General features: G+C 42.7%; 3 protein-coding genes, 1 long non-coding RNA gene and 4 pseudogenes across 6 annotated transcripts; 2 read left to right on the top strand and 6 right to left on the bottom strand.

Annotated features, from left to right (window-relative positions):
* The first annotated feature begins 11,309 nt into the window (after positions 1–11,309).
* Positions 11,310–23,598, top strand: LOC104004145 (uncharacterized). The gene is made up of 7 exons (XR_008546772.2): positions 11,310–12,548; positions 12,940–13,284; positions 13,733–13,926; positions 15,013–15,210; positions 16,814–17,037; positions 21,839–22,008; positions 23,218–23,598. It is a non-coding gene; the product is annotated as an uncharacterized LOC104004145 (long non-coding RNA).
* A 1,689-nt stretch (positions 23,599–25,287) lies between these two features.
* Positions 25,288–80,831, top strand: LOC736079 (fatty acyl-CoA reductase 2-like). The gene is made up of 5 exons (XM_054678841.2): positions 25,288–25,552; positions 27,222–27,346; positions 28,018–28,085; positions 33,876–34,050; positions 80,600–80,831. The coding sequence occupies exons 2-5, from the start codon at positions 27,261–27,263 to the stop codon at positions 80,829–80,831; spliced, it is 561 nt and encodes a 186-aa protein (XP_054534816.2). The 5' UTR covers positions 25,288–25,552; positions 27,222–27,260.
* LOC112208362 (rho GTPase-activating protein 42-like) lies at positions 53,098–56,092 on the bottom strand (annotated as a pseudogene).
* On the bottom strand, positions 77,076–78,277 carry LOC129143399 (single-stranded DNA-binding protein 3-like; annotated as a pseudogene).
* Positions 80,832–85,639: 4,808 nt separating the features above from the next.
* LOC112208375 (ras-related protein Rab-6C) lies at positions 85,640–89,134 on the bottom strand. The gene is made up of 2 exons (XM_063790424.1): positions 87,067–89,134; positions 85,640–86,671 (listed from the first exon to the last, which is right to left on the bottom strand). The coding sequence occupies exon 1, from the start codon at positions 88,810–88,812 to the stop codon at positions 88,048–88,050; it is 765 nt and encodes a 254-aa protein (XP_063646494.1). The 5' UTR covers positions 88,813–89,134; the 3' UTR covers positions 85,640–86,671; positions 87,067–88,047.
* A 2,061-nt stretch (positions 89,135–91,195) lies between these two features.
* Positions 91,196–119,118, bottom strand: LOC129135366 (collagen alpha-2(XI) chain-like). Of its 3 annotated transcripts, XM_054679772.2 has the most exons (7): positions 117,495–119,118; positions 115,594–115,647; positions 115,429–115,472; positions 113,119–113,172; positions 112,374–112,410; positions 93,078–93,131; positions 91,196–92,554 (listed from the first exon to the last, which is right to left on the bottom strand). In XM_054679772.2, the coding sequence occupies exons 1-7, from the start codon at positions 117,537–117,539 to the stop codon at positions 92,519–92,521; spliced, it is 324 nt and encodes a 107-aa protein (XP_054535747.1). In that variant the 5' UTR covers positions 117,540–119,118; the 3' UTR covers positions 91,196–92,518. The 3 variants fall into 3 exon arrangements, with proteins under 3 accessions (XP_054535747.1, XP_054535748.1, XP_054535746.1); XM_054679773.2 differs by lacking the exons at positions 91,196–92,554; positions 93,078–93,131 and adding an exon at positions 109,331–109,478; XM_054679771.2 differs by lacking the exons at positions 91,196–92,554; positions 93,078–93,131 and having other exon boundaries at positions 112,163–112,410.
* Positions 106,009–106,682, bottom strand: LOC129143402 (ATP synthase subunit a-like; annotated as a pseudogene).
* On the bottom strand, positions 106,928–107,593 carry LOC134807959 (cytochrome c oxidase subunit 2-like; annotated as a pseudogene).
* Positions 119,119–122,647: the final 3,529 nt, after the last annotated feature.

Below are 122,647 nucleotides of genomic sequence, written 5' to 3' on the forward strand. Positions count from 1 at the left end.
TGATGGCTGATGGAGCAGAGGCCTTAGGAAAAGCAGATGGCCTTGTGGCCCTACCTTTAGGGTAGAAGTACTGATGTGCCATGTGTGGCAGCAAGTGAGGTTGGTGGCTGGTGCAGCGGCTCCTGGCACACCCTCGCAGAGGTGACTGGTTGCTCTTTGAGCCAGCTTGGCCTTGCCTGGCATGCACAAGCCTCAGTGCAACAACTGTGCTACAAATGGAGCCACAGAGAGGAAAGGAGCAACAGGCTCAGGAGCAGCATGTGCACTGCCTTTGGGGCTGCACTCCATGCCTCGGGTCATATAGCACTGCGGGCTTCTTGCTTGCCTAGAGTCAGATCACAGGCCATCTTGAGGAGGACTTTATGTTCAAGTGCAGAAAGCAGCCAGGATTACCATCCAGGGGACTCGGCCTTCTGTAGCCCTGGCCAGACCTTGCAGAGGTGGCTGGTTGCTCTTTGAGCCAGCTTGGCGTCCCTGGCATGCACAGGCCCCAGGTAGTAACACGCTGCTCCAAGTGAGCTTGTCCTGCCTTGGCTGCCACCTAATTGCTGATGGAGCAGAGGCCTTAGGAAAAGCAGATGGCACTGTGGCCCACCTTTAGGGTAGAAGAACTGATGTACCATGTCCGGCCGCTAGTGGGTGTGTGGTACACCTGCTCCTGGCACACCCTTGCAGAGATGGCTGGTTGCTCTTTGAGCCAGCTTGGCCTTGCCCAACATGTACAAGCCTCAGTGCAACAACTGTGCTACAAATGGAGCCACAGAGAGGAAACGAGCAGCAGGCTCAGGAGCAGCGTGTGCACTGCCTTTGGGGCTCCAGTCCATGCCTCGGGTCATATGGCACTGTGGGCTTCTTGTTTGCCAAGAGGCAGACCACAGGCCATCTTGCGGAGGACTTTATGTTCAAGTGCAGAAAGTAGCCATGATTACCACGCAGGGGACTCGGCCTTTTGTGGCCCTGGCGAGACTTAGAATTTGTGTCAAGGCAGGAGAAGCTCACTCAGAGCAGTGTGTTAGTACCTGGGGCCTGTGCATGCCAGGGAAGGCCAAGCTGGCTCAAAGAGCAACCAGCCACCTCTACAAGGGTGCGCCTGGACCAGTTGGACAGGCCACCAACCTCACCGACTGAAGGAAGCAGGGATGGCCAGGTTCCCACAGCCTGAGTGGCTGCCACCTGAGGGCTGATGGAGCAGAGGCCTGAGTAAAATCAGATGGCACATTTAACTCTTTAATAGATCTTAGGTTAATTTTTCTATAAAGCAGATGTCACCAGTCCATGTCTCAGAGCTTGTATGGCAGTGCAGACCACAGAAGGCTGAGTCCCCTTGGTGGCAATCCTGGCTGCTTTCTGCACTTGAACGTAAAGTCCTCCTCAAGACGGCCTGTGGTCTGCCTCTTGGCCCTACCTTTAGGGTAGAAGAACCAATGTACCATGTCCCGCAGCGAGTGAGGTTGGTGGCTGGTCTGGCTGCTGCTGGCACACACTTGCAGAGGTGGCTGGTTGCTGTTTGAGCCAGCTTGGCCTTGCCCGGCATGCACAAGTCTCAGTGCAACAACTGTGCTACAAATGGAGCCACAGAGAGGAAATGAGCGGCAGTCTTAGGAGCAGGGTGTGCGCTGCCTTTGGGGCTCCAGTCCATGCCTCGGGTCATATGGCACTGCAGGCTTCTTGGTTGCCAAGAAGCAGACCACAGGCCCTCTTGAGGAGGACTTCATGTTCAAGTGCAGAAGGCAGCCAGGATTACCATCCAAGGGACTCGGCCTTCTGTGGCCCTGGCCACACTCAGAATTTGTGTCAAGGCAGGACAAGCTCACTCGGAGCAGCGTGTCAGTAGCTGGGGCCTGTGCATGCCAGGCAAGGCCAAGCTGGCTCAAAGAGCAACCACCCACCCCTGCAAAGGTGTGCCAGGAGCAGGTGGACCATCCAGCAACCTCAGCTACTCAAGGAAGCTGGGATGGCCAGGTTCCAACAGCCTGAGTGGCTGCCTCCTGATGGCTGATGGAGCAGAGGCCTTAGGAAAAGCAGATGGCCCTGTGGCCCTACCTTAAGGTAGAAGTACTGATGTGCCATGTCCGGTAGCAAGTGAGGTTGGTGGCTGGTGCACTGGCTCCTGGCGCACCCTTGCAGAAGTGACTGGTTGCTCTTTGAGTCAGCTTGGCCTTGCCTGGCATGCACAAGCCTCAGTGCAACAACAGTGCTACAAATGGAGCCATAGAGAGGAAACGAGCAGCAGGCTCAGGAGCAGGGTGTGCGCTGCCTTTGGGGCTCCAGTCCAAGCCTCGAGTTGTATAGCACTGCGGGCTTCTTGTTTGCCTGGAGGGAGACCACAGGCCATCTTGAAGAAGACTTTATGTTCAAGTACAGAAAGCAGCCAGGATTACCATCCAGGGGGGCCTTCTGTAACCCTGGCCAGACCTTGCAGAGGTGGCTGGTTGCTCTTTGAGTCAGCTTGGCCTCCCTGGCATGCACAGGCCCCAGGTAGTAACACGCTGCTCCGAGCGAGCTTGTCCTGCCTTGGCTGCCACCTAATTGCTGATGGAGCAGAAGCCTTAGGAAAAGCAGATGGCACTGTGGCCCACCTTTAGGGTAGAAGAACTGATGTACCATGTCTGGCCGCTAGTGGGTGAGTGGTGCACCTGCTCCTGGCACACCCTTGCAGAGGTGGCTGGTTGCTCTTTGAGCCAGCTTGGCCTTCCCCGGCATGCACAAGCCTCAGTGCAACAACTGTGCTACAAACGGAGCCACAGAGAGGAAACCAGCAGCAGGGTCAGGAGCAGGGTGTGCTCTGCCTTTGGGGCTCCAGTCAATGCCTCAGAACTCGTATGGCACTGCAGGCTTCTTGGTTGCCAAGAGGCAGACCACAGGCCGTCTTGAGGAGGACTTCATGTTCTAGTGCAGAAAGCAGCCAGGATTAGCATCTAGGGGACTCAGCCTTCTGTGGCCCTGGCCGGACGTAGACTTTGTGTCAAGGCAGGACAAGCTCACTCACAGCAGCATGTTGCTACCTGGGGCCTGTGCATGCCAGGCAAGGCCAAGCTCGCTCAAAGAGCAACCAATCACCTCTGCAAGGGTGCGCCTGTGGTCTGAAGGGTGGTGGTTCCCTGTGTTAGTCCTCCAAGCCCATATTTTGCTTCTGCACTGCTGTCGCAGAGGTTTCCGAAGAGGCTCTGCCTCTGCACCATGCTTCTGCCTGGAAACAGTGGTAGGTAATTTTGCAGGGTGGAGCCTTCACCAATGGTTAAGCAACATCTTCATGATGCTGAGCTCGTGATAGTGAGTTCTCATGAGATCTGCTTGTATAACATGATGTGGCACGTCTTTTCTCTCTCTGTCTTGCTCCTTCTCCTGCTGTATGAAACATCTCCTTGCCCCTTGGTCTTCTAGTATGATTGGGAGACACCTGAGTCCTCCCAGAAGCAGAAACCACTATGCTTCCTTTGCAGCCTGCAGAACTGTGAGCCAATGAAACCTCTTTTCTTTTTGATCATACAGAAGGTTAGTACTGTGAAGTGAAGCTATGAAATTCCTTCAAGGCCTTTTCCCTATGAAATGCCTTCAAGGCCTTTTCCCCATTGTCTTGGCAAGCAGCACTCAGCTTCTTTTCATGCAAATATCTGAAGCCTATATGAATTTTTTCCCTGAAAATGGACTTTTCTTCTTTTACCACATTGCCAGGCTGTGAAACAGAGAGCTGATAATGTAGAAGCAGGTTCAGTAGTGGGTAAAAGACACAGGTCGGGAGAGTTGGGAAAGCTTAAAAGACAGCAAGATGAGGAAAAGCTTGGACCACTGTAGAGAATTGTTAAATACTTGTGATCAGAAGGCTGACAGAAGGATGGACAGTGAAGGCCAGACTTAAAAGTTCTCGGATGAAAATCAGGCATTTCCTGTGAATAGGAGCCAAAGCTACATTTGATTTGTACCCAACAGAGGCTGCACAGTGACCTTGCCCTGGAGATCTGTGAAACTATGAACTTGGGGGTGATGATTTAGGATGTATCTTGTGGCATGAACATCTAAGCAGCATAGCTCAAGAGGTGTCCTGTCTGCGTCGAACAGCCTGTGTTGTTATGTATGAGCTAAGAAATGACCTCAAGTTGGAACTTCTACTTAAATGAGAAGCGGAGCTCAAAAGTTTGGAAAAGTTGCAGCCTAGTCAAGTGGTCAAAAAGAAAAGCTGATTTTCAGGGGGAAAATTCAATACAGCTTAGAGTATTTGCATAAAAAGGAGCTTAGTGCAAGTATCCAAGACAAAGGGTAAAAGGCCTTGAAGGCATTTCAGAGACCTTTGCAGTAGCCCTTGCTCTCACAGGCCCTGGGGCCTAGTAGAGAAGAATGGCTTCCTGGGCCAGCTCCATGGCCCTGCTGCTGTGTGCATCCTCAGGACACTGCTGCCTGCATCCCTGCAGCCCCGGGTCCAGCCATGGCTGAATGATGCACAGGTACAGCTTGGGTCACTACTTCAGATGTGGCTCCAAGCCTTGATGGCTTCCACATAGTGTTAAGGCAGCAGGTGAAGAGAGCAAGAGACTAGAGGCTTTGGAGCATCTTGTCTGGACTCCAGAGGATGTAGAGAAAAGCCTGGGTGTCCAGGCAGCAGCCTTTCCAAGAGGCTCATGGAAAACCTCTGCTAGGGCAGCAAAGAAGGGCCATGTAGGGTTGAAGCCCCCTCACAGGGAGGCTCCATTCTCCAAACCCCAGATTCATAGACCCACCAACATCTTGCACCCTCAGTGTGGAAAAGCTACAGGCATTCAAAACAGCCCTGTCCATGAGAGGCAGCTGTGGGTGCTGAACGCTGCGAAGCCACAGGTGCAGATCTGCCCAAGGCCTTGGGAGCCCAGCCCTCACAGCCCTGTGCCATGGATGTGGGACAAGGATTCAAAAAGGATGATTTTGGAGCTGTCGGATTGAATGACTGGCCTGCTGGGTTTTGGATGTTCATGTATCCTGTGAGTCCCATCTGTGTTTTGTTTTTCTTTCTGGCATTTTTTTCCTACTGGCTGGGAATGCTTACCCATTGCCTGTACAATCATTGTGCCTTGGAATTAGTTAACTTGCTTTATAATTCAGAAACTCAGGGGCAGATCGGACTGTAGCCTTGTCTCAGATGAGACTTTGGGCTTTGGACACTTGAGTAAATGCTGGAATTATTTAAGATTTGGGGGACTGTAGGGAAGGTATCATTGTATTCTGCAATGTAAGAAACAGGAGATTTGGGGGACTAGGGACAGAATAATATGATTTGGCTCTGTGTCCCTACCAAAGCTCATGTGGAATTGTAATGGGCAAAGTTAAAGGTGGGGACTGGTGGAAGGTGATTTAGTCATGGTGGAGAGTGGAGTTTGGAAGGTGGGGGTGGTTGGGAGCATTGGGGGGGATTGTGTTGGGGTTGTGGGGAAAGGCAGAGGTGGGGGGCAGATTCTTCACAAATGGTTAAACACCATCGTTGTAATGCTGTCCTTCTGGTAGTGAGTTTGCTTCATGGTTTAGGAGCTTTGAGATTTGAATACTGGCCTGCTGGGTTTTGGATGTGCATTGGGCCTGTGGTCCCATTTGTGTTATTTTTCTGGGAAATTTCTTCCCTTTGGAGTGAGAAAGCTTACCCAATGCCTGTACCACCATCGTACCTTACAAGAACTCCATTTTAAGTTCAGGGACTCATTGGCAGAAGAGACCGTAGCCTTGTATCAGATAAGACTTTGAACTTCTTACATTTGAGTTAATGCTGGAATGAGTTAAGGCTTTTGTAAACATTTGAAAAGGCATGACTGCATTTTACTCTGTGAGAATGACATGAGATTCGGGGGAGGGGGTCAAGGTCAGAATAATATGGTTTGGCTGTGTTTCCCTAGAAAAACTCATGTGGAATTGCAATCCCGAATGTTGGAGGTGGAGCCTGGTGGGAGGTGATTTAATCATGGATGGGAGGTGGGTGGGGTTGGAGGGAAAAAGAGGTGGGTAGCGTGGTGAGGAGTAAGCTGGCTGTAGGGTGGTGGGAGGGTGGGGGTAGTAGGAAGGAGGAGTAGCCTGCTGCAGAGGCAGAGGCTCGTGGAAAACCTCTGCTAGGACTGTGCACCTGTGGCTTTGCAGGGTGTAGCCCCCATGGCTGCTCTCATGGGCTGGGCTGGTGTTGAGTGCCGGTAGCTTTTCCATACTGAAGGTGCGAGCTGTTGATGGGTCTATGAATCTGGGGTCTGGAGGATGGTGGCCTCCTGCATAGGGGCTCCAAGCCCATATTTTTCTTCTGCACTGCCATAGTACAGGTTTTCCAAGAGGCTCAGGCTCTGCCTCAGGCTTCTGTCCGGAAACAGTAGGGGGTGGAGGTGGGTTGGGGACGGATCCTTCACTAATGATTAAGCACCATCTTCTTGATGCTGACCTCATGATAGTGAGTTCTCATGAACTTCCTCATAGTGTTAAGCCACTGGTTGGATGGAGCATGAGCCTAGGGGCTTGGGAGGCTCTGTATAGATTTTGGAGGATGTATGGAAATGTCTGGGTGTCTAGGCAAAAGCCTTCCTAAAAGGCAGTACCTCATAAGAAACCTCTACTAGGGCAGTACAGAAGGAAAATATGGGGTTGGAGCCCCCACACTGGAGGCCACCATCATGAAGACCGCAGATTAATAGACCCCACAACAGCTTGTACCGTCAGTGGGTAAAAGCTACAGGCGCTCAACACCAGCCCAGCCCATGAAGACAGCCGTGGGGCATAAACCCTGCAAAGCCACAGGTGCAGAGCTGCCCAACGCCTTGGGAGCCCAGCCCTTACATCCCTGTGCCCTGGATGTGGGACAAGGTTTCAAAAAGGGTAATTTTGGAGATGTAGGATTGAATGACTGGCCTTCTGGGTTTGGAGTTTCATGGGGCCTGTAAGTCCTTTCTGTGTTTTGTTCTTTCTGGCAAAATTATTCCTTTTGGCTGGGAATGCTTACCCATTGCCTGTATAAGCATTGTACCTTGGAAGTAGTTAACTTTCTTTATATTTCAGAGGCTCATGAGCCTAAGGGTCTGCAGCCTTGTGTTAGATGAGACTTTAAGTTTTGAATATTTGTATAAATGATGAAATGATATAAGACTTTGGGGGACTGTAGGGAAGCTATCATTGTAGTTTGCAATGTGAGAAGGACATGAGATTTGGGGAGCCAGGGAGAGAATAATAAAATTTAGCTCTGTGTCCCTACCAAAATTCGTGTGGAATTGTAATGGGGAATGTTAAAGGTGGGGCCTGGTGGAAGGTGATTTAATCATGGTGGAGTGTGGGGGTTGGGAGGTGGGGGATAGGGAGAATGGGGAGATTATGTTGGGGGCAAGGGGTGAAAAGTGATGGTGGCTCCTTCACAAATGATTAGACATAATCTCCTTATTTCTGTCCTTGTGATAGTGAGTTCTCTTCATGATTTTGGAGCAGTGAGATTGAATGGATACTGGTCTCCTGGGTTTTGGACTTGCATTGGTCCTGTGGTCCCATCTGTGTTATTTTGCTGGGAAATTTCTTCCCGTTGGACTGAGAAAGCTTACCCAATGGTTGTACCATCATTGTGTCTTAAAAGAACACCCTTTTAAATTCAGGGACTTATAGGCAAAAGGGACTGTAGGCTTGTCTCAGATGAGACGTTGAAGCTTTTACATTTGAGTTAATGCTGGAATGAGTTAAGACTTTTGGCAACTTTTGAAAAGGTATGATTGTATTTTGCTCTGTGAGAAGGACATGAGATTTGGAGGGGTCAGGGTCAGAATAACATGGTTTGGCTGTGTTTCCCTACAAAAACTCATGTGAATTGTAATCTTGAATGTTGGAGATGGGGCCTGGTGGAAGGTGATTTAGCCATGGATGGGAGGGGGTTGGAGTTGGAAGGAAATAAAGTGGATAGTGTTGGGAGGAGTGGGTTGTCAGTAGGGTGGTGAGAGGATGGTGGGTATTAGGAAGGGGGAGTAGCCTGCTGCAGAGTCACATCCTCATGGAAAACCTCTGCTAGGGCAGTGCTCCTGTGGCTTTGCAGGCTTTAGCCCCCATGGCTGCTCTCATGGGCTGGGCTGGTGTTGAGTGCTTTTGCATACTGAGGGTGCAGGCTGTTGGTGGGCTTATGAATCTGGGGTCTGGAGGATGGTGGCCTCCTGTGTGGGGGCGCCAAGCCCATATTTCCCTTCTGCACTGCCATAGTAGAAGTTTCCCAAGAGGCTCTGCCTCTGCAGGAGTCTTCTGCCTGGAAACAGTAGGTGGTGGTGTGTGTGGTGGATCCTTCACCAGTGGTTAATCTTCTTGATGCTGATCTGATAGTGAGTTCTCATGTGATCTGGTTATATAATGGGCTGTGGCACCTCTTTTCTCTCTGTGTCTTGCTTCTATTTCTGCCATATGAAACATCTCATTGCCACTTGGCCTTCTGATGTGGTTAGGAGGGGCCTGATCAGTGTGGGCCTGCTCAGTGGACCTAGTCAGTTGGGACTTGGTCAGTGAGGCCTGTTTAGTGGGAGCCTGGCCAGCAGGGGTCTGCTTAGGGAGGGTCTCATTAGGGGGATCCAGTAGTGGGGGTTTTGGCGAGTGGGGACCTATTGGCAGCCAGTTGTTTGGTGTCTGGTCAGTGCAAACCTGGGCTGTGGGGCTTGACCAGTGGCGACCTGGTCAGCTGGGCTTAGTGGTGGCCTGGTCAGCATGGGCTGGGTCACTGGTGACCAGGTCAAGGGCTGCTATTCAGTGGAGGACTGGTCACATGGGACCTAGTCAGCAGGGCCTGGTGGGCGTGTTCTCATCAGGGAGTCCCTTGTCAGTGGGGCCCTGATCAGGGCAGCCTGGTCAATGGAACCTCATCAGTGGGGGCCTGGTCAGAAAGGACTTGGTCAGTGGTGGCTTTTGTACCACTGGTCTACGGGGTAACCTGGTCAGCGGGGACCTGAGCAGTCGGTGCCTGTTCAGTGGGGCCTACTCACTAGGGTCCCAGTCAGGGGCATCTGGTCACCTCAGGCCTGGTTAGTAGGGGCCTGATCAGTGGCAGCCTGTTCCCTGGAGGCCTGGTCAGTGGGGCCTCATCTGTGGGGCCAGGTAGTGGGGTCATGATCGGTGGAATCTGATCAGTGAGGCCTTGTCAGTAATGACCTAGTCAGTGAGGCCTTGTCAGTAAGGACCTGGTCCATGAGGCCTTGCCAGTGAGGCCTTGTCAGTAAGGTCCTGGTCAGTGAGACCTTGTCAATAAGGACCTTGTCAGTGAGGCCTTGTCAGTGGGGCCTTGTCAGTAAGGACCTGGTCAGTGAGGCCTTGTCAATAAGGTCCTGGTCAGTGAGGACTTGTCAGTAAGGAGCTCATCCATGAGGCCTTGTCAGTGAGGCCTTGTCAATAAGGTCCTGGTCAGTGAGGACTTGTTAGTAAGGACTTTGTCAGTGAGGCCTTGTCAGTGAGGCCTGGTCAGTAAGGACCTGGTCCGTGAGGCCTTGTCAATAAGGTCCTGATCTGTGAGGCCTTGTCAGTAAGGACCTGGTCCGTGAGGCCTTGTCAATAAGGTCCTGGTCAGTGAGGACTTGTCAGTAAGGAGCTCATCCATGAGGCCTTGTCAGTGAGGCCTTGTCAATAAGGTCCTGGTCAGTGAGGACTTGTTAGTAAGGACTTTGTCAGTGAGGCCTTGTCAGTGAGGCCTGGTCAGTAAGGACCTGGTCCGTGAGGCCTTGTCAGGGAGGCCTGGTCAGGGAGGCCTGGTCAGTAAGGTCCTGTTCAGTGAGGCCTTGTCCGTGAGGCCTTGTCAGCAAGGTCCTGGTCAGTGGAGTCATGGTCATTGTTGGCCTGGCAGCGGGGGTCTTGTTAGTGGGTCCTGGTGATGGGGGTCTAATCAGTGAGGGTGTGGTCAGGGAAGACCTGATGTGTGGGGTCTGGTCAGCAGGAACCTGATCAGTGGGGACTGCTGAGCGCTGCTTGGAGAAGCCAGGTGCATTGCACATTATCGAGGGCCCTGTGGACACCTGGGATGGCCCAGTGATGCCCAACGGCCCGGTCAAAAGTGGACAAAGCAGTTGTTTGGATGGACCTGGGAGACGTTGCTCAGAGATTCTGACAGGACAAAGGTGAAGAAAGGGTCAGAGTGTCTGGAGAGATGGTCACAGTCTATGGGCTGCACAGGATGGAGAAAGCCAGGGAACAGGCAGGGTGGGCAGTGGGGTGCAGGGAGAGGCAGGTGCATGGTGGGACATCAGACCCTGTGAAGGCTGTGAGGGTGTCAGGTGGGTTGGGCTCCAGGTGCACCCTCAGTGCACTGGGTGGGTCTCACCCTAAGCTCCCTGGACCCCAGCCAGGTGATGTGGTCACTCTCTGGGGGACTGCTCTCAGGCCCCGGCTACCTACCATGGGCAGCGCTGTCCCATCTCAGGACTGGACTTTCTCAGATCCTGTAGAGGGCACAGCCTCCACCCAGGAGGGGCAACCCCATGGTGCAGCCTGAGATCTCCATCGGCCTGGAGCATCCCCTGCCAGCCTTGTGCTCCCCATTCTCCCAGGTCCCACTTTTCCAGTGTCAGCCAGCAGGGATGCCCTGTCCTCCCTTCCCCATGTGTCTCCTGGGCTGAAACCTGTGGCAGATTGAGACAGGGATGGTGCTTCCCTCAGGCCCATTTGGGGAAGGGACTGGCTCCCAGACTGGTGCAGGTCCTCAGCTCTGCCTCGATTGGCTTAGAGTGGATGGATCAGTCAGTTCCCTGAAGGTGAAGATAAGAGACTGTCCCTGCTGTTGGGAGGCTAGTCTAGGGATGGAGGACTTAACAGGTCCTCCCAGGCTGTCAGGCCTGGGCAGCACTGTCTTGTCTTAGGACTCAGAAAGTCCAGTCCTGAGATGAGACAGTGCTGCCCAGGGCCGGTGGCTGGGACATGACCACATTCCCCCAGTGATTGACCACATCACACATCCAGGGTCCAGTGAGCCTGGCCTGAGACGTGCCCAGTACACTGAAGGTGCACCTGGAGCCCACTCCACCTGATGCCTCCACAGCCCTCACAGGGTCTGACCTCCCAGCATGCACCTGCCTCTCCCTGCACCCCAGCTGTCCACCATGCCTGTTCCCTGACTTCCTCCATCCTGTCCAGCAGGATGGGATGGACATGGGGACAGCCTGTGTGCACATTTCATGGCGAGTGGGAGTGACACACCATCTCTGGGAGGCACCATGGTTCCTGCCAAACCTGATCCCAAGACTCTGTCCTTGAGGTGGTTTTAGCAAACCCCAAACCCAGAACTGCGGTTGTGGCTCAGGGGTCAGCTCCTGCTAGTTCCAGGACACTACTGGGAGGCTGGGACCCGACCAAAGCCCATGGTGTCTCTGACCTGAGGACAAGGTGTCTTGGGACCATAAGGCCAGGCCACCAATGGTCATTGGGTCATAGGGGCTCAGCCCCAATATTTGTCCTTCCCTGGCTCCTTCTGGTTCAGTCCCATCAGGGCCCTGGATCCCAAGACTCAGCATCCAAGGTCCCCTCCAGGAATCCTGGCAGCTCAGCATATTTTATCCTGTTTCATCTGAGAGCAAAAATGTAAAATTGGATGCACAGAAAAGTGACTCAAAGTGCTTAATGACTAGAAGAAATCTAGGAGCAGCAAGAAGGTAATGTGGAGGGAGGGACCTCCATGACCGGTGTCTGCAGAGCCAGGGGTACAGGCACCCAGTACTGTGGCCTGGCACCACCTGCATCTCAGAGGGTGGGTGGCACACTCCTTACCCAGAGGACAGCAGGCCTGGTCACCAGCTTTTCTACCTGTCCCTGTAAGCATCACATTGCTGGAGGAAAATCTCATGCCAGAGCTTGGACCATCCCTAGCTCAGGGGTTAGGGGTTGTCCCTTGGTGACGTAAATGAAAAAACAGGTCCAGAACAGAGTTCCTGATGCTGGACACTCATTCAGTCTTTGAATCGTGGGATGGGAGGCCTGGTACTAGGTAGACCTAACCTCTTTGAGGAACCACAGAGCCCAAGGCTGGAAACCTCCAGGATCCTCCACCCCCTGATCCTCCCTGGGGACCCCTGTGGCCTGTCTCACTGAGCACTCTTCCATTTGTGGATGTCTGGGCTGCTGTACAAGGGAGTCCCCTTTCAGGTGTGGTGCTAGACATGGTCACTCCTGCTGGATGTCTAGGTGGTAGAAACCAAGGACCTAGGGAAATACCAGGTACAGCCTTTCCACGCTCATCCAGAGCAGGACAAACAGGCCAGGCGGTGTCAGGAACCCAGGTCTCCAGCTGGAGGGAACGTCAACCCTGCAGTGGGAGCAGGGGCCCTTTGCACATCCTAGGCACAGATGGTAATGTAGACACCACAGGTAAGCTGGGCTTGGTACCTACCCCTCCCCGGATTCAGAAAGAAACCAAACAAGGAGCTTTGTGCGGAATGAAACCTCCTTTCCTCCCAGAAGCACTGCTGACTGTTTGGTGGTTGCCATTTGTGGCAGTGAGCCTTTGTTTGTTCTGAGGGTGGGCTGGTTTCTCCTCTTGGCCCTGCCCTACAGATCATAAAGGAGAACAGCAAGAGGTCCCCAGCAAACATCCACAGATGGCCTTGGAAATAAGTCACCTTGTGAGAAACATGTCATGTTCTGGGAGGGATAAGGCATCAAGTAAGGCCTATGGGGTTGGAGGATCCCTGGGCAGGTGGGGCAATCCTTGGAGTCTTCCCATGGGAATAGGGAGGTCCTGAGGCAGAGGCAGGGGTTCTACAGGAGGAGTCACAGAGCTACCAAGGGCTCTCCTGTGCCAGGAAGCAGTCAACACCATGAACTGAACACCTGCTGGGCTCCAAGCCCTGGTCCAGGCTGGGGCATGTGGGGCCAGGAGGCAGCTCAGAGAAGGAGGCAGAGAGAAGTGTGCTGAGAGGGCACCCATTTCTGGGTGTAATGTGGTCCAGAGATTTTGGCTGGGAAGGGCTTCCAGAGTTTCATATGTGTTACAGAGCTGCTTCCTCTCCCTAGCCTCACCCTGCAGGAATGCCAGTGAACATATTGCTGACATCTTGGAGCTCAGTACCCTCATAGTGTAACGGCATCAGCAGATCTGCCTGTGCTTGGACTTCCTGTACTACCCATTCCTGAGGGGCGATGCTTCTGCAGGGCCTGTGACTTGGTGCACAACTTCAGACACCATCATCTTGCAGCAGCACCGCACCCTCACTAGCCAGGGTGTTGATGACTTCCTCAAGGCCAAGGCCACATTCAAGGCTTCGGACTTCATTGATGCGCTTGTGCTGAGCAAGGTGGCTTCTCCGGGATCTTAATTCAGGAGGTAGAATGGAGCTTGAGATCAAGTGTCTGATCAAGGTACTTGAACTTGATCTGGAGGGCCCTGGGGAGCCATGGAAGGTGCTGGATAAAGGAGTGACAGTCAGCTATGTTTTCGAGATGACTGTAGAAGGCTGCCTGGAAGGAGTGAACAAGAGCCAGGAGACCAGGGAGGGAGCTTGTGGGGCAGGTCTGGAGATGGCAAGGGAGGGATCCTGCTTGGATGAAAGGTCTTCAGGGACTGTCTCAGGTTACACACAGGTGTCCTCAGAGCTAGTGTGTTCAGAGTCTTGCCTCCAGGATGAAAATGGGAAGGAGTTGTCAGACGAGGACATATAAATGGAGGCTGGCATATTCATGAGTGCTGGTGGTGGTCCCGGTGTGGGACTACTGTGGGAACAGGGGTCTCTCCATCCAGGGATATGATGGATGGACCCTACATCACTCCATTCTGCCCTTCCTTTCCCTCCTCCCATTCTCCCGAAAGCCTCAGTGTATGGGCGCTGTTCATCCTCTGGTGCTGAAGCAGCCAAGAGACACAAGTCTGCCTGGCTGCCTCTTAGGATAGGACAGCAGAGCCAGTGGCCTCTGCTAGATCCTGTACAACCTCACAAAACACCCAGACATCGGGAGTGCTGCCAGCCTGTGATGCAACAGTCCTAATCCTGAAGACATTGAATGGTGGGTGCTGGGCCTCATGGCCGGTTCCCCAGCCCCTCTCATTGGCTCTGCTCCAGGTGGTGAAGGGGGAAAATGTTTTTGTCAATTCTGTCATGATTGCCTAGCAAGAAAAGGAGCAGAACCCAGAAGCAGTAAAATCAGTTAGTAAAATCAGTTTTCTTTTCTGAACTACATTTCTGCCATCTCTAATTGAGGGGAATTCCTTCGACTCCACGAGGTTGCTTGGAGAATGACTGACAGTGTATGTAGAGCAGGTGCCAGCCAGCAGGCGTTTGGTGTCCAGACCACTCTTCCCCCTTGATTTTCTGCCTATATTTTCATTTTGTTCCCAAGACCCTCACTCCCCTTAATTTTGCTTTTCCCTCTGATTCCCACCTTATCTTCTATCCCATGGATTCACCAGGATCTAAGTGGGTAACAGTCATCTATGCATGTATGTGTATGTATGTATGTTCTCTGTTGGTGTTGGAGTATGGTGTGTGTGTGTGAGAGAGAAAGAATGTGTGTGTGTGTGTGTGTGAGACAGAGAGTGTGTGTGTGTGTGTGTGTGTGTGTGTGTGTGTGTGTGTTGGGGTCACTGAGGGACTGAAACTCTCCACACCAGGCTGTGGTCCTGCTCACTGCTGGAGGTGCTGTCAGGGCTCTTGCCATTGACCCTCCAGGTCTCATTCTTGCAGTGCAGGCAGGGCATTCTGGAGGAATCATGTCCTTGGACGAAGCCCTGAGGAGTGACTGGTGTGTATTGGTGGATAAATAACCCAACTCCCTTGCTCTGGGTGTGATGACTCTGAGGCACATGTTCTATGCTGTCTCTCAGAGGTACCCGGCAGGGCTGAGTCCTGGCTGCCCACAGTGGAAACCTTCTTGATGAAGGTCCCTTTAACTGCTACATTCCATTCCTGTCTCAGTTCCCCACTCCTCTACTGGTGTTGCCTGCAATTAGTACTCTAAGGAAGAACTGGCAGTAGAATTACTGTCCTGGAGTCATCTCCAGATAAAATTTTTATACTTGAATCTTTGCCTCAGGATCTACTTCCAGGAAACTTAAAGTAAGACACACATTTTTCTTTCCTCCAATCTTCATAGACCTGTCATTGTGCTGTTTTTACCAAAAAGGATCATGAGGATCAGAGAGGAAAAGTCACTTGCCCAAAGTCACACAGCTGAACAGTGGTGGAGTTCAACTTTGACCGTGGGCTGTCTGGCCCCAAGGTGTATGCTTGCTTCTCTCCCAAGAGACTCCTTTCTTATCAGGCTCAAATGAATGAAAGGAGGATGTTAAAGGTAGGATCTCTGAAGCCTGTGCCAGTGGAACCGCAGCTCATGGCTGGCACCTGTGTTCTCATTCTTACCTCATTAAGAGTAAAGTTTATTGAGTTTACTGAATTTAAGTATCTTTAGTGAGATCATTTATTATTAGTAAAAACTGGGACCAAACAGATTTTCTGACTCTAAAAGAGAGATTTTCACAGAAACAGATATATACCTATAAGTATACAGACACGCATACACACATTTCTTTACTGCTCATAAAAATTAGTCCTTATTAGAATGTGGGATGTATAAATGTAAGAGAATTTTCATGTTAAAATTGACAGATACATTTTTAAATTGTCCTAAAAGAAATTTAATTATTTTTCTTTTAGAATTTTCCATTATTAATGTTATTTTTATGGGAAACTATATAACTTTATTGATAATACATACGAGAACCTTTTGTTTTTCACATTGAAAATACAGTGTATTTTGCAAATAACTAAGTCCTAATTTTGTATTAAAATTTTAAATTTTCAATCTTTTTTTATTATATTTTAAGTTCTGGGATACATGTGGAGAACGTGCAGGTTTGTTACATAGGTATACACATGACACAGTAGTTTGCTGCACTCATCAACCTCTCACCTACATTAGGCGCTCATCTACATTCGGTGCTACATTATGATGTGGAGAAATAGGAACGCTTTTACACTGTTGGTGGGAGTGTAAATTAGTTCAACCATTGTGGAAGACAGTGTAGTGATTCCTCAAGGATCCAGAACCAGAAATACATTTGACCCAGCAATCCCATTACTGGGTATATACCCAAAGGATTATAAATCATTCTACTATAAAGACACATGCACACAGATGTTTATTGCGGCACTGTTCCCAATAGCAAAGACTTGAAACCAACCCAAATCCCCATCAGTGATAGACTGGATAAAGAAAATGTGGCACATATACGCCATGGAATACTCTGCAGCCATAAAAAAGGATGAGTTCACGTCCTTTGCAGGAACATAGATGAAGCTGGAAGCCATCATTCTCAGCAAACGAACGCAGAAACAGAAAACCAAACACCGCATGTTCTCACTCATAAGTGGGAGCTGAACAATGAGAACAAATGGACACAGGGAGGGGAACATCACATACCGGAACCTGTCAGTGGGTGGGGGGCTAGAGGAGTGGGGGAGGGATAGCATTAGGGGATTTAACAATTTTAAAATTCTATTCTGTTGAAATGTTTACTCCAAGAAGCAATGTGTTTTTGAGAGCTAATCCTGATATATTCAAATCTTAACCACTTAAGTTGATGGAGTGGACTTCTTTTAAATTAGTGATTCCCTAATTTACCTGACAGTTGGAATTTCCAGGCCATGTTGAAAATACAGATTATCCGGACTGTTACCTCTGCAGATGTATTTAGTGGTTCTAAAATGGCACCTAGGAGTCTGGATTTTTCCCAGGGGCCTTGTGTAATTCACACTGATGACCAGGCAAGTTTGGGAAATTGTGCCTTAAGGAGATTTTTCATTAAGCAGTCTTCATTTGAAAAGAAGATCATTTATCTTCTAATACCCCATGCTTCCTCTTTCTCCTGCTCTCTTTGTCTCCTGTTGTCTTTCAGTTCCTAGAAGCTTTAATTGAATGAAAGTTCCTAGTAGATCTGTACCTACTAAAAACCACACTTCTGAAGCTACGTGGCCACCAGAAGACACAGCTAGTCTGCCATGTAAAAAAGGAAATGTGGCATGTGCCCTGAAGGTGCAGGGGTGAGAGGCAGGGAAATGGAGACCCCCACAGCCAGCAGCAGTGGCCCTCATCACAGCCCTCCAGGAGATATCAAAGGAGGTCAGACCTTGGACAGTAGTCTTGACTTCCTGCTATAGAACACATTGTTAACACTGAAAAAGATGATCTGTTCTAGGGGAATGGTGAAAGCTGACTCTAGCACTTGTGCTTTTTGTTTGTTTGTTTGAGATTGAGTCTTGCTCTTGTTTCCCAGGCTGCAGTGCAATGCGTGATCTCAGCTCACTGCAGGCTCTGCCTCCTGGGTTCCAGCTATTGTCCTGCCTCAGCCTCCCGAGTAGCTGGGATTCCAGGTGCCCACAAGTGTGCCTGGCCAATTTTTATGTTTTTAGTAGAGATGGGATTTCGCCATCTTGGCCAGGCTGTTCTCCACCTCCTGACCTTGGCCAAAGTGTTGGGATTATAGGCATAAGCCATTGTGCCAGGCCTGTGTTTTTAATTTCATCATGGCACAGCTTCAAAATGACATCTAAGTAGCTGACATAAAAATGAAAATTCTGTGTACTTTGATATTAGCAGGCTTCAAATACAAACCAGAATATGAGTAAATTGTTTCTTAACCAAACTGAATAATTTTCACATTGGCAGGCCATTGGTAGGCTATTCAGCATCTGGCTCATGTTTGGGCCAAGCTGGGTGCCTCATGAAAGTCTGGAGGGAAATACAGAGGGCAATTCTCCCTAAGCATTAGGCTCAGAAATATCCTGCTTCCCAGTGAAAAGTTTAAGTTGACTTTCACGCCACCTTCATCAAACCGAGGTTGGTCAACACTTTTCACCACTGCCACTGGACACTTTGACTTCCAATTTTGCTACCTGCTGTACAAAGATACCCCCTTCCTTCCTTTCCTGCATTCTCCCTACAACCTTGTCTTTTTTTGAGTAAATCCACTCTGTCTCATCATTGTCCATCTCTGCTTCCCAAAAGCTTATATAGTACAGAAATTGGCCAATCAAGATTACCATGTGGAAGAGCATCGATTTACTGAATAAGGTAGCTGGCTCCTGGGGGCAGAAAAGTGATTAGACACAGAGATAAAAATCATAATCCCTGCTCTCCTGGACTCACTGTCCAGTGGGCAGACAGACAGATGAACAAATACAACTTGATAACTACAACAATCAAGTGAATTATATAATTTAGACTGGAGAAAGAGAGAGCAAACGTGATCATAAGACAGTGTGTCCACTACTTACTCTCTAACAGATTTCCTCATAAACCACTAGGCTTGCCAACTTGTTGAATGAGAAAATTGGAGGGTCAGGGGAGGGGAAATACATATGCTTCTTAGTATTTCATTCCATAAATACATAAATAATGAAACCATTAATGATATCATCATGTTGATTCAATAAGTTTGAAAGCAAAATTGATAGTAATCTTTGGAAGAAATTGTATATGTGTCTATGTATGTACATACATAGACATACATATTGCTTTCTGAAATTTTCAATGACTTTATGCTTCTTCTGAAGTAATTCGAGTTTAGTATTTGAGACCCCTGGGTCAAAACATCTTCTTGAGTACACTGAAGAACATTTGGATTAATTTCAGACATGTATTTTGGTTTATATAGTGTTTTTTATCCATGGTAACTTATTTACTATTTAAAAACATATTGAGAACAAACAACAGCAGCAACCCTGAATTGAGTGAAAGTCCTGAGAAGGGCTTTGCCCAATCAGTGCATGTGCATGTTTACACTAATCTCCTGTCTGAACCTAGGAACTGGCTGAATGAGCTAGCAGATGGCCTGTCTGGCTGCATTATAAATGATAATTTATTTTTATTTGTTTTACTCATTCATTCATTTTGAGACAGGGTCTCACTCTGTCATCCAGGCTAGAGTATGGTGACACAATTATGGCTCACTGCAGCCTTCAACTCTCAGGCTCAAGCAATCCTCCTGCCTCAGCGTCCTGAGTAGCTGGGACTACAGGTGCACACCACCATGCCCAGCTAATTTTTAAAACTTTTTTTGTAGAGACTGGGTCTTATTATGTTGCCCAGGGTGGTCTCAAACTCGTGGACTCAAGCGATCCTCCTTCCTTGGCCTCTCAAAGTGCTGGGATTACAGACTTGAGCTACTACATATGGCCAGAAATGACATTTTAAAACCAACTATTACATACACAGATATATGATGCTCTCCGATTGTTTTATCTAAAAATAGGAGTGCCTTAGGTTTATCGGCTCATTTTGTTTTATCAAACAGCTTAAATGCAGTTGTGAATATTTTTGTTTACCCTCATAACCTGAGAATTTAGAATGAATATAATTATTGCCATTTTCACAAGTAAAATTGGAACGAGAATATAAAACAGTGGAATACAGGTGCAGCTAAGAGTAGCAGAGGTAAGCCATCTATAGAATATTAAAATTTCTTCCATGTGTGTTGTTAGAAATCTATAAAACCAAAATTTTTTCATGCCTGGAATCCCAGCACTTTGGGAGGCCAAGGCGGGCAGATTACCTGAGGTGAGGAGTTCAAGACTAGCCTGGCCAACATGGTGAAACCCCATCTTTACTAAAAGTACAAAAATTAGCCATGTGTGGTGGGCACCTGAAATCCCAGCTACTCAGGAGGCTGAGGCAGGAGAATTGCTTGAACCCGGGGAGTGGAGATTACAGTGAGCCAAGATTGTGCCACTGCACTCCAGCCTGGGCGACAAGAGTAAGACTTCATTTCAAAACAGCAACAACAACAACAACAAACAACAAGAACAACAACAACAAAACCCAACATTTTCTAATACAAGGAAACTCACTAAGCTTTATAAGGCCCCCATCCCTCCAAGTATTATCCTTTCTGGCTGCCCCAACATTAATGACAGCAACTGGTAGTAGCCATCTGACATACAATCCCAGTACATTTTTGGGCTCTGATGTTTTCTAGGAATTTTTTCTTTACAGACTTATTGAAATTAAGCTCTATTCCCTCAAGACCTGGTTTTCATAAACTGTATAGTTTTGCAGTTGAGGGGAAATGGTCTTAGGTCAGTCAATCCACTGTTGACACAGAAATGAAATGAGGTAATGGTAGGATTATTGTTAAGATTGAGAGGTGTATGAATCATCCTACCCTCTTTCCCAGCCCCTAGGTGACCATATAATTAAAATATCCTTGATATTTCTATGTTGTTTAAGTTTTTAATTCTAGAACCCCTCAATCTTTCTCTATTCAACTTAAGTGAAAAGACATTTGAGTATCCAGAAGACACTCAGCACTCAGAAGCAAAGGAAGAAAAATGGAAACATAATGGTCAATGCCCATGTTCTACCCCAGGATCAAATGAGGCATTAATATTGAGAGTTGTGATTCTGAATGAGTCTTAACCTCATGCACATGTTAGTTGTTCAAAAATGTGTCATGTCAGCATGGTGGTAACAGTGAAGATTTTCTACAATCAAAATAGTATAGTTACGTTCTGTTGTATAAAATAGAAATAAATGGACCACATTGATCAGAAAAATCACCCTAGCATATTCTGACAGCTTAATTTTTAAAAAGCTATGTTATATTAACAATTTAACCACATAGATCTGTCAGCTAGAATACATGTTGCATATTTAATTGACAATAATTTTTTTTGCTCTCTCAGAGAGGTGTAGATAGATTTTGGGGTTATCAAATGGTTCTGACTTTTTCTTTTTTTTTTTTTTTTTTGAGATGGAGTCTTGCTCTGTCACCAGGCTGGAGTGCAGTGGCAAGATCTCAGCTTACTGCAACCTTTGCTCCCTGGTTTAAGTGATTCTCCTGCCTCAGCCTCCTGAATAGCTGGGATCACAGGCGCACGCCACCATGCCCAGCTAATTTTTGTATTTTTAGTAGAGACGGGGTTTCACCATGTTGGCCAGGATGGTCTCAATCTCCTGACCTCGTGATCTGCCCACCATGGCCTCCCAAAATGCTGGGATTACAGGCATGAGCCACTGTGCCCGGCTGGTTCTGACATATTTTTAAGAAAGACTAGGCTGATGCTATGGTAACTCAGTTATTGATGATACATGTCATCTTGTAAGTAGGAGTATTCAATATTCATGGTTTTGAAGCAATTTCAGAGTACTATAATCACCACACTTGACAGACTTCAGAATTCATTGAAAATCTCTGGAAATAATTAGCAATCTGTTATCATAGACTCTAAACAGACCTTCAAAATGCATTACATAGATTTGGTAAAACAGATTGTCAGTCTGCCAAAAGTAATCACTTTGGTTTGATTTGCATTGAATGAAAATTTTAAAATGTAAAGCTAAACTCTTCAGGATCACTGCACTGGGTTTCTATAGGACAACACTGAACAGGGCTGCCACTGAAACACCTTGGATGAGAGCCTCAAACTCCCTGAACACAGCTTCCAGCACACTACTGGGAGAATGATTGGGACTCAAAAATATGTGCAATGAATCTACTTACGAGCTTGTTGGAAAGGAAGTAAAGAGGTTGTATGTAATTACCTCAAATTAATACTACTACAGATAAAGTAGTAATTAGTACTGACAAAGTAATAGTAGCGCTAAAGTAGTGTTAATAGCCCTACACTAGTAGTAGTAATAAAGTGGCATCGCTATTGATTCTATCCGTCTACCTACCTACCTGTCTGGATGGGAGGGCATAGGATTTGACTGTAAGATTGGGCTTAGCAGTGAAGACAAAAGAGCTCATGCATGCTTTGGACAGGTACGCACTCAAACTTGGTATCATGTGACTGTTCTGAATTCCAGAACCAAGGCTAAAAGGTGGAAGTTTTGTTTGACTGTGTCTCACATTTTCCTTTTGGTCTATTGTCTAACACATGTTGCTAGAATTCTTTTTATTCTGACTACCTTTTATGTATAGACAATGCCATTATTGACGAGATCACTCCCAAGCGGATTGGAGATTGTCCCAATACTTAGACCTATAGCAAGGCCTTGGGAGAAATGGTGGTGCAGCAGGAGAGCAGGAACCTAACCATTGCCATCCTAAGGCCTCCATTGTGCGGAGCAACATGGCACCAGCTTTTCCTGGTAAGCCCACTTACCTGGATTCTGTGTTTTGCTTTCAAACTAAGGTTCTTCTAGCCCAATTATTTTCTGATGTCTTTCTTCTTCTTCTCCTCAGGATTTATAGCTAAGTGCAGCCAATCAAATATTAACCCATTATACTAGGGCAAAATTCCACTTTGGGATCATGCGGCTCTTCTGGCAGTTACCCTATCTTAGAGTTGGATGGAGATCTTAAATTAGCTTCTAACTACTCTAGTCTCAAAATTCCCATGGGTGATGTTTTCATATCTTGGCTTTCCCACTGTAGCTTAAACATATCAGAATGTTCTTGATGGCCAAATTGGTAGTATTGCAACTAACTGCCAGGGTTACAAAGCTCACAGAAGGATCTCAGTTTGGGAATACTAATTTTTTTTTAACCTCAGTATACTGCTATGTCCTTTTGAAAGTACTTTGAATTATACCATCTTCTTCAAAGCAAGTCCGTGAAGCTTTGGGGGCAGATACATTCCAGCTCCACCACTTACTGGCAATGCAACATTTTTGAGTTGTTCTTTTGGTAGAACAGGACAGATACTACTTTGAAGAGTTGGTTTAATGAGACAATGTATGAGGAGTGCTCAGTCTCTAGTAAAAGGTAGATCCCTACTAAAAGGCTCAACGAATATTAGTCCCTTCATCTTCTCCTCCCGTATATCTGGTCTCCCATTATACGCATTTCGACTTTTATACTGTAAGGTAAAGAGACGGCTTAGGGCTTAGGAAACAAACTCAAAAAGACATTTCCCTCTAACTACTCTTAAGCATAATCTTTCCTGTAACATCTTTAAGCAAGTCAACACACATTATTACCAATCATGTTTTCAATGTTCTCCTAAGGAGGCTAAAATCAGGAATGAGGTGAAGTATGGTTGGTGAATTGCTTAGCAGATCATGATATAAGGACAAGGTCCATTGTAGCCCTTAAGTTGTCATAAAACGCCACAAAACCATTCATGACTCCTGTTACAAACAACAATCCTGGCCAAATTTTAATTCTTGCACAAACTGCAGAAAATAGCCAACGCTTTGCCATTGATCTTTGGGATCTTAATCATACTGAATTAGATAGTTCTATCGGCTGGAGTCTCAGTGCCCTTGTTTGAAATTTATTAAGATTAGACGGCAGATGTTCCAAAGATACAACAATTTTCTGAAATGTGTAACCAATGGAAATTTTCTTTCTTTTAGGGTTGGGTTGATAATCTCAATGGATGTAGCCGACTCATTATTGCGGTATGTATAGGGATGAAGAAGTAACTGTAATGTAGTGGAGGAATAGTAAGAAAATTCTTAGTGCTGGCTTAGCTTCATTGATCCAAAAACATAAATGCTACTTTACTATCAATTGAAGCATATTATTTCAATTATTCTGGTTATAATATGGAGGCAGGATGAAATTATTTTTATTCTTTTAGAATTTTTTTTATCAGGAAAACAGAGGTAAAGTGCTATCAATTACTATTTAAGAGTTCTATTTTGAAAAGTGAGAATTAAGGATTTTTCTTTTCTTTTTAAAAAAACTTTTTTAAAAATTAAAAATAAAACAAGCAAAAGTCTTATGAAAATGAAGCAAGTAGCCCTGCCACTCTATATACAGTAATAACAATATTTGTTACAGTTATTATGTACAATATTATAAAAAATGTCGCATACAGTACAAATTAAGGCCCTTATTTCTCAAAGGACATCAAGTCTTATGCCCCGTGGGAGGGAAGATGCCACTTAATTATTGCACCATTTTGAAAAACAGAACTCGTCAAGGCGGATAGTGGTCTTTTCCCACCTGGTCTTCAGTCACAGATGGGGGCTGGGGCGGTGGCGCCGTCTTCGTCCTTGAGGTAGACCCTATGTAGCCACACTGCCCTGCCCGGTTCTCTGGGTGCAATAAATACCAGTCACAGTTTGGGAGGCGGCCGTGCGCAGGTGGGGAGGCCTCTGGGCTGCATGTGCTGCTTCCTGTGCAGGGCAAGGTGGGCAGAGCGCAAGAAGGCGTGGTGGCACCAATGGCCCTGAAATGGCCAGTGGCCCCTGTGCTTGTGGTGGTGGAGCGTTAGCTTGTCTGAGTGAGCACACTTCCAGCTGCTTCCATCCCAGTGGCAGTGGTCGGGCTTGTCACTTGTGTGCTGCACAGATGTGCCTGCAGGGGAGAATTCTTGCTGGAGGTCTTGCCGTAGCCGCATAGGTATGCCCGGTGTTGCGGTTCCCAGGCCAGGAGCAGCTGCCACGCTTGGGCTTGGCCTCCAGCAGCTCCAGCGGGGACGCCGGTGCCACCACAAGGAGGCTGCGGGTGACTGGGGGTGCCAGGCCCAGGGCTGTGGCGGCGGCGGCCACCGCCTAAGAGACTAAAGACAGGGGCGTGGAGGGGCGGAGCTGGGCAGGGGGCGCCTCATGAAGGCCCCCCTTCATGAGGGTGGGTGTCCCAAACCAGGGCCACGGAAGGGCTGCGGGAAGGAGGCGTGAGGGCCGTAGGGGCTGAGGGGCAGTTGTTGGGGGCGGAATGGGAGGGACCCGGGATCTCGCATGCATGAAGCCGCAGGCCCGGGGCGCCCTAGTGTTTGAGGACGCGCGATCCATACCTGAACCTGGGTACGCAGCCGCAGCCGCCGCCATCTGCTTCAGGGGGCTGGGCTTTGACCAGGCGGCTGGGCAGCGCCAGTTGAAAGCGGTTGAGCAGGCCGGGCGCAGTGGCTCACGCCTGTAATCCCAGCACTTTGGGAGACCAAGGCGGGCCGATCACGGGGTCAGGAGATGGGAGACCATGCTGGCTAACACGGTGAAACCCGGTCTCTACTAAACATACAAAAAAAAAAAAAAAAAAAAAAAAAAAATAGCCGGGCGTGGTGGCGGGCGCCTGTAGTCCCAGCACTTTGGAAGGCTGAGGCGGGCGGATCACGAGGTCAGGAGCTGGAGAACATCCTGGCTAACAGGTGAAACCCCGTCTCTACTAAAAGTACAAAAAACAATTAGCCGGGTGAGGTGGCGGGCGCCTGTAGTCCCAGCTACTCCGGAGGCTGAGGCAGGAGAATGGCGTGAACCCAGGAGATGGAGCTTGCAGTGAGCCGAGATCGAGCCGAGATCGCGCCACTGCAGTCTAGCCTGGGCAACACAAGGAGACTCCATCTCAAAACAACAACAACAACAACAACAACAATAACAACAACAACAACAACAACAACAACAACAACAACAACAACAAAAACCAGCTGAGCAGCGCGGGCCATCTGGCAGTGGGTCCAGCTCCAGAGCGCCGTAGGGCAGCGGCGTGCAGTGTTCGGGTAATAGGACGCAGACGGCGGGGTCGCCGGGGGCTTCGGGGTGGCCTCGGCCCCAGGCCATCCAGCCCTGTGGACCGAATGGAGTCCCGCACGCTGTTGAGGTAGTTGTGGGTTCCCCTGGCCTCGGGCTGGGCGCGGGGTCAGCGCGCCTGCAGGCGGCGCTTGCGGTACGGGCTGGTGAAAGTGGAGACGGACGGCAGGATGGATTCACTTGGCCACATGGCGCGAAGCTGGGAAGACGGACACCGGTGAGTGGCTGCCCGGGAGGGCTGGTCGGGGCGCGGACAGGCGGGCATGGTTCTGCCAAGGATTTTGCTTTATTTCTCGCAAGATGGGGGTATTTCGTCCTTTCTTCAGTTTATAATTGCATGAATTAGTGCAGTGAATTGAGGATGCAGTAAAAATATCTTCAAAGATTATTAAATTCGTTATTATAAAACACATAGAAGAGTTTATGTGTGTGTATGGCAAGCAGGTATACATCAATAATTCTTAATGAGTACAAGAAAGAACTACCAATATTGGGGCAAATTTTTCAAATACAAACATCAGTGAATATAGGCAAGGCCTTTTCTTTTTTATTATTCTATTTTAAGTTCTAGGGTACATGTGCACAACGTGCAGGTTTGTTACATAGGTCGACATGTGCCGGCAACGCCTTTTCAATAATGTCTTACAAGGAGAAACGTGGCTCCTCTAGGTGAGCAGCCCTCAGTGCGCATCTCCCTGAAGTCCACATTGATCCGGCAGAGCTGTGGGGTTCACAGCTCACACTGAGGCATTCAGGGCCTAAACCCCACTTTACTCTTTTGTATAATGAATGGGAAATCAGTGATCTAAATGAGTTTAAATCTTATTAGGGATTCAGACTGCCCTTCAGACTCTGTCTCTATTCCTCCCAGAGCTGGGTTCAACATGAATTCAAATACAAATATGAGACAATGAATTATGGTAGTGACAAAGACCTTCCTTCGAATTTCGGATTTTTCTAGCAGCCCCTTTCTTTCTGCTTCCCACCTGCCTTCAACTCTTTCTCCTAAAAAAGTTCAGTTGGAGTGAACGTTTGGTGACTTAGAACATCATTATTTTAACGGGATCCCAAAGCGGTTTTCATTATATGCAAAGCTGTATATTTATTTACATTTTTAAAAATGTTCTAAATTGGTTTCTTATGTCCAAAAGAAGGGGAGCTAGTTATAAGAAAAGAGAATTGAGTAACATAAGAAAGTGCTAATCATTTCAAATTAAAGTGGGAAACATGCAAAGCAGAAAGAATCAATTTCATAAACTCAACAAATTATTAACATAAACAATTCCAAACTCTTGTATCTATATAACATCAGTGATCTGTGAGGTGAAATGAGATTCTGAAGAAAAAGTAAATAATAAGGCCATTTTTCTAAGCCAAAAAAGTTTTTGTCATTAATTGTGGAATTTCACCAATCAATTTTTTTCAAATAAAAGTTTCTTAAACTTTTAGTGCCTACTATTGCTTGTAGGTTAATAAACCCTAGCAGAAAACAAAATCATTAATGAAATGGAAAACAAACATTAATGGAAAATTTGTGTAACCTTAATTCTTAACGTGTCTTATGAGTTAATTTTTAAAATGTGAAGGTTTATTCTTGGTGTTTGGTAGTTAACTAAGTTTATTAATCTCTCACAAATATGAGGAATTTTATTCCCTAAAGGAACGTGAGGAACACGAGTAGTTCAAGAAAATGCTGAAGATGCGCTTGGCTGGGAAGCTAGGATAGGCTGACGAAGTCAGACTTAGTGTGGGAACCTGGTAAGCAGTGGATCGATGTTAGCTGTTTTCACTTATTGCACTAGTATAATCAGTTTGATGATACATACTTCAGCCCCAGCTGTTACTTAAGACCTGGTTTCACATTTTATGTTCTTTTTCCTGTGCAGGCTGGGAAAGGGTTTCTTCTGTCCATAAAAGCTACTCCAATGGCTGTGAGAGACTTAATTCCAATTCCAGGTGATACAGCCGTCAATCTCCCACTAGCTGTAGGATGGTGTGCTGCAGTTCACAGGTGTGGATGCTCAAGTGGGCTTTCAAAGATGTCATGAGAGGGAGGGGTAATGTATTAGGCACATTTTCCAAATATAGGCATTTCATTGTACAAGACCCCAAATGTGAGAAGGTGTTTGTTTCAGTGTTTTATAGAGTTCCTAATATGCCATCATATATACATTCAGTTGTTTTCAAAATACAGTTTAGTACTTGGCTACTCACAAAGTAATAAAACATTTAAATCACTTAACCATACAATTCTTGATAACCAAAAGGCTTTTCTTTCTATTCAGTACTTTAACATTCAGCTTTCTTTTTTAGGGCAAAGGTGATAGAAGTGGATGAAATGAGAGAGTATTTTTTTAACTCACCTGGCTGTGTTAGTAAGTGGTAAACAGAATTAAACTTTTCTTATGTGAACTCACACATACGTGCTTCATAATATGTCACTCCTATTTAACATCTCTTTCACACAAATAGGCATCGCCTGCCACACACACCCTTTTGCTAGTCTTCTTCCATTTTGCTTATTAACCCAAAGAAAGAAAAAAGTACAGAAGCCTTCTTGCATAGGTTGCCTTAATCAGATGAATTATTGAAACCACTCTGTCTAAATATTATTTTCCCTTATTTTTCTTTCTTTAGTTTTCCATTCTGTTGTATTTATTTAATTTTTATTTCATTTTCCAGACCTAAGTCAATGTTAGTCTACTACTGTACATCTGGTAACCTCAATCCCTGCAACCGAGGCAAAATGGGTAAGTACTTTAGCCATGTAACTGCATAATTACTAGTGTCTGACACAGAGAAAAAATAGACAAAAAGTGTGTCGTGGAGCTTAGAGCCTACATGGGGAGAAGGACAAAAAGTAAGCAAAGAGACAAAACAATGAGAAATTGTAAATGTGTGGTAGTTAACTAGAATGTACTGTGGTTACCAAGGAAAGGAGTCATTGGGAACACATACATGATGGTAAGCAGTAGGGGGTCCATTGGCTATAGAGATTTTAAAAAACAATGATGAAATAAAGCAAAAGTTGGCAGTTATAAAGAATCTCAGTGATAAAATACTGAAATACCCTCCCTACTGGGGCAGCGGGTCCTATACACACCCCTTCCCTTCTTGATATGTCACTGAGAATGCGACGTGATCAATGACCAGTGAGATTTAGAAAAGTCGGGTGATGTTATTCCTTCCTTTTGAGTGTGTAATAGTGATCACTAATTTATGCAACTTGTTTCTCTTGGATGTGCATTAACTACTCTACTAGTGATTTGTAAAAATGAATAGGAATCACTATGGGAGAATAAAAAAAACACCCAGATTCCTTGGACCCTGGGATCGAGGTCTTGGGTGATGCTGAGGAAACTATTTTTTTAATAAGCATCTAGATGATTCTTGATGCTTGCGGAAATGCTCTTTGAGAAACCCTGTACTATACAAATGATTAATTTGTCTGAATGTAAGGGATTTAATCTGGTCAATGTACAAAAACCATGGAAATCAATTTGAGTACAACTTAAACATCTAATGATGGTAGAAGATAAAAGTAGGGAGTTTTGCTATTCTGTAGGATTTCTTAGTACCTACTAACTAACACACCTCTTCTATCCCTGTTACATAGGTACCACTAGCTCTTCATATTCCAATGGTAAGCCATGGTACCACACTGAAAGTTCTATTGCAGGGCAGCTAGACACTGTGGCTCATTTATATATTGTGGCTTTGAATTGGGAAATGCTTTTCCAGGAATGAGAAATACCTGGCCTGCATGTTTCCTCTACCTCTCTCACACCTATAGCAAATACTGTGGGCTGATATGACATTGGTTATCCCTGTGCCAAGGCTGTGTTGTAGATTCCCTTCTAACACAGCGTTTCTGGAAGCTATTACTATTAATTTGATGTTGCATTCAAATTAAAGTCATTTGTGTTTCCTATCAGGGACTCTTAGGAGGGATAAGAATGCTGCCTACTGGGAGCAGTAGCCATGTTAACAGGAGGTTGAGCATATATAGTCTCAGGTGATATTACAAGGAGTGATAGACAGCTGGGTGGGTGAACATAAGCTGTCTCTCCATAGAACTGTCTCCTTTAGTGTCCCTTAAGAAGAGTTTTTAATATCCTGCATATAGGTCTTAAGCATCTTTTATCAGATTTATACCTAGTGCCCAGGTAATTGATGTTTCTTTTTTTTTTTTTTTTTTACTAATTTAAATGTCTTTTGTAAAAATATATTTTCTAATTGTGGATGATGTCAAATGCAATTGATTTTTGTATATTGACCTTATATTCAGCTATCTTGCTAAACTTATTATTGCTAGAAATTGTATAAAATTTCCTCATGATTTCCTATGTAGACAGTTAATCTGCAAAAATACCAGTATTATCCCCATTTTTTCAAGCTTTAGGTCTTTATTTTTCTTGTTGATGGCACCATCTCAGCTCACTGCAAGCTCTGCCTCCTGGGTTCACACCATTCTCCTGCCTCAGCCTCCTGAGTAGCTGGGACTACAGGCACCTGCCACCACACCTGGCTAATTTTTGTATTTTTAGTAGAGACAGTGTTTCACCGTGTTAACCAGGATGGTCTCGATCTCCTGATCTCATGATCCACTTGCCTTGGCCTCTCAAAGTCCTGGGATTACAGGTGTGAGCCACTGCGCCCAGCCTTCTTGTTGAACTTCTACTATAATGGTGAATAAAAATGGCAATAGTAGGTATTATTGTCTTGCTGCTCATTTTAAGCAGAAGACTTCAAATATTAAATTCACCTGCCATTTTTAGGATAAACCCAACTTGGTCATGCCATGTTATCTTTTTTTATATTTTGTTTAATTCAGTTTGCTAATCATATAGTTCCCTTGTTTTTCTATTCTCTGAAAGTGCTTTTGTAATAGTGGAGTAATCTATTCCTCGAAAACTTGGGAAAAGCACCTTTAAATTATCTGGATTTGTAATTTTTTGTGAGAAGATTTTTTATTGCTTCAGTGTCTTTAATAGTTAAAGAATTTTGCAGCCTTCATTTTCTGCTGGAATCAGTTTTAGTAAATTATATTTGTCTCTTTTTCTAAGATTTTGTCTGTTTTAACATGTGTTTACATTCTTTTTTTATATTAATATTTTTGTCTTAAACTGTATCTGTAATTATGCTTCTTTTTAAATTCATAATATTTGTGTGTCTTCTCTTTTCTTCTCAGCTAGTCTCCAAAGGGTTTATTTTATTTCTTTTTTTCAAAGAACCAACTTCTTCGGGCTTTATTGACTTTTTTCTTTGTTCTTTTTTTTTTTTTTTTTTTGAGATGGAGTCTCGCTCTTGTTGCCTAGGCTGGAGTACAATGGCATTTTCTTGGCTCACCACAACCTCTGCCTCCCGGGTTGAAGCAGTTCTCCTGCCTCAGCCTCCTGAGTAGAGTAGCTGGGATTACAGACATGCGCCACCACACCTGGCTAATTTTGTGTTTTTAGTAGAGACGGGGTTCCTCTGTGTTGATCAGGCTGGTCTTGAACTCCCGATTACAGGCATGAGCCACCGCGCCCAGCCTATTGACTCTTTATTATGCTGCTTTGTTTTCTATTGCATAGATGTATTGCCTTATGTCTTTTTTCCCCTTCCTCCTGTTGTCTTTGATTATGTTTTTCTTCTCTTTAACTTAGAAATATAGCCCATGAATATTTGGCTTGTCTAATACATCATTTATGGCTTTATATTTCCCTCAATGCCACTTTGACTGTATCCCACACATTTTGTTGTATAATGTTTATGTTATCATTACTCTCTAATCCTTAAACATTTTTCATTTGAATTTCTTCTTTGACCTATGAGGATGTAGAGTCCAGTTTTCAACTGCCAAATTAAATTTTCTACATGTGCATGAGTTTCTACTTGTCCCTCACATCAGACAGATAGTAGCTTAATGGTTAAAAGTCTTGAGCTTTGAGATGTAATAGACTTGGATTCAAATCATAGCTCATTCACTCACTCCTGTATTCATTAAATAGGCATTATTCTTGGTGCTGAGGATGTATCACTAAACAGAAATCCATGCTCACATAGATCTTATATTCTGGTATGCATCCCACCACTTAGTAGACTCCACTAATTGTTAGTTGTATCAGTTGGAAAAGGTCTCTCAGTTTCTCCCTGTAGATCAATTTTTTTTATCTGTCAATGAGAATAATAATTATTCTATTCTAGGGAGCTCTTCGGAGAACGTAGTGAGATAAAGTGCTTAGTACAGTGGTTAGAACAGTGAACATTTTAATAAATGCTTGCTATTACCATATGGACAGCTTTCTCAGAAAGCCTTTCCTAACCCAGCCCCACCCCTCCCCTTCCTGGCACCCAGACAGAGCTAGATGCTTCTTTTGTGTTCCTCCAGAGCATATTGTACTGGCCTCTAGCAGAATACTCAGGCAAAAGATTGTAATCATGAATTGTCCACATCTCCCACCAGACTGCCAGTTCTTTAAAGACAAAGAATATATCGTATGTAATTTTTTTTACCTCAGCATCTACCACAGTGCCTGGCAAGTGTTAAATGGTAAATAAATATATTTGAAATGACTAAAGGAAGGATTGATACAGATTTAGGAAAAGGAAAGTAAGTGTATGTTGCTGAGATATTTATTGATTCGTTCAGTCAAAAAATGTTTATTAGGCACTGATTACCTGTCAGCCACTTTTTAAGGTACTGTATAGGTTCAAACAAAACAGACAAAATTTTCTTATGGTACTTAAATCTTAGAAAGGAGAAATATACATCAGATATGGTTGAGTGATTGCAGAAAAATAAAACAGATTAAAGAAGTAAACAGTATTGTGGGAAGGCTGCTATTTGATAAGTGATGGCCAAAGAAAGTCTCTCTGATAAGGTGTCATCTTAGTAGAGACCTGCAAGAAGTGAGAGGACAAATCAGAGGGACACGTGGATGAAATATTCCAAGTTGAAGAAACAGCAAGTGCTGAAGTTCTTTAATCATATTCAAGGACAGCAAGGAGGCCAGTATGGCTGCAGCAGAAGCACTGAGAGGGAGAGCGGTAAGAGGTGAAGTCAGAGTGGTGGGCAGAGAGAGTGAGGATGCAGAGAGTGCAAGCCCTTGCAGACCATGGCTTTGCCTCTAAATGAGAAGAGATTCCGTTGAAGGGCTCTGAATGGGGACGTTCCTGTAATACACTCTGAGTTACATTTTACAAGAATCCCTCTGGCTGCTACATGGAGGTCCGACTAGGGTTACAGGGGTAGTGGCAGAGACCACTTAGGACAGTATTGCAACATTCTAGGCTACAGTAGTGGTTTGGATCAGAGAGACAGCAGGTGGAAATTATGATTCTGGGTATTTTTCAAACAGAGAGCTGATAGATTTTGTTCAATTGTGTGTGGGTTGTTAAAGAAAGAGAAGAATCAAGGATAACCCCAAAGTTTTTGGCTGAACTACTAAACAAATTGAATTAGCATTTGGTTAGAGGTAGAAGACTGGTGAAATAGCAAGTTTGTGTATGTATTGGGAGGGGGGTGATTAGCAGTGGGTGTATCAGGAGGCCCATTTTAGAGCTGTTAAATGTGAATGTCTCTTACACCTCCAGGTGGAAATGTTGAACAAGTATATGGATATATAGATCAGAACATCAGTGTTGAGATCAGAATCTCTTATGCTATCAGCCTGTACATAACTTTCTTATTTACCACCATCTTTTTAAAGTATAAATCCCTATGGAACAGATGATTCTTGTGAATCTTCTCTGAAGAGGAGTTATGTTTTTCAGATAGATTTTTAGCTGGCATTTTTTTAAGTAGGGCAATAATCGTATTACTATAATAACTGACATCATAATTGAATAATGAGCTTAGGCATATGCTTTGCAAAAACCTACATACCTTAATTAAAATTGAATTCAAATGAGTACCTTTTTGAAAGAACTACGGAATTCACAAATGTACATAAAAAGTTCTTAATTAAGCTTAATCTAAGTATTAATATAAAAAGAAAAACACTATTATGAATAAAACCCTGGATACCAGAGTGGACAATTGAGTCTGACATATTCCTGGAGAAATATTTAAAGTAAGCTAAAACAAGAAAATCTTGCCTTTAGAATTTTTTAGTTAAACTTTTAAAAAAGATTCAAATAAAACGTTAAGAAACTTCTAAATGGTTCTGAAAGTAATGGTCCAGCCAGGGAAATAAAGTTTCTAGCCTGTGTCTTGGGGCTTTCAGAATAGACTAGGTAACCTTAGAATTAAATGTGGATTTATGTTTTTCTGAAGAGTACCCCCTTTTATTGACTACATGTGCTTCCCCAAGAATTTGTTGTAGAGTAGGTGTTTCAAATAAAGGGTCCAATTCTTAACCCATTCACATTGTTTCATTTTGCAGATAACCAGTTATCTAGCATAAAAATCTTTACGTTGTTCTCAGAAATTGATTCTTGACTCTACACAGCAAATCCTTCATCTTTATTGTTGTGACCCATTGTAAATACCTTCCACTATGATGGGCTTATATTCTCCTATTCTCCTCTAGCACTTACTCTCTTTTTTCCCCCAGGATTCCAGGTCTTGGCAACCTTTGAAATTCCAATTCCATTTGTGAGAGCGTTGAGGAGGCCATATGCTGATTTCACCACAAGCAACTTCACAACCCAGTACTGGAATGCCATCAGCCAGCAGGCCCCTGCCATCATCTGTGACTTCTATCTGTGGCTCACTGGAAGGAAACCCAGGTGAGAAGCTGAGTCAATGGCTTTGAGAATGTCACTGCATTTGGGAGATTGAGGCCCCAAAGTCTTTAGGGCTTCCTTCAGCCAAAGATTAAAGGAGACAACTGAATCTGACCCATATATACAGATTGAACACACCTACTCTGAAAATGCAAAATCTGAAATTCTCCAAAATCCAAAATGTTTTGAGTGCTGACATGATGCCACAAGTGGAAAATTCCACACATCTTACCTCATGTGATGGGTCACAGTCAAAACACATTCAAAACTTTGTTTCATGCATAAAATTATTTAAAATATTGTATAAGATTACCTTCAGGTTATGTGTATGTGGCTAAGTGTGTATGAAGCATAAGTGAATTTTGTGTTTAGACATGGCTCCCATTCCCAAGATACCTCATTACATAGAAGCAAATATTCCAAAATCTGAAAACAGTTGAAACCCAACACACTTCTGACCCAAGCATTTCAGATAAAGGATACTCAACCTGTATAAGTTTTGAACAAACAAAGCAGTCATAGTGAGAAGCCACAGAAGCCTCCTACATTAAAAATGCTCCAGCATAATAAAGGAAGGTAAATGTTAAAGCACCTGCTTGGTGAATTCAGCAAGTGATCATTCACGCAAAAAGAAAAGCAACTGAGACTCTGTCGCTAGGGTTTTTCAAATAGGTAGAGAATCTTAAATATCCAGTAATGATGACAACCTCACTTACTGGGAGCTTACTCGTGGGGCTAAGGAGGATGCATGATGATCCCATTTTTATTGTCACAGCTACCGAAGGAAGATACCCTCATCAACCCAATTTTACAAATGGAGAAATAGAAGCTAAGGGAAGAATCTGAAGTAGTCTCAAAGGCAGTGACAGGAAGGATGTGGAGAAAGCTGAGTGTCAAAGTCAGTATTCAGGACCGGATTTACTGCTACTTAGAGATGAATGAAGAAATCAGAGGGAACGCAGTGTGCTGATGCTAAAGCAGCTGTCACCACCCAGCTGTGTGACATAGGACATCTTCTTTCTCTGTCTCACTTGAATAATATGATGTGTCAGAGGAGACATGATTGTAATTGCCTAAAGCAATTCTTGTGATCAAGAATCAGAAGCATGAACAGTATTGCCCTCTGTGTTAGCCCCTTTATAAGGGAGGAAGTCATCTTCAGCATGTTGAATTGTCATCTTTCTTAGCAGTGCAAATGACTAAAACTTAGCCAATGTAGAATTTGTCCAAATTTGGAGCAAAGTGAAAAGAAAACATTGTGATTATGGGGAAAATATTTGTATGGGACTATTAAATAAAGACACGAAAAGAAGAAAACCCAAATATTATAGGCAGAAATGCTAAACGTTATAAAATATATCAGGATTGGAAGAAGGCATGGATAAAGAACAAAGTTCAGTTAGGAAAGAGAAACACAGAAGGAAGAGACACAATAGAAGTCATTATGTATTCTGTGAGAAGTCAGACAGTAAGATTTGTGGGAAATGGGTTGGTTTGTTGTATGGTATGTATTTTAGCAATAATCTTTATGGCAGAGAAAGCTAAAATCCCTTAGCTTGCGTGAATGATCACTTGCTGAATTCCTCAAGGTAGGCATGATGAAGGAGGGTTTAGAGGAGACACAGACACAATGAACTGACCTAGATAGAAAGCCTTAGTATACTCAGCTAGGAATAGTGATTCTGAGGACACACTGTGACCTGACTGTGTCATTACATGTATGGTAGTGATGGGGATGATAGAAGGAAGAACTGATGGCATATTTTCACCCCCCCAAAAATCAGTTAAATATTGGGACACTAACCTTCCAGGTCAAGAAAAGTCACATGCCATAGCCATGGTATTGCACATCATTCATCTTGCATTCTTTGAGAATAAGAAGATAAGTAAGTAGTTCAGAAGTGGGAAGCTTTGTCCAGGCCTGTGTGTGAACCCAATGTTTTGTTTAGAAATAGAACAAGTAAGTTCATTGCTATAGCATAACACAAAATTTGCTTAAGTGGTGGTCAGCAAATCCTTGAATGCTGCTTAATGTGACGAGGTTGGTAAAATCCTTTGTGCAACACTCTTACTCCCTGAATGTTTTGCTGTGCTGGGACCTGTGCGTGCCAGACAAGGCCAAGCTGGCTGAAAGAGCAACCAGCCACCTCTGCAACCTGCCACCTCCTGCTGGCAGAATTTGTTTTTGCATCCTGTGAAGAGCCAAGGAGGCACCAGGGCATAAGTCTACTCACTTATATCTGTTTGTCTGGAACATAACCCATGTTTGTTTTTACAACAAATAAAATTGATCTTGAATAAAAACTGAGTGGTCATTGTCATTAATCTTTGAACCCAGATTAACCTTTTGGTCATGCCTAGTCTAAGAGAAAAGAGATATTCTTATCAATAAATACAGAGCCCAGCTATGTCAGTGAAGATCTCAAGTGCATAGACAGTAGTATAGGGAAGAGTCAGAGGCCAAAAAGACAGGGATGGCAGACATTGAACAGAGGAGAGTGTGGTGTTTGCCTTTGCATCAACTGAGATTATGGAATAACACCTGAGGCTTGGGGAGAGCACCTACAAGATACCAATAAAGCATTCTAAGAACATCTATGAAGTGAGAAGATTTGAATTACTGTTGTTCTTGTGATTACGATTGTATTTATGGTTGTTACTTCATTCGTATTAATCACCTATGTGCCCAAGTGTAATCATGAAGTTAGATTTTTCCCAGATTTTTTTATTAGACTCAAGAATTCCCATAGACAAGGGCAATGTCACTATCCTATTTATACATTTCTTCTCTCAGTTCTGCAGAGCCAAAATATAGAGTCCAATCTTTTAGATAGGTTATGCAATAAAGGCTGACTTGGATTTTCTAACTGGTACATGAGGCCCCGTGTGGTAGTTTACTCCAGAGGAAATTGGCACCTGTATATAATTGTAGTTAAGTTGATCCCTTGATATCAGAAAAGTTTCTGCTATGCAGTCCTTTTTGATGATTTAATAATATACATCCTCATTTTAGACAGTACCAGTGGCCATAGATGTACTTGGCAGCAGAATATTACAGATTGTAAACCTTGAATCTGTGTTTTAGTAGCAAGAGCATTTGGAGTCTTGTGCTTCCCTTGTAGACATCTTCTTAACATCTACATCCTATCTTTTGTCTACTGTTGTTACTGCTACTAGTTCCATAGACATTCTAATTTTCATTTGGGATATACATTTTTGTTATTTGTAAGCTCCCTCTTCTTTTTCATTTTTTCACCCCCTTTCAGACTGTTCTAAAATCAGAAAGGAAATTCTCCTCCATGAGCATGTATATGTTTTTGGCTCTTGGAACTTGAGATGGTGCAAGTAAGTACAAGCACATTTTCCAGATAAGTCATGTGAAGTGATTTACATTTCATAATATGATCATTTCTGATTGATCTTATCTATTAAGACCACCCATAGAGATGGCTGTAATGAATTAAGAACATCAAACAATGTCAAGTTGTTCATTGCATGTATTTCAGAACATTGCCGAGATAAAGCCAGGTGGAGTCATTAATTTCACCAGCTGGTTATTTCCTTGTTGCAGTGCCAAAGATTGTCATTTTTGAATTAAAGCCTCTGGTTTTTCTAACTCATCTTTCATTGTTGATCATGGCAAGTGAATAATTAATGAATGTATATGTTTAGGTTGTGAGAAATTTAAAACACACCCTAAGAGTTGTAATGTTGATTGCTTTTAAATGTTGTAATGGTTTTGAGAGTGTCTGCTAATGATTCCTTAATTACATACTTGCCTTTCTTAGAAAATCAACTCATTTCATTGGGATTAATTTTCTCTTAAATATTTAAATTCATATTTTAATAAATCACTATGCGTGGGATTCCATTATATATTTGAAAAGATCAAGTTTAATTTTTTTACCCAGGTAACATACACAATGGCTCAAGATTTGTGTTCTTTGATCTCACAATTTAAAAAAATATGCATTAAGCACCATGGAAATCCCAGCAACTTCAGCAAGAAAGAGTCTTTGTTCCATAGTTTCTTATGCTTGATAAATATGTGGACTAAAATAAATGGAATATCTTAATTCAGTTTTTGCTTCATGAGACTGGTTGAGTGAACATAGGCCTAGTGCTTTGACAATTGGCCTATTGTAGAAGATTGATATTCTAGTAGCCTAAATAGAATCCATTTCTTATAAGAACATATATATTTTGGAAAATGTGGTATTTCTCAGAAAACTGCTGAAATGAATTATGTATCTTTTCTATCTTTACTTCTATTATTTTCAAAGATCTAAAGCTTTCACTTGAAAATTAGTCTTTTGGAAAAAAAGACATTGAAACTAGTGTTAAATTATATTTCATTGAGGTAATGAATATGAAGATTCATTTGCTGTAATCTCCTTGTGATCTTCTAAAGTAGTTTCTTGTGCTTTTAAAAATAACACTATAATGGTCTATATGTGTATCAGTTTTTACAATAATTTGTCTAAACTTTAGCTTATACCAGTGTGCATGAAGAACCAAGTGCAGTCTGAATTAGCACAATGCAAATAGAAAACCGACCTTTTATTTTCCTCACAAAATAATATCTAATATAAACCTTATGTAAAATAAAGAATTTTTAAGTGCTTGTAAATTAATAACAAAATCATACATAATGTCAGTGGAGGAGAAAAGTTAAGGATTTTATATCACAGTAAAATGCATTTCTAAATTGACGTAGTATTGTTATAAAACATATTCTTGAATATTGTATCAGAATTTATCACCACTATTGAAGTCAAAATAAAGATGGATCTCTAAAGTATACAATTTATTTGGGAATCACAGAATTGTAGTTCTGAACAAAACTGAAAACCACGGTGGTCTTCTATATGTGTGAAGGACAAAGAGAAGATTGGGGGTTTACTAGCAAGGGAAATGCTACATATTGTTTTGAAAGAAAGCTCACGGACACTAGAGAAGATTTTGGGAGCTGGTCAAACAAGCCTAATGGGAGACAAATCTTTTGAGACTTCCCAGGAGCCCAACTAGAAAATCCCTTAGTCAATTTTAGGTGAAAAAGGCTTAAATTTGAATTTGATTCTGGGGAAGTTTGTCATTTGTTTGGATTCAAAAAGCCTAAAAATATTTAATTAAAGTAGAATTACATATCCTTGAGAGATAATGGTCACTTATTTAATCAGAGTAATAATGGAAAGACTTCAAAAACAAATTCAAAAGTTACATAGTCAAGAGAAAAAAAATACTTAGACCTGTATTAGAGATGACTTAGTTTTTTCAGGTGGTCAAAACCCGAATGAAGACAGCCCAAACCACAAGAAGCTATCTTAAAACATAAAATATCTGCTTGTTAGGTAGAATACTTAGAGAGAGAGAAAAAAGCCTTTTGTAATATGACCATTTCTCTTGGTATATGCCCTTTTGCATAAACTGGAAATTAAACCCCATGAAAAACTACTTTAATTCAATTAGACTCTGGAAGAGTGTGTGTCTAAGGTTATAAGTAAACCATATTATAGAATAATAATACACACACACACACACACACACACATAAGTAGTACCTCCACCTGGGGAAATGGATGGCTTTTAGAAAAAGTAAGAGCATGTGAAATTTCCTGGTTACATAGAACAATTGGGATACATCAGGAAAAGCCAAGAGTACAGAATTAATCTATACTGGAAAAACATTGTTTTTTCCAGTTTTTTTGAGACAAACATTCTCAGTGTCAGGTTATAATACCTGAGTGCAAAGTGGGGAAAAATGCAATAGAAACTGACAAAAAAAAAAAAAAATTGAGACAGTCACCACTTTAGTTAAGCAAAAAGATGTACTGTTTTAAGGAGAGACGTAAGAAGAGCAGAGGGCATTGATGTATTAACTGCAAATTACACGTAGTGAGATGCATAAAAAGCCAAACCTTTGAGATTAAATCTGAAAAACTTTAAGAGGAAAACTCTACCTCCTGAAATGAAGCGATCACTTATTTTTCTTTATTGCTGCTTCTAAAAAGAGGATACATGTACAGAATGTGCAGGTTTGTTGTACAGGTATACGTGTGCCATGGTGGTTTGCTGCACCTATTGACCCGTCCTCTAAGTTCCCTCCCCTCACCCCCATATCCCCCAACAGACCGTGGTGTATGTTGTTCGCCTCGCTGTGTCCATGTGTTCTCAACGTTCAACTCCCACTGAATGAGAACATGCAGTGTCTGGTTTTCTGTTCTTGTGTTACTTTGCCAAGGATGATGGCTTCCAGTTTCATCCATGTCCCTGCAAAGGACATGCTCTCATGTCCTGCGTAGTATTCCATAGTGTATATGTAACATATTTTCTTTATCCAGTCTATCATTGATGGGCATTTGGGTTGGTTCCAGTCTTTGCTATTGTACTGCAATAAGTAGAATGATTTATATTCCTTTGGGTATATACCCAGTAATGGGATTGCAGGGTCAAATTGTATTTCTGGTTTTAGATACTTGGGGAATCACCATGCTGTCTTCCACAATGATTAAACTAATGTATATCCTCACCAACAGTGTAAAAGCATTCCTATTTCTCTACAGCCTCACCAGCATCTATTGTATCCTGACTCTTTTAAATAATCACCATTCTGACTGGCATGAGATGGTCTCTCATTGTGGTTTTGATTTGCATTTCTCTGATGATCAGTGATGTTGAGCTTTCTTTCATATGTTTGTTGGCCAACTTCTTTTGAGAAGTGTCTGTTCATATCCTTTGCCCACTTTTTAATGATATTATTGCTCATATTAATTTTGAAATGACTGAAAATTCAAAATAAAGACAAGAAAGATAAAATTATATTTTTTAAGTTATAGGTATGAAGTATTTTTGAAAAGAAAGAAATCTCTAGATTATATATATACGTATGTGTATATATTTATATGTGTGTATATATAATATATATATTGCTTTCAAAAAAAAATTATTAGAGTCAAAATAGTACCATCTCCAGATGTTTTTATTTAGCTTGGTATCTAAAATCATTTAGGTGACCCATTCCCATATTTGGAGAATTTTTAAAATTTGTTGTCTACATCTGTGATATTCAGTATAGTAGCCACTAGCTACTTAACTTTTAATCAGTTATAATTAAATGAAATTTAAAATTCAGTTCTTCCAACATACTAGCTACATTTCAAGTGCTCAATAGACGCACTTGGCTAGTGGCTACTTTATTGGACGGGGCAGGTACAGAACATTTCCATTATCACAGAATATTTAACCAGACAGTATTGATCTAAATGGTTTTTTTTTCTTTTTTTAACTGGAGTGCAGTGGTGCAATCTCAGCTCACTGCAACCTCTGCCTCCCAGGTTCAAGCAATTTTCTACCTCAGCCTCCGAAGTAGCTGGGATTATAGGCGCCCACCACCACACCCAGCTAATTTTTAAATTTTTAATAGAGACAGGATTTCACCATCTTGGCCGGGCTGTTCTTGAACTCCTGACTTCATGATCCACCAGCCTTGGCCTCCCAAAGTGCTGGGATTACAGGCACGAGCCATTGCACCAGGCCAAGTATCTTGTAGAGAAAATTTATATTATGATTCAGATTTCCATGTTGCCCATCTTTTTTATTAATCTTATAGACACTTATTGGAGTGCTTATTATGTCTTAAGTGCATGAGAAGTGCAAAGAGTATAAAGACAAAAATGATGTAGCCAAATCAAGGGGTGGAGACAGACATTTAAAACATAATTGCAACCCAACATGAATTCTCCAGGGAGAGGAGAGCAAAGGACAATGAAGGCAGAAAGAATCACGCTTGCAAATCCATGAACGGTGTGGGTGTGTTTGGGAAACTCTGGGTAATTTATTTAGCCCTAGACAAGTAAAAATAAGGACTAGAAAGGTATGCTGAGGCCAGATCTTGAAAGATTTCAAATAACTGCAGTCAGGTTACACTCCATTGAATGAAAACCCAGTTGAAACTGGTTTAAAACACAAAGGTGGTGTATTGATGTACAATGGAAAAAATCCAGCACTAGAGTGGTGAGCAGCTGTGATTCAACTAGAACTCTGGCTGCCTTGGTTTTTGAATCTCTCAACTCTGCCACTTTGTTCTGGTTTTATCCCCATGATGAATAAGATATTTGCTGTAGCTTCAAGCTTTGCACACATAATATGGCAATCTTTGGATGAAGAGAGGCTGGCCCTCTCCAAGATTTTCTCCCAAGATTGATGAAACTTGTTTTCTAAAAACCCTCAGCAAATTTCCCTCCCATCGCATCAGCTTAGTTAAGGTTACCTGTCCACTTCTGGCCAGCCCCTGTGGCCTGAGATTATGCCATGTACTAATTTGTTGAGAAACCTCAGACATAAGCCAATCACTGTCTAGAATGTAAGAGTGCATGGAGATCAATCAGCTTTCCTCTGAAGCTGGGGTGAGATTATGTGTTTCTGAGGCAAGGTCGCTACTGGAGAAGGGTGAATACCTGCGTGATAATTCAGAACTCATCAAGAGATAGAAGACTGGGTGTTAGGGGGTTAGCATTCTGAGTGGAGCATGGTTTCTGGAGTCAGACCTGAGTTGGTGTCCTTTATCCACACTGCGTGGTGTAACTTTATGTAACCGAGCCTCAGTTTCCAAATGGAGATTATAATGGTCATTGTCTTTCGTACCGTTGTGAGATGTAAAGGGGTTAACACAGAAAAGGCACTTAGAATAGTGCCTGAACCACAGTAAGCACTCAGCAAATATTAGCTTTAAATTCATACTCAAATATGGGAGGGAGTTTGAGCTTTATCTTTTAGAGTCTGACACTCCCATTGAAGGTCTTTTGTATCTTGACAGCTAGAAGATTTCCTACTACTTAAATAATAATAAAACATTAGAACTCAAGTGATGCTGATGATGACAGGAAATGTGAATTAGTTGAGTAGTTGGGATGGAAATCACATGGCCCGCAAAGCTGAGAATATTATCTGGCCCTTTACAGAAGTTTGCCAACTCCTGAAATAGAGGACCAGAAAAATGTCTTCTGATATAAAACACCTAAACATGTTAAGCCTGGTGCAGTGGCTCACCCCTGTAATCCCAGCACTTTGGGAGGCCAAAGTAGCTGAATCCTCCGACCTCAGCCTCCCAAGTAGTTCCATATCAGCCTGGACAACATGGTGAAACCCTGTCTATACTAAAAATACACAAATTAGCTGAGCATGGTGGCAGTTGCCTGTAATCCCAGCTACTTGGGAGGATGAGGCAGGAGAATGGTTTGAATCCAGGAGGCAGAGGCTGCAGTGAGCCGAGATCACACCACTGCACTCCAGACTGAGCAACAGAGTGAAACTCTGTCTGAAAAAAAAAAAGATAAAATATGTTTTTATAAAATAGTTTTAATGCATAGCTGAACTTGAGGCAAAATAAGGAAATTCCTAAGTGTCCCGAAATGACAGGAAGGTACACACCTATACACAAACAGAGTGAGAGAAGTTGAACAAGCACACACAAATATGACAAATGTATATTGAGAGCCAAATATATGTCAGGTACATATTGCTCTGTGCCTGGGGAGCAGGGACAATAAGGTAGAAAACAAAACAGACATGGGATTAACCTCATAGATCTTAAAGTCCAGTGAGGTAGGCAACTTCTATAAGAAATAAATGTATATTAAATATTTTGAAAAGTACTGTGAAGAAAAAGAGCAAGATGCTTTGAAAGAGAGTAACAAGTGACACCTGCTTTAGGATTATGTGCCTTGAAAAGGACTCCAGAAATAGTGCCACTGGAACTCAGGAGGAGTTAATGTGTTCACGGAAATGGGAGAGAGCATTTCTTTTAGGTAGATGCCTAGGCTCTGCCAACTTTGCTTGATTCTATCTGACTCTATTAGACAAGTTATAGAAGTATAATAATGCCTTTGCTACAAAACCAGAAATGGATAAATACTTAAGAAGAAATTTTCACATCTCGTCAAATGTGCGTTTTGATGCTATAGTAATTGTTCCAATTTAAAACATTGATTTTTACATATTTTCTTCTTTCCTTTTTTTTTTTTTTTTGAGACCTGTTCTCACTCCATTTCCCAGATTGGAGTGCAGTTCTCAATCAGCTCACTGTAACCTCAAATTCTTGGGTTCAAGGGATTCTCTTGTCTCAGCCTCCTGAGTTGCTGGGAATATAGGCACACACAGCTACAGCTGGCTAGTTTTCATATTTTTTGTAGAGATGGGGTCTCGCAAAGATGGGGTCTCACCAGCATCTTGCTGATGCCGGTCTTGAACTTGTGGTCTCAAGCAATCCTTCTGCCTCAGCCTCTTGAAAGTGCTAGGATTACAAGTGTGAGCCACCACACCTGGTTTATACATATTTCAATAGTTTTAATATAACAGCAAAGTCCATTTGAGGCAGAGGACAGACTTTTTAAAAAAAATTATAGTAACATCTGTCTTGCTCTTACCACCAAGGCTGGAGGGCAGTGCATGACCATGGTTCACTGCAGCCTCAACCTCCTGGGCTCATGTGATCCTCCTACTTCAGTCTCCCAAGTAGCTGGGACCACAGGTGTGTGACACCATGCCCGGCTAATTTTTTTTTTTTTTTTTTTTTGTAGACATGGTGGTCTCACTGCGTTGTACAGGCTAGTCTTGAACTCCTGGTTTTAAGCAATTTTCTGGTCTCAGCCTCACAAAGTGCTGGGATTACAAGTATGAGCCACCACACCTGGCTAGAGAACAGACTTTTAATAACAAAAGAAAAGTCCTTTTTATTCTAAGGTTGACTTTAGGAGCCTGTTTAAAGGCAGGTAGATGAAACTGCTTACAGAAAGCTAGCTTTGTGTGCTGAACTTGATACTATTAGAGGTTTCTTGAAAGATCTGGGAAAAAAGGTTTAAAATTGCAACTGGAAGATGTTAGCTAGACTAGAAATGGAGAGTCCCAAGCACTCAGGAATTCAGCAAATGGCTGCTGGTTAGGTTTTTGTTTTTATTTTTTGGGTTTAAGATACCCTCAAACTCTAGTTATTTCTGAATTGAAGATGACCAATTGATGGATATGTTTGTATTAGTAAAATCAAAAGCTTATTAGTTTATATTTCACGTTAACAAAACCCATAAAGAAATTATTCTTTGCCTTTGTAACCCATATGTCAGCTTGGATATCCCTGCCCTTTAATAAAATGTAATTAATGAATTCCCCAAGAATTGTTGAGGATTCTCAGGTGGCTAATTGTTCATGGTCATCTCTGCTGTTGCTGGGGATGGATCTGTTTTGTTTATGAATCATTTTCATTTCACATAGACTCCATAACAAGTCGATCCAGACCAGGTAAAGGCCTCGTTCTTCATTTGTCATAAATTGAGAATCAAACAACAAAAAGAGAGAACACGTGCCTAGGCCTGCCTAACACTCATAGGACCTGCCTTTACCTACCACACATGGACACCCAATCTTTCAATGCGTCATCCTCTACCCTGTTAACTGAAGTTTTCTGTGTTTATTTTTCTCATCTTTTAAATCTTCCATTTACTGTAATTTAGGAGAAAATGAGGTCACTGAGTTAATTCATTTTGCTGAGTTTAGTACACAAATTCTAGGCAACGTTTCACAGACCTGGGTCTTTCATGGTGTAATAAATGTGGGCTTTTGCAAACTGTTTTCCTCTTTTTGGTCTCACAGCTATGTTTTGGATGATTAAAGTTGCTAAAGGTCTAAACACTTACTAATAGGTTTTGTTCTTACATCTGCACTGGGTGGTAGCATAGGGCAGTAGAAAGAACACTGGAGCTCTAGATACTACCGTCTCCTCAATCAGAGAAGTAGAGCTTGGTTGAGAGACCATAGCCTAGTTAGCTAACCCATAAGAGTCTTGTTTTTAGTATGCGTAAAGTGGATCTGATAATAATAGCTATTTCACGGGGATTTGCAAAAATCAAATGTAATCCTATGTATAAAATAATGTCTCATATTCTGCAATACAAATATTAGTTTTGTTATCAGTAACCTCTCATTTCTTTTACCCAGGTATGTTCTTTTGTTCACTATCCCTAAGAAAGACTCTACATTGCCTGTATCAGTTTCACACTCTTATCAAGGATGTATACATTCCTACATTTTCTTTTCTACAGTTAGTCATTTCATTAGAAAGACTTTTAAGTATTCACATTTATATTATAACACTTAATTTGAAAAAAGCTTTTTGCAAGAAAGGAGAGTATAATCAGAAATTCATCTATAAAGTCCTAGGTTTCAGCAGCCTGTGCCACATGTGTTCACAGTCACTCTCCATTCTGCATGAGTTGTACTAATGTGGGAGCTGAAGGAGATAAACCCCCCAAATCAGTAGCTTAATACAAATGAAATGTGATTGTCAATCACAGTAGTTCTAATTGGTAGAAGGCGTTGCACTCCACAGTCACTCAAGGATCCATGCTGATGGAAGGTTGCCATCTTCTGCACATGGCTTCTAAGTCATCCAACTCTCTGGATGACAATATCCAGCTGCCAATGGGGTAAAAGGGGCACTGACATCATGTGGAAGGATTTTATGGTCCAGGTCCAGCAGTGCCTATCACATCTGCCCATATTCCACCCTGAGAAGTGTCACTGGGCTACATCTAAGTACAAGGATGGCTGGAAAATACATAGCTGTGTGCCCGGGAAGAAAGGAAAATAGGATTGTTGAACAACTAATGAGGTTCTGCCATGGCCTTCTTTTTAGGTCACCAGATGTCTGCCTTCCTGTCTTTCCCACACATACAAGACACTCATTCCTACCCAAGGGTCTCATACCATTATTGCATCCAGTTCAAAGTCCAAGGTCCAAAGTCCAAAGGGGAATAGACTGTACTCTGTATCAGATTCTGATATGTAAGCTTATGGTTTTGCATTCTTGAATAAAAAGGCCAATTTTCTGCCTCCCATGTAGACGTAAAAATATCTCTGTTCTACCTCTTGTCATGGTAGAACAGTGAAAAGACCACCATAATTGAAGAAAAAAATAAAATTAAATAAAGAAACCTGCTATGCAAGAAAGAAGACAGACAGGCAAGCAGCAGTCCCTAGATTATAACCATAAGGAAATCCAGAGTAGCAAGTAGTGAGAAGCTCCCTACACAGGGCATGGGGAAATTCCTTAAATAGCCCCTGAATCTACTCTCTGGGAGGAACCCTCTTTTCCATCATTTTTGGTGGTGGCTCCATCCTCTGGAAGGTTCTTATTTCTTATTCCCTGGCTGTCACCTCTGAACTGGCTGTTAAGGAGTGTGCTTTTTTTGAGGTCTTTGGCTTTATAACTCATTCTGCAAGAGTAAAGGTGAAAACCAATGAGTGTTGTATGCCGATCTGTCCTGCAGACTCTGGCCAAGTGATGAATGAAAGGAGTTTGCTGACACAGGTATTTTTCCTGACAGTGCGACTAGGGGACTGCACCACTCAGTGCTTCTGATGAGAGAGTGCAGCAGCCGAAAGGAGTGCAGCCCCCCTAAGCTGGCCCCGCTTGCATTTATTTAGTACAGATTTAATGACAATGGCTTGGAGCAAACACAATTTGTGGGTAATTAACATTGTCAACTCCCCGAGTATTATTAACTTTAATAACCACATGAATGATCAAAGCGTGGTTTCCAGAGATATAAGTAGAACAATTTATCTAGATAAGTTTCTTTACATTCCGTTGTTATCTAACCCTTGCTCTTAAGAGAATTTAACTGCCTTCAGCTAAATTGTCTTTTGAAGCTTTTGCAAAATCTCCCGTTCTTCCAAGAAGGTTTGTGTCTTTCCCTATAATCTTTTCTTACAACTTTTCCCACCACCCTGACCAAACTCCTACAGTTTTAGGTTTAAGGTCAGTCATTTGCTGGCTCTGGGGCTGTGGAAGAAAAACTAAATCCCTCAGTTCATGCACACAGTGTGACAGCTTGGCATAAGTAAAAGACATGAACAAAAGGATTAATGAAGGAGTGAAAGAAGGAAGGAGTGTGCATTAGGCACAACATCATCTAAAAACTAAAAAAAGCTGGAATGCATTAAACTCATTCATTCAACAAGTATTGGTTGAGTGCCTACTAAGTGTCAAGTGCTGGGCCTGATGTGGGGGATACAGTGGAGGATACAGTGGCAACACATGGAAAGTAAAGGCAGTGAAAAGGCCATGGATTTAAAAATTAGAGGAAAAAAGGGGTAATACATTTGTTATTGGTTTTAGCAAATCCAAAAAATGTGAGAAAATAGTGCAGCGTTTGCCAAATCTACAACTCTTTCACCCTCACTGAGTCTCAAATTAAGAATGCACAAAAGCAGAATTACTAGGAAATCAAAAGTTTTATGGGTGTTTTCCCTTAAGTAATAGCACTATACTGCAAACTTGGTGGAGTTTGCCTGCACATTTGAAATAACCAACCTGCACCTTTACCCCCTCCCCCAGATTCTAACCAAATAAAGTATGAAATAAGGCAGAACTCGCCATGCTACACCAACTTACCAGGAATGAAGTTGATGCTGATTGGAAAAGTGTCAAGCAATAAAGAAGAGTTTGGATTTATCTTAAACATTATCTTCATGTCACTTGAGACTTTAATCTCAGCCAAATCTACTTCCAAAACCAATCTCTTGTGCAATGATCTTGTCTGGGTCCAGGCCAAGGCTTACTTCTATTGCATAGCTACTCTCACCCTTCTTGATTTTCACTCTGAAGAACTTTCCTATCTGGGTTAGAGTTTCTTCTGCTAGGCATCAGATTCTGCAAATATTTATTATCTCATGTTAATCAAGACCCCCTCTAGATTCTGCTATTTAACTTTAACTATTTTGACATAAACAGAGTGATTTAAAGGCAGTTGTAACTTGTTTCTAAGTAGGGCCTGGTATAGCTTTTAAGCAATGTATCTCTCCAGTCACACACAATAATGAATGGATTCTAACTTACCCTAAGTACTGCCATGTTCCTGAAGGTAAATAAACCATGTCAGCTCTGTGAGGCTTAGGAATTTTTCTTTAAAATGTAGCAACCAAAAATGTTACCAGTTTTCCTTTGATTACTACTATATTGCCCAGGAAGTGTGATCAAAAGACATCTGTTTTATGTATCAAAATTCATACATCTGCTTCATTCACTTCCTTTTATGGTATCACCTCTGACTTCCAGTTTCCCTGCTGTCAGAGAGAAACAATTAAATGGGAGATGCTTTGGACAACAGGATTTTTAAAAATCCAGTGGCCACAGAGAGTTGGAACTGAAGAATCAGAAGAGAGGATTAATTTTCCTCTTACCAAGTTTCTTAAGTATTTTCAGAACTCTTAAAGGGACCTATCAGTAGCAGGGAAAGTGTCTGAATTAATGGCAGGATTCTTGAGGACTTTCTCACAAAGATAATTAAGGTGGCACTCTAAGAAAACTACCAAAGACATCACAAATAATGTATAGATATTTTTATTGTAGTATTACTTATGGTAAACTTGGATCCAATTTGAATGTTCCACAATAGAGTAATGATTCATTCAACAACAATACATACAAGTGTTAGAAAAGTGTTCAGGCATTAAAAATCATGTTTTGTCAAATAGTAAATGACACAAAAAGGCTTGTAATATATTCAATGCAAAACCATATTCAGTATAATCTCAACTCTTAGCCCTAAATGTTCATATGATCTTGGATTAATATTTTTTTTTACATTTTCAAATTTTCAAATTAGAAGTATGATTATTCTACTTCTATGGTGTGGAAAAAATTACCCTCTGAAAAAGTGAAAAAGTAAGAACAGTCATCTTCTACTTTCCACATTTTCCAAATACAATGAACACATTACACTTTTACAGTGGAAGAAAAGAAACACCTATCTTTTAAAATAGTAAATAAATCAGAATAAGAAATTCATCATGAATTTACAAAATTATGTCATCAAGTATAAGTTCAGTTCATGTTTAGTTTTGAAACTGTTTATCAAAATTAAATAGTTTGACTTATTTTTATTAGAAATACAATTCTAAGTATTCAACATTGCTTTTTAAAAAATTATCTTCTAGTTTTTCATAAAATCTGAGGAGCTGCTACTGAAATCCCACCAGATCTCATGTGTTTAAATGTGAACATGCTCACCACAGACCAAGGACATTCAACCTTTCAATCCTCAGGATTTCCAAGCCAGGGGTTTCATCTCTTACTTATGGAAAATTTGTCCATTTAATTGTGAACCAATCAGCTTTCCATTGTGTCAAAATCAAATCTAGATAGTGAAATTGGTATTTTATCTTTATTGTTATCTTAAATATATCTTGGCTTAAAGAGACATAAGTGGCTCTTCCCCACTACACCAGATAATGAATTGCAAATAAATCATTCAGTAGTAAAGTTCAAAGAAAGCTTGAAAGCATTTTGAATTTCCTAGTGTCTTACAGATTTGTTTCTTTTTACAACAACCATGTCCCATGTATATCTATTTAGGACCTTAAGTTGTTAATAATCTACTCCGAATAATTCCTTAAGAAAACATTAAAAGGACAATGTCTATACCTGGGAAATAAAACCCAAAGTAGTAGAAATTGTATTAAAAATCATGTAGTTAATTAAGAATGATTGTGAGCTTAAACACTGAAAAATGTGTCACTGAAAGAATACCAAAAATGGTCAGCCTTTTCCTCTTAAGTTATATTAAGGTATATATTATAAGCACTTAGTACGTAACAGAAGAGTTAGAATGAGATTGTACCAGGTTCAGAATTCCTCATCCGAGAAGACCAGACAAAATTCAAGGTTTTTAGAGAGGGACTACCCTGAATGATGTCACCAGCAAGTGAGTTTATAAACAAAGACAGAGCTTGGCAGGTTGCACTGGATACTTCAAACCAGTTTCTCTGGAAAAATTTGAGTTACTCAATAAACCCTCAGTTTTCCTGAGGTAAATCAACTTTGAAATACAATGGAGAACTCTGGGTGATAAATCACGCCGGGTTACACACTGGGACTGCAGTTCACAGAACATGATTAGATTTAAGACAATAGAAGATAGGAACATTTTTTGAACTAGTTTATTGAATCCTTTTGAGAATATCACTGTTTGGCAGTTCCTAGAAAGCTTAGACAAAGTAATCTTCAAGAGGCAAACAAATTAACTTTGAACTAAAAAAAACAAAAACAAACAACCAAAAACTTTGAATTAGAGAACATCTGCAAAGAAAAGCCCAACAATCTGACATGTTGATTATTATTTTTTAACATTGCAGAAATACAAAGATGATTTTACTGTTCAGACCTTTACACATCGCACAACAGAAAAATCCTTCAGTTGACTAGTTTCCGTAAACTTTGTAGCGTTATGGCAAAACAAGAGTCATCTGTGAAATACACAAATGTTTTGTACTGAGGGATATTTTCACATAACACAGGAGATGATAAACTTAAATTTAGACCCCCTCAATCTCATCGTCACACTGATTATACTGTAAGCAGTGATTGGGGTGCACACATTGCATGTTTTGAAGGTATGGATGTGGCAATTCTAACGTATCTTAACATTGTTTCTGAAAAGCTAAGGTTTTGTTATTGAACTACTATTAGAAGTCGAATGTGATCCTCTTCCAATGTCTGGCATTGCCTTCCTGTGGAATTAACATTCTGTGTGATTTAGAGTACGTGTCCTGACTTTCTCAATGCTCATAAATACCTTATCTGTACGAAACTTTCTTTAAGGGAGAAGCAGCTTTAGCCTGTCTCCAGTATATGGCCCTGACTTGCTTATACATGTAATCTATTATGAAGGAAAAAGAGCCATCCTCACAAATCTATAAGATTAAAACTCCTAGCACAAACACAGCTTGAATCAGTGCTTCTGTAGCTTGTTTCAGCAAAGGGACCTTCACCAGCACTGTGGCTACAACATATGCCTTGCCATCAGATACAAGAGTTAGGCTTCATATCCACGTCCTGTGCAATAAAAAAGCTTTAAATCTGAATGGAACATCCATAGAACTAGCTCACAGACAACTCAGAAGCAGGAACACTTTGGTCTGTGTTCAAGTAAAATGAAGGTTGAGATTTCTTTATGCAGCAGCAGAAGTAGGATTCTGTATCTCTCTTTGGAGTCAAGTTGGTCTTTGAAAGAAAACCAATTTGCTTCTAAGAGGTTCTAATCTAGTAGGATACCAGATGATGGCAAGTGTGTTTAAACCAAGTATAGACTAAGGGACTGGTACATTGAAAAACTACCTTCTGTTTCAGCAGAGGGTAATCAGGGTGTCAGCAATGCTGTTGTTACTACTAAGGTCACCAAGGACCTAGACCAAGAAGTTCCATCCAGCAACACCTTATTACAGTGTACAGAGGTCAACAGTAAGAGGTAAAAGAAAAAGATAACCTTTTATCAGACTTTTACATTACATTGCTAATTTTTATTACAGAATATTTTTCATTCTTTTATTTTGATCCACTGATATTTATTTCTGATTCTGACTCTGCCTACTGTTATTCACCCTACTTGTTAATTCTAATCTATTCTTTTTATTTGTAAAAGCATAACTTTTCTGAGGCATAGTTGTGTGTGTATATGTGTATTTAACCTATTCTAGAAACATTAAAGTAGAAGAGATCGAGATTACAGATTATAATAGCATGTAAAGAGTTTTATACAGTTAATACCTGAGAGTCTGCACAGTGGGGAACTCTGAAGTAATATGTAAGGTGTCAAGAACAAGCAGGTCAGGACTGTGGCACTCAAAGGGCAGGTAACTAGCTTTTCAGTAACATTTTTAAGTAACAGTTTCACAGATCCTCAGAGAATGCCAGGCAGTAAAGGACGCATCTCAAAATCCATACAGCAGATTTCTGGTTTCCAAATTTCTGGGAGATATACTTAATACGGTATTTAAAACTCTGCAATTGCTATGGAAGAGACATTCTGGGGAGTTATGTATTATCCAAAAATAAATTTTTCAGAAGCAGGAAATTTTAAAATAAGAAACCAACCAAAAAAGAATGGCCAACCTTTTAAACCTTTTTTTTCCATTAATAAGGAGCTACATAGTCTGCTGGTGAAGAACTTGATAGAAATTGACTGTTTTCACTTAGTGGGCTGATCCCCTTGTATCTGTGTCAGATAAAATCATAGCACTTATTATTTGTTACCATGGATACCATGAAGATACTGCCATCCACTAAATAGTAGTAGAGGAAGACAACATAATTTTCTGGAACTAATCCCGTTTTGCCTTCATAAGTTGCCTTTAACCATCCTGGTTCCACTGATGGGTCCACGCTGGAAAATATCGCTCCTTGTGGGAAGGAAAACTCATGCTGTGCTCTGCTTTACAGGAGTACATGGCTTTGGCTTGGTGCCCAGAAGAAACTGGCTTAGGTGAACCAACATTTTCAAACAGTTGAGCTTTTGCTGCCACTACTGAGCCAGTACGCTGATAGCTATTGCTTGCGGTGGTGTCTAGTCTTAACCTGCTGCACATTTTTGGAGGCAGGTCTGGGTTTGAAGCTTTGGGTGTCTCCTTGGAACCTACAGAAGTTAAGCTTTGAATAGATCCACTGTAGCTCATGTTTCCTTCAGCTGCAGAGATGGATCTGAGAGAAGAAGCAGAAGCTCTTTTCAGTCCTGAAAGTCCATAAGGCCCTTTCTTGACTAGGTCTATGGGTGGGGAAACATCCCCTGGGCTAGTGACCGAAGCAGCACTCTGGCAATCTGATTCTGCATCTGTCTTGGTTGCATCTTCTCTAGAACTTGATTCAGGACTGGTTGTCCAGAGACCAAGGCTTTTCTGTCCATGGGAAGATGAAAGGGTTGCAATCCAAGGAATCCCTCCAGATTTCTCCCTGGGCTGGCAGGAAGCTGACTTTGTAGTGCTATTTTGTTCTGAGGAAAGATAAGAGAGTGACTTGATGCTCCCCATGGGGGTGCTGTCTGGGCTGCTGCTATAGGAGTCACTGTCAGTTTCAGCCAGCCATGGAGTACACGTCCCTCTGGGCTTCCTAGAGCCTGTAGAGAGGCAGATTGCTCATGTCCTTTGGGATCCAGATCGAGACTGAGGCTGAGGAAGAGGAATGCTTGGGTCTGGAGCAGTATGAAAAATCGTTTCATCGTGCTCTGTAAGAATTTCTAACACAATATTCTGAAATTTAATATTCACCATAGCAGGTACAGTTTATTCTTGTGCTCTCATTAGAGTTGGGAGAAATATGACACCAAGATTTGAGATAGTCATGAGATTTTGTTGGCTGTGCAGTGATACTTTGACCAGATGTTTTATTAAGATGTCCAGCATCTCTCTGTTTTTCTCTGGCAATTTGCACACCAATGCATGTACAGCCTCCACCCTGTAGTTTTGGTCATCAGATTTAACAGCAATGATACAAATCTTTGTGTAACTTGTAAGTCATCAGTGGTGCTGCAAAGCACCTGAGGTAGTTTTTCAGCCCACTCATTGTCTTATTGTCCCACAGTTCAATATCAATATCAGGAGGGGATTTAGGAGAAAATATGATATTCACAAGTTTTTGAACTTTGGAATTCACTCCTCCTATTCAGTAGAGGCCTAAAACGGTGATACTGCTTGTTTCCACAGCTTGAATGCAGTTTCTCACAAAATTGAACCCTGCTTCATTCAAATACCTTTCTTCTTTCTTGCTTATAATGTCAGGCAGAGTATAAATCATTTCCTTCCCATCCATGGCTTCAAGCCAGAGTTTCCTATTAGCGTCTGAGAAGGCCTGTAATGTGATGATCCCATGCCTTTCAACTACTTGTATGTCGAAGCAGAAGTGTTTGTCAATTGAATCTGTCTTTCGTCGGATACAAGATTTTGAACATTTCCAGTGAGCTAGTAACAAGGCTGTTTAATCCACGTAAAACCAAGCAGTCGTTTCTCCTGGACATACGGATAGCCTTCCATCGTCCACTGGCTGGGTGGTCTGTAGTCCTGGTTGGCAGATTTCATCCTTTGCATCAACCCCTCTACCTCTTGTCGAGTACTTTCAAAATTATTCCTTGTATTCTGCAAGTCGAACTGCAGCGGTTGCTTATGCGGTGCAAATTCCTGGGCAAGTTCATATCCCTCGTGGTAAAAAAGTAAATAAACCCTGAAGAAATGACAAAAGCGGTTCAGCAAATTCAAACTTTTTTTCTTGAACCGCTTGAATTTTAAAGACATATTTTTTCATTTATTTTTATTTATTTGTTTATTTATTTATTTTGAGATGGAGTTTTGCTCTTGTTTCCCAGGCTGGAGTGCAATGGCGCAGTCTCGGCTCACCGCAACCTCTGCCTCCTGGGTCCAAGCGATTCTCCTGCGTCAGCCTCCCGAGTAGCTGGCTTTACAGGCATGTGCCACCACACCTGGCTAATTTTGTATTTTTAGTGGAGACGGATTTCTCCATGTAGGTCAGTCTGGTCTCGAACTCCCAACCTCACGTGATCCGCCCGCCTCGGCCTCCCAGAGTGCTGGGATTACAGGCGTGAGCCATTTAAAGACATTCTAATGATGCTTCATAGAAGTTCTGATGTGCTTGATCAATTTGTATATCTGCCTCTTGCAAATGAGACTCCTTTTTCTTTGCAGATAAATTTAAATGCTTTTCAAGGATAGAGTAATATTTTTCACTCTTTGTCAAACTTCTTTCCATCTTTTACTGCACCTATCTGTTCTTTTCGAAATTTCTCAAGTGGTGCAATTAATACATCATTAGCCTTTTGGATCAGTCTTCACCTTTCTTCTTCTGCTGCAATGAGTAGTCTTGCAAATTCTTTTAGTGACTGACTAATACTAATTTCATCATCTGTTTCAGCATTATCAATACATTCAAATTGGAAATCTTGTAATGACTGGGAAAATTTCTGCACTGCCATAGACAGATCCCCAACCTGGGCAGAGGTGTGTTCCTTTGGAAAGGGTGAAAGGGTAAGGGAACTGGGTAGGTAATCAACATTACATGTCTTCAACGCCCCAGTGAGCAGAGAGCCGTCCTTAATGAGCTCCTTGATGAACTTGTTGGTTCGCTCCAGCTCAATCTCCTGACACTGCAAGCGCTCCCTGAAATCCGGGCTGTCCAAGTAGGAATCGCTGAACTCCAGAGTAGGCAGCCCCATGGCACAGGCGCTGTCAGCGGCGTCCGCGGGCACGTCTGGGCCGGCGGTCAGGGCAGCAGCTGGCGGCGGCGGCGGAGGCGGGCGCTGGGGACGCGCGATAGCGGGGAAGGCGCTGCTGGGACGCCAGGGGACTGATCGCTGGAAGGAAACGGGCCCGCGCGCTGCAGCCGCCTGAGCCGGGCTCAGTCTTCCTCTCCCGGGGCGAGGCGAGCGCAGGCCTGGCGGAGGGCCTAGGCGCGGGTCCGCTCAGGTTGTTGTCATCGGGAGGCACCTGGGACTGCGAGCAACATTGTTGATTATTAAAGAAGCACACAATAGAAGTGCTAATTTTATTTTATGAGTTCCTTGATAATTTTTAGAATCTTTTGTAGGAAAAAAAAAGTAGTGTGTTTATGCTTGCCCCAGGCTTCCCTGTATGAAAGCTGCTTTTTCTCAACTTTCAAAAATGAGTTTCTGATTGACATTAATGATTCTGTTAAATCTCTATATAAGGCAAAGGCAATTGGGAACATTTGGAAAGGCATTTGGAAACTTCCAAAATTATAAATATTTGCATTTAAATTTCCAAAGCCAGTTGTGTTCATTAGTTTTATTTTTTTAATTTTTCCTAAGAAATTATCTCACAAAAAGCAAGAGGCCTCTAGTGTAACTAGTTTTCATTTTTCCTGTTACTGGAGTCAGATCAGCTGAAGCATGTTCAACCTCTCCCCTGTGGGCCAGTTACAGGGGAGGGAAGGAAGGAAGGGGGGAAGGAGGAAGGGAGAAAGGGAGGGAGGGAGGAAGGGAGGGAAATGCAGTCCTGGGGATACACTAACAGTTCCAGAAACAGAAGCAATTTATTTTCTCAATTTCTTTCTTACCTTCTTTTACACTATCATTCACTAATTAATTCAATCACCAGCATGGTTTTACATGTCCAGCTTCTTTCCTTTTCTTAAAAATCTCTTCCAATCACACCGTCTTTTTCTTAAAAGCTTCAAATTTCCCATAGTTATTTTATTCAAAAGCCATGAAGTTCAACATGATTTTGGCATACACGCTGGATCACAGAATAGAATTAGAAACCTTGGCATGGCCCAACACACACACACACACACACACACACACACACACACACACACACACACGACACAGCTTTCTGATCAGCAGCTTTTGGAAATGGAGTACTGCTGTGGAAGTAGAAAGGGGATTTTCCTATTATTAGGGACCTATAATGTGGTAGGCACTAAGACAAACATCTGACTTCATTACTCTAATCCTCAGAAATCTCTGTAGTGTGCCCATTCCTATATCACAGATGAGATATTAGTTCATGAAAGCTGTCCTCTATCCAAGGTTACGTAATTTGTGCCGAGTTATACAGCAAAATTGGAATGCCGGTCTCTAATCTCTAAAGCCCATACTTTCCCTACTGTAGTTTATTGCCTCTCCTAGGAAATTTCTTCCTCCATGACAATATCATGAAGAAGGGGAAACTATTGCTTGTCACTTCGTAGTATCAACACTTCTTCCATCATCTAGCATGAATAATGTAGAGACACCACCAAATCTGTTGGAGAGCAGAAATAATCTTAAGGTTGTTCAACTTCCTAGCCACCCTGGTTCCTTTCCTGACCAGATGCAAGAAAGAATTATTAAAGAACTCTGTGAAATTGACCTTTGGTGTGGGAAGAAAGCATAACAAGATGGTGAATCAAACATTGTGTTGCATTTAGCATTTATTATAGATTATTATGCAAAGTGAAGTAAAATTTTGTTAAATGCAAAATTGTCTATAAGAACAGCATAATATGTGCTTAATCCTACTTCTCTGCGATCACATGATAAGTTAGTCACATGATTGGGATTTTAGACATGATGGTGCAGAGAGGTAAGTAACTTGCCCCATTCACATAGCAAATAAATGGCAGAATCAGAATTCAAATCCAGTCTTTCATGACTCCAAAGGGCCTGAGTTCTTTCCAATATACCGATGGTTCTCAACTTCAGAGTGTATCAGAATTACTAGAGAGTGTGTTCAAAGTAAAGCTAGATGCCCAAGCTTTGATACTGCTGAATGGGCATTTCCAGGGTCAGGATGTATGTTTGTTTGTTTGTTTGTTTGAGCAACTTTCTAGGCAACCCTGCTACATGATGAAGTTTGACGGCCATACTACTATACCATGCTGCCTTATGGAGTTATAGAAATGATCCTTGCTAAAGCATTAAAAACATGTAGACTAATCTTTACATCTTATGGGAGTTACTAGTGAACTAGCAAAAATTTTAACATTTTGTGAATTTTTGTTAATCTGTACATTGGGTACATATATATATATGTATGTAAGCAGGTCTTTGAAGGTTAATGGGACTAAATAATACAGTTATTTTTGAAGAGCAAGACTTAGTAAAATAATTAAAGACCAAAGATTCTCATGACTTGAAAAGTTTGACTAGAAAAGCTTCAATGAGCCCAACGAAGTAGAGGCCAAATCTCCTGTGGATACTACCAAATGAGGTCATGTGGCTAACGCGTTGATTATAAGAGACCACATTAAAGGCTTCTGAATTCTTTCAAAAGCATTATATAAATTTAATGCCCCCAACCCAATTCCTGCTTCTAATAAAAACACAGTGTTAGTGTCTGACCACAGAAGTCATACATGAGGAGTTTATATTTGTATTTTTTATTTTATTCACTTAATTTTTTTTGAGATGAAGTCTCACTCTGTTGCCCAAGCTAGAGTGCAGTGGCACAATCGTGGCTCACTGCAACCTCCACCTCCCACACTCTCATTTTTACAGAGTTTTCCTGACTGTTCTCATTGCATATACTTCTTGATTAAATTTAAGATAATCTTGCCAGGTTTTTGAAAATCTTGGGAGTTTGATTGGAATTACTTTATAGATATAGAATACTTTAGAAACATTTAGCATATTTAAAATATTGGTTCTTCCTATCCAAGAACAAAGTTTTCCCATTTATTCAATTTTTGTTGTTTTTTATTATATTCATTTATGATTAATTTGTTATATTTTAAATGTCCACATTTGAACATTTCTTCCATTGTATTCTCTAATTTTTGTTTATATACAGGCAAGCTAATGTTTTTTTTGTTTTGTTTTGTTTTTGTTTTTTTGGGACGGAGTCTTGCTCTGTTGCCCAGGCTGGAGTGCAGTGGCATGATCTCGGCTCACTGCAAGCTCTGCCTCCCGGGTTCACGCCATTCTCCTGCCTCAGCCTCCCAAATAGCTGGGACTACAGGTGCCCGCCACCACGCCCGGCTAATTTTTTTGTATTTTTAGTAGAGACGAGGTTTCACCATGTTAGCCAGATGGTCTCGATCTCCTGACCTCGTGATCCGCCTGCCTCAGCCTCCCAAAGTGCTGGGATTAAGGCTTGAGCCACTGCACCCAGCCTTTTTATATAATTTTTAATCAGCGGACACCTTACTGAACTATAGTACACTTTAGCTTTTTAAAAAAGCTGCTTCTGTTTTCCAGGCATGCAATTATATAATCCTATAGTAATTTTTGTGACTGTCTTTTTAATATCTATATTTCTTCATTAATTTTAGTTTTCTTTCTAACTACTTACATGGCTAGGACCTCAGAACAATGTTAAATAGTAGTTGTGACTGTAGGCATTATTTCTAGCCCTGGCTTTACAAGCAGTATTCCTAGCTTTTCACCATTAAGAATGACATTGGCTAGCAAATTTAAATATATATTGTTTAATCATTTTATTCCTATTCTAGTGAATTCATTTAATTAAATTGGAAATGAAAACTAAACATCATCTTAAACTTTTCAAAATACATATAGATTATTAAATAGTTTTTCTCTTTTTGAGTTAAATTAAATTAATAAGTTTCCTGGTATTCAATAAACCATGTATTCCTGGAATGAACTACTTCATTGTTATCACATACTGTTTATATAGCTTTGTATTCCAGTAGTTGCAATTTCAGATTTTGACATCAATTTTCATGTCTGGCCTAGACCTTTATAATAACAACTTATATTGCTCATTTAAAAATCCACTGTTGCTCCTCTCCAGTTTATTTATATTTTCCAATTTCTTCAGTTAGCTGCTTAATTTACATGTTTTTGTTCTTTTAATGGCTGCTTATAGAAGCACCTTTGTAAATTCAGAGGATTGTGATTCTTTTTCCAGTTGATTAGAGCCAAGTGACATCTAAATATGCGTACAGTGCATCAGTGAATAGGGTTTATGTACACAGACACATCATCAATACATAAGACATTCCAAGTATCACATAACTGTGCAGCCGTGCCCCATCCTTTTCTTCCTGGTGTTTTGGTGCAGCCACCAAAATCTGATAGGTATGCCGGTTACGGGAGTAGGTGCAGTTAGAGACAGGCATGATGCTGACTTACCTCACTGTATTTCCTTCTGCTTAATCTTCTGTAGACATGCTGTGCAACTTAACATCACTGCCACCCAGCGGCTCTTATGGCTAGTGAGATGCCAAAGCTGGAAGCCTTTATACATATCTCTACTGCCTTTTCAAATGGTAACCTGAAGCACATCGATGAAGTTGTTTATTCGTGCCCTGTGGAGCCAAAAAAAATCAGTGATTCCCTTGAATAATTCGTCAAATAAAGGGATCCAGGTGTGAGTAGAATGTTGCTCTCTTTGATTCTTTGTAGCTATTAATGAGATGATGAAGTGAAACACTTTTGAAGCAAAATGCTTTGAAACACTACTAGCCTTAGCTACCTTGTCCCTGCTAGCTCCTTCATCCCCTGGTGGGGAATATACTGCTGAAAGAGAAGGGGGATAGAAAATTCTTAAAGAAACATTTTGCTAAACTGTATTAGATTGCATGAGGTACTTGGGAATATTATACATAGAAGTGGTTTCTCACTTCTTAATGAACTTAACATTGTCACTAGATAAAGCAAGTACATTGTATAGTATAAAAGTTCAGAAGAAAAATTTTTGATTCAGACATGAGTTCGGCATAGCTCCACAACTAACTAGCTGTGTGACTTTGAGAAAGCCCCTTGGCTTCTCTGAACCCCAGGTCCTTCATTTGTAAAATGGGCCCATTTGATTGTTGTGAGGTTGAATAAAGTTATATAAAACACTTATTGCAGTGCTAGGGAGTGTTTAATATCAGTTAATCAAATGATTAGTAAAGAAGAACTAATGAAGAATAAGAATTGCTCCAAGATCTGGCAGAAGGTCTCTTGACTTCTTTGGTTAAGACACCCTTTCCTTACTGTCCTATTATGCAAGAGAAATAGTGTCTAGGATTTTTCTCTTCTTGCCAAACAGCAGAAACCACTTTCATCCTAGGACACAGCTCGGGTCTCAGGATAGGTTTGTTTTCTGTTTCTTTATTCTGCTCCATTTCACTAAGTTTACCTTGTTTTTTGTTCTATTTTTTAAAAAACTCTACATAAAAATAATTATACCAGAAAAATGGACTCTTTCACAGTAAATTTATTACATTATAATTTTCTATAATATTATATTTACATTTAATATATACTCTTTAAAAAGCTTTAGCTTAATTAAGAGTTCATTCTCTTCAGGGGAAACATTTTTATCTCCTCCAGCTCTGAGAATAGATATTTTTGTCTGTCATAAAAATGTCCAGGACAGAGAAGAATGAAAGTCATCTAAAGGACCTGGAGGTTACTTAAAGGTGCTAATAAATGGAGGTTTGCTACATTGATACAGAGAAACATTTTAGAGTGCAGAATTTATCAGGATAGTGGGAGAAAAGGCAGGTGTACTCTGAGGCCCAACATCAAGGCAATAAACTATGTTTAAAACCTCAGAGCATTTTCAGGATAGAATTGACTTCTGTCAGTTACCCTCTTATGGTGTTGTCTCTTGGCAAATGTGATGCTTCCATATTTGATATACCAAGGAGAGGGGCAGACTCCTTTTGTTTCCAGGCCATTTCCTGGGACTCTCTCCACTGCTGATCTCTCTAACACCTGACAGGTCGTAGTGCAATTTGAGGCAGCAAGAGTCTGAGGGTTCATCAGAGAAAAGAAGTAGGAGTTCACTGCTAACGAAGGGCTTCTCTAGGTACTCCATACCACCATGTCCAAACACTAAATAATGGGTTTCAAAGAAGAATAAACTCACCTCCCAGAGGAAGAGTTGATTTATCTTCAGGCATTCAGCACTTTCCACACTCCCTCAAGTATGTGATATATGAACAAAGTGCAATTGACATTTTTACAAAATTTTTAATGTTCATCTGTCATTACTGTTCTCCAAGGATAACAATTATTTAAGCAACTAATTAGAACCAGGAATGAAATTATTTTATCTCAACAGATACCTTTTGCATGCAATTAAGGAATGAAGTTTTTTTAAAAAAACAGAAAAAGTCATACTTATTATTTGTTAATTCAAAATTAATTAGGACATCCAGGAACAGCTGTCGAGGCTCATTTCTCTCAGCCCTCCCCTTACCTTCATGCTGCAGTCACAAGGAAGTAAGGCCTCCTCTCCTCACACTCTGCCTGCCTTTGCGCTCAAAGCTCTCTGTTCCTAGAGCCTATTTCCCCTTCTGCTTCACCTGGTTGATTCTCACTCAGACATCAAGGCTCCCTGTGAAGCTCTCTGGCTTAGGCAGCCTTCCCGAGTGCCCCATAGTACCCAGTGCTCAGCTTTATTATTGCTTGTAACACATCTCATTCTGAATGTCTGGTTGCTTATCTACATTTTCCATTAGACAATGACTGTCTCAATGGAAGAGAATATTTCTTGCTCCTCTTTGCATCTTCAGCTAGGGACTCAGTGCTTGCTGAATGAATGAAAAGTTTTTGGTGGAACTAGATGATTGTTGTTCATACTGTTCTGACTGCTTTTGTTTGTTTTGACTGGAACAAGAATAGATGACAGAATTCCATAGCAAGCTAATATTTGGGGATGCAGAAGTCTTATGTACAAAATATCTATTTATATCCCCACATCTTACCCGTTTCTGATTGTTCATTTTTTTCTTCTTAAACTTTGAATGAAACCTATATGTGAAGCTTTGAATAGCACTTTAAATAAAGCCCAGCAACCCCTCTCCACCTATACCATCATCTATGACTATTTCAATAACTCCTATACCAGACGGAATTTTTGGAAGTTTTAGAATGACAAATAACATTAAAAATCATTATGAATAAATATTAATTTACCTAAACACAGGTTTAGTTTTTTGTTTTAAGAAAATACTTTTTCTTTGATGAGTTCTCTATTTAGTAATTGGCCTGTGTTAAAAAAGAATTATTTTCAAAGGTTTTTAGGTTTCTATTTCCCCTGGGAGTTTATCTTTCAGTGAAACAGAGAAATACCTAGGGAACAGTTTTTTTTTGAACAGTAACTTCAAGGGGTCTAGCAGCTGTCATTTGCTCTTAGTATTTCAGCCATTCTTAAGGAACCAGGAGTTAGACATCAAGATAATCTTGAAGCTGTACTCTGGGCATTGTGATCTCAAAAACATAGCCATGACAATGTAAAAGGAAACTTTATTTTTCCAGAAAATCTGTTGAATGGGAATTCTAGTTCTGGAAGATAAAGAAGGATTTGCATTTTTGGCCAGGACCTTTCTGATGGCTTGGGCAGCAGTGATACTGCTCAGTGCTGTTAATAAAGTGAATGGGACTGTGAACTTCAACCTCATGCTAACATCCTGGTCCCTACCTTTGCAGGCCTAACGTCTCTCCTCGTTCAGCTCCCCCGATTTTCTATCCGGCCTATATCCTGAGTCTGTCGGGCCTGAGCTCCCTTTCTTTAGCACCTATCTAAAAACTTTAGAATTACCTTGGCTCTGAAATATTCCAGAAAGATGAAATTTGATTTTGTTAGCACAAAAACTTTAGCATGTTAGCATAAAAATATTTTCAAATAACTTAAATCAGAAGTTAATGCTTTTAATGAGTAGGACAAGCATGGCCATTAATCAGTGTTAAACAACAATTTTCCTGGCTCTTATACCTGTAGTTGTCTTCTGCCCCTCATCCCAGCCACCAGTTCCCATCCTGACTCATCTCTATCTTCATATTACCAGCTTCTGCCTATTTGGTGTATTTACCTTGGAAATTTATGGGCATAAATGGATCAGGGATTGCCAGTGAAATTCTGGTTTTCCAGAATAACAGTTTACGTAGAATGTTTATTTTTAAAAATGCATATAACTGACCAAGAAAGGCAGAGTTTTATGGTTGGTGCTTTTCTTATGTTTTAGGTCAAGGTAACTCCTCTTAAGGGAACCAGTGTAGAAGAAAAGGGCTTCGGCACCTGTATAAAAACCTGAAATAACTAGAATTAGGAACTAGAAAAATGGAATCACAAATACTTATTGGTTTATTGAACATATGTAAATAAATCTGAAATAAGAAGGGAAGGGAGGAGATGAATCATTATTGAGCAATCACTGTGAGCAAGACACTTTCACAGACATTTATTTCCATAACTTAATATTGTAGGGTTGATTTATCATCACTGCTATGCTAATTAAGGAGCAAAAAGCTCAGGAAGGCTTAGTAACTCCTTGAAAGTCTATCAAGACTTTCAAGAAAGGTATCCATGGCCACTTGATTCTGAAGCTCATGGTCTTTCCAGTCTACTCACATACTCGGCAGTGTTAGAGATTAAAAGGTGCTTTCTTAGCATATAGACTGTGTTCCCAAGGACCTCACATCCCAGACAAATAGAACAGGGCAGAATTATACACGTGGGGTGGTGGGAAAACAGTACATATTAAGCCTGGTGGAGTGGAGAGAGGCATATGAGGTGACTTGGAAGAGTGGGAAGAGTGTGGGTAGGTGAGATGTGCGCACGTGCCAGGCAGGGCAACTGGAGCTGGGAAACCCAGGCATGTTTGGGACACAGCCAGAAGTCCCTCTTGGCAGCACATGTGTGTAGGGAAGCAGTTAGAGATCAAGCTGGAGAGGCAGGCTGGGCTGTACTGTGGAGATTTTGCATACCATGCAGAGGAATTGGATTTAATTCTCCAGGCAGTGGAGCTCCATTGAAGGAGGGCCATGTGTGTGCATGTGGTTTTGTGTGTAATTTTTGTTGTTTGCTCATTTGTTTTTATCATGGAAAGACACTGATGAAAGTGGGCTTCAGTAATATTGATATGGCCAGGGGTTGGGGGAGGCAGTGGATTAGCAATGTGTTTTGGGAAAGAAAACAAAAAAACAATAGGACATGGCTACTGCTTTGCTTATGGAATTACACATACCAAATTAACTCCAGATTAGAACATGCATACTTGCCATGTTTTACATTTCTAGTACCAGGGATTTAATTCTTTTTTTTTAATAAATGAAAAAGTAGAGTTTATTCAGTTTAAGTAGTTTTAGTAAGATCGTATTATTAGTGAGAACTGGGACCAAACAGATTTTCTGACTACAAATAGATATTTCCATTGGAACAGATATACATCTATAAGTATAAAGACATGCATACATATATTTCTTTACTGCTCATAATTCAATGTCAATTAGTCCTTATTAGAATGTGGGATGTATAAACGTAAGAGAATTTTCATGTGAAAATTGACAGATACATTTTTTAATTGTCCTAAAATGGATTTAATTATTTTTCTTTAATGTTATTTTTATGAGAAGTGATATAACTTTATTGATAATGCATACAATAACTCTTTGTTTTGAACATTGTTTGGAAATACAATGTATTTTGCAAGTAACTAAAGCCTAATTTAAATTAAAATTTTAAAATTTCAATCTTTTTAATTGTTATTATTATTATACTTTAAGTTCTGGGATACATGTGGAGAACGTGCAGGTTTATTACATAGGTATACACATGACATGGTAGTTTGCCGCACCCATCAACCTCTCATCTGCATTAGGTGCTGGAAATGATGCAGAAAAATAGGAATGCGTTTACACTGTTGGTGGGAGTGTAAATTAGTTCAACCGTTGGGGAAGACAGTGTGGCTATTCCTCCAGGATCTAGAACCAGAAATACCAATTGACCTCACAATCCCATTACTGAGTATATACCCAAAGATTATAAATCATTCTACTATAAAGACACATGCACACACATGTTTATTGCAGCACCATTCCCAATAGCAAAGACTTGGAACCAACCCAAATGCCCATCAGTGATAGACTGGATAAAAAATATGTGGCACATATACTCCATGGAATACTCTGCAGCCATAAAAAAGGATGAGTTCATGTCCTTTGCAGGGACATGGATGAAGCTGGAAGCCATCATCCTCAGCAAACACAGGAACAGAAAACCAAACACCGCATGTTCTCACTCATAAGTGGGAGTTGAACAATGAAAACACATGGATACAGGGAAGGCAACATCACACACTGGGGCCGGTTGAGGGTTGGCGAGCTAGGGAAGGGATAGCATTGGGGGATTTAATTCTTTTTTTTTTTATTGTACTTTAAGTTTTACGGTACATGTGCACAATGTGCAGGTTTGTTACATATGTGTATATGTGCCATGTTGGTGTGCTGCACTCATTAACTCATCATTTAGCATTAGGTATATCTCCTAATGCTGTCCCTCCCCCATCCCCCACCCAACAACAGTCCCCGGAGTGTGATGTTCCCCTTCCTGTGTCCATATGTTCTCATTGTTCAATTCCCACCTATGAGTGAGAACATGTGGTGTCTGGTTTTTCGTCCTTGTGATAGTTTGCCGAGAATGATGGCTTCCAGTTTCATCCATGTCCCTACAAAGGACATGAACTCTTCATTTTTTATGGCTGCATAGTATTCCATGGTGTATATGTGCCACATTTTCTTAATCCAGTCTATCATTGTTGGACATGTGGGTTGGTTCCAAGTCTTTGCTATTGTGAATAGTGCCTCAACAAACATACGTGTGCATTGTCTTTATAGCAGCGTGATTTATAATCCTTTGGGTGTATACCCAGTAATGGGATGGCTGGGTCAAATGATATTTCTAGTTCTAGATCCCTGAGGAATTGCCACACTGACTTCCACAATGGTTGAACTAGTTTACAGTACCACCAACAGTGTAAAAGTGTTCCTGTCTCTCCAAATCCTCTCCAGCACCTGTTGTTTCCTGACTTCTTAATGATCGCTGTTCTAACTGGTGTGAGATGGTATCTCATTGTGGTTTTGATTTGCATTTCTCTGATGGGCAGTGATGATGAACATTTTTTCATGTGTCTTTTGGCTGCATAAATGTCTTCTTTTGAGAACTGTCTGTTCATATCCTTCACCCACTTTTTGATGGGGTTGTTTGTTTTTTTCTTGTAAATTTATTGGAGTTCATTGTAGATTCTGGATATTAGCCCTTTGTCAGATGTTGCAAAAATTTTCTCCCATTCTGTAGGTTGCCTGTTCACTCTGATGGTAGTTTCTTTTGCTGTGCAGAAGCTCTTTAGTTTAATTAGATCCCATTGGTCAATTTTGGCTTCTGTTGCCATTGCTTTTGGTGTTTTAGACATGAAGTCCTTGCCCCTACCTATGTCCTGAATGGTATTGCCTAGGTTTTCTTCTAGGGTTTTTATGGTTTTAGGTCTAACATGTAAGTCTTTAATCCATCTTGAATTAATTTTTGTATAAGGTGTAAGGAAGGGATCCAGTTTCAGCTTTCTACATATGGCTAGCCAGTTTTCCCAGCACCATTTATTAAATAGGGAATCCTTTCCCCATTGCTTGTTTTTGTCAGGTTTGTCAAAGATTAGATGGTTGTAGATATGCAGCATTATTTCTGAGGGCTCTGTTCTGTTCCATTGATCTATATCTCTGTTTTGGCACCAGTACCATGCTGTTTTTGTTACTGTAGCCTTGTAGTATAGTTTGAAGTCAGGTAGCATGATGCCTCCGGCTTTGTTCTTTTGGCTCAGGATTGACTTGGCGATGTGGGCTCCTTTTTGGTTTCATATGAACTTTAAAGTAGTTTTTTCCAATTCTGTGAAGAAAGTCATTGGTAGCTTGATGGGGATGGTAGTGAATCTATAAATGACCTTGGGCAGTATGGCCATTTTCATGATATTGATTCTTCCTACCCATAAGCATGGAATGTTCTTCCATTTCTTTGTATCCTCTTTTATTTCATTGAGCAGTGGTTTGTAGTTCTCCTTAAAGAGGTCCTTCACAGCCCTTGTAAGTTAGATTCCTAGGTATTTTATTCTCTTTGAAGCAATTGTGAATGGGAGTTCACTCATGATTTGGCTCTCTGTTTATCTGTTATTGGTGTATAAGAATGCTTGTGAATTTTGTACATTGATTTTGTATCCTAAGACTTTGCTGAAGTTGTTTATCAGCTTAAGGAGGTTTTGGACTGAGACAATGGGGTTTTCTAGATGTAAAATCTTGTCATCTGCAAACAAGGACAATTTGACTTCCTCTTTTCCTAATTGAATACCCTTTATTTCCTTCTCCTGCCTAATTGCCCTGGCCAAAACTTCCAACACTATGTTGAATAGGAGTGGTGAGAGAGGGCATCCCTGTCTTGTGCCAGTTTTCAAAGGGAATACTTCCAGTTTTTGCCTATTCAGTATGATATTGGCTGTGGGTTTGTCATAGATAGCTCTTAGTATTTTGAGATACGTCCCATCAATACCTAATTTATTGAGAGTTTTTAGCATGAAGCGTTGTTGAATTTTGTCAAAGGCCTTTTCTGCATCTATTGAGATAATCATGTGGTTTTTGTCTTTGGTTCTGTTTATATGCTGGATTACATTTATTGATTTGCATATGTTGAACCAGCCTTGCATCCCAGGGATGAATCCCACTTGATCATGGTGGATAAGCTTTTTGATGTGTTGCTGGATTCAGTTTGCCAGTATTTTATTGAGAATTTTTGCATCGATGTTCATCAAGGATATTGGTCTAAAATTCCCTTTTTTGGTTGTGTCTCTGCCAGGCTTTGGTATCAGGATGATGCTGGCCTCATAAAATGAGTTAGGGAGTATTCCCTCTTTTTCTATTGATTGGAATAGTTTCAGAAGGAATGGTACCAGCTCCTCATTGTACCTCTGGTAGAATTCGGATGTGAATCCATCTGGTCCTGGACTTTTTTTGGTTGGTAAGCTATTGATTATTGCCACAATTTCAGAGCCTGTTATTGGTCTATTCAGAGATTCAACTTCTTCCTGGTTTAGTCTTCGGAGGATGCATGTGTCGAGGAATTTATCCATTTCTTCTAGATTTTCTAGTTTATTTATGTAGAGGTGTTTGTAGTATTCTCTGATGGTAGTTTGTATTTCTGTGGGATCGGTGGTGATATCCCCTCTATCATTTTTTATTGTGTCTATTTGATCTTCTCTCTTTTCTTCTTTATTAGTCTTGCTAGTGGTCTATCAATTTTGTTGATCCTTTCATAAAACCAGATCCTGGATTCATTAATGTTATGAAGGGTTTTTTGTGTCTCTATTTCCTTCAGTTCTGCTCTGATTTTAGTTATTTCTGGCCTTCTGCTAGCTTTTGAATGTGTTTGCTCTTGCTTTTCTAGTTCTTTTAATGGTGATGTTAGGGTGTCAATTTTGGATTTTTCCTGCTTTCTCTTGTGGGCATTTAGTGCTATCAATTTCCCTCTACACACTGCTTTGAATGCGTCCCAGAGATTCTGGTATGTTGTGTCTTTGTTCTCATTGGTTTCAAAGAACATCTTTATTTCTGCCTTCATTTCATTATGTACCCAGTAGTCATTCAGGAGCAGGTTGTTCAGTTTCCATGTAGTTGAGCGGTTTTGAGTGAGTTTCTTAATCCTGAGTTCTAGTTTGATTGCACTGTGGTCTGAGAGACAGTTTGTTATAATTTCTGTTCTTTTACATTTGCTGAGGAGTGCTTTACTTCCAACTATGTGGTCAATTTTGGAATAGGTGTGGTGTGGTGCTGAAAAAAATGTATATTTTGTTGATTTGGGGTGGAGAGTTCTATAGATATCTATTAGGTCCACTTGGTGCAGAGCTGAGTTCAATTCCTGGGCATCCTTGTTAACTTTCTGTCTCGTTGATCGGTCTAATGTTGACAGTGGGGTGTTAAAGCCTCCCATTATTGTTGTGTCAGAGTCTAAGTCTCTTTGTAGGTCACTCAGGACTTGCTTTATGAATCTGGGTGCTCCTGTATTGGGTGCATATATATTTAGGATAGTTAGCTCTTCTTGTTGAATTGATCCCTTTACTATTATGTAATGGCCTTCTTTGTCTCTTTTGATCTTTGCTGGTTTAAAGTCTGTTTTATCAAAGACTAGGATTGCCACCCCTGCCTTTTTTTGTTTTCCATTTGTTTGGTAGGTCTTCCTCCATCCCTTTATTTTGAGCCTTTGTGTGTCTCTGCACGTGAGATGGGTTTCCTGAATACAGCACACTGATGGGTCTTGAGTCTTTATCCAATTTGCCAGTCTGTGTCTTTTAATTGGAGCATTTAGACCATTTACATTTAAAGTTAATATTGTTATATGTGTATTTGTTCCTGTCATTGTGGTGTTAGCTGGTTATTTTGCTCGTTAGTTCATGCAGTTTCTTTCTAGCCTGGATGGTCTTTACAATTTGGCATGTGGCTGGTACCAGTTGTTTCTTTCCATGTTTAGTGCTTCCTTCAGGAGCTCTTTTAGGGCAGGCCTGGTGGTGACAAAATCTCTCAGCATTTGCTTGTCTGTAAAGTATTTTATTTCTCCTTCACTTATGAAGCTTAGTTTGGCTGGATATGAAATTCTGGGTTGAAAATTCTTTAAGAATATTGAATATTGGCCCCCACTCTCTTCTGGCTTGTAGAGTTTCTGCCAAGAGATCCACTGTTAGTCTGATGGGCTTCCCTTTGTGGGTAACCCAACCTTTCTCTCTGGCTGCCCTTAACATTTTTTCCTTCATTTCAACTTTGGTGAATCTGACCAAATCTGTGAATCTGTGACCAAATTGGTGAATCTGTGTCTTGGAGTTGCTCTTCTCGAGGAGTATCTTTGTGGCATTCTCTGTATTTCCTGAATCTGAATGTTGGCCTGCCTTGCTAGATTGGGGAAGTTCTCCTGGATAACATCCTGCAGAGTGTTTTCCAACTTGGTTCCATTCTCCCCGTCACTTTCAGGTACACCAATCAGACATAGATTTAGTCTTTTCACATAGTCCCATATTTCTTGGAGGCTTTGTTCATTTCTTTTTATTCTTTATTCTCTAAACTTCCCTTCTCGCTTCATTTCATTCATTTCATCTTCCATCACTGATACCCTTTCTTCCAGTTGATCGCATCGGCTCCTGAGGCTTCTGCATTCTTCACGTAGTTCTCAAGCCTTGGCTTTCAGCTCCATCAGCTCCTTTAAGGACTTCTGTGCATTGGTTATTCTAGTTATCTATTCGTCTAATTTTTTTTTCACAGTTTTTAACTTCTTTGCCATTGTTTTGTATTTCCTCCAGTAGCTTGGAGTAGTTTGATCGTCTGAAGCCTTCTTCTCTCAGCTTGTCAAAGTCATTCTCCTTCCAGCTTTGTTCCATTGCTGGTGAGGAGCTGCGTTCCTTTGGAGGAGGAGAGGTGCTCTGCTTTTTAGAGTTTCCAGTTTTTCTTCTCTGTTTTTTCCCCATCTTTGTGGTTTTATCTACTTTTGGTCTTTGCTGATGGTGATGTACAGAAGGGTTTTTGGTGTGGATGTCCTTTCTGTTTGTTAGTTTTCCTTCTAACAGACAGGACCCTCAGCTGCAGGTCTGTTGGAGTTTGCTGGAGGTCCACTTCAGACCGTTTGCCTGGATATCAGCAGTGGTGGCTGCAGAACAGTGGTGGCTGTAGAACAGCGGATCTTGGTGAACCGCAAATGCTGCTGCCTGTTTGTTCCTCTGGAAGTTTTGTCTCAGAGGAGTACCCGGCCGTGTGAGGTGTCAGTCTGCCCCTACTAGGGGGTGCCTCCCAGTTAGGCTGCTCAGGGGTCAAGGACCCACTTGAGGAGACAGTCAGCCCGTTCTCAGATCTCCAGCTGTGGGCTGGGAGAACCACTACTCTCTTCAAAGCTGTCAGACAGGGACATTTAAGTCTGCAGAGGTTACTGCTGTCTTTTTGTTTGTCTGTACCCTGCCCCCAGAGGTGGAGCCTACAGAGGCAGGCAGGCAGGCCTCCTTGAGCTGTGGTGGGCTCCACCCAGTTCTAGCTTCCCAGCTGCTTTGTTTACCTAATCAAGCCTGGGCAATGGCAGGCACCCCTCCCCCAGCCTCGCTGCTGCCTTGCAGTTTGATCTCAGACTGCTGTGCTAGCAGTCAGCGAGACTCCGTGGGCATAGGACCCTCCGAGCCAGGTGCCAGATATAATCTCCTGGTGTGCGGTTTTTTAAGCCCGCTGGAAAAGCGCAGTATTAGCGTGGGAGTGACCCGATTTTCCAGGTGCCGTCTGTCACCCCTTTCTTTGACTAGGAAAGGGAACTCCCTGACCCCCGGCGCTTCTCGAGTGAGGCAATGCCTCACCCTGCTTCGGCTTATTCACTGTGCGCTGCACCCACTGTCCTGCACCCACTGTCTGGCACTCCCTAGTGAGATGAACCCGGTACCTCAGATGGAAATGCAGAAATCACCCATCTTCTGCGTCGCTCACGCTGGGAGCTGTAGACTGGAGCTGTTCCTATTCGGCCCTCTTCGCTCCACCCTCAGGGGATTTAATTCTTTTAAAATTCAATTCTGTTGAAATGTTTACTTCAAGAAGCAATGCGTTTTTGAGAGCTAGTCCTGATATATTCAAATCTTAATGACTTAAGTTGATGGAGCGGACTTCTTTAAATTAGTGATTCCCTAATTTGCCTGACTGTTGGAATTTCCAGGGCATATTAAAAATACAGATTATCCAGACTCTTACCTCTGCAGATGTATTTAGTGGTTCTAAAATGGCACCCAGGAGTCTGGATTTTTCCCAGGGGCCTTGTGTAATTCACACTGATGACCAGGCAAGTTTGGGAAATAGTGCCTTAAGGAGATTTTTCATTAAGCAGTCTTCATTTGAAATGAGGATCATTTATCTTCTAATACCCCATGCTTCCTCTTTCTCCTGCCTTCCTCACCTTCTGTTGTCTTTCAGTTCCTAGAAGCTTTAATTGAATGAAAGTTCCTCATGGATCTGTACCTACTAAAAACCACACTTCTGAAGCTACATGGCCACCAGAAGACATAGCTAGTCTGCCATGTAAAAAAGGAAAGGTGGCGTGTGTCCTAAGGGTGCAGGGGTGAGAGGCAGGGAAATGGAGACCCCCACAGCCAGCAGCAGTGGCCCTCATCACTGCCCTCCAGGAGATAGGAAAGGAGGTCAGACGTTGGACAGTAGCCTTTCCTTCCTGCTATAGAACACGTTGTTAACACCAAAAAAGCTGATCTCTTCTAGGAGAATGGTGAAAGCTGACTCTACAACTTGTGCTTTTAATTTCAGGATGGCACAGCTTCTAAATGGCATCTAAGTTGCTGATATAAAAATGAAAATTCTGTGTACTTTGATATTAGCAGGCTTTAAATACAAACCAGAGTAAGATTAAATTGTTTCTTAATCAAATCGAATAATTTTCACATTGGCAGTCCATTCGGCATCTGGCTCATGTTTGGGCTGGGCTGAGTAGTCTGTGAAAGTCTGGAGGGAAATACAGAGACTAATCCTCCATAAGCATTAGGCTCAGAAATACCCTGCTTCCCTGTGACAAGTTTAAATTGATTTGACGCCACCTTCACCAAACCGAGGTTGGTCAACACTTTTCACCACTGCCACTGCACACTTTGACTTCCAGTTTTGCTTCCTGTTCTATGAAGATATCCCCTTCCTTCCTTTCTCACATTCTCCCTATAACCTCATCTTCCTTTCATCCACTCTCTCTCATCATTGTCCATCTCTGCTTCCCAAAACCTTATATAGTGCAGAAATTGGCCAATCAGGATTACCATGTGGAAGAGCATCGATTTACTGAATAAGGTAGCTGGCTCCTGGGGGCAGAAAAGTGATTAGACACAGAGATAAAAATCATAATCCCTGCTCTCCTGGACTCACTGTCCAGTGGGGAGACAGACAGATGAACAAATACAACTTGATAACTACAACAATCAAGTGAATTATATAATTTAGACTGGAGAAAGAGAGACCAAATGTTATCATAAGACAGTGTGTCCACTACTTACTCTCTAACAGATTTCCTCATAAACCACTAGGCTTGCCAACTTGTTGCGTAAGAAAATTGGAGGGTCAGGGAGGGGAAATACATATGCCTCTTGGCATTTCATTCCGTAAATACATAAATAACGTAATTATTAATGATATCATCATGTTGATTCAATAAGTTTGAAACCCCAAAATTGATAGTAATCTTTAGAAGAAATTGTATATGTGTCTATGCATGTACATGCATAGACATATACATATTGCTTTCTGAAATTTTCAATGACTTTATGCTTCTTCTGAAGCAGTTCGAGTTTAGAATTTGAGACCCCTGGGTCAAAACATCTTCTTGAGTATACTGAAGAACATTTGGATTAATTTCAGACATGTATTTTGGTTTACATAGTGTTTTTTATCCATGGTAACTTATTTACTGTTTAAAAACATACTGAGGACAAACAACAGCAGCAACCCTGAATTGAGTGAAAGTCCTGAGAAGGGCTTTTCCCAATCAGTGCATGTGCGTGTTTACACTAATCTCCTGTCTGAACCTAGGAACTGGCTGAATGAGCTAGCAGATGGTCTGTCTGGCTGTATTATTAATGATAATTTATTTTTATTTGTTTCATTAATTCGTTCATTCATTCATTCATTTATTTTGAGACAGGGTCTTGCTCTTTCACCTGGGCTGGAGTAGGGTGGCAGAATCACAGCTCACTACAGCCTTCGACTCCCAGGCTCAAGCAATCCTCCTGCCTCAGCCTCCTGAGTAGGACTACAGGTGCATGCCACCATGCCCAGCTAAGTTTTAAAAACTTTTTTTTTGTAGAGACAGGGCCTTATTATGTTGCCCAGGCTGGTCTCAAACTCCTGGACTCAAGCGATCCTCCTTCCTTGGCCTCTCAAAGTGCTGAGATTATAGGTTCGAGCCACCACACCTGGCCAGAAATGACATTTTAAAACCAACTATTACCTACACAGATGTTTGATGCTCCCTTGTTGTTTTATTTAAAAATAGGAATGCCTTAGGTTTTTGGCTCATTTTGTTTTATCAAAGATATTAAATGCAGTTGTGAATATTTTTGTTTACCCTCATAATAGCCTGAGAATTTAGAATGAATATAATTATTGCTATTTTCACAAGTAAAATTGGAATGAGAAGATAAAACAGTGGAATACAGGTGTAAGTAAGAACAGCAGAGGCAAGCCATCTATAGAATATTAAAATTTCTTGCATGTGTATTACCAACATTTTCTCATGCCTGAAATCCCAGCACTTTGGGAGGCCAAGGAGGGTGAATCACCTGTGGTCAGTAGTTCGAGACTAGCCTGGCCAACATGGTGAAACCCCGTGTCTACTAAAAGTACAAAAATTAGCCAGGCGTGGTGGCAGGCACCTATAATCCCAGCTACTCAGAAGGCTGAGGCAGGAGAATTGCTTGAACCTAGGAGGCAGAAGTTGCAGTGAGCCGAGAGCACACCATTGCACTCCAGCTTGGGGGAAAAGAGCGAGACTCCGTCTCAAAAAAAAAAGCAAAAAAACCCCCAAATAAACCAAACCAAACCAAAACAACAACAACAACCAAAAACAACATTTTCTAAGGCAAGCAAACCTACTAAGCTTTATAAGGCCCCCATCCCCCCAAGTATTATCCTTTCCAGGTACCCCAACATTAATGACCGCAACTGGTACTAGCCTTGTGACATACAATCCCAGCACGTTGTTGGGCTCTGATGTTTTCTAGGAATTTTTTCTTTACAGCCTTATTGATATTAAGCTCTATTTTCTGAAGACCTGGTTTTTATAAACTGTATATTTTTGCAGTTGAGGGAAAATGATCTCAGGTCAGTCAATCCGCTGTTGACCCACAAATGAAATGAGGTAGGATTATTGTTAAGATGGAGAGGTGTCTGCATCGTCCTACACTTTTTCCCAGCCTCCAGGTGACCATATAATTAAAATATCCTTGATATTTCTACGTAGTTTAAGTTGCTTTTAATTCTAGAAGCCCTCAATCTTTCTCCATTCAATTTAAATGAAAAGGAATTTGAGTATCCAGAACACACTCAGCACTCACAAGCAAAGCAAGAAAAATGGAAACATTATATTCAATGCCCATGTTCTACCCCAGGATGAAATGAGGCATTAATACTGAGAGTTGTGATTCTAAATAAGTCTTAACCTCATGCACATCTTAGTTGTTCAAAAATGTGTCATGTCAGCAAGGTGGTAACAGTGAAGATTTTCTACAATCAAAATAGTATTGTTATGTTCTGTTGTATAAAATAGAAATAAATGTACCACATTGATCAGAAGAATCACACTAGCATATTCTGGCAGCTTAATTTTTTTATTATTATACTTTAAGTTCTAGGGCACATGTGCACAACGTGCAGGTTTGTTATATAGGTATACATCTGCCATGTTGGTTTGCTGCACCCATTTACTCGTCATTTACATTAGGTACTTCTAATGCTATCCCTCCCCTAGCTTCCACGCTAGGACAGGCCCCCGTGTGTGATGTTCCCCGCCCTGTGTCCAAGTGTTCTCATTGTTCAATTCCCACCTATGAGTGAGAACATGTGGTGTTTGGTTTTCTGTCCTTATGATAGTTTGCTCAGAATGATGGTTTCCAGCTTCATCCATGTCCCTGCAAAGGACACAAACTCATCCTTTTTTATGGCTGCATAGTATTCCATGGTGTATACGTGCCACATTTTCTTTCTTTCTTTTGTTTTGTTTTATGGAATAAAAAGTTCGGCCTTTTTACTGCATGAAACTAAAATTGGGAAAGTTGTGCGTGGATGGGGTGGGAGGGGGTTGAGGGGAGCAGGAGATGCCCTCCCCACCAGTTCCTGGATAATGACACCTCACTTCTTGCGTGATTTCTGGCATCTTCCCGCCTGCAATGCCAGCTCTCTCAGCGTCTTGTAGAAGGGGGGATCACACACTCATCGTAGTGCTTGGAGAATAATTGTCATTCTGAAAGGAGTGGAGGAAGTTCCCTCCTAGCTCGCCCTCATCTGGAGGGGTGCCTGGAGGATTGCTAATACTATTTACGTTGTTAGGATAAGTTTTTGGAAGCCATCTATGTCGCCTGACCCTAACAATCCGTTCATGTGGTGTGGCTCCATGCCGCCCATGCTGCCCATCCGACCGTCCGAGCCGGGACCCATCGGGAAGTTGGACCGGCTGCCTCCAGGCGGCACCGGATTAATCATTGTGTAGATGTCGCTGGAATTTGTTGAATCTGAGGGACTGGGCATAGTGGGTGTTCCTGGAGGGCCGCCACCACCAGGGAGTCCCACATAGGTACCAGGTGATGAGGAGGAGTATGGAATTGAGTTAGCACTGTTAGGATTGGGCCAGGGTCTGCCGGCTCCCGGGCCCATGTTAATCCCGGGCGTGGGGGGCCGAGGGAATTGCGTGGTGGTCTCATGCCGCTGCCGTAATTCTGTGGGCTGGGACCCGTGGGCCCCATGCCTCGGGGAGGGTTCATTCTCTGCATTGATCCTCCCATGTGGGGGTGGCCTTGTCGTGCGGGATCCATGGAATTGGGCAGCAATGGCTGTGTCCCAGGAACTCCTCCCGGAGGCTGGTTTCCCATTCTGATCGGGGGGCCTGGGGCCGCCTGCGTATCGCGGTGACAAAAAAGGCTGACTGTGGGGTCCCATCATGCTGCTAGGATTGTGAGGTGCAGGCTGTGCGTGCGGCGAGGGCAGTGACCCCGGAGGACCCTGAAAGAAACCTGGCGGGACTCGGCCTCCAGGCATCCCATCCTTGGGGGAATGTTGCCAAGCACGGGGCTTGGGGCAGCTGCTCCACTATAATCATGAAAGGCTTTTGCTTCACTTGAATGTTCACAAGTATCTCTCCTTTTAGGAGCTGCACAGTAAAGGTCCCAAAATACACACCACCACGAGTGCAAAAACCCAGGCGGTTCTCCCAACGTGATGTTTTTTTCCCAGCGAATCTCCGATAAGAAGGTCTGTGCAGATTTCTGTGCTCCTACCTGCAGTAAATATTCGTAGACGTATAAAGCTAACTTTTCCCCAGCCTGCCCGTCCGAGGGCACCAAGGAGGCTTTGCCTTTGGCAAACATGGTTTGCAGGGAAGAGGGCGCCCAGCCTCCCCACAGCCGCCACCGCTCCGGCTCTCCCGAGCTGTCCCTCGCTCCCGGCCCCCTCCCAGGCGCTCCCTCCCTCTCTCGCTGGCTGGCGCTCTCCTAGCAGCGCTCCCCTCCCTCCCGAGCAGGCGCTGGCTCCGCGCTCTTTCCAGCTGTCAAAGCATCAGGCCTGGCCGCGGCCCCATCGCCCTGGAACTCCTCCCGCGCCGGCTTGGCCTGGGGGGCCGCCGCCGCCTCCCGCAAGGCCGCCCGCTCTCCGCTAGCTCGCGTGCTCGCCCGGTTCCGCTTGCGCGGCCCTCTGCGCCCCCAGCACCGCTGCCGCCGCCGCCGCCGCTGGTCTCATGTGTCACATTTTCTTAATCCAGTCTATGGCTGATGGATATTTGGGTTGGTTCCAAGTTTTTGCTATTGTGAATAGTGCCGCAATAAACATACGTGTGCATGTGTCTTTATAGTAGCATGATTTATAATCCTTTGGGTATATACCCAGTAATGGAATCGCTGGGTCAAATGGTATTTCTAGTTCTAGATCCTTGAGGAATCGCCACACTGTCTTCCACGATGGTTGAACTAGTTTACACTCCCACCAACAGTGTAAAAGCGTTCCTATGTCAAGCAATGGCAACAAAAGCCAAAATAGACAAATGGGATCTAATTAAACTAAAGAGCTTCTGCACAGCAAAAGAAACTACCGTCAGAGTGAACAGGCAACCTACAGAATGGGAGAACATTTTTGCAATCTACCCATCTGACAAAAGGCTAATATCCAGAATCTACAAATAACTCAAACAAATTTACAAGAAAAAAACAAACAACCCCATCAAAAAGTGGGCAAAGGATATGAACAGACACTTCTCAAAAGAAGACATTTATGCAGCCAACAGACACACGAAAAAATGCTCACCATCACTGGCCATCAGAGAAATGCAAATCAAAACCACAATGAGATACCATCACACAGCAGCTAGAATGGCAGCTTAATTTTTAAAACGCTATATCAATAATTTAACCACATAGATCTGTCAGTTAGAATAAATGTTACATATTTAATTGACAATAATTTTTTGCTCTCTTAGAGACAGGTAGATAGACTTTGGGTTCATCAAATGGTTCTTTTTTTTTTTTTTTTTTTTTTTTTTTTGAGATGGAGTCTTGCTCTGTCACCAGGCTGGTGTGCAGTGGTGCTATCTTGGCTGATTACAACCTCCGACCCCTGGGTTCAAGCGATTCTCCTGCTTCAGCCTCTCAAGTAGCTGGGATTACAGGCGCGTGCCACCACGCCCAGCTAATTTTTGTATTTTTAGTAGAGACGGGGTTTCACCGTATTGACCAGGATAGTCTCGATTTCCTGACCTCGAGATCCACCCTCCTCGGCCTCCCAAAGTGCTGGGATTACAGGTGTGAGCCACTCCGCCAGGCCAGTTCTGACATATTTTTAGAAAGATTAGGCAAATGCTATGGTAACTCAGTTATTCATGCTACATGTCATATTATAAGTAGGAGAATTCAATATTCATGATTTTGAAGCAATTTCAGAGTACTATAATCACCACACTTGACAGACTTCAGAATTCATTGGAAATCTCTGGAAATAATTAGCAAGTTATTAGCACAGATTCCAAACAGACCTTCAAAATGCATTACATAGATTTGCTAAAAGAGATTGTCAGTCTGCCAAAAGTAGTCACTTTGGTTTGATTTGCATTGAACGATATTTTTTAAATGTAAAGCTAAACTCTTCAGGATCACTGCACTGGGTTTCTATAGGACAACACTGAACGGGGCTGCCACTGAAACACCTTGGATGAGAGCCTCAAACTCCCTGAACACAGCTTCCAGCACACTACTGGGAGAATGATTGGGACTCAAAAATATGTGCAATGAATGTACTTACGAGCTTGTTGGAAAGGAAGTAAAGAGGTTGTATGTAATTACCTCAAATTAGCACTACTACAGATAAAGTAATAATATTGATAAAGTAATTGATAAAGTAATAGTAGTGCTAAAGTCATACTAATCAAGTAGTACTAATAGCCCTATACTAGTAGTAATAATAAAGTGGTATTGCTATTGATTCTATTGGTCTGTCTACCTACCTATCTCTCTAGATGGGAGGGCATAGGATGTGGCTGATGAGACTGGGCTTAGCAGTGGAGAGCAAAGAGCTCGTGCATGCTTTGAACAGGTACGCACAAAAACTTGGTATCGTGTGACTGTTCTGAATTCCAGAACCAGGCTAAAAGGTGGAACTTTTGTTTGACTATTTGTGTGTCACATTTTCCTTTTGGTCTATTGTCTAACATATGCTGCTAGAATTCTTTTTACTCTGACTACCTTTTAGGTGGTTAGATGACGCTGTTATTGACGAGATCACACCCAAGCTGATCAGCGATCCACCCAATTCTTGCACCTACAGCAAGGCCTTGGGAGAAATGGTGGTGCAGCAGGAGAGCAGAAACCTAACCATCGCCATCATAAGGCCCTCCACTGTGGGAGCAACGTGGCACGACCCTTTCCCAGTAAGCCCACTCACCTGGATTCTGTGTTTTGCTTCCAAATTAAAATTCTTCTAGCCCAATTACTTTCTGATGTCGTTTCTCCCCCTCCTCCTCCTTCTCTTCCTTCTTCTTCTTCTTTCTTCCTCTTCGTCTTCTTACTCTTCCCCTTCCCCTCCTCCTCCTTCTCTTCCTCCTCCTCAGGATGTATAGCTAAGTGCAGCCAATCAAGTATGAACCCATTATACTAGGGCAAAATTCCACTTTGGGATCAGGATTTACCCAGCATGCAGCTTCTCTGGCAGTTACCCTGACTGTCCTAGAGTTGAATGGAGATCTTAAATTAGCTTCTAATTACTCTAGCCTCAAAATTCCCATGGGTGATGGTTTCATATCTTGGCTTTCCCACTGTAGTTTAAACATACCGAATGTTCTTAATGGTCACATTGGTAGTATTGCAACTGCCAGGGTAAACAAGGGTTACAAAGTGCACAGAAGGATCTCAGCTTGGGAATACTGTTTTTTCTAACCTCAGTATAGCGCTATGTCCTTTTGAAAGTACTTTGAATTATACTATCTTCTTTTTTTTATTATACTTTAAGTTCTAGGGTACATGTGCACAACGCGCAGGTTTGTTACATATGTATACATGTGCCGTGTTGGTTTGCTGCACCCATTAACTCGTCATTTACATTAGGTATTTCTCCTAATGCTATCCCTCCCCCATCCCCCCACCCCATGACAGGCCCTGGTGTGTGATGTTCCCTGCCTTGTGTCCAAGTGTTCTCATTGTTCAATTCCCAACTATAAGTGAAAACATGCAGTGTTTGGTTTTCTGTCCTTGCAGTAGTTTGCTCAGAATGATGGTTTCCAGTTTCATCCATGTCGCTACAAAGGATATGAACTCATCCTTTTTTATGGCTGCATAGTTCTCCATGGTGTATATGTGCCACATATTCTTAATCCAGTCTATCATTGATAGAGATTTGAGTTGGTTCCAGGTCGTTGCTATTGTGAATAGTGCCGCAATAAACATACGTGTGCATGTGTCTTTATAGTAGCATGATTTATAATCCTTTGGGTATATACCCACTAATGGGATCGCTGGATCAAATGGTATTTCTAGTTCTAGATCCTTGAGGAATCACCACACTGTCCTCTACAGTGATTGAACTAGTTTACACACATACCAACAGTGTAAAAGTGTTCCTATTTCTCCACATCCTCTCCAGCACCTGTTGTTTCCTGACTTTTTAATGATCGCCATTCAAACTGGTGTGAGATAGAATTATACCATCTTCTTTAAAGCAAGTCTGTGAAGCTTTGGGGGCAGATAAATTCCAACTCCACCACTTACTGGCAATGCAAAATTTTTGAGTTGGCTGTTACTACGAGGGCTATGTGGCTGACTGAAGAGTATGCAATGAGCGATTTTAGGTCTGTTTGTCGCAGGCAGATGGAGCTTGTTATGATTATACCCCATAAGGATAACATGAGGAAGGGATAGGTGTCCCTTCCATAAAACAGGAGAGATACTATTTTGGAGAGCTGGTTTTAATGAGACAATGTATGAGGAGTGCTCAGTCTCTAGCAAAAGGCAGGTCCTTACTACAAGGCTCATGGATATTAATCCCTTCATCTTCTCCTCCCGCCTCTCTCCTTTCCCATTATACACACACATTTTGACTTTTACACTATAAGGTAAAGAGACATAATAAGGTCAGCTGGATGGCTTAGGGTTTAGGAAACAAACTCAAAAAGACATTTCCCTCTAACTGTTCTTAAACATAATCTTCCCTGTAACATCTTTAAGCAAGTCAACACACACACAGACATACACACACACACTACATATACACACACACACACACACACACATATATATATATATACGTATCTGGCATGGACTCTATAGCTGGTCAAAAATGTCAAGAAATGGGCCATTACTACCAATCATGTCTCCAGTGTTCTCCTAAGGAGGCTAAAGTCAGGACTGAAGTGGAGAAGTATGGTTGGTGAATTGCTTAGCAGATCATGATATAAGAACAAGGTTCAATGTAGCCCTTAAGATGTCATAAAACACCACAAAACCATTCCTGACTCCTGCTATGAACAACAATCCTGGCCAAATTTTAATTCTTGCACAAAGTGCAGAAAATAGCCAATGCTTTGCCATTGATCTTTGGGATCTTAATAAGACTGAATTAGATAGTTCTATTGGCTGGAGTCTCAGTGCTCTTGTTTGAAATTTATTAAGATGAGACTGCAGATGTTCCAAAGATACAACAATCTTCTGAAATGTGTAACCAATGGAAATCTTCTTTCTTTTAGGGTTGGGTTGATAATCTAAATGGACCTAGCAGACTCATTATTGGGGTATGTTTAAGGGTGAAGAAATAACTCTCTGAAATGTAGTGGAGGAATAGTAATAAAATTCTTAGTGCTGGCTTAGCTTCATTGATCCCCAAACATAAATGTTACTTTACTAACAATTGAAGCATATTATTTCAATTATGCTAATTGTAATATAGAGACGGGAAGAAATTATTTTTATTCTTCGAGGATTTTTATCAGAAAAACCAAGGTAATGTACTATCAATTACCATTTAGGAATTCTTTAAAAAACGTTTTTAAATTAAAAATATTAGTCTTAATTGAGTGTAGATAATAGAAACCCCATAATTATCTTATTTTTATTAGATACCCTCTCAAAGTAGTTTTACATTATTTTATTCTTTTGTAGTTTATAATATAATAAATGTGTCACAAACAATATGTACAACAGACTAATAAATGGTTCTGTTTAGCTAAGTCTACTCTAGTCTATATCATGAAAGTGTTAGGTCTAAATTTCTAAACATTATAAACAACAATTTTTTGAAGTGCTCTGATTTTCCTAACAATACAATACTCCTGACTCTCTTAAGTTTACACATGTAAATGAGAAGGAACTATATATGAAAATATCATACCTCTTCTGTAGCTATTAGAATTTTTCAGCTGAGGTTTTACATCATCACCAATTTAGTGTCACTCCTTTGCTCTGCAACCTTCAGCTCTCAATATATAGTTAACACTTTTATTTTCTGGAGATTTTTAGACTTTAAAGAACTCATTCAAGATTGTTTAAGAAACAAAGCACGGGATGAATTGAAGACTTTCATTTTAAAAGTAAGTGCAGCAAAATTATGAAGGTTAAGCCTGATGAATGTGAAAGGCAGACAGCACCAAATGCTGGTGATGCTGGTAGGAATGCAAATGTTGCACCACTTACGAAGACAGTTGGTCAGCTTTTTACAAAACTAAGCAAACTCTTATCATATAATCTAGCATTAATGCTTCTTAGTATTTACCTAAAGAAACTGAAAACTTGTCCACACAAAAACCTGCACAATAATGTTTATAGCAGCTTAATTCATACTTGCCAAACTTGGAAGCCAACAAGATGTCCTTCATTAGGTAAATGGATGAACTGTAATACATCCAAATAATTAAATATTATTCAGCATTAAAAAGAAATGACCTATCAAGCCATAAAAAGACATAAAGGAATCTCAAATACATGTTTCTGAGTGAAGCCAATCAGGAAATGCTACATACTGTATGACTCCAGCTACATGACATTCTGGGAAAGGCAAAACTATGGAGACAGTTAAAAAAAAATCAGTGGTTGCCAGGAGTTATGGGGGACAGAGGGATGAGCAGATGGAGTACAGAGGAATTTTAGGGCAGTGAAACTCTTCTGTATAATACTATAATTATGGATATTATGTTCAGATTTTTAAATAAATAAAACTGAAATTTAAAATAGAATAAGAGGGAATCAGGTTGATTTGTTTCAACTGAAATTCATGATCACAAAGCTCATGTCTTTATGCTTCCCAGAAAAAAATATTCCCTGCTCCATTCACTCTCATCCTTTCCCAGAGTAACAGTTCATATTTATTTTCTCTCCTTCCCATCTTCACTCTTTGCTGATGACTTTATTTTCTATTTCACTTGTAAAAAAAAGTGGTCATTTGACAAGAATTTCAAAATCTCCAGTCTCTACATCTGCTCATCTTTATATATCTATACCTACATTCTGTTATCTCTCCTTTTCATATGGGTGAACTGTCTTTGCTTCTAAATAATGTCCACCCCTCTTACTGTGACTGGGTGCTGTGTCTTGTTGTATTAGGATTCTCTAGAGGGACAGGACTAATAGGATAAATGTATATATAAAATGGGTTATTAAAGAGTGTTGACTCGCACAATCACAAGGTGAAGTTGCACGATAGGCTGTCTGCAAGCCGAGGAGGAAGAAAGCCAGTCTGAGTCCCCAAATCCCAAAAGTAGGGAAGCCACCCGTGCAGCCTTCAGTCTGTGGCCGAAGGCCTGAGAGCCCCTGGCAAACCCTTGGTGTAGGTCCAAGAGTCCAAAAGCTGAAAGAACTTGGAGTTTGACGTTTGAGGGCAGGAAGCAACCAGCACGGGAGAAAGGTGGAGCCAGTCGAGCCCTTCCATATTCCTTGCCTGCTTTTATCCTAGATGCGCTGGCAGCTGATTAGAGGGTGACCACCCAGACTGAGGGTGGGTCTGCATCTCCCAGTTCACTGACTCAACTGTTAATCTCCTTTGGTGACACCCTCACAGACACACCCAGGAACAATACTTTGCATCCTTCAATCCAATCAAGGTGACACTCAGTATTAACCATCACACCTGTTATCTACTCATGCCTGTCATTCCAGCAATTTTCTTGCTTCTTTTTCTGCATCTGAAATTTTAATTTCTCCACCAAATTCTTCACATCAAAAAACAAAAAAATGAAGTTATTTCATTTAACCTGAAAAAAACCAAAAACTCATAAAGAGCTAATGAATAAATTTATCTCAAACATTTGATAACTTTAATTATAACTTTAATATTCACAGCTTATATTTATCAATAGATTGTCTTAGGAAAAGAAAAAGACTTCCCATAAACTAGAAGAAAATGTAAAATATAACCAACATATAAACAGCAATGTGTTAAAGAATAATATATAAAGAATAATACAAATAACACAATTTAATGAACAAAGGATATAGACATTATACAAAATATGAAAACATGAATAGACAATATATAATGCCTAATATTGGTAATCAGGGAAATGCTATTAAACATAGCATAGCATTGTGTGTGTGGATGTGTGGATGTAAATGGCAGTAAAAGGTAAAAAGGGAAGGTGGTAAAAAGGGAGATGGTCTAATATTTTCAACATTTTTTAATTTTTGTTTTCTTTTGTGTTTTATTTATATATTTTTGGCAGCAAAATTGTGTTTACTAAAAAAAAATCTGGACTATGAACACACTTCACTGCTTTGAAGAACTCCAAGCCAAATAAAAAGACCAATCAATATTAAAAGCAGTATAACTGCTTACTTTTTAAAAAATACATAAAAAGAATCAAATGCAACAGTGTAGGAAGACAATCACCCCCATGTCAGAAGTCACAACTTCTTCCAAATAAAGAGTATGACCATCTGCCATAGTGAATCAATATTTATTTCAGGACATGCCATGTCAAAATAAAACAGAGTCAACCCTTGCCTTTAGCAATTATATTGTATTATAAAAGCACTTTATAACTCCATCCCATCTTTAAGTGTAAGTTACTGGTATGTGGGCTAATGATTATCTGTAAGCATTTCTCTATTCAGATCCATAATCCAAGTGCTCTCTGAATATTACAAGGTGACAATAAGTGGGAAGTGGAGGAGGAAGAGGAAAGAGAGGGGACTAAGGTTCTCCCAGTTTAAGGTTTTGTTGCAATGAGGGGATGAGGAAGTATGAAGATATTTTTGTTGCCTTTTCATCTTTATGCTGTGTTAAGTAACGTTTACAACATAAATTCCGCAGGCTTTTCCTGACCTGTAACTCGAAGTTTTCTTCCTGCAAACAATGTATTTACAAATGTGTTTATTAGCTTACACAGCAATCTCACAATAACTAGTGAAGATTAAAAGGGCACACTCCTAGTGTATTTGTTTGCAGTGTTTTAAGGGAAATACATATTGCCATGGTGAAGCTCTAAATAGATTCAACGAAACATCTAAAAATTGAAAGTTGTTAAAAAAAAGCAAAGAAATATCACCAAAGAAAAAAGATTAATCGTAGCTTAAATATAAAACTAAATCATTAGTTAATTAAACTATACAGATCTCATACAAACCAAAACCAGCCTGAAAGACCCAACCTTAAAAAAATGCTAAAAAATAAGGCATAAATCTGCATAATATTGAGTTTTATTTCCATTCTCTCCTTTCCCTCTGCTATGTATGCTTTACCTGATCTGCCTCTAGGGGCTTACAAGAAAATGGTTTCCGCTTTCCATCTTCAATTTGACCTCAAATGTCCTGAGCAAAGTTTTTGCTATTCTGCTGAGGGTTCTCTTGCTGGTAAGCTTTAGATATCGTTATTTCTGCTAATTCAGTAGTTTTGATCGTAGTGCCAAATTTAAATTCTTCCACTGGTTCTTCTGGAAGGAATTAAACTTTTACGGTGTCTTGCCTGCATAGTATTATTTTTTTAAAAAAGAAAACCCAAGCAAAATCTATTGCTTAAAGAGGTTTCTTATTTTTTAAACAAACAGAATAACTCTTGACAATTTTAAAACCTTGGGAGAAATAGTTCATTAGAACTTCATTATCTTACCATGAAGAAGTAAATACTAAAAACCTGTTCTGAAGCACTTGGTTAATTTTCTCTCCCAGAGTCTAATAAAGCACATGTGAAAGGACCATTCGTTTTAGTCAGAAATACATTTTATGTTCTGCTACTTATAAGTACTCAGTATGTTCTTTAGGACTCATTTTGAAGATGCACCAGGAGGCTTTTCTCATTCAAGCACTGCCTACCGTGATCGCTGAATTCTGACCTCAAAGAAGATCTAAGTAATTTATATCAGTGCTCAAGAATAATTCTGGACATCTTGGTCCACAGCCTACAGCAAGTGGTATCTGTAAAATTAAAGGATAATTCCAGTGGGCTTGGTCGGACTGCTGCTTTGCCATCTCCTGTTTGTTTTGAGGAAGTGGGGGGAGGCTAGGTAAGAACACGGAAATAGGGAACGGGGTAAGGGAGAGGTGAGAAAAGCAAGGAGAGATAAAGCAGGCTGTGAACATACTGCTCGTTAACCAAGCCATACTCATACTGTTGAGATTTCCATCATTTTGAAGTACATTATCATAACATTAAAAAAGAAAAAAAGTTAAGAAAATATAAATAATGAAGACGCTGACTTTTTTTGTGCTTGTGAAGCTAATAGATCATCTCCATGAGACAGGGAGCAATGATGAATTGCAAAACGTTATTAATGAAGGGAAAAGGTTCAAGCCAATATTCACACTGCAGTCAATGAAAGAGTAAGGGGGCTTCTGAGGAAGGGTTGAAGATGACATGGGAGAGTAGCAGGAACAACCCCCTTCGCTGACTGGTTGCTCCTGAGGCTTTTCCAGTTTTATGTCACTCATGTCTTCTCTGCTTCTGTCCTGTGTGCTTTCCATTCCCGGCGAAGCTGCTGCTACACGTCGAAAGAGCTGCTTTACATTGTATCCAGCTTTTGCCCTAGTTTCAATAAACCTAACATTCAGCCCTTTGGCTTTCCTCTCTCCCTCCTCAATTGACACTTGCCTCTTGTCAGCAAGATCTGTTCTATTTCCTACTAGAGTGATGATAACATCACTTCCTCTTTCTGTTCTGACATCATCAATCCACTTTGTAGTTTGCTGGAATGAGTTAACATTTGTGATATCGTAAACTACTACAGCTGCAGCAGAATCACGGATGTACCTGGGAATGAGGCTACGGAGACGTTCCTGACCCGCCGTATCCCACAGCCGAAGCCCGATTGTTCCATCCTCCAAGTACATAGTTTTTGATAAAAAGTCAATGCCAATTGTTGCCTGATAGGTGTTGTCAAAACTGTCATACATGAATCTGGTGATCAAAGATGTCTTTGCAACGCTTTGCTCCCCCAGGAACACCAGCTTGAATTTCCTCAGCGGATTCCCGAGGTCTCCGCCCGCGGACATGGTGGAACTAGAGGAGCTGTCGCCGCCTCAGCCCAGAGACCTCCCGGACCGATGCTGCTCCAGCCGGCTGACGAAAAAGGCGAGCGGAAGGGCGGGCGCCGAGCTCTCTGCGCCCCTGCAAGGGCCGGTGGAGGAGCCCGGCTGGAGGGCAGCAGGACTCTCCACAGACTGGCAGCCGCCGCCGCCTCCCGGCAGAGTAGCCGAGCACCGAGCGAGGCCCGCGGCTGGGAAGGGAAGGAGGGCGGTGTCGGCAGGAGCCAGGGGTGTGCTTTGGCTTCCCAAGGCTAGGGCCGTTCCCTCCTTCCGCACCCGGCTCAGAGACCTGCGGGAGAGAGACGGAGGGTGGCGGAGCCCGAACCGCAGACGTATCTGGGACCTCTCACGCGCGGCGCTTCGGCTTCCACAACCGCCGCCGCCGCCGCAGCCCAACCTGCTGAGTGCGCGAGCCTCTGGCGCGGCGCAGGGCGAGCCAGGGCGCCTCAACACAGTTTTTTAAATACACAAAACATATGTACTAAAAACAATGGTGCGGTAAAAACAAAATAATGCAAACTAGAAAAAGGACAAAATTGACATTGTAAAGACTATATTATGTATTATTAAATATATATTAAACAGAAATTTTATAAAATGTAGCGTCCCTATCTCCCAGTCTCTGTGAGAGGTCAGAAACCTAACTTTCCTAAGCCACAATTAAGCAAACACATCTGGCCTAATCACATGGACCAACCTGTCTCCTAACATCATGCAGGAAGTTTCAGGAGCTCCTGCAAAACTCTCCCGCCTTGCATTTGAACAGATATGTTAACTGATACAATTACACAAGAATTGTATCAAGATATTAGACTGAATCTCACAATCACACTCAGCCTGATTATTAACCCTTCTCCTGCATCTTGCTCACCTAAATGTATCTGCATTTTCTATGAAGTGAATAGCTTAGAAATGTATGTCGTCCATGTATTATAGTGTAAGTTATTGTAATATAGAAATATGGACTTTCTTTAACTCCCATTTTCTGCCTAGGAAATACCAATTTTTTTTAGTATGGCAAGTGTTTCCAAGCATTGAGAAGTGGAGAGTGTAGGATATCCACTGCAGAATGAGGTCTGCTTGTCATCCTCTTAGTCTCCACTGCTATCCCTCCCTCATCTCTCTCTGTTTCATTGATGAGTATAGAAGATCAGTCACTTTTATATGAAATGAAAATTGATGAAACTAAGGTGTTGATTTGATTATCCAACCAACCATTTATTGAGTGTTCATTATAAGTCAAATTGTGTTCTGGAGAACAGCTCAGGAAATGAATGTTTGACATCAATGTACATAACAGAAATACGAACATACCATTAAAAACTCAGACCTCTTATGACAATCCAGATTCTCATGTAAGTTTTGTGAAGCTCTTTCAAGATGACAATGTAACAATTCAAAAAAAATTATTTAAACAAGTCATTCTTGAGACAGAAAAATGGAATTAGAAGATCATATATGGCTACTTCACTAGCTGAAATCTTAAGTACTGTTTTTAGTCAATTGACAGCCATATAATTCTTAGTTTTATATACTGATATTCACCAGAAATTAAAAACTTTAAAAAATATTTCTGTCTCATTCTACTAATTTTAAAATTTCATTTATTTGGTTATATTTCTTCATTTTACCTGGCCTTGAATACTTCTTTCCTGCCCAGCATTAAGTTTAATTAATGTCTAATTTGTTTACTTGGTTTAGTTACTTTTGACCATGCTTAGTACACTTCTTGTGGAGCAGGCATGTAGAAATGTTTACAGGTTTATGGTCCTCACTCTTCCAAATCCCTAATGGCGGCACCCAACAGACACATACCACAATGTAAACACATACACACACACACCTGCACACCCATACTCACCCACCTACACACACAACCGCACACACCCATACTCACCCACCTACACACAGACACACACCCATACTCACCCACCTACACCTAGACACACCTGCACTCACCCACCCACATCCAGACTCACCCACACACACCTGTAGTCCCCAGCTACTCCCAAGGCTGAGGCAAGAGATGCTTGAATCTGGGAGGCAGAGGTTGCGGTGAGCCAAGATCATGCCTCTACACTCCAGCCTGCGTGACAGAGCAAAACCCTGTCTCCAGAAAAAAAAAAAAAAAAAAAATCAGACAGTTGTGGTAGCCCATGCCTGTATTCTCAGCTACTTGGGGGAGCTGAGTTGGGGGGAATCACTTGAGCCCGGGAAGTCGAGGCTACAGTGAGCTGTGGTCATGCCACTGCACTCCAGCCTGGGTGACAAAGTGAGATCCCTTCTCTACAAAGAAAAAAATAAATAAAGAAGTCATCCACCATGGGCACTGAGTCTGATAACCACATACTTTCCTCAGCATAAATCTCCCAGTAGAGTTGCTTTTAGAAAATAGAAGTCATCCCAGCGCAGTGGCTCATGCTGTAATCCCAGCACTTTGGGAAGCCAAGGTGGGAGAATTGCTCGAGTTGGAGACCATCCTGGGCAACGTAGTGAGACCACATCTCTATATACAATTTTAAAAAGTAGCTCCCTCACCCACAGCTGAGTTTTAACCCCATCCTCCCACTCCCCACCCCTCACCCCACCCTCCAGGACCAGGCCCTGTACTCACCTCTCCCTTTCTGTTCAGGGGAGCCCTGAGGGCCAGGAAGACCCTGATCCCCATTCTCTCCCTGCTCCCCCAGGGGACCCAATCAGTCCAGTGAGACCTGAGTGGCCCCTAGAGAAGGGAGCAGGTGGTTGGGGAACACAGGAGGAGTCACGTGGATGGGGGAGAAAGGCCAAGACACAGAGAATGCCCTGGGTGCAGGGTCTGTGGGTGGCCCTCACTGAGCAGGGACCCCGGGGCCTGGTGGCTGGGGGCCTGGAGCAGAGCAGGCCCCTCAGAGTCCCACAGGCTTCAGGGCTGAGGGTGATGGGAGACACACCTGGCCATGTGTCTGTCACTCACCTTCTCTTCCTCGGCTCCAGCATCGCTCCCGAAGCCAGGAAGCCCTGGGGGTCCCTTTGGGGAGACAGAAGTCCCTCTCTCCAGAGAGAGGAGGAAACTCGGTTCTCCCATCGCCTCCCACTTCCTGCAGGGCCTTAGCTGGCTGCCCCAGGGCGCCCACCCTCACCCCTCACCAGCCCCATCCCAGTCACTCACCACAGGACTGGAAGGCCCAGCCTGGCCTGTGGCTCCAGGTTGGCCTTGCTGACCCTGCAGATTTGAGGGGACCCCAGGGACGGGGAGGAGCACCCCACATTGCACTCCTCCCCGGGCTTTTCACCTTCCTCCTCAAGTCCAGCCCTCGCCTGCAGTGACTCACACTGGGCCCCAGAGCCCCTCAGACCATCAGCACCAGCTGGGCCTGTGGGACCCAAGGCACCCACAGCACCTGGAGGCCCAGAAATGCACACAAGGAATGTGTCCTGAAAGGCAGCAGAGGGGATGTGAATTGGAGCAGGGGTTCAAAGTGGAAGGGGTGAGGCAGGGAGGAGGGCCCGAAGCCTGGGAGCCCCAGGGCAGCAATAACTATAGGAAACCCCTGTCCCCAGAAGGGGTCAACATGGGATACGTGGATGGGGGTGGTGGGTAGACATCTGGAGACAGAGGCACCTGAGGGGCAGAAAGGCAGAGGGGAGGCTCCAGCACCCAGGGGCAGCCTCTCTTTCACCTGGGCTTTACTCCTCATCGGCCCTGGGGACCAGGCATGCCAGTGAGACCCTGCAAATGGGACGGAGGGAGAGAACATGAGGCCTGGGCAGCCAGGCGCCACTCTTCCCCTTCCTGTGCTACACACACACACACACACACTGCACACATGCACATACTATAGATGCATTGCACACACTGCACACACATGGCACACACACAGATGCAGAGGTCCTGTTTCGAAAACGCACAGGCGTCTGTGCATCTCGGGAAGAGCCAGTCGCCCACACCCCACCTGGAGGCCCAGGTTAACCTCTGGCCCAGCAGAAAAGCTGGCCAGTCCCTCCACCAGTGTCCATTGATTGGTCAGTAAACATGACCACCGCTGTTGAGAACATGTTCACCAAACCTCAGGAACAACATACCCAGGACGTCACAGACTCAAACCCATGTGCTCATGCCTCCCGTCGCCATGCACACATCAGGGACAGCACAGATACCAGGCATCTCCCTGCCCGCCCCACCAGCCATTGCCCAATCTCTACCACATGGCCTAGGGACTGCCTCCCAAGGTCCCAGAGCCCACCTCACTCACCCACTTGACTAGTGGCCCAGGGGTTCTATTCTCCCCAGCAGGACCAGGGAATGCCTAGGAAGAGAAGAACTGGGATGGGTGTGTGTTTGGCCTCCAGCCAAGGGACCTCTCAGGAGTGGGTATAGAAGAGGGCTAAGGGGCTGAAGGCTGGGGCTCAGTGGGGGTGGTGGGGTCACTGGTCATTCACAGATTGTCCTGGTTCGCCATCCTTGCCACAGTCACCCTTAGCACTGTCCCGGCCCTGCAGGGGTGAAGCAAGGCCAGAGGAGGCCCCAACCTGGCTGGCATCACCCCTAAAACTGCCAATCCTCCCATCCCCCTGCCTGTCCTGCCATATCTCCAGTTTCCCAGTACCCAAGCCCATTAGCCACATGGAGGCTCCTCATAGAAGCCCCACCCTCTTTTCCCCTTCCCCCTCCCTAAGACACCCGAGTCACCTTCTCCAGGGGGGTCAGGGTCTCCAGGAAAATCAAGACCCTGATCCAAAGAGAGAACAAGGATCAAGGTCGCAGCCCCTTAAGCCCGCTCAACACAGACTACCACAGGCACATGCCACCCTCTCCCTCTGTACAGACAGTGCCTGCCGCCTTGCCAGATCTGTCCCACAGACCCTGGCTGATGGATGAAATGAGTACTCAGACACAGGCATGCAGTGTAAGGCAGCTAGGTGACTGCCTGGCCCCAGTGGCCAGAGAGCAGCTGTGAGAAGCTGGAGCTGCTTGCTTTTATTCAGTGCAGGCACAATGGTGAAAACCTGGAGCCAACACAACCTGTAGGTAATTAACATTTATTGTTCCCCTTTCAGGGAATGTCAGGCGCACGGATGATCAAAGGTCAGTTCCTGGTTGATGTAAGTGAACAATCTCGTTTAAGAAAAATTCCCCCACACTCCCTTGTAGCTACTCCTTGCCCTCTACCTCAGGGTTATAGAACAGCTGCCTTCAGCTATTCTCCTCCTGGGGCTCTGTAGAAACTTCCGACCTTTCAGAAGGTTTGTGTCCTTTCCCTGTAGTTTTTCCCACCACTCTGGCCAATCCCCCACACCGCCTCCCTAGGAAGAGGGTCTCTTTTATCGGAGTGTGATGAGATTCCTGAGGGGTTATTAGACCCTGTTTCGTGAAGGAATAGAAGGTGGAGAATTGTTAGGGCTATAATGATGAAAGGTAAGATGAAATGGAAGGTGAAGAATCGTGTAAGAGTGGCTTTGTCAACTGAAAATCACCTCGGATTCACTGGGCAAGGTCAGTCCCGACATATGGACTAGCTGATATTAGGTTTGTGGTTACTGTAGCACCTCAGAATGATATTTGGCCTCATGGAAGCACATAGCCTATAAACGCTGTTGCTGTGGTTGTAAGCAAGAGAATAATGCCAGTGTTTCAGGTTTCCAAATACATGAATGAGCCATAATATAAGCCTCGGCCGACATGTAGGAAGAGGCAGATGAAGAATGTTGAAGTACCATTAGTGTGAAAAAAGCGGGTAATTCAGCTGTAGTTCACATCTCGGTTAATATAGGCGACTGAAGAGAAAGAAATTGAGGTATCTGGTGTGTAATGTATGGCCAGATATAACCCTGTGATGATCTGAAGGATTAAGCAGGTGCCAAGAAGTCAGCCCAAGTTTCATCATATAGAGATATGAGATGGAGTGGGGAGGTCGATGAGTGAATAATAAATGATTTTTATTAGTGGATTTGTTTTATGTATTATGGTCATTAGTGTTCTTATAGTTGAAATGCAACAATGGTTTTTCTTATCATTAGTCATGGTTATAATCCATGTGGGAATAATGACATACGCTTTGTTCTTATTAAGTGTTCTTTTGGTTATGGGATTTGTAGGTTTTTCTTCTAAACCTCCAATTTATGGGGTCTTAGGGTTAATTATTAGTGGTGCTGTGGGTTGCGTTATTGTACTAAATTATGGTGGGGCTTTTATGGGATTAATAGTCTTTTTGATTTACTTGTAGGGGATGATGGTTGTTTTTGGCTATACTGCGGCGATGGCTATTGAGGAATATCCAGAGGAGTGGGGATCAAGCATTGAGGTTTTAGGAACATTATTATTGGGTTTAGCAGTAGAGTTGGTGTTAATTTGATGAATAGCTGAGTATGATGGGCTGGTGGTTCTAGTTAATTTTAGTAGTATGGGAAGTTGAGTAATTTTTGAGAGTGAGGGGCCAGGGTTGGTTCATGAGGATTCTGTGGGTGCAGGTGCTTTCTGTAATTGTGGGTGTTGATTGGTGGTGGTTGCTGGTTGAATTGTTGGCTGGTGTTGATATTATAATTGAAGTTACTCAGGGCAACAGATTAAATACTTAAGAGTAAACTCAAAAAGGTTGGAACAAAAGAAGAGGAAATAAGATTTAATTAGGCCTTTTTGAGTAGTTATAGTAACAGAGGCTGTGATTTGGGTTTGTGAAATTGTTTTTGGTATGGACTTTTCTAGTCAAATTAGATAATAGAAGTGATGCCAGGTTTTGGCTTATAGATAGGCTTGAGTGAGGGGTTATATAGTGAATTGTGATTGAGTAAAATCCTAATATGTTAGAAAAGTTGAATATTTGTAATGGGTGTTTTATTTTAAGATTATTAATTATAGAACTCAGTTCTATAGCCAGTAAAAGCCCTAGGATGTTTACACCTAGGGCTGCAAGTTTTAAATGAGGTGCTATTGTTGTTTGTGGGGATGAAGCAGGGGCAATGCTATTGGTGAGGAGAAACCCAGCAAAGATGCTGTCAATTATAAGGTGTTTAATTGGATTTATTAGGGAAGGAATATTTTCATTAATGTTATTAGGGTTGGGAAGTGGGGTTGTACTATTAGGGCAAAGGAAATAATTTGCATACTGTAGACACTTGTTAGGGAAGTGGCAATGAAAGTAATAGAGAGGGCTCAGGCGTTGGTATATGACGTGTTTGCGGTTTCGATGATGAGATCTTTAGAGTAAAAGCCTGTGAGGAAGGGCATACCCATAAGTGCTAGGCTGCCAGTAATAAGGGAGGAGAAAGTAAGGGGTAAAGTCTTAAATAGTCCTTCTGTTTTTCAGATGTCTTGTTCATCGTTGAGGCTGTGGATGATGGATCCTGAACACATAAATAATATAACTTTGAAAAAGGCGTGGGTGCAGATGTGTAGGAATGCTAGGTGTGGTTGATTAATGCCAATTGTGGTTATTCTAAGGCCTAGTTGACTTGAGGTGGAGAGTGCTACGGTTTTTTCAATATTATTTTGTGTTAAAGCACAGATTGCTGTAAAAAAGTGGTAATAGCCCCTAGACATAGTGTAAGGGTTTGGATTAACACATTATTTTCTATTAAGGGGTGGAAATGAATAAGTAGGAACACTCCTGCCACAACTATAGTGCTAGAGTGGAGTAGGGCTGAGACAGGGGCTGGGCCTTCCATGGCAGAAGGAAGTCAGGAGTGGAGGCCAAGTTGGGCTGTTTTTCCTGCTGCTGCTAAGAGAAGCAGCAATTAATGGAAGAAGATCGGGGGTAGGATTTAGGATAAATATTTGTTGAGGCTCTCATGTATTGGAGGATGTGAGGAATCAGGCTATAGCTAAAATGAAGCCAATATCGCCAATGCGATTATGTAGGATCGCTTGCAGGGCTGTTGTATTAGCATCTGATCAGCCATGTCATCAGCCAGTTAGTAGAAAAGACACAATTCCTACACCTTCTCATCCAATAAAAAGTTGAAAAAGGTTGTTGGCGGTAACTAGAATTAATATTGTGGTGTGGAAAATAAGTAAATACTTGAAAAACTGATCAATATTAGGATCTAACTTTATATATCATATAGAGAATTCTATAATCAGGTGACAAATAGTGCTACTGGAATAAACATTATGGAGAAGTAGTCTGAAGCTTAATGAGAGTTTAAGGGTTTGGATTGTTATTCAATATCAGTTTGAGATGATGGGTTATTGGTCTGTAGATATAGTCTTGTGGGAATGAGGCTAATGGTGAAGGTGCATGTGATAGCTATTTTTACGTAATATAGGTACAAGTTCTTCTTGTAAGGGTTGATGAAGGTAATAATAATTGCTAAGGTTAAGGAGATTAAGGTTATTATGGTAATACGTGATTATTACTTTTATTTGGAGTTGCACCAATATTTTTGGTTCCTAAGACCAACAGATAGCTCTTATCCTCTAAAAGTTGAGAAAGCCATGTTGTCAGGCATGGGGGCATGAGTCAGCAGTTCTTGCACACTTTCTTGGTAAATAAGAAGAAGCAGACTTCTATTATTAGATCCATAATCTCATGTTTTGATTAAACTGTATTTGTAGGGTATAGACTGTATAATAATTTTAGGGTTTAGAGATAATAGGAGAATAGGTGAAAGGTGTATAAATATTAATATAGTTTTTCATGTAAAGGAGGGCTTAATACTGTTAATATAATAAGTAAGTGTTCACTGGTGTGTTGTGACAAGCATGTGAAGGAAATAAAGGGCTGTAATTAATATATTACATCCTATAAGCATAATGGTAATATTTGATCAGGAGAGTGAAGCCACTCTTACGAGGAGTTTGCCTATTAGATTAGTGGAGGGGGGTAAGGCAGGGTTAGTAAAATTTGCTATAAGCCATCAAAAGGGTATTAGTGGAAATAATGTTTGAAGCCCTCGAGAGAGTAATATGATTCGGCTGTGGATTCGCTTGTAGTTTGAATTTGCTAGGCAGAAAAGTAGGGACGAAGTAAGTCCGTGGGCAATTATGAGGATAATTGCAAGATAAAGCTTCAGGGGATTTGAATAAGGATAGCCATAATAACAAGTGCCATATGGCTTACGGAGGAATATGCAATAAGTGACTTTAGATCAGTTTGTCATAGACAGATAGAGCTTCTCATAACTATACCTCATAAGGATAACATGAGGAAGGGATAGACTATATATTCTGTCAGGGGGCTGAGGATAAGGGTTAAGTCGTATTATGCCATAGCCGCCTAGTTTTAGGAGTCCTGCTGCAAGTACTATTGAACTGGCAATAGGAGTTTCTACATGGGCTTTAGGAAGTCATAGGTGAAGTCCGTATAGGGGTATTTTTACCATAAAAGCCATTCTACACACCATATAAAGTTGTTGGATCAGGAAATTAATAGTTGTTGGATATTAAATGTTATTATGCTCAGTGAGCCTAGGATATTTTGGGTGTAAGTAAGTATAATAAGTAGGGGGAGAGATCCTACTAGTGTATAAAGTAAGAAATATGTGCTTGCATTGAGGCATTCTAGTTGGTTGCCCCAGCGGGTAATAATAATTAAGGTGGGGATAAGTGTAGCTTCAAAGAGAATATAAAATATAATTAGTTCTGTGGCTGTAAATGCTATAATTAGAAAAACTTGTAGGGAGATCAATATGGAAATATAGAGCTTTTTCTGTGGGAGGGATTCACTGGAGAGGTGATACTGGCTTGCTATAATTATAAGAGGTAATGGCCAGGCTGTTAAGATTAGAAGGGGTGATGTTAGGGGATCAGAGGAGAAAGTTGATGAGAAGTTGAATAGATTGTTGTTGAATTGATTAAAGAATAATAGGGCAATAAAGCTGATAATTAGGCTGTGAGTGGTTATATTGATCCAGAGTATAGGATTTTTAGAGAGTCATGTTATTGGTAGCAGTGTGATTGTTGGAATGATAACTTTTAGCATTGAAGTAAATTTAGGTTATGCACATAGTTTAAGCCATATGTGTTGGAAATTGAAACTAGTAAGGCAAGGCCCACTGTGGCTTTGCAGGAGCAAATACTAGTAGGGTGATGGGTACTACGGTTGCTAGGGTAAAATGTATATTTAAAGTTATAAGGAGGGGTGGAGCCAAGATGGCCAAATAGGAACAGCTCCGGTCTACAGCTCCCAGCATAAGCGATGCAGAAGACGGGTGATTTCTGCATTTTCATCTGAGCTTTGAAGAGAGCAGTGGTTATCCCAGCATGCAGCTGGAGATCTGAGAACGGGCAGACTGCCTCCTCAAGTGGGTCCCTGACCCCTGATCCCCGAGCAGCCTAACTGGGAGGCACCCCCCAGTAGGGGCAGACTGACACCTCACACGGCCAGGTACTTCTCTGAGACAAAACTTCCAGAGGAACGATCAGACAGCAGCATTTGCAGTTCATGAAAATCTGCTGTTCTGCAGCCACTGCTGTGGGTACCCAGGCAAACAGGGTCTGGAGTGGACCTCTAGCAAACTCCAACAGACCTGCAGCTGAGGGTCCTGTCTGTTAGAAGGAAAACTAACAAACAGAAAGGACATCCACACCAAAAACCCTTCTGTACATCACCATCATCAAAGACCAAAAGTAGATAAAACCACAAAGATGGGGAAAAAACAGAGCAGAAAAACTGCAAACTCTAAAAAGCAGAGCGCCTCTCCTCCTCCAAAGGAATGCAGTTCCTCACCAGCAACGGAACAAAGCTGGACGGAGAAGGACTTTGACGAGTTAAGAGAAGAAGCCTTCAGATGATCAAACTACTCTGAGCTACAGGAGGAAATTCAAACCAAAGGCAAAGAAGTTAAAAACTTTGAAAAAAATTTAGACAAATGTATAACTAGAATAACCAATGCACAGAAGTCCTTAAAGGAGCTGATGGAGCTGAAAGCCAAGGCTCGAGAAATACATGAAGAATGCAGAAGCCTCAGGAGCCAATGCGATCAACTGGAAGAAAGGGTATCAGTGATGGAAGATGAAATGAATGAAATGAAGTGAAAAGGGAAGTTTAGAGAAAAAGAATAAAAAGAAATGAACAAAGCCTCCAAGAAATATGGGACTATGTGAAAAGACCAAATCTACGTCTGATTGGTGTACCTGAAAGTGACGGGGAGAACAGAACCAAGTTGGAAAACACTCTACAAGATATTATCCAGGAGAACTTCCCCAATCTAGCAAGGCAGGCCAACATTCAAATTCAGGAAATACAGAGAATGCCACAAAGATACTCCTCGAGAAGAGCAACTCCAAGACACATAATTGTCAGATTCACCAAAGTTGAAATGAAGAAAAAAATGTTAAGGGCAGCCAGAGAGAAAGGTCGGGTTACCCACAAAGGGAAGCCCATCAGACTAACAGCAGATCTCTTGGCAGAAACTCTACAAGCCAGAAGAGAGTGGGGGCCAATATTCAACATTCTTAAAGAAAAGAATTTTCAACCCAGAATTTCATATCCAGCCAAACTAAGCTTCATAAGTGAAGGAGAAATAAAATACTTTACAGACAAGCAAATGCTGAGAGATTTTGTCACCACCAGGCTTGCCCTAAAAGAGCTCCTGAAGGAAGCACTAAACATGGAAAGGAACAACCGGTACCAGCCACTGCAAAATCATGCCAAATTGTAAAGACCATCCAGGCTAGGAAGAAACTGCATCAAGTAACAAGCAAAATCACCAGCTAACATCATAATGACAGGATCAAATTCACACATAACAATATTAACTTTAAATGTAAATGGTCTACATGCTCCAATTAAAAGACACAGACTGGCAAATTGGATAAAGAGTCAAGACCCATCAGTGTGCTGTATTCAGGAAACCCATCTCACGTGCAGAGACACACAAAGGCTCAAAATAAAGGGATGGAGGAAGATCTACCAAGCAAATGGAAAACAAAAAAAGGCAGGGGTTGCAATGCTACTCTTTGATAAAACAGACTTTAAACCAGCAAAGATCAAAAGAGACAAAGAAGGCCATTCCATAATGGTAAAGGGATCAATTCAACAAGAAGAGCTAACTATCCTAAATATATATGCACCCAATACAGGAGCACCCAGATTCATAAAGCAAGTCCTGAGTGACCTACAAAGAGACTTACACTCCCACACAATAATAATGGGAGACTTTAACACCCCACTGTCAACATTAGACAGATCAATGAGACAGAAAGTTAACAAGGATGCCCAGGAATTGAACTCAGCTCTGCACCAAGCGGACCTAATAGACATCTACAGAACTCTCCACCCCAAATCAAAAGAATATACATTTTTTTTAGCACCACACCACACCTATTCCAAAACTGACCACATAGTTGGAAGTAAAGCACTCCTCACCAAATGTAAAAGAACAGAAATTATAACAAACTGTCTCTCAGACCACAGTGCAATCAAACTAGAACTCAGGATTAAGAAACTCACTCAAAACCGCTCAACTATATGGAAACTGAACAACCTGCTCCTGAAAGACTACTGGGTACATAACAAAATGAAGGCAGAAATAAAGATGTTCTTTGAAACCAATGAGAACAAAGACACAACATACCAGAATCTCTGGGACACATTCAAAGCAGTGTGTAGAGGGAAATTTATAGCACTAAATGCCCACAAGAGAAAGCAGAAAAAATCCAAAATTGACACCCTAACATCACAATTAAAAGAACTAGAAAAGCAAGAGCAAACACATTCAAAAGCTAGCAGAAGGCCAGAAATAACTAAAATCAGAGCAGAACTGAAGGAAATAGAGACACAAAAAACCCTTCAAAAAATTAATGAATCCAGGATCTGGTTTTTTGAAAGGATCAACAAAATTGATAGACCGCTAGCAAGACTAATAAAGAAGAAAAGAGAGAAGAATCAAATAGACGCAATAAAAAATGATAAAGGGGATATCACCACCGATCCCACAGAAATACAAACTACCATCAGAGAATATTACAAACACCTCTACGCAAATAAACTAGAAAATCTAGAAGAAATGGATAAATTCCTCGACACATACACCCTCCCAAGACTAAACCAGGAAGAAGTTGAATCTCTGAATAGACCAATAACAGGCTCTGAAATTGTGGCAATAATCAATGGCTTACCAACCAAAAAAAGTCTAGGACCAGATGGATTCACATCCGAATTCTACCAGAGGTACAACGAGGAGCTGGTACCATTCCTTCTGAAACTATTCCAATCAATAGAAAAAGGAATCCTCCCTAACTCATTTTATGAGGCCAGCATCATCCTGATACCAAAGCTGGGCAGAGACATAACCAAAAAAGGGAATTTTAGACTAATATCCTTGATGAACATTGATGCAAAAATCCTCAGTAAAATACTGGCAAACCGAATCCAGCAGCACATCAAAAAGCTTATCCACCATGATCAAGTGGGATTCATCCCTGGGATGCAAGGCTGGTTCAACATACACAAATCAATAAATGTAATCCAGCATATAAACAGAACCAAAGACAAAAACCACATGATTATCTCAATAGATGCAGAAAAGGCCTTTGACAAAATTCAACAACCCTTCATGCTAAAAACTCTCAATAAATTAGGTATTGATGGGACGTATCTCAAAATATTAAGAGCTATCTATGACAAACCCACAGCCAATATCATACTGAATGGGCAAAAACTGGTAGCATTCTCTTTGAAAACTGGCACGAGAGAGGGATGCCCTCTCTCACCACTCCTATTCAACATAGTGTTGGAAGTTCTGGCTAGGGCAATTAGGCAGGAGAAGGAAATAAAGGGTATTCAATTAGGAAAAGAGGAAGTCAAATTGTCCCTGTTTGCAGATGACATGACTGTATATCTAGAAAACCCCATTGTCTCAGCCCAAAACCTCCTTAAGCTGATAAGCAACTTCAGCAAAGTCTCAGGATACAAAATCAATGTACAAAAATCACAAGCATTCTTATACACCAATAACAGGCAAACAGAGAGCCAAATCATGAGTGAACTCCCATTCACAATTGCTTCAAAGAGAATAAAATACCTAGGAATCCAACTTACAAGGGATGTGAAGAACCTCTTCAAGGAGAACTACAAACCACTGCTCAGTGAAATAAAAGAGGATACAAAGAAATGGAAGAACATTCCATGCTCATGGGTAGGAAGAATCAATATCGTGAAAATGGCCATACTGCCCAAGGTCATTTATAGATTCAATGCCATCCCCATCAAGCTACCAAAGACTTTATTCACAGAATTGGAAAAAACTACTTTAAAGTTCATATGGAACCAAAAAAGAGCCCACATTGCCAAGTCAATCCTGAACCAAAAGAACAAAGCTGGAGGCATCACACTACCTGACTTCAAACTATACTACAAGGCTACAGTAACCAAAACAGCATGGTACTGGTACCAAAACAGAGATATAGATCAATGGAACAGAACAGAGCCCTCAGAAATAACACCGCATATCTACAACTATCTGATCTTTGACAAACCTGGGAAAAACAAGCAATGGGGAAAGGATTCCCTATTTAATAAATGGTGCTGGGAAAACTGGCTAGCCATATGTAGAAAGCTGAAACTGGACCTCTTCCTTACACCTTATACAAAAATTAATTCAAGATGGATTAAAGACTTAAACGTTAGACCTAAAACCATAAAAACCCTGAAACCCAAGAAAACATAGGCATTACCATTCAGGACATAGGCATGGGCAAGGACTTCATGTCTAAAACACCAAAAGCAATGGCAACAAAAGCCAAAATTGACAAATGGGATGTAATTAAACTAAAGAGCTTCTGCACAGCAAAAGAAACTACCATCAGAGTGAACAGACAACCTACAAAATGGGAGAAAATTTTCGCAACCTACTCATCTGACAAAGGGCTGATATCCAGAATCTACAATGAACTCAAACAAATTTACAAGAAAAAAACAAACAAGCCCATGAAAAAGTGGGTGAAGGACACGAACAGACACTTCTCAAAAGAAGACATCTATGCAGCCAAAAAACACATGAAAAAATGCTCACCATCACTGGCCATCAGAGAAATGCAAATCAAAACCACAATGAGATGCCATCTCACACCAGTTAGAATGGCAATCATTAAAAAGTCAGGAAACAACAGGTGCTGGAGAGAATGTGGAGAAATAGGAACACTTTTACACTGTTGGTGGGACTGTAAACTAGTTCAACCATTGTGGAAGTCAGTGTGGTGATTCCTCAGGGATCTAGAACTAGAAATACCATTTGACCCAGCCATCCCATTACTGGGTATATAGCCAAAGGACTATAAATCATGCTGCTATAAAGACACATGCACACGTATGTTTATTGAGGCACTATTCACAATAGCAAAGACTTGGAGCCAACCCAAATGTCCAACAATGATAGACTGGATTAAGAAAATGTGGCACATATACACCATGGAATACTATGCATCCATAAAAAATGAAGAGTTCATGTCCTTTGTAGGGACATGGATGAAATTGGAAATCATCATTCTCAGAAGCTATCACAAGGACAAAAAACCAAACACCGCATGTTCTCACTCATAGGTGGGAATTGAACAATGAGAACACATGGACACAGGAAGGGGAACATCACACTCTGGGGTCTGTTGTGGGGTGGGGGGAGGGGGGAGGGATAGCATTAGGAGATATACCTAATGCTAAATGACGAGTTAATGGGTGCAGCACACCAGCATGGCACATGTATACATATGTAACTAACCTGCACATTGTGCACATGTACCCTAAAACTTAAAGTATAATAATAATAAAATAAATAAATAAATAAATAAGTAAATAAAGTTATAAGGGTATTTATGATGAATAATGATAATATTATCCCTTCTAGGCATAGTAGGAAAAAAGTTGTATTTATATATAGCAATGCTGGCAGCTAGGACTGTGAGAGAAAGGAGTAGAAGAACTGCTGATATTAAGTGGGATTGATAGATTAATAACCCCAGAAGTGATATGGTATATGTGAATATAATATTTATGTAAATAGGGGGCATTTGGTAAACATGTTCTATCATAACTAACGAGTCAAAATCATTTATTTTGGCTTAAACTACTTACCAATTCAGTTCAGTCTAATCCTTTTTGAGTTCATTCATAAGTTAAACCTAGGCTTAAAATGATAACTAGCATAAGGGATGTACTAATTATTAGTGTCAGGTTACTTGTTTGAAGGGCTCATGGTAAGGGTAGCAGTAGGGTGATTTCTAAGTCAAATAGGAGGAATGTGATGGCTACTAGAAATGATTTTATGGAGAAAGGAATGCGGGTGGAGGATAACGAGTCAAATCCTCATTCGTAGGGGCTGGATTTTTCTGTATAAATATTAAGTTGTGGGAGCCAGAATGTAATAGCTATAAGTGACAGGGCTAGTAGGGTGTTGATTACTAGGGCTAGTGTTAGGTTAATTACTCTTTTTCAGATACTATCGAAACTAATTGATTGGAAGTCAATGGTACTGTTTATACTAAAAGAGTAAGACCCTCATCAGTAGATAGAAATATACAAGAATAGTCATACTACATCTACATAGTGTCAATATCAGGCGGTGGCTTCAAAGCCAAAATGATGGCTGGATGTAAAGTGGTATTTTAATTGGCGGAGAAGGCAGATAGTAAGGAAAGTTGATCCAATAATGATGTGAAGTCCATAAAAGCCTGTAGCTATAAAAAATGTTGGGCCATAAATTCCATCAGAAAAAGCAAAGGGAGCCTCTCAGTATTCTGAGACTTGTAGGAGGGTGAAGCAAATGCCTAAGATAATTGTGAAAAGTAGTGCTTGAATTACTTGTTTTTGATTATTTTCTATTAGGCTGTGATGGGCTCAAGTAATTGAAATGTGTTCAGGAGGGGTACTTCCAGGGGGTCAAGGGGAGAAATGCTTGTTGGAGATCAGTGTCCTCCTAATTCTGGAGCTGGGGCTAGACTAGAATGGTAGAATGCTCAAAAGAATCCAGCAAAGACAAATACTTCTGAGATAACAAATAAGACTATTCCACATCGGAGACCTTTTTGAACAGTTGTTGTATTATGGCCTGGAAATGTACTTTCTCGGATAATGTCACATCACCATTGATATATAGTCAGTGTATTGGTTAGTAGGCCCAGGGTTAAAAGAGTAATAGAGTTAAAGTGAAATCATATAGCTAGGCCAGATGTTATTAGGTGAGCTGAGAGAGCCCCTGTTAATGGTCAAGGGCTGGGTTTGACTAAATGATAGGTGTGTGTTTGGTGGGTCATTATGTATTGTCATATAAATAAAGGCTTATTAAAAGCGTAAAGACATAAGCTTGGATAAGGGCCACAGCAGATTGGAGCATGGTTAAAAGAATTAGAATAATAAAGGTGATTGAAGCTGTGGGAAGGTTAGTAGTTGATAATACTAGTGTGGCTCCTCCAATTAAGCGCATGAGTAAGTGACTGGCTGTAATGTTGGCTGTTAGACGTACAGCTAGTGCTGTTGGTTGAATAAATAGACTAATGGTTTCGGTGAATACTGGTATAGGAATAAGTGGTATGCGTGTGCCTTGTGGTAGGAAGTGAGCTAAGGAGTTTTTAGTTTTAAAGCAGAAGCCCGTGATTACTGTGCCTGCTCATAAGGGGATTGCTGTAGCTAGATTTATTGAAGGTTGGGTAGTTGGTGTAAATGAGTCTGGTAGGAGTCCAAGGAGATTGGTTAAGGCAATAAAGAGAATTAGAGATATCAGTATAAGGGATCGGGCTTGTCCTTTAATGTTATGTATAATTATTTGTTTTAGGGTAAGTTGAACTAGTCATTGTTGAATAGAAATTAATCAGTTATTGACTAGATGGAGGTTGGAAGGAGTGTGGAGGGGAACAAGATGATTAGTGCTGCTGTGGGTAACCCTAGGATTGTTGGGGCGATAAATGAGGCGAACAGATTTTTGTTCATTTTAGTTCTCAAGGGTTGTTATGTTTTTGTACTTTATTTTTGGTGAAGGGGGTGTATGGTAGATGAAATTTGATATTTTTAATTGAATAATGGAAAATAAAGTTACCATTATTGATACAATAATAGGTCATGTGGAAGTATCTAGCTGAGGCATTCACTCTAGAGAGGTATGATTTCTCTCGATCTTTAACTTAAAAGGTTAACACTGGGGTAACTTTACAGTGATATTATGGTGTGGATATAGATCAAGTTTCAAAAGTTTTTAATGGAACTAATTCTAGAACAATAGGTATAAAACCGTGATTAGATCCACAGATTTCTGAGCATTGTCTGTAGTAGAGGCCTGGTCGTGTAGTGGTTAAGGTAAATTGGTTTAAGCGTCCAGGGACTGCGTCTGTTTTTAAACCTAATGAGGGAATAGTTCATGAGTGCAGGACATCTTCAGATGAGGTTAACATGTGGATGGGAATTTCTATTGGGAGGATTGTTCGATTATCGACTTCAAGGAGTCTACATTCTTCTGGTTTTAGGTCTGCTGTTGGAAGCATATAAGAATCGAAGCTTAACTCTTCATAATCTGTACACTAGTAGCTTCAATACCATTGATGTCCAATTGTTTTAACGGTGAGAGAAGGCTTATTGACTTCATCTGTTATATATAACATACGTAGGGATGGGAGGGCAGTTAAGATTAAAATGATAGCAGGCAAGATAATTCAGACAGTCTCTATTTCTTGGGCATCTATGGTGCTATTGTTGGTCAGTTTTGTTGTGAGTATTAGAGAAATAATGTATAGAACCAGGGAACTAATTAGGAAAACAATGACAAGGGTGTGGTCATGGAAGGTAAGTAGTTCTTCTATAATAGGAGATGAAGCATCTTGAAGACCTAATTGAACTGGATGGGCCATTAAGATATATACGGTTTAACCTATAACTTAACTTTGACAAAGTTATGAAATAATTTCACTAATATCTTATTGAGAAGGTCATAGAGGTTATGGGATTGGCTTGAAACCAGTCTCTGGGGGGTTCGATTCCCTCCTTTTTCACTTAGGTCTTCATGTAGGTTGGTTCTTCGAATGTGTGATGGGTTGGTGGACAGCCTTATAGTCATTCTAAGTTGGTAGATGGTTGCTCAACTATTAGAACTTTTCATTTTGAAGTGAAGGCTTCTCAGACCATGAAAATTATTAGTATTACTGCTGTTAGGGAAATAAATGAGCCTACAGATGAAATAATATTTCATGCGGTGTATGCATCAGGATAACTGGAGTAACATCGAGGCATACCAGATAGGCCAAGGAAGTGCTGTGGGAAAAAAGTTAAATTCACACTTACAAATATAATAGCAAAGTGAGTTTTAGCATAGATTTGATTGAGTATAACCTGAAAATAGAGGGAATCAGTGAACAAAGCCTCCCATAATGGCAAATATGGTTCCTTTTAATAAGACATAATGGAAATGGGCTACAACATAATATGTATCATGTAGTACAATATCCAGTGATGAACTGGCTAGTACAGTGCCGGTTAGGCCTTCTGTTGTAAAAAGGAAAATAAATCCCAGGGCTCAGAGCATTGCGGGGGATCATTTGATACTACTGCCATGAAGTGTAGCTAGCCAGCTAAAGACTTTGACACCAGTAGGAATAGTAGTAATTATAGTAGCAGAGGTGAAGTATGCTCGTGTATCTACATCTCTTCCTACTGTAAATATATGGTGGGCCCATACGATAAACCCTAAGAAGCTAATTGATATTATGGCTCATACTATGCCCGTATACCCAAATGGTTCTTTTTTTTCCAGAATAATATGTTATGATATGGGAAATTATCCGAAGCCCAGTAAGATGAGGATATACACTTCAGGGTGACCAAAGAATCAGAATAAATGCTGATATAAGATAGGATCACCTCCACTAACTGGGTCGAAAAAAGTAGTATTAAGATTGCGGTCAGTTAACAATATAGTAATGCCGGCAGCTAGGACTGGGAGAGAAAGGAGTAGAAGAACTGCTGTAATTAAGACTGATCAGATGAAGAGGGGTGTGTGATATTGGGACATGGCTGGGGGTTTATATTAATAATTGTGGTGATAAAGTTAATAGCCCTAAAATAGAAGAAACACCTGCCAAATGGAGTGAAAAGATGGTTAAATCTACAGAGGCTCCCGCATGTGTTAGATTTCCTGCTAAGGGGTTGGGGGGGGTGGTGGGGGTAGACTGTTCAGCCGGTTCCAGCGCCTGCCTCTACTATAGCGGATGCAAATAATAGTAGGAAAGAGGGTGAGAGGAGTCAGAAGCTTCTACTATTTATGCAGGGAAATGCTATATTGGGGGGGCAATTATCAGAGGAACTAATCAGTTGCCGAAGCCTCCAATTATAATTGGCATTACTATAAAGAAAATTATGACAAATGCATGAGCTGTAATGATGACATTATAAATTTGATCATCTCCTAAAAGAGTACCTGGTTGGCCCAGTTCAGCTTGAATAAGGAGGCTTAAAGCTGGACCCACTATCCCTGCTCATGCACTGAACAGTAGATAGAATATCCCGATATCTTTATAGTTGGCTGAGAACAGTCAACAGTTGGTGAACATAAGTGAAGTGAGAAAAAGGTAAAATGGCTGAGTAAGCATTAGACTGTAGTCTAAAAACAGAGGTCAAGACCTCTTTTTACCAACCCCGAGGTGATTTTCATGTTGAATTGCAAATTCAAACAAGCAGCTTCAGTCTTGCTAGGGCTTCTCCCACCTGTCTCCTCCGAAGCCAGTTGATTAGGGTGTTCAGCTGTTAATTAAATTTTCGTGGGTTTAAGTCCCGTCAATCTAGTAAGGGCTTAGCTTAATTAAAGTGATTCATTTGCATTCAATTGATACAGAGTAGAATTTTGCAGTCCTTAGGTTTTTGCAGAACTTCAGTATACTGTACTGGCTAAGAGCTTTGAAGGCTCTTGGTCTTACTTAACCTACATTTCTAGATTATAAATAGTGTCAGTGGAGATATTGGTAGGAGGAAGGTAGAGAAGATGATGAGTGGGAGGAGAAATAATATGGGTTTTGTGTTTTCGAACTGTCATTTTCTTTTTATATTATTGGATGTGGGGAATATTGTCACTGAAGTGGAGTAAATTAAGCATATATAAAAATATAGGTTGAGTAAAGTTATGATGGCTGTGATGGTTGGGATAATAAGACTGTTATTTTTTGTAAGTGCTTGGATAATAATTCATTTAGGTCGGAACCCTGTTAATGGGGGTAAACGTCCTAGGGATAATAAAATTGATAGGATTATAGATATTAATCATGTTAATTTGTTTCAGGTGTGAGACAGTGATAAGGTTGTGGTGCTTGAATTCAGGTTGAGTACTTGGAATGCAGCAATTGTTGGGATGAAATAGATAATCAGGGTAAAAATGGTAATGTTTGGGTTATACATTAGTACTGCTATTATTCAGTCTATATGAGTGGTTGAGGAGTAGGCTAAAATTTTACATGGTTGAGTTTTGTTGAGTCCTCCTCAACTGCCCACTAAAATAGATAGGAGAATATTCATATTTATTGATGGGAAAATTTGATTGAATTGAATTGAAATAGGGGCTAGTTTTTGTCATGTGAGGAGAAGTATGCCAGATGTTAGAGAAGTTCCTTGGGTTACTTCTGGAACTCAGAAGTGAAAGGGGGCTATTCCTAATTTTATTACTAAGGCTATTATTATTATTAGGGATGAAAACTGATTTACAGTATTTATTGTTGTTCACTGTCCGGATAACAGATTATTGGAGAGAATACCGATTATGAGGACTCTAGATGCGGTTGCCTGTATAAGGAAATATTTAGTGGCTGCTTCTGTGGAGCGGGGATTTATTTTTTAATTAAGATTGGGATGAGGGCTAGTATATTTATTTCTAAGCCTGTTCAGAGGAAAAATGAGTGTGAGGCTAGCATTGTGATAAGGGTACCTGTAGAAATAGTAAAGTAGATGATAAGCTGAGCTAATAGGTTAATTAGTACGGGAAGGATATAACCAACATTTTTGGGATATGGGCCTGATAGCTTATTTAGCTGACCTTACTTTAGGACGTGGTGTGATAGGTAGCACGGAGAATTTTGGATTCTCAGGGATGGGTTCAATTCCTGTAGTTCTAGAAATATGAGGATTTTAACCTCTGTTGTTTACTCTGTCAAAGTAATTCTTTTGTCAGACATATTTCTTATGTTTGGGGTGGGATGCTGGAGATTATGATGGGTATTGAGATATATCATACACAGAATGCTAGTGTAAGTGGTAGAAAGTTTTTTCATAGAAGATGTGTAAGTTAATCATAGCGGAATTGGGGATAGGCTGTTCGAATTCATAAAAATAGGGAGGTTAAGAGGAGGGTCTTGGTAATGAAATACGTAGTATAGAATTCCAGTGAATACATAGAGTATAATTGTACCTAGGAAAATTGTAGTAGTTAGGGAATTTATTATTATAATATTCATGTATTCTGCTATAAAGAAGAGGGCAAATGGACCTGTGGCATATTCGATGTTGAAACCTGAGACTAACTCTGATTCTCCTTCTGTTAGGTCAAAAGGGGCTAGGTTAGTTTCTGCTAATATAGAAATAAATAATATTATGGCTAGGGGTCATGATGGTAAGAGTAGTCAGAGGGATTCTTGTGTTAAGTATATATAAATTGAATGAGCTGCTTATCAGTAGAACTGATAATAGGCTGATGGCTAGGGTAACTTCATATGAAATTAGGCGATGGCTTGTAACGTGCCAATTAGTCATAGTTTGAATAGGTTGCTCATCCTGATCATAAAATAAAGTAGACAACTATTTTGAGGGGTTGGCTAAGGCGTAATTATCTGGGTCGCTCAGGAGGTCAGGTGAAGATAGTGCTAGCATTATTAAAAGGAGGAGGAGAAAAATTAAACCTAGGATATCTTTGATTGTATAGGAAGGGTGAAAGATGATTTTATCGAAGTGCCCCCTCTCCACTTCATGCACTCACTGCATGCCGTCTGATGCTTCAGGGTATTAGCCACAGGGCCTTTCTCACTTTCTCTTTGGATCCCAGACCCCATGAATCCTCCCAGGAGATTCCACTCCCAGAGCCTCCCTCCCAGGCATCCCCCAACTCCTGGGCTCCCCACACTCCAAGATCCTTGCTCACAGACACCCATAATCCCAGGGCTGTCATTCACAAGGGCTGAGAGGCCTCAGCCTCCATGCCCCCAAAATCGCAGTGTTCCCTTTGGGGCTGTCACCTGACCCCAGTGTCCTTTAGGCCCTGGTGGTCCTGCCTCTCCCAGCTGCCCCAACTCTACTGTATTCTCCCCATGCTCCCCACATGGGTACTGCAGAACAAGTGAAGGGCACAGATGATCTGGGGGGTCTTGAAGATCAGGGATGCAGCCTCTGCTTCCAAGACACCTTCAGCCACCCCCTACTGCCCTCAGGGACAATGTGACAGACACAGAAAGTCCAGCCTATAGGGGGAGACCCTGGTCTCTTTCCCTTGGAGGTAAGAGAGGAAGGGCTCATTCAGAGTATGGTCCAGAGCAGATACTCCTGGCCACAGAGGAGCTCCAGCTCAAAGAGGTCACAGGAAAAGTGGGGTGCAGTGAGGGGGGTGAAAGGGGTTGGAAAGTAGGGCCCTGGAGCTGTCAGTCTCCTTGACACCTGGCTCACCCTGGATCCTTGGAGATCCTGAATGTCCTGGCTCCCCCTGCAAAGAGATTGAGGTCAAAAACCTATTTGCCCCCTCAAAAAATCCTGGTATTCCCCACATCTCATTCTTTTATGTCTCCCCAATCAAAATTGGCAGAAAACCAACTTTCATCCCTCAGTTGAAATACTTGTCCATTCACCCCCTTCCCAGTGACCATCTCTCCAGGGGGACCCAGGTTCCCAATGCCTCCTGGGGTGCTTTGTGGGCCCTGAAGGAGGAGCAGAAATAGGGCTCATTGCTTAGGGAGGTGGGCCCATTTCTGGGGCAGAGGCCAGGATAAGTGCTCCAAGGTCACTACAGGGAGACAGTGAAGGCCTCCTGGGGAAAGGGGCTTCTCTTGGCCCCTGAGACAAGACTAGAGTTTATGGCCTGGGGAAAGGGAGGCAGAGGACCAGACACATTAATCAGGAAGACCCTAGGGACAGAGGTGGGCTGAGTCAGGAGAATGGGGGCAGGGGCTGGGGTCCTCGCTGGGGTGAGGAAGGAACTGGCTCACCCAGGCTCCCTGGGAGCATGGAGAGAGAGGACACTCATGCCACACACACCCTCTCTCTGGGGGGCCCATAGAGGCCTTCACCCCTGATGTTCCCTATGGGGGAAACAGAGTAGGAGGAGCTGCTCCTCAGTTGTCGCCAAGGTCAGGTGGTTGAGGGAGAGCTGGGGCTGTGGGCAGGGGTCAGGTGGAGCCCAGCAGAGACCACTCACCTTAGCTCCAGACTTCCCAGTGGCACCTCAGGGACCCCGCTGACCCTGTGGACCCTAGAGAGGGGAGTGTTGTTGTCAGAAAAACCCAAACCCGTTTGGACCTTGAGCTCCCCGTTTCTCTCCCTTGCACTTATGAGGCCCCATTCTCCTCGAGGCCCTGACTTCCTTGACAGGCCCTGGTGGGAATGGAATGGACATCCCCCGGGGCATGACTCCCCACAGAGCCCCCCCCACACCCCTCCAGCCTTTCCCTCCACACCTTCTCCCTACCCCCAGCTTCCCCAGGCTCCGTTCTCTCCACTGACTCCAGGAAAGCCAGGAAATCCCAGGAGTCCCTGGTGAGGAAGGAGAAGCGGGGAAATTGAGAAGTTATGAGAGGTCAGGCTCGGGAAGGAGCAGAGGGGGCCAGCAGAGGCCATGCAGGCAGCGGCGTGGAGACCTGGATCCTGCCACAAATGAGGTGGCCTGGGACAAACCCCTGCTGCTCTCGGCCTCTCTCTCATCTGTAGATTGGGGGCCGCTAAACACTCTTGAGGGCCCCCCACTGCTCTGCTAGTCTGTGCTCCCTGGAATCGAAGTCAGGGAAGTGAAAAGGAGGAGGGGCACACACCCGGTGTCACCCTGAGTTCCTGGCATCCGGGGTAGCCAGGCAGACCAGGAACACCCAGCTTGCCCTGTGGAGGGACAGGGAGCAATTAGGAGTGAGAGGAGGCCCAGGTGCTACTTTCTGGAGACCCCGACCCTCACATGTGAGGGCCATGCCCCATCCCCCGGTGCACCCACACACCCCAGCTCCTAGCCCCTTCTCTCCTGCCCCATGGCTGCCTTTTGCAGTCTCTCCTTCCAGAGGGCGAATTTTCCCCAACTCTAGTGCTGGGATCCTGCTTTCCTGTGCCTGCAGCCCTGTCAAGTCCTCAGGGTCACTGTGATCCAGCTGCAGCCCACGTGCCGACCTCAGTACCATCTGTCCCAGCACCCACTCCTGCTCCATCCACCAAGACCAGTCACCCTGCAGGCCCCCTGCCCTTTGCCCACGTGGCACAACACCCCAACTCCCCAACCTGTCCCCTTCCTCCTGATGCTCCAGGGCTCCTCCTGCCCGGGATGCGGTGGAGCAAGGGTTGGGAGCAGCAATTCTGCAGCCAGACTGCCCTGACTCAGCCCCTGGCCTGTGCATCACTGCCGATGTGATGACCAAGCCTTTCTGTGCCTCTGGAGAGTCTCATCTGCAAAACAGGACTGTCCACGTCCACCTCACAGGATGGAGAGGACACCTTAGCACAGTGCCTGCACATGGCGAGGGCTGGGGGGAGTCAGCCCTGGAGACCACAGGTCTCACTGCTGTTGGACACTCCCTTTTCGAAGCTGCCACTGCTCTGAGTCTGGGCATGTTCACTTTGCCTGGGACCTGCAGCCACTCTGTGCCTCATCTCCAATCAACTCTTCACAACAGCGGCTTTTCCTTGACTTTTCCTATAGGCTCCTCAACCCATCAGCAGCCAGAAGGTGCCGTTTATAGAGAGAGGAGCATAATTAATGCATGGCCATCTTCAATTAACTGGCTGATGTTAGCTGCGGGCACCCCCCATGCCCGCCCTGACCTAGTGCCCACATCCCTAGAGGGTCCAGGCACAGACCTCTCTTCCCGTCGTCATCTTGCCTGCGAGCCCTGGGAAGCCCAGGATCTCTAGTCAGTTCATTGTGTTCCTTTTGCTCCCTGGGACCATCCTCTCCTCTGGAACCAGGGCTCCAGCCTCACCGTGAGTGAGAGAGTGGGAGAGGTGAGTGTGGAGGCCTGGGGATGAGGTCTGGGCCCAGAGGAGAAAGGGGCACCAGTGAGGCCGAGTGGGGCTGGTGGATCCCAGGAGCTGTTGCAGGAGAGGGTGCCTGTGGGGTATAGAGAGTGTGGTGATCCAGGGCCAGCGCGATGCAGATCGTGGGTTTGCCGTCCTGCAGGGACCAGGCCCCCGAGGATGCACAGCACTGGAATTGAGGAGCCCGGGACCTCCGGGGAATGAACTGGTGCTTGGGGACTCCAGAGTGGAGAATCATTAGGACATGGAGTTGGGGCCAGTGTGGGGTCTTTACTCAGCCTGACACCTTTCACATCTATGTCACCTTTGAACCTCAGAAAGCCATCCCCTGAGAAAGGTGGAGGTGAGATGACCCCACAGATGACAGAGGGCCGGGAGCTCTAATGGAGGATTCTGAGAACATGGGTGGAAGGGTGGGATCAGGAGCTGGAGGGCAGCCAGGGGCAGGCTGAGGAGCGGCGATGGCAGGAGTGAGGTGCTGGGAAATTCTGCTCACCTTTGCATCTTATGGCCCTTCAGACCCCAAATTCCATCTGCACCCTGAAATTAGAGGATGACAGAGTGGCCAGGGGATGGAGGTGGGTTGGAAGGAGCGAGCCCCTGAGGCCCCATCTCACTCCCTTCAACACAGTCCTTTATCCCCAGCCTGGAGGTCAGTTACCTTGACACCTGGAGGTCCTGGGTATCCTAGAGGGCCCTGAGGTCCAAATGGACCCTGGAAGAAAAAGGCATTTGTTAAAGGTCCCAGGGTGTCACTGAGGGGGTCTTGGGGTGGGAGAAATAAATGTCACAGTGCTGGAGTCTGGGTAGGGCTCCAGGGCACAGGAGTTTCACACCACGTGGACCATCACTTACTCCTCCAGCATTTACTGAGCACCTCCTGTGTGCTGGTGGGTCCTCAGCGCTGAGGCCGACCCATGGTCTGCAGTGACTGTGCTGTGCCCAGCAGGGACGGCTCCTCCCTGGCCTCCCACTGCCTGGGTGCTGGGGCTCCCCAAGCGTGCACTGTCCTGGGATCCCCCTCCCAGCCCAGTTATGCACCATACTGGGGGTGGAGGTGGCAGCAGTGCAGATGAGATCAGGGTCCCTGTGCTCTGCCCAAGGTTAGTGGGAGGGACTAGGGTGGCCATAGTTGCTAATCAGGGATTCTGAGGGGAGAGCCTGGGCAGTGTCAGATGGTGACAGCCTGGGACAGCTTCTTGTGGGCAGAGTGACAGCAGCCCCTGGGGAATGCTGGGTGGGGAAGGGTGGGGGCTGGCTCATCCTCTGTCCCAGCCTGGGGCGGGGGGGACTGCAGCCTCTGTCTGTCCCCTGGTGCTGACCCCCCCAGAGAGTCCCTCTGCATCTGCAGCCCCTGTAACTCATCCCCAGTAGGGGCCCGGCTGGCCTAGGCTCTGTCTCCTGGCTCCTGAGCCTCTGGTGTAGCTGTTGCCAGGGATGCCATGTCTGTCCTTGGGGCCAACAGAACCAGGCCCAGAAGTGTCCCCACCCCACATACCCCCAGAGCGGGTGTGCCCCTGCACAGCCCAGCCCAGCCTGTCAAGAATGGGTCCCAGCGAACAGGGGCCTCTCACCCTCATCTGCCCAGCCTTGGGGAGCCTGGGCTGGGATGGGTGTTGGGGTCCTTAGGCCTGTGGGCAGCAGACACCAGGTCCCCGGTGACCAGACTGTGGCCAGGTTGGCTGAGTGCTCACTGCAGCCTGGGCCAAGAGTGGCCCTGTCCCACTGCCATACTCACCAGACCCTGTGAGGCCGGTGGGGGGATCCTGGACAGTGCGCCTTGTCCAAGGTCCCAGGAAGGGGAGGCGGTTGATGTCCTTGAAGGAGCATAGAACATCCTCACTCTGGCCACCAGGACGGGAGCAGGGAAGCCCCCGTGTCCACAGTGCACGGCCGGGCACATGGTACTCCCTGCCCTTCCACCTGCCCCGTCATCCAGGCTTGGCCAGGGGCCTGCCCAGTGCTACTCCCCTCCCTCAAGTCCCCGACACCTGCACTGTCCTCACTGACCTGTGAGCCTGTGCCCATTCTCTACTGTGTCCCCCAGTCATGGCCATGAGAGGGACATCTGAACCACGGCAACCATTGGTGAATTTTAGTCAGCCAGGCAGCAGCTGTACGCCCAGGCCAGCTCCCAGTCGCCCACCCTGCACTTGGGGTGCTCCCGACGGGTGTCCAGCCCTGCCTGGGCCAACTCCATGCAGTGGGGTTTTCCAATTCCCTGGCCATCTGTGGCCACAGCAGAGGGCACCTGAGACTTTAAACTGGGGACCCACCTTGGGGATCCCCTCTGTCTCTTCCCAGGTTCTAGGCACAATGCTGTCCCTCCTGCCTCCTCCTGGCTTCTGGGCCTTGGCACCCACGTCCCCCGACCCTATGCTCCCTGCTGGACCCATCGCCACCCATTCTGCCACCCCAGCGCTGCCACCTTCAGCCCACACACGTTCCTCTGACTGAACGCCCGAGTCCAGGGCTGGAACAGTTTCAAACATCACACCCACATCCCAGATATTAGAAAGACAAGGGAAAAGAGAAGGGGCAAACAGCTAAAATCTAGGTCACCTGAGTCTGTCCGGTTTTTCCAGAAGTCTTGTATGTTGGTATCATTCCATTGGCCACAAGGTCTCATGACTAGCTCTAGCCAGAAGGAAACTGAGAAGGCAAATCTTTAGGCTTTACAGCTTCTCCAGCAGGAGTAAAAAGAGGTTATAAATTGATTTTGTGTTGCTAATACACCGTGATGATTACCCAGATGATTTTATCTAAATAATTTTCTAACTGGACAGTATTAATATTAGTAGGTATCGTGATGAATCATGCTGTATCCCCAGGCACTCTGCCAGGTTATTTACATTCATCACTTCATGAAACTTCACTCTAACCGTATTTTGTAGATATTAGTATTATTCCCTTTATGGATCAGGAAAGTGATGGTAATTAACTTGCCTAAGGACACAGAGTTGGTAGATATCAGAGAAGGGATTATAAGAACCCAGAACTATTTCACTCCAAAGTTTCTGCTACACATCCACTGCTTCTTCCAGTGTAAAGATGTAGCACTCAACTGTAATGGACATATTAACTGTGATTCATTAATGATGATTAATTAACTCTCCTGTATCCAAACAATGCCAGTTACAATCAGAAACTCCTATAATCAGATAATAAATCAAATTTACCTACATATCCAGAATGTTTTTTTACATGATAAAATCTGACTTTAAGAAAAAATAAATTTCACCTAATGTGGAATAAAGTAGTGTAGCATTTTTAAAAATGTATCGAAGGCAATCAAATGAAACTGGTGTTATGAGCCATATTTTTGTTGGCAACTGTTATCACCCAAACACACATATTCAGAATAATTTCATCTTATTCAAAGATTCAAGATTCAAAAATATTTGTTAAAACTCATCTGAAAAACTCATCTGCAGCATGAACGTTTTCCTATTTTCCTGTAGTATCCCCACATCTAATTATTTTAAATAGCAATCTCAGTAAAATTATAAAATTAATAAAATTATTTTCTCCTACCATGCTGCAGATTCTTCCATGTTTGCACTGTAAAATCAACTAATCGAAAATTTGAAACACAGTGTTGCCTGTTACTTTTTCTGGGTCTATGAAAATATAAATTGTCATCTTTTCTTGCTGTTATTTTGCTATTCAGCGGGTACACAAATGCACATGACAAAATGAGGATCGCCTTATCTGTAAGACTGAAAATAAGACTTGTGTTTCTCCCAAGTCGTGCTTGCATTTCTCACTGGCTATCAGGTGTCCCATCCCAGCCCCTGCTGTCCGCAGGGACCCCTCTGGGCAGCTGAGTCTTGCTCATTCCAGGACTTGGCAGCTACCCTGGAAAAAAACCATTGGTAAAGCTGTGCAAGCCCTCTTTGGAGACCGGAGGGCTTTCCTGGTGCCCTGCTGGGCCGGCAGCTTCCTCACAAACACAGCACACTGCTGGGGGCAAGCTGCTGGCTTCTCCTGCCTCACACAGGGTCGCTTAGGCCTGGTCCTACCAGGTCATCATCCTCCTGGGCAGCCATCTCCAGAGTGCCTTGCCCAGCCCGTGTGGCCCCCATCGCCATAGCCCCAGGTGCCACCATTGTCCTGGGTGGTCAGCTCAGTGCCATCCTCACTGGCAGCCCAATCTCATGTCCCACAGCCCAGATTTCCTGGCATTAAGCTCAGTCTCTTGCTGCTACAGGGAGCAAGAACTGTGCCAGGAAGCTGGGGGGTGAACCAGGTGGAGGAAGAGGACCCTGCATCAGAGGAGAGGTAAGGTCTGGGCATCCAGGGCCAGACTGGTCTCTGCCAGCTCCAAGGCTGACAGCATCCTGAGGGGACAGCGGGCCCCAGATGGACGGAGAAGGGGCCGCTGCCGTGATAAACCCCGGACAAACACAGGAGTGATACAATTGTAAGAATCACGAGGCCGGGCATTGTGGCTCACACCTGTAATCAGCGCTTTGGGAGGTCCAGAGAGGCAGATTGCCTGAGCTCAGTAGTGGAAACCAGCCTTTGTAAGATGGTGAAACCCCGCCTCTACTAAAATACAAAAAATCAGCTGGGCGTGGCGGCCGGCGCCTGTAATCCCAGCTACTCAGGAGGCTGAGGCACGATAATTGCTTGAACCCAGGAGGCGGGGATTGTAGTGAGCCAAGATCGCGCCATTGCACTCCAGCCTGGACAACAAAGGGAAACTGTGTCCAAAAAAAAAAAAAAAAGAAAAAGTCACGGATGATGGGGCAGCGCACATTAAAAATGGGGATCCTGTGGCCAGAGAGCTGCTCTGGGTCCCGAGTGTGGGTAGCAGAGGGAGGCACGGCTCTCCTCCCAGGGCCGCACACTCTGCAGTGGCGCAGAGCGCCCGGGGTGCTCTGAGCGCAGGGCCTCCAGACATCGCGGGGCATCCTGCACAGCAGGGGTGCGGCCCTGACCCGAGAGCGGGGCAGGGGTGCGGAGGACAGGATCTCCGATGTCCCTGCTCCGCGGGCGCCCGCAGTGCTGAGCCGAAGCTCGGCGGGGCTGAGCTCCAGCTGGGGGCGGGTAGCTGACAGCCTCTAGGCCCGGGCTCCCTCCAGAGGCAGCGTTGCACCCTGACCCTAACTTCCGCCTGCGGCGTTCAGATGCGGAAAGCAGGGAGCCTGAACCCAAAGCTGCGATCAGAGAATCGTGTGTGTGAAGGGTTTCTTGTGTCCTCCGTGTTCCCCTGTGGAAGCAAGTGGAGGTGCCTCGAGCCTGCACACAAGATGCTCTCAGGAGACCCTGAGCTCCCATTGCGCCTGTGAAAGGAAAATATTTTGGGCCCCCCAAAATCATTAAATTCAACTTAAGCTTGGAGCTGCTTAGGGCAAACCTGCCTCCCATTTTATTTAAAGTCACTCCCCTGCTCACTGAGATAGATGCATATTTGATTTGCCTCCTTTGGAAAGGTGTTTGTGCTGGGCAGCACCAAGGCGCGGTGCAGGGAATGGTTCAGGATTCCGAGCAGATGCGGGCCAGGCCGGCGTCCAGGAGCGGCCAGCGCAGGTGCTGCTGTGTGGTCAGCGGCGCCAGGGGCACTCGGGGCGTGGGCCCCTCCAGGTCATGCTTGCGTTTCTCCAGGGCGATCTCAGGCTTCCACAGGGTCTCCAGGGGACACCGCTGAGAGCGGACTGTCAGAGCGTCCAGAAGGCTCGTCTTACCGCAGCCCTTTTGCTGTCTTGATTCCCGTGGATCCCGTTGCTCAGGCGGCGCAGGGGCTCCCTGTACTTGGGCAGCGGCTTTAGCTTGTCCAGGCACTGCTGCTGCTCGGCCTGGCTGGAGCCCGCTGGGCTCATGACTGAGCCGCGTTTCATTGCATTGGTGGCTGCTGTATTGGCACTGGGCCTGCAAAGCCTGTTGCTGCTGCTCCTGTAGCTGCAGCTGTGCCCTGTGCTGCTGCGTCTGTTGCTGGTTTTGATGATTCAATATAACTGGAAATTTTATTGGTCTTTTGTACTTTTTTTAGTCTCCATTTCTGTTTTGATTTTGTTTTGTTTTGTTTTGAGACGGATTCTTGCTTTGTCACCCAGACTGGGGTGCAATGGCACGATCTCAGCCCACTGTAACCTCTGCCTCCCCCGGTTCAAGCGATTCTCCTGCCTCAGCCTCCCAAGTAGCTGGGATTACAGGCACCAGCCACCATGCCTGGCTAATTTTTGTATTTATAGTAGAGACTCGGTTTTGCCATGTTGGCTAGGCTGGTCTCAAACTCTTGACCTCCCAAAGTGCTGGGATTACAGGCGTGAGCCACCACCCTGGCCTCTGCTCTGATCTTTGTTATTTCTTTTCTTCTACTAATTTTGGGTTTGCTTTGCTCTTACTTTGCTATTTCTTTAAGATGCAACATTAGGTTGTTTATTGGAAGTTTTTCTACTTTTTATGTAGGTGTTTATTGCTATAAACTTCCCACTTAGTACTGCTTTTGTTGTATCCCATAGATTTGGTTACATTGTGTTTCCATTTTCATTTGTCTCAAGAAATTTTTTAAACATTTTCTTCTTAATTTCTTCATTGACTCAATGGTCATTCAGAAGCATGTAGTTTAATTTCCATGTGTTTGTATGGTTTTCAAAGTTTATTTATTTATTTATTTCTAGTTTTATTCCATATTATTAAATATGTGTTAATGTTTAATAAAGCATATTAAATAAAACATATTTAATATGTTTTATTAAATATTAAAATATATTTAATGTAATTTCATGTTTTCAAAAAATTTTTTTGAAACGTGTTTTGTGGTCTACCATACGGTCAATCTTTGGGACTGTTTTATGTGCTGGGGAGAAGGATGTGTATTCTGAAGCTGATGGATGAAATATTCTGTAAATATGTATTAGGTCCATTGAGTCTACAGTACAGATTGTCTGATGATTCTTTGTTAACTTTCTGTTTAGATGATCTGTTCAGTGCTGAAAGTGGGGTGTTAAAGTCCCAGCTATTACTTTATTGGTGTTTGTCTCTCTAACTCTAATAATATTTGCTTTATATATCTGAGTGCTCCAATGCTGGGTACATATGTATTCATAATAGTTATATTCTCTTGAAGAATTGATGATTATATAATAAACTTTATTGTCTCTTTTTACAGTTTTTGTCTTGAAATCTATTTTATCTCATATAAGTGTAGCTACTCCTGCTCTTTTTCGGTTTTCACTTCATGGAACGTCTTTTTCAACCCCTTCATTTTCAATCTATATGTGTCTTTATAGGTGAAGTGGATTTCTTGTAGGAAGCCTATAGTTGGCTCTTGTCTTTTAATTGATTGAGCTACTCTGTGTTTTTTGATTGGAGCATTTAGTCCATTTACCTTCAGTGTTATTATTGATAGGTAAGGGCATACTGTTGCAATTTTTGCTACTTGTTTTCTCGTTGATTGTTTGGTCCTCTCTTCCTTTCTTTCGTGCTTCCTGTGTTCCTTTGTATAAAAAGTGAGTTGCTCTGGTAGTATGTTTTAACTGCTTGCTTTCTATTTTGTGGATACCTATCATAGGATTTTGGTTTTTGGTTACCATGAAGCTTGTAAAGAACATCTTATAACCAGTTATTTTAATCTAATGACAACTTCATTTTACTTTCTTCTTCTGCAGAGCTTGAAGGTCAGAGGTGAGAGCTTAGGGTCTTCCTGGGTCATTCCTGATCACGTGCCTGGCCCTGAGCATCCACATTGCCTTCTAGATTCCCAAAAC

The sequence above is a fragment of the Pan troglodytes genome, chromosome 13 (assembly GCF_028858775.2).
Source record: "Pan troglodytes isolate AG18354 chromosome 13, NHGRI_mPanTro3-v2.0_pri, whole genome shotgun sequence".
NCBI lineage: Eukaryota > Metazoa > Chordata > Mammalia > Primates > Hominidae > Pan > Pan troglodytes.

Coding starts and splice junctions, on each gene's coding strand:
- LOC736079 (XM_054678841.2), top strand. CDS start 27,261: ATGGCTGTGAGAGACTTAATTCCAATTCCAGGTGATACAGCCGTCAAT. Junction 28,086..33,875: donor CTGCAACCGAGGCAAAATGG/GTAAGTACTTTA, acceptor TTTTTCCCCCAG/GATTCCAGGTCTTGGCAACC. Junction 34,051..80,599: donor CTCACTGGAAGGAAACCCAG/GTGAGAAGCTGA, acceptor ACTACCTTTTAG/GTGGTTAGATGACGCTGTTA.
- LOC112208375 (XM_063790424.1), bottom strand. CDS start 88,812: ATGTCCGCGGGCGGAGACCTCGGGAATCCGCTGAGGAAATTCAAGCTG.
- LOC129135366 (XM_054679771.2), bottom strand. CDS start 117,539: ATGATACCAACATACAAGACTTCTGGAAAAACCGGACAGACTCAG. Junction 115,648..117,494: donor GAAAAACCGGACAGACTCAG/GTGACCTAGATT, acceptor TTTTTCTTCCAG/GGTCCATTTGGACCTCAGGG. Junction 115,473..115,593: donor CAGGACCTCCAGGTGTCAAG/GTAACTGACCTC, acceptor CTCTAATTTCAG/GGTGCAGATGGAATTTGGGG.